Consider the following 125,896-nt stretch of genomic DNA (forward strand, 5'->3'; position numbering starts at 1 on the left):
TGCAAATTAACCCAACAAAGATGATGGGTTAATTTGTATACAGAGGTGTCAAGAAGCTGGGGGTGGTGCAGGACACTTGCATCTCCACCATGGCGACAATTCCGCCCCACCCCAGCAGCTCCGGGCCTCTGGGCAGCATGGGAAAGTGGAAAGGTGGCTCCAGGCCAGAGCACGGCAGTGCTGGCAGCCAGGGGAAAGGAAGGCCTGTTCTTGCCTGAATCGTCATGCATTGGGCCTGTAGTATTCTATAAGTGTGGATAAGATACAGAAAAATATAACTTCGAAGTCTGAATGTAACTTATTTTATTGTCTGCCTCATCCCACTACAATATAAATTCCGTGAAAGTTGGGTACTTCTCTGTCTAGTTCTAGGTTGTAGACAATTTCAATGATTTATTTTGTAAATAAGAAAATTAACATTGGTTTACAGTGATAACCACCATATTTTCACTAGCAATTGTATCTTCCTTGCATTCCAATGTTTATCAAAACATTTGATCCTGCCAATCCATAAAATAAGACTGGTTTTCTTTTAAATTTAAATCAAAGCAGATCTAAAATTCAATAAAGGTTTAGAAACTACTGAATTTACTTAATCTCTGTTTTCAAGTACTAATCTAGGAACTGTAATACTTATCCTTTATGAATCAAGACACATTTTTTAAAAGAAAAAAAAGTTTTTATCCCCTAGCACTACTGAGGTACAATTGACAAATAAAATTGTAAGATATTTAAAATGTACATTGTATACATACACATTGTGAAAAACTTCCTCCCATCTATATAGTTAACTGACATATCTGGGATGTAATTTATGCAAATGATATTTATCACTGGAGCCTGAAATGGGATTTCCATTTAAATCATTTGCAACTAAGTGAATTATTCTATATAACATATCTACATTATCCATATTCTTTTAAAAAATGAAAAAACAGCCTAAACTGGTTTGGCTCAGTGGATAGAGCATTGGCCTGCGGACTGAAAGGTCCCAGGTTCGATATCAGTCAAGAGCATGTACCTTGATTGCAGGCACATCCCCAGTAGGGGGTTTGCAGGAGGCAGCTGACAGATGTTTCTCTCTCATTGATGTTTCTAACTCTATTCCTCTCCCTTCCTCTCTGTAAAAAATAATCAATAAAATATATTTTTAAATGAAAAACAATGAAATAAAAACAAAAGACCTCATGGTTGCAATATTATTATCAGATTAAGCAAAATTCAAGGCCCAAACTAATTAAATAAGACATAAAAGGAATATTAGTTATAAAAGATAAAATCATAAATAATATATGTATTGTGTCTTTTTTTAATACATTTTTATTGGTTTCAGAGAGGGAGAGAGAGATAGAAACATCAATGATGACACAGAATCAATGATTGCCTGCCTTCCACACCCCCTCTACTGGGGATGGAGCCAGCAACCTGGGCAAGTACCCTTGACCAGAATCAAACGGCAGAATAATGCTCTATCCACTGAGTCAACCCAGTTAGGACTATTGTGTCTCCTTATGGACTAAATAACATAGAGCTAAAACTTGATAAAACCATATATCTTGATAATACCCTTAAAGCAACTATTTCAGAATTTGACAATGCTAAAGAAGATGTGAATGATAAAGGTTTTAATTAAGAAATGCATCTGTATAAACTTTGTCTTCTATAAATATATATTAGGTTACTTATCTCAATGAAGTAGTTTTAAAAATCAATAAAAACCTCAACTCCATTATTTATTATCTTTATGACCTTGGAAAAATTACTTAATCTTTCTAAGTTACTATTTTCTTTTCTGTAAAATAAAAACTGTCACACCTATTCATTGAATTGTTGTGACAGCTTAATAATTTTTTCCTAGCACTCTTGGAAATATATCTAATACATATCCCTTTAAGTAGTGTATTCCATGCAGTAGTGTGATAAATGCATTAGAAGGTTTAATGATTAATACAAATGAAAGATAAGTACAGAATCTGGCACCTATGAAACAGTAAATAATGAGTTATTTTTTCTTTTTGTAATTATTATTCTTCTTTGTTTCTATCTTCCATGAGTTGAGTGCTAAGTACTTTTGAGACTGTCACAGCTCACTTCTACTTAGAAAAATGTTAGATGCTCCAAACTGGTCAACCCCAACACATTGCAATATAACATACCAGATGAATTTCTCTTGCCTTGCTGCCCTCAGCTATCCAAATGTAAATCTAAAGTAAGTAACAATAAAAATATAAATCAACCAACCAGAAAAAAAAATCAAATTATGGCCACCAAGAAAACCTTAATGAATTCCAAAAAGTACAGAGATTTTATGTTCCATTCTCTAACCATAACTGAATTGTAAACTAGAAGTTTACAAGAAAAATTAACCTAAAAGGAAAAAAGAAAAAGGCCTTACAATAAAGACTTACTCGTCCAACTAGTTTTTATAAAAAAACAATTAAGATGCCTTATAAATAAAAAGAATAGTTGATATCAAAATCTCTGTGCCAAACTATGTGCAGTAAAAAAAATAATAGTATAAATGCTTCCATTACTTAAAAAAAAAAAAAAAAAAAAAAAAGTGAGAACAAACTAAGGATGCAACTAAAAATCATTTTTTTTAAATTACAATAAATCAAAGGAAACTCACGGAGAATTAAGAATCAAGATTGATGACTCAGCAGTTCTCCCTCTCTCCCCCACCCCCTTTTTTTAAAAATCCTGACCCAATATATTTTATTGATTTTTAGAGAAAAGGGGAGAAAGAAACTTCTATGTGAGAGAGAAACATGGATTGTCTCCCATTAGAGCCCAGACTGAAGATCAAACCAGCAACCTAGGTATGTGCCCTGACCAAGAATCAATCCTGCAACTTTGTGGTGCATGGGACGATGTCTAACCAACTGAGCTGCCTTGTCAGTCCCTTCCCCCATTCTTTTAATCTTTTATTATTATTTTCTTCCAAATAGATTTTTTAAAATCCTCACCCAAATATATGTTTTTATTGATTTTAAAGAGAGAAATATCTATGTGAGAGAGAAACAGAGATTGGTTGCCTCCCATATGAGCCCTGACTGCAGAGCAAACCAGCAACCCAGGTAGATCCTGACCAGGAATCAAGCCTGCAACCTTTTGTCGCATGGAACAATGCTCCAACCAACTGGATCACCTGGTCAGGGCCACCCCACTTCTTGCACTCCTGTATACACACAACCTGTACACAACTGGTCATAGCAGCTTTATTTGTAATAGCCCCAAACTGCAAACAATTAACATGTCCTATAACAGGTGAAAGATTGAATAAAGTATATACATTACTACTCAGCAATAAAATGAAAGAGCTATTAATACAACAATTTGGATGCATCTGAAGGGAATGTTAAGTGAAAAAAAGCTAATTTTAAAAGATCACATTTGCCAAAACCGGTTTGGCTCAGTAGATAAGAGCATCAGCCTGTGGACTGAAAGGTCCCAGGTTCGATTCCAGTCAAGGGCATGTAACTTGGTTGCGGGCACATCCCCAGTAGGGGGTGTGCAAGAGGCAGCTGATTAATCGCGTAGATGTTTTTAATTCTCTATCCCCTTTCTCTTCTTTTCTGTAAAAAAATCAATAATTTTTTTTTTAAAAAAGATCACTTTATACTATTCCTTTTATATAACACAGTGGCCTGGCACATGAATTCGTGCACATTGAAAGAAAATCAGGAATCCACGCCCACATGCCTGGGGAGTTTCCACATCCACATGAGCTTCCGGGAAGTTGCATGGGGAGTCTGTCCTCCTCCCTGCAGATTCCTGAAAGAAAAAAATAATCCAAATGTCCCTTCTGCAGACAGGGCCGTGCCTCGCCGGCTGGGAGGTCCCCAATAGATGCCTTGGGCCATGCTGGATGCTTTTCACCGCTCAGAGCCAGATAAGAGATGCTCTGAGGTGAACAATACAAAGCTGGGGACCTTGGGGGGCAGGAGTGCTCTGTTGCCCACACCCCCTCCCTTCAGATCCATCTCTCTTTTAACTTTTACCCCGATTATCAGTCACCACATTGTGGCCACTATTATATTGCTGCCTTCCTCTGTAGCTCTGGGGAAATTGTAAAGGATGAGATTTGATCTCGATGCCCAAGGCAGAGTTCCAGGAGCACAGCGGCCATATCAGGCTCTTCCTGGTTATTCTGAGTGTCTGTGCTTCAATCATTCTTCGGAGATTGTAACTGCAGGTTTATGGGATATGAGGGATGCAGCTCAGGGCTAAGTGGCAGGCAGCCAGGGAAGAGCCCAAGCTGGAGCTGGGTGCCATGCAGCTCTCACTCATCCCAGCCCCACTGGGCCTGCCCCTGCCACTTGGTATCGCTGCTGCTGAGGCGGGAGAGGCTCACACGGCTGCAACTGCGCTCACCAGCCATAAGCCTGCTTCTGGCTGAGAAGCACTCCCACTGAGGGAGCTCACTGACCACCATTGAGCATCTGCCTCCTGGTAGTCAGTGCACGTCACAGTGACTAGTCAACCAATTGTTCCGGTCTTAATGGTTACTTAGGCTTAGGCTTTTATATATGGACTAGAGTAGGGGTGTCGAACTCAATCAGAGAAGGGGCCAAAATCTAAAATCCAGCCTAAATCGCGGGCCGAATGGTTTACTGAACAGTCATAAACTGTCATTGTGATGGAAACGCAGCGGAGTGCAGTGATGACAGCACGGTGCGGGCCACATTGCAAGGCCTGGCGGGACGGATTTGGCCCGCGGGCCTTGTGTTTGACACATGTGGACTAGAGGCTGGGTGCACAAAATTCATGCATGGAGGGGGATACCTCAGCCTGGCCTGAACTTTCTCCAATCTGGGGTCCCTCAGGGGATGTTTGACTGCCAGTTTAGGCCCAATCCCAGTGGGTCTAAACTGGCAGTTGGACATCCCTCCTTGCAATATGGGACTGGTGGCTCTTAACAGCTCGCTTGCCTGCCTGCCAGATTTCCCCTAACTCCTCTACCTGCCTGCCTGATCACTCAACCCCTCTGCCTGCCAACCTGATCGCTCCTACCTTGCCTCCCTGCCAGCCTGATCAACCCTAACTTTCTCCCCTACTGGCCTTATCACCCCTAACTGCCTGTGCCTTGGCACCTAGTCTGGCTTCCCTCTGTGGGAAGTGACCTGGAAGATCCAGGGAAGGCACCACCCCCATTACCCCGCTGCTGCTGCCACTGCTGGCCTGAGCCTCAGCCCTTTGCAGCCGCCCATGGCTGCCTGAGCCTTGGCTCTTGCAGCAGCTGCAGCTTTGTCTGGAAGGATGCCCGGAAGACAACCACTCTAATTAGCATATTACCCTTTTATTAGTATAGATTTATAAGTACACCAAACTTAAAGAAAACACATGGCCCTGGCCAGTTTGGCTTAATGGAGAGAGCATCAGCCTGTAGACTGAAGGGTGCCAGGTTTGATTCTGGTCAAGGGCACATGCCTAGGTTACGGTCTCGATCGAGGGAGGCAGCTGATCAGTGATTCTTATCATTGATGTTTCTTTTCTTTTTTTTTAATATATTTTATTGATTTTTAACAGAGAGAAAGGGAGAGATAGAGAGCTAGAAACGTCGATGAAAGAGAAACATCGACCAGCTCCCTCTTGCACACCCCCTACTGGGGATGTGCCCGCAACCAAGGTACATGCCCTTGACCGGAATAGAACCTGGGACCTTTCAGTCCGCAAACAGACGCTCTGCCACTGAGCCAAACCGGCTTTGGCTTATCATTGATGTTTCTATCTCTCTTGCCCTCTCCCTTTCTATTTGAAGTATAAAAACAAAACAAAAAAACAAACAAAACAAAAAAACCCCACATGATCTTCACTTTGGGCTTTGTCATTTTATAATACCCTTGTTCAGTATTTTAACTTTTCTCAACTTTCCTTTACCCACCCTTAAAATGCAATCTAGTTTGGGAAAGATGACCAGGAAAGTGATTCTAGTGAGAAGTTTTTTTTTTGAGGTGATGGGGTCATGAAAATATTTAAAAATTGAGCATGGTGATGGTTGTGCCACTCTGAATTCTTTAAAAAAAAAAAGTTAGCCGGGACCGGTTTGGCTCAGTGGATAGAGCGTCGGCTTGGGGACTGAAGGGTCCCGGGTTCGATTCCGGTCGGGGGCATGTGCCTTGGTTGCGGGCATGTCCCCGGTGGGGGGTGTGCAGGAGGCAGCTGATCGATGACTCTCTCTCATCGATGTTTCTGGCTCTCTGTCTCTCTCCCTTCCTCTCTGTACAAAATCAATAAAATATATTAAAAAAAAAAAAAAAGTTTATTGTACACTTTAGGCGACATGTACAGTATCCTATAAAATAAAGAGGTAATGTGCAAATTGACCATCACTCCACACACAAGATGGTCACCCCCTTGTGGTCAAAGATGGCCACCACAAGATGGCCAGTAGGGAGGACAGCTGGGAGGGACCAGGCCTGCAAGGGAGGGCAGTTGGGGGTGATCATGCCAGCAGAGGAGAGCAGTTGAGGGGGACCAGGACAGCAGGGAAGGGCAGTTAGAAGCGACCAGGCTGGCAAGGAGGGCAGACAGGAAGGCAAGCAGGTGAGCAGTTGGGAGCCAGCAGTCCTGGATTGTGAGAGGGATGTCCAATTGCCCTTTTAGGCCCGATTCTAAAGATCTACGGGGATCAGGCCTAAACAGGCAGTCGGACATTCCTCGAGAGGTCCCAGATTGGAAAGGGTGCAGGCTGGGCTGAAGGACATCCCACCCTCCCCACCCCATCCACGAATTTATTATATGACTGGTCTTTATTTAAAAAGAAACAAAAGAACAGCTCTGTTGAGATATAATTCATATTAGAGGCCCAGTGCATGAAATTCGTGCACAGGGGATGTGTGTCCCTCAGCCCAGCCTGCACCCTCACCAATCTGGGACTCCTCAAGGGATGTCCAACTGCCCGGTTAGGCTCGATTCAGGGAGATCAGGCCTAAATGAGAGCAGTCAGACATTCTCACAATCCAGGACTGCTGGCTCCCAGCCGCTCACCTGCCAGCCTGCCTGATTTCGCCTAACCACTTATGCCTGCCAACCTGATCACCCCATAACCACTCCCTTGCCAGCCTGATCGAAGCCTACCTGTTTGGCCCTAACCACTTCCTCCTGCCAGCCTCATCACCCCCTAACCACTCCCCTGCCAGCCTGAATGATACCTAACTGCTCCCCTATCAGTCTGTTTGCTCCTACCTTCCCCTGCAGGCCTGGTCACCCCTAATTGGAAAAAGAAAAAAAAATAACAGGAAAAAACACACACTTTATACTAATAAGATATATTCGAATAATGTAAGGATGGTTTGGCAATGGTAAATATTCAACATAATTCATTATATTAAACCAAGCAACAAACCATTTGCTTATACCAATACATGGAAAAAACAAACAAACAAAAATACATAATGAAATGAAAAAAAATCAGCTGCCATTCCTAGTTATACTTACCGTATTTTTCGGACCATAAGACACACCGGACCATAAGATGCACCAGTTTTTAGAGAAGGGAAATGAAGAAAAAAAGATTCTGAAACAAATAGTGTCCTAAAATATTTTATGTGCGTTAAAACCCAACATCACAGTCATAAACACATGTAATCAACCCTGTAAAGTAAACAGCAGCATTTAGAACCATTTTAGAGCCGGGCAAGCACACAGAGACCACACAGAGCTGGGCAAGTAAAAAAACTTTTTTTAAAAAGTATAAGTGTAGGCTATATTTGGACCATAAGACGCAGGGACTTTTTCCCCCCACTTCGTGTGTCTTATGGTCCGAAAAATACGGTAAATCAAATATTAGAAGGATAAAGCTAAACCAACTTTCTAAAATATTAAAGACTATTTCTTAAAATTAAGAAAGCAAATAGTATCTTAGAAGGCAAAATACTAAAACATAAATTCAGATCAGACAAAATTATCTTTACTCCCACATATTATTTTGAGCCTAGAAAATAAGAAACACTAAAAAAAGATTGGCATTAATAATAAATTTGGTAAAGTGCAGTTTGTGAAAATATAAATAAACCATTTTTTCTCTATTACAGAAAAAAATAGAAAAATTTTTAAATCTTGATACTCTATAGTAACAAAATTGATAAAATGCCTAGAAATACATTAACAAATATAGAGGGTAGACCTAAAGAATATTCTAAAATGTTATTGAAGGATATAAAAAACTGAATTAATGCAAACACATGCCAAGTTTCTGGACAGATTTTTTAAGTGTCAGTTTATAATCTAATATATAGATTTTATACAGCTCCTGTCACAATTCCAAAGGACTTTATTTTGCAACTGGATAAAGTGATAGCCAAAAATAGGTTTTAAAAAACAGTACAGAAAAGAACTTGATTTACATACAAACTATAAATCAAAATGGTCATATGTTGGAAGAGAGAAGACTATATTTGTAGAACAGAATAGAATCTAGAAATAATTCAACTGTATTATCTGTTAATTGAAAAAACATCCATGTTCAACCTAGCAGCTTGGTGTCTTCACTTCCAACTATCTTTTCTTCCATTCAACCTCAGGCATCCACACATATTTATAATTCCTCTCTACTCCCAAAATCTGTCAAGAATCTCTCCAGCATTGCCTATTTTTCCAGCTCTCTTGCCTTGGTATGTACATTCCAAAATATGTGACCGTATTAGGAACCCCCATCCTTTGATTCTACCATATTATTTTCACTATCAAAAATTTCCTATTGAAATCACTAGTTAAAAAGACCAAGGACGGTTCCAGCTTAGGAGTGGACATCTAGCATGAGTTTGTTTCCAGGCCCTCACAAATACATGATGAAAATATATTAAGGAATTAAAGAACAATTCTTAACAGCGAAGAACATTCTATGAGGTATTTCTAAATTTAAGCAAAATGAAGACAACATGGATGTGTCTCGTGGATAAAAGAGGAGAAAAAGCAAGTCTAGAAAATGTATGTTGAGCCTGCAACAGAGGCCAGAGCCCCTCTGCCTGCGGGCCACGGAGAAAGCCCCAGAGAAAACTCATCATGGATAAAATAATTGTCAAAATAATTATAGTCAAAATATAGTTCTAAAGTCTATGCATTTTATGTAAAATATACTTCAATAAAGACATTTTTAATTGCTCTAGAAACTTATCCTCCACAAATATAAAACAACACAAAGTTATTCACTGCCAATACATGGGCAACTGGTTGAATAAACTGTAATCCACAGTGGAGAACTTGCAAAAGAATGAGGGATAACTCAATGAATTTAAAGATGTATAAAGAGTTTTTTCGGGTCACATTGTGAAGTAAAAAAAAAAGAAGAAGAAGAAGATTCCAAAGAATGTATATAGTACATTCATTTTGTGTAAGAAATGGGAAAAAAAGAATATTTCATAAATTTTGCAAAAAGAAAAAAAGAAGGGGAGGGCGCCCAGCGGGCATGGCTCAGTAGTTGAGCATCATGTATGAACCAAGAGGTCAGGGCATATCTCTCTCCCTTCCTCTCTGATATCAATAAAAACATACTTTAAAAAAAAGGGGGTGTGGGGAGAGGCATGAGATCAGGATGAAATCGCTGGGTATAGAAACATGACTTCTCTGATTTAGCTTTTAATATGGTATTAACTTTTATTTAAGAGATTAAATAAATTAAAAGGGATTTTAAAAATCCTAAAATTGAATACAAGCAGGAACAAATGAATTTATGTCAAACATAAATAAACCACATAGAAAAAAAGAATTTATTCACCAGGACATCTCCCTACCACTGCCATACTCATTGTTGTGTCTCATAAAAAGTGCTTTATAGGCTTAGCCAGCATGGCTCAGTGGTTGAGCATTGACCTATGAACCAGTTCGATTTCCGATGAGAGCACATGGCCAGATTGTGGGCTCAATCCCAGTAAGAGGCATGCAGGAGGCAGTTGATCAAGGATTCTCTGATCTTTGGCATTTCTATCACTCTCCCTCTCCCTTCCTATGAAATCTTTCCCTTGGAATTTCCATTTTCTTTCCTCAAAGAACTATAAAATCTCATAGATTAATTTGTGAACACAGGGACAGGAAGATGGAGAAAGAGCAAATGAACTGACATTTATTTTCTGTGAATTTAAACTGACATTTAAAATTGACATTTATCTTCTCCTGAGACATCAGGGCTCCTGGCATTGGATTCAGACCACGCCTTACAACCATCACTTCCATTAACTTTTTGGACTTGGGCTAAACTACACCACCCGTTTTCCTGGTTCTCCAGCTTGCAGATGGCAGATCATGGGACTTCTTGGCCTCCATAACTAAGGTCAGACTGGAAATATAACTAAATTAGGGAACATTCACCCAGAATTACCAGCTAAAGTCCAGCTGAGAAGGAAACTTTTATCAAAGAGGGACAAAAAATACCTGGAGATTGGTAGGAAGGGTGAGGTTGAGAGAAGCTGTCCCAGCTTCCATGGATGGCAGGCCAAGACTGAAGAGGGATCTCTTGGCTACCAGAAGGTCTTTTCCCTCAGATGATCAAGGCCCGGAACCCAGGCTGGGCTGCACAGCCTGGAGTACCAGAGGTAAGAGGAGTAGCCTGCATAACATCCAGCTAGGAAATGGGACAGGGCTTTCTGGTCACTGGGGAGACTGGAGTCAGTCAGAGATAAACAATAAATAAGTCTACAAACAATAAAAAAATATAGTTTATCTTATCTATTATTATATAAGAACAGCAACATGCAGAGATGAATATACAGATGATCCCATTAAAATAATAGGAGTAAAATAAGATTTATATATACACTAGAGGCCCGGTGCACAAAATTTGTGCACTAGGCGCAGGGGATCCCTCAGCCCCACCTGTGCACTCTCGCAGTCCGGGATCCCTTGGGGGATGTCTGCCTGCCTGCTTGCTGCTCCTTACCGCTCAGTTCACTGCTCCTTAGTGCTACCGCTGAAGCAGGAGATTCCCCCATCACCGCTGTGCTTGCCAGCCATGAGCCCGGCTTCTGGCTGGGCGACGCTCCCTCTGTGAGAGCACACTGACCACCAGGGTGCAACTCCTGCATTGAGTCTTCACTGGTGGTCAGTGCCCATAATAACCAATCATTCTGGTTGTTCCACCATAACAGTTGCTTAGGCTTTTATTATATTCATGAGTGGCTGGTACATGAAATTCATGCATGGAGAGGGAGTTATCTCAGCCAGCTTGCACCCTCTCCAATCAGGGACCCTGTGGAGAATGTCCAACTGCCAATTTAGCCCTGATCCCTAAACCAGCAGTCAGATATCCCTCTTGCAATCTTGTACCGCTGACTCCTAACCACTCACCTGCCTGCCTGCCTGATCATCCCTAATTGACTCTGCCTGCCTGATTGACCTTAACCCCTTTGCCTGTCTGCCTATCACTCCTAACCTCTCTGCCTGCCTGATTGCCCCTAACCACCCTCACCTGCCGGCCTGATCTCACCCCAACTACCCTCACCTGCCAGCCTGATTTCACCAACTGCCCTTCCCTGCTGGCCTGATCTGCCAACAATGGCCCTCCTATGCTGGTCTGATCTCACCCCCAATTACCCTCCCCTGCCGGCCTAATATCACCCTCAATGGCCCTCCCCTGCAGGCCTGATCTTGCCAAATGCCCTCCCCTACCAGTCAGATCTTGCCCCCAACTGCCTTCCCCTGTTGGCCTGATCTCACCCCTAACAACCCTCCCCTGCCAGCCTGATCTCACTTCTAACTGCTCTCCCCTGCCAGCCTGATCACTCCTAACTGCCTCTGCCTGCCTGATCACCCCTAACTGCTCCCCCCTGCAGGCCTGATATCACCCCCAACTGCCCTCTCCTGCCAGCCAATCTGGTTCTGATTGGTCAGTTTCTATGCCAGTTAGCATCAAAAGCTCCATCTCCTAGGCAGCCATTGGCTCCTCACACTTCACCCAAGATCTGGTTCTGACTGGTCGGTTTCTATGCCAGTCAACATTCCCAGGCCTATCTCTGGGCCTAATCAGAGAGGTGGGGCTGATTAGCAGCCCCCATGGAGGCCTGGAGAAAAACAGAGGTGTGGCTGCTGGCAAAGCCCAGAGAAAAAGAGAGAGGCAATGGCTGATCAACAGCTGCCATGGAGGCTGCAGATCAGACCCTACCTCTTTCTTCGGGCCTCTCTCTAGGCCTGATCTGCAGCCACCTCAGCAGTCAGTGCTGGGTCACTGCACCTGCACCAGCAGCAGTCAGTGCTAGGTCACCATGGCAACCCATCACTGACTGCAGAACTGACTTCCAGTGTTCTGCCAAGCCTTCAGTTGGTCATTACAGACCCTGGGTTTTTATATATTAGGATATTTGCATATGATTATAGAGGCATGGAGAAATGCAGAAAGGGTACACATGCCAGGCTGTAACACTAATGACCTTAGGGAGGGCAGGGAAGAGTGCATTTCCCATGATAGAGAAAACTAAATAAATCACCGTGAGACACTATAAAACAGGTCCTTAAGATCACATGTATGGGTCAAAGACCCTGCTGCGTAGGCAACCCTGCCCCACTTTGTTCCTGCTGTATATATACTGCTGTTCCAAAAATAAAGTTTGAGGCTTGATCAAAAAAAAAAAAGATCACATGTATGAAGTTGGCTCACTTATATGTATATATCCAAATATATGAAGATAACCTCACTAAAATATTAAGTTACTTAACAATATTGGCTTTCATCAACGCATTAGGCCTGATGGATAAAGAGCCCCTACACATTCACTTTCACAGTATACATTTGGTTGTAAGAAAAAGAGAAAATCCAACTCAAACTGGCTTCAACAAAAAAGGAATTTATTGGCTCTCATAAGTGAAAAGTGCAGAAATAATCTGACTTCTGTTTCAATTTGATGGAGGTTACAAATTGCTTCAGGGTTCCAAGTTAGAATCCCTCTTCTTTTCTTGGTACTGCCCTCAGGCTGGCTCCTTTATGTTAAAAAAAATTATCTGTAGCAAGGTCAGACATGAATCTTCATACCACACTATCTTCAAGAAGGTGTCTTCATCAGTAGTTCCTGAGAAAGCCTCAGCAAACATCAGTTAATAAATAGCCTGATCCAGGTAAGGTGCCTATCTATCCCTGAACCATTTACTTTGAGTGTGTGTAGGGGGTGGAGAGGAGGCAGGGAGAGGAGGTAGCATGGCATTGTTTAAAATTAACTGGGTGAACTCTAGAGCTGAAAGTATGGCAGCGCCATCCAAACCACATGCTCAGTAATGGGGGGAGTGGGAGAAGAGGCGGTAATTATACAAAGAAATAGTGGATGGTATTGTGAGAGAAGGAAGTGGATGCTGGATGGGGAACGACAACATACACGAACAAGGAACTTATGCAATAAAATATTAAAAGTACTCAGTCTAAGTAGTTATCAAAGAAACATAAGTAAAATTATGTAATTTAATACTTATCAAGTTGATAAAAGAAATATTGTTTGTGTGTGATAGAGATGGTGAAGGGGCAGGACTGAAAATAGGAGCTCACACTGCTATTGAAAAGGTGCTTATATACAAAGCTGTTTTAACTAAAAGGCATGTAAGCAAATTTCACCCCACAATTAGAAACATTACTGGTTTCTAAATATGAAACAAAAAGCTAGCAACAAATAGTAAAATTCAGAGTCCCATAACATAACAGAAGTTGAATACCTTTTACTCCGCTCCAATCTGATAGATGTTTCCATGTTGGAAAAAATAAAGATCAGATTTCCTGGGTAAATCTATATTCTTTAGCTCCAAGTCTTGATTTGGCCTATCTATTTCTTTCTTTTATCTTCTTTCAACATTCTTAGACAAAACCCAGAATGAAGCCTATAGATGACTAATCTTGGCATAGCTGGGATCAGAACTAGTAAAATGTCTTCTGAAAACTGATTAAGTCCTTTCACCCCATACCAACTTGGGAAAATACTTGGGAACAAGAAATTCCCACTTATAAGTGTGATTGTTGAAATAGACCTCAATACATAGAAGCATGCTTGTATACTGAGAAGACTTGCAGTCTAGACTTGCAATACCTACAGGATTGTACCAGTTCACTTGAAAGTCAGAAAAAATATACACTAAACTGTATTTAAAGATATTACAGCTATGAGGTAGGTCTGTGCCATCCCACAGGTAGAATAGTGGCATAAGAAGGATGCTCTTATAAGCTATGGGGCCAGTTCCACACTTTGTACAGAATCATGTATATTTAAGTATGCAAACTACAATGAATCAAAATGAAGTCCAATTCCAGTGCACTCAATTAGAAAATCAACACCAAGTGTGAATTTAGATGACAATGAAGTGAAAATATTTCCCTTTACCCTTGCAAAATTGGATTTTGAACAAGACTGTTCCTGAATTTTTCTCAAATCCAGTTACAAATTGGAAGTTAAGGTGCCATAAGTCCCCTGACATTGTACTATTCTAAGTCAGAGATTTTCATTCCAACCTGAGAAGATAAAATAATTAAAAGACAACTTACTTCACTACCTTAACTTTTTGGTTAAATGACTTATAGATGGCTGGTTTACATCAATGGGATTTATTACATAACCCCAAAATCTGAAATATTTCTATTATACATAAAAAAGAACAATAAGAAATAGGAAAACTCTCAACCCTGCTGAAACTAGTCACAGCAAAGGGAGCAGTGGTCAAGAACATGGATTCAACAGTGAAGTTGCCTTAACTGGAATTCAACTCCATCACTGATTAGCTCTATGATCTTTGGGAAGTTACCTAACATATTTGTGGTTTCATTATCCTCATTTTTTTCTTTACTGATTTCAGAGAGGAAGAGAAAAAGAGATAGAGAAACATCAATGATTAGAGAAAATCATTGATCCGTGCCTCCTGCACGCCCCCAACTGGGGATTGAGCCCGCAACCCAGGCATGTGCCCTTGGCCGGAATCAAACCTGGGATTCTTCAGTCCGCAGGCTGAAGCTCTATCCACTGAGCCAAGCCAGCTAGGGCTCATTATCCTCATCTTTAAAGAAGAGTACCAACCAATCACTTAAGGTTGCTGTGAGATTTAATGAGATAATCCACCACTTAGAACAGCAGTTCACACAAAGGAAACTTACAATAAATGCTATTACTCCATATTAGGAGTAATTGTGTATATGTTTGTTTAGGTCTATTTCTGTATTCCAAGAACTCAAACACTATATCCTAATTGTTCTAATTTGCAACATCTGCATAAAGCACTTTTAATATTTCAAATGCGTGGAAAATAAAAATTAACCAATTCCTTTCAGTGACTAATTTTAGATATTACAACTACTTCACTTAGAAAACCTTCACTATGGCCAAAACCGGTTTGGCTCAGTGGCAGAGCGTCGGTCTGCGGACTGAAAGGTCCTGGGTTCGATTCCGGTCAAGGGCATGTACCAGTAGGGGATGTGCAGGAGGCAGCTGGTCGATGTTTCTCTCTCATCGACGTTTCTGGCTCTCTGTCTCTCTCCCTTCCTCTCTGTAAAAAATCAATAAAATATATTAAAAAAAAAAAAGAAAGAAAAGAAAGAAAACCTCCACTATGAAACAATAAGTTTGCAACAAAATAGCAAAGGGAAAGCCACAGACTACCGTAGAATTGAATAACACTATATTCAGAGGTTCTTCAGCTGGTGAGATTAATAGGTAAATGGATAATACTTTCTGAACAAATACATCTAGGGAAAGCAGGCTATATTTATTCAAAAACTATAAAAGGTTACAATATAAATCAAACAAAATTAGTTTTTAAAAGTTAAGTGACTCATGTATCCAAATTCTGACCAATTCAAGGCAATAATGCAATGTACAGAAAGATTATTATATAGCCCAAAGGAGTAAAAAGCAATAAACAGAAATGCCTTATCAATACAGATACTACATGAATATACAAATCTACAGTTTTAACAGAACAAAAATCCTAAGTACATGTGTTGGCTACCTTTTTCCAAATTAAAGTAGTAAATGTTTTATACTTGATAAAAATGTATATACCGTACACAACTTTTAATCACATGTAATGAGGTCTAACAAGTGTGAATAAAGTAAAATATAGGGTTTTATGTGGAGGTGGACATTTCAGAAAGAACCCAACTTCAAATAAATCTACTATCATATATATTGCAAAGATGACCCACAAAAATGTTTATCCTTTACAACGGCATACAAAGAACAAAATGCCCAGAAATTAATATCAGAATTGTACTGTGAAGGGTATTAGAGTGATTGACTTATCTGAAAAGACAAACTACTTATTTGGGAGCTTAAATAGCAGAGGTCAATGTGAATTAAATAACATGAGTAAAAGCATATAATGTACAATAGCGAAGGTTAGAAAACTGAATATAGTGGGAAAGATTTATTAGTCTGTACAAGTTGGTTTTAATAAAATATTGAATTGTTACAATAAATTACCAAGATTTTCACTACAACACTATTTTCCCATACACATCAAAATCTGGAAGCAATATGACTTTCTCAAATTGTCATTAAGTGTTTTGTTTTTTTTATCCCAACCCTCAAAATACAGACATAGGTTTTTGAATATCAACAAACCATTTATGGAAGTCATTAGATACAGATATTCATAAACATTACACAGCTACAATTGGAGGTACCTGGACAAACACCACCAACATTTATAGAAAAAGGTGTTGGTTTCAAAGTGTAAGTACTAACATGAGTCACATAAACACACTATTCATGTCTTTCCAAAACCAAAATGGGGAAAACCTTATTGCCATTCTGCCAAACACCCACTGAAAATGTTGCACTAAGTGTCTTGAATCCAATGTACATATCACAGAATTAAAACTCTAGTTAAGCAACTGAGCTACTCACTGAAATTAAAAAGTAAGATCAAACTTCTTTAACATATCAATGCTATTTTAGAAGCATCATCAGAACAGAGATTTAATTATAAATTGGCCTGGATTGCATCCTATAAAGAGAATTTTGCTTAGTACCAAAAGAGAATCTGTCAGCAAACATCCTAGGGAAAGCTGTGGAATCATGCTCTTTGTTATTCTTGAAGAAACTCACCAGGCTGGATATCTGTAATCTCTCAGCAGTCCTAGGAGTTCTACATACCAATTAATTCAGTAATTGATAGGAGTATTTAAGCAAAAAGACCAAAAGTAGACCTTGTTCTCACATATATTAGACAGGTGGATTTTTAAAAATCACATGATAAATGTAAATCATAAAATCGAGTATACTTATAAAAGTACACCAATTTTATGTTACATAAAAAACTGTAGGCTGCAAACTGTGCATGCTTACCATAACATTTTACCTGGGAAAGCCAATGAGTGAGATTTCTTGTAAATACTTATGCCATGATACAAAACAAATATGTGCAAACTGCAAGGTCCCTAAAATAGCAGTTAAAGAGTTTATATACAGAAAGATGTCAATATCTGATCAAATATGGCATTTCCCAGAGTCTATAACACAGAACAATAACCTCCACAGGCTCCTCCATGGCCTTCTTCCCTGTGTGACAGTTTGACTCCTTTATTCTGGTTCTCACTTTCCCACAGTCCAGGCGTCTGAATGATCTTTTCAACAAGTTCCTCAAAGGCACACTGTACACCATCACACGTTTTTGCACTTGCCTCTGAAATTCAAGGGAAAATGTCATTTTTTATGTATATTAAGTACAATCCTTCTGATCATACGCCTATGTTTTTATGGGAAATTATTATGGTATATAGATCAGCCTACAATATGTAAAGACCCAAATCAATAATTCCCCCCCAACAGGTTTAATATTAGTGAATTTCCTCAAAGTCTCAGTGCCTGTCAGCTTTACTATTAAAGCGTCTCCCAGATTAGTTAACTTTCCACCACCTGCCAAAAGCCACAGTCAAAGCCACCAGCTTCATTCATCTGAACTACTGTATTGTAAGAGAATGACTAGCCTGCTGCTTCTGCTTTCATGGTCCATTTTCTACACAAATGGGTCCTTTAAAAAAAAGAGTATCAGACCACAGCACTATTCCCTTGCTTTCCACTACACTTAGAATTAAAAAACATTTATTTACCATATCCAGTGAGGTCCAACATGACCTTTTTAAATCCCAGCTCCCATTATCACCAACCTTCCCCCAACACACACTGCTCCAGCCAGAGCTTTCTTCCTGTTTCTTAAATACACTAAACTGGTTTCTACCTACCTCAGGAAATATCTGCTATTCTCTCAGCCTGAAATGCTCTCCCTCTAGGTCTTCATATGAGTGATTCTTGCTTAAATGTAATGTCATTGCTTTACAGAACTCTGCCTAACCAGTTCCCACACCGGTCATCCTCTCCTAACAACGTTTTCTTTCTTTCAAAGGATTATTTATTTATTTAACTATTTCCTATACTAAAACATAAGCTCCATGAAAATAGGGAGTTCATTCTATTCATTATTATACCATCAGTGGCCAATCAATATTTAATAAACAAACGAATAAATGTTGAAATGAAGGACTCCCAACAAGTAAGCAGTAGAGGAGTACTCAGTTCTTTTCTAAAACTCCCTATACCTTTCACTTACAGCACCCTGCTTCTAACTATATATGATGTGCTCCCATATTAATTTATTGATTCCTAGGTAATTCTAACACTATGGACTAAATTAGTAATTCCTAAAGCTGACTTCACATTAGAATCAACTAGGGTGTGTTTTTATATATTGCCTTCTAGGCCTTCTTTAAAACCCATGGCCCAGGGGCCTAGAATTTTAAAAAGCTCTGCAGGTGCTTCTGATACAGGCGGTCCACTTTTCTATCTAGATGAGGAGGTCGGCAAACTTTTTTTGTAAAGGGCCAGATAATAAGTATTTTAGGCTTTGTAGACCATGGTTTCTATTGTAACTGAACTCTGCCATGAATCCAAAAGCAGCCACAGACAATATGTAGAAACCTGAGGGTGGCTGTATTCCAATACAAATAATGGGGCCAAATTTGGCCCCTATTGTAGTTTGCCAAACCCTGCTCTACCTTGCTTCTGAAATATTAATGTGCACGCAAATCACATGAAGATTTTATTAAACTACAGATTCTAATTCAGAAAATCTGGTTATAGCTTGAGATGAAGCATTTCTAGCAAGCTCCCAGGTGGTGCCACTGTTGCTGGCACATGAACCAGCAAAGTACAACTTTAGCACAGGGAGCATGGCTTTATTGAATGGCATTACATCCTGAGAGGAATAATTTGACAGTGTTCTGTATGACTTCACATAATGAGATCCTATTTTTTATTATAAAAGAAAAAATAAAGAATCTGATTCTATAGTTAGATTTTACAGCATGAGACAACTATAACTAAATACATCTAACCTAATAATAGAGTGATTTGCAAATTAACCATCACTCTGCTACACAAGCCACACCCGCCAGCCAGAGTATGCATATTAGCCCAACAAAGATGGCAGTTTATTTGCATATGCAGAGGGAGGGAGGACTGAAGACTGAAGACAGCATAGAAGGAAAAAGGAGGAAAAGTGGAAAGCAAGGCGGCTGCGGCTGCTGGAGGGAAAGCACTGGCAGCGCATACAGGGCAGGGTGGGGCGTGGTGCGCAGCGCTCACAGCCCGAGGTGGCTGCAGCAGGTGAGGCCCCAGAAACAGCCCCTGAGGGAGTGGTGGGCGCACAGCCCCTGAGGTGGCCATGGGCGCCGTGAGGCGGGCGCAGTGGAAGAGCTGGGGGTGGCGAGAGGGAAGCCCACCGGAAGTCTTGCAGAAATATTCCTGCAACAGGTGTCTAGTCTATCTATAATAATAAAAGTATAATATGCTAATTAGACTGACCATCCTTCTGGACAACCTTCCAGATGAAGCCAGGGCTGCAAGGGAAGCCCAGGTCCCGGGTGACACGGGAAGCCAGTGCAGATAGCTGGGAGATGGCAGGCCTACACTTGCACATATTTCGTGCAGCAGGCCTCTAGTATCATTTATAATTCATTGAGAAAAATTTAACAGAAATTCCACTTTTAAATTGCTCAGTAACAAGTAAATGATAAATATTCACACACCTACCTATAAATAACATGGAATGCTTTCGTGCAAATTTCAGGCCTTCGTTTCTATCAACTTCACGATTTTCCTAAAAAACAAATTCAAAGATTTTAAAAAAACTACCAAGACACAGAGAAAAATGCCAAGTGTCTAACTTCTTACCTTATCAATTTTATTTCCAACTAGCATGTTTACTATGTCATTTCTTGTGCAGTATGTCTCCAATTCATTTAACCAATTATCCAGCTTAACAAAGGTGTCTCTTCGTGTGACATCATAAACTGAAGTAAAAAGAGTCATTTATTAAATAAGCATTTAAAAATAAGAGCAATGATATCATATTTTTTATATGAAAATAGGAACTAACATTACTATATAGGAAAATCTGGGTTTTTTTTTTTTTTTAAGTCTTTTATACTTATCAGTATCTACTCATCCAAAAGAAGCAACAAGTACATGAAAAAAAATACAAACACATTTTAATTTTATTAACACATACTGTAAGAGAAATTAGTTATATCCTGTGTGATAACTGAAAATTAATTTAAGTAAAACAACTGCTACCCCCATTCATAACAATAAGAAAATGAAATCTGTACAAAAACAGTGTTTTGGTTCAAATCTGTGGCAAAATATCAAAAACTTTACATGAATTTGTTAATTTATTTCTTACAAACACCAGAATTTGAAAACCCAAGTAAAATTAGTACATGGGATCCTGATTGTCTTCCTGTTATCCCTTTCACATTATTCTGAATTATTGTAAGTAAAGAGTTTTATTAATTTATAGTATTTTCTAAACTTAGGAAATGCTAAAATCAAAACAATAAGACTCACTGTCAAATTAATACAAGTAAAACCAAAGCCTCAAAAGTCACAATATGGAGGATCCAAGATGGCTGCGCCCAGGTGAACACCTAGCCGCAGCCGCACACAACAATTTCAATAAAATACAACTAAAATATAAAACGGACATTGCCCAGAACTACAGGAAGGTTGACTGACTGGAAATTCTACAGTGAGAAGCAAGGAGAAAACCAGAAGGAAGTGCGGAGGAGCTGGAAAAGCCAAGGTACGGAGACGCGGAGCGCGGAGAGGACGGAGTCGGAGAGGAGGGAGGCCGAGTGCCTGGCGGGCGTTCCCTAGCGGAAAGGAGATAAAACTCCGACTGTGCTGGGCCCCCGACTGCTCTGATCCCCAGTTTTAAGCCTGACCCCGGGGACTCAGGCTCAGCCATAGGGAGCCAGGTTGTAAGGCGGAACCCCGGGGAAGTGGCGAAAGGAGGTCCCGGCGACGCGCACACACTGCGTAAAGAGAAGGGACCGACGGCTGTGCCGAGGGAGTGCCCTGACGGGAAGGAGACTGGGGCTCCAGACTGCTCTGGAAGCCACCTCCAACTCCACTTCCAACTGAACTGAACCCCAATACCGGGCTCATTGTGGGAGAGCATAGACTGTTTGGCAGCAGGCGAAAATCGAGGGCACCTTTCTCTCAGAGGCGCCGGCAGCGAGCACTGAAGGACCCGCATAGGGCGGGCCTGACGGAAGCCAAAGCTGCAGGCTCCACCCTGAAACTCCGTCCCATCTGTAACTGTGAAATGCGACAACAAAATAGATCACAAACGAAAGAAATGGAGGACAAAAAGCGTCTGGATACAGAGTTCAAATCTACGCTTATAAGGTTTTTCAAGAATTTCCTAGAAAAGATGGATAAGGCCTATGAGGATATGAAAAGAGATCAACTAGAATTAATAAGGAGTCATCGAGAAATGATAAGGAATCAACAAGAAATAAAGAATACATTGTCTGAAATAAAAAATATTTTACAGAGTCCTAAAAACAAAAGGGAAGATCACAAGAATCAAGTCAAAGATTTGGAACATAAAGAGCCAGAAGACACTCCTCCACAGAAGCTAGAAGGCAAGAGAATCCAGAAAATTGAAGATAATGTAAGAAACCTCTGGGACAACTTCAAGCGAACCAACATCAGAATTATGGGGGTCCCAGAAGATGAGAGAGAGCAAGATATCGAAAACATACTGAAAGAAATAGTGACAGAAAACTTCCCCCACCTGGTGAAAGAATTAGACTTACAAGTCCAGGAAGCACACAGAACCCCAAACAAAAGGAAACCAAAGAGGACCACACCGAGACACATCATAATTAAAATTCCAAGAGCAAAAGACAAAGAGAGAATATTAAAAGAAGCAAGAGCAAAGAAGGTAGTAATCTATAAAGGAGCACCTATACGATTGTCAGCTGACTTCTCGACAGAAACCATGCAGGCCAGAAGGGAATGGCAAGAAATATTCAAGGTGATGAATAGCAAGAACCTACAGCCAAAAATAATCTACCCAGCAAAGCTATCACTCAGAATCGAAGGCCAGATAAAGAGCTTCACTAATAAAAAAAAGCTAAAGGAGTTCATCACCGCCAAACCAGAATTATATGAATTGCTGAAGGGGGTTCTTTCAGAAGAGAAAGTAAACAAAGATAAAAATTATGAACAACAAATACGTAACTATCAACAAGTGAATCTAAAAACCAAGGAAATTAAAAAAATCTGATGAACAATATTAACTATTGAATATAATAGAATCAGAGATATGGAAGGGAAGTGAACTGACGATTCTTGGGGAAAAGGGGAGGAGGGCGTGGGAAGAGACTGAACATAAACTGTGCACCTATGGATGAGGACAATGGGGAGAGGGGAAAGGGCAGAGGGTGGGGTGGGAACCTGGTGGAGGAGAGCAATGGTGGGGGGGGAAAAAAGGAACATTTGTAATAATATGAACAATAAAAACTTATAAAAAAATAAAAAAATAAAATATTTCCTCTAATTAAAAAAAAAAAATTAAAAAAAAGTCACAATATGAAAGAATTCTCCCTACAACTGTTCAATATTCATTTCAAACCATTTCCCAGGAGCATTAAAAACACTTTTAATGAAAGCCTGCATGATAGAGCAGCATCTGAGGTGTAGGTGTAAGTTCTGCTGCTCCAGAGCCTGGCCTCCAAACCTCCCAGCGCAGGATAGCATCTGTCAGCTCTGGCCTGGCTCTATCACAGGAATGTCGTTGATCATTATGAAAATCTCAGAAATGTGGAATCTTTTGACAAGACATCTAAAAATGTTGGAGGACCTGTGGGGCTCCAGCATATGGTGATATAATGAAATTACAGATTCAAGTGGATAAAAAGGGGAAGATAGTGGATGCCAATATAAAACATTTGGCTATGGTTCTGCAACTGCCTCCAGCTCATTGGCCACTGAACAGCTGACAAGGAAGACAGTGAAGGAAGCCTTAACTATCAAAAACTCAAATATCATCAAGAAACTCTGCTTTCTCCCTATGGAACTGCACTGTATCACACTGGCTGAAGATACAATCAAGGCCACCCTGGCTAATTACAAACTGAAATAAGAATCCAAGAAAGGCAAGGTGAAGAAGTAAGAGTCCTTGGCAAAGCTTCCAGCAGGACATATCAGCTGCTAGCCCACCAGTCATGCAGTAAACATAGATTTCAAAAGCCCTCACACACTACAATAAAAGAGCTGTGTGATTACCATAATACCCACATTTGTGGCTCTACTGCAAGCAAAATACAGTTTAATTGTTCTGAATCCTGTGGTTTCTTTCAGCCCACTTTTATCATTTTAACCCAATTTGTGTATGTTTTGTATTGTTTGTATGACCTTAAAACTGAAATCAGTAAGTCTCAAGTTTTGATAGTACATGAAATGCACAAAAATTTATTTTACCTGAATCTACTTTGGGGAACATTTCCATTAGAACTCCTTAGTATGGTTATTTGATAGAACTAAGTATTATACATGAAACAGATCTGCATATATATTGATATATACACTAATAAAAAAATTAATATGCTAATTAAGCCGAGTCGACCAGACATCTTCCGGATGTCCAACTTCTTTCCAGATAAAGCCACAGTGGCAGGGGCTGAGGCAGAGGCAGTTAGGGGCGATCAGGCTGGCATATGAGCAATTAGGGGGTGATCAGTCCGGTAGGAAGAGACAGTTAGGGGTGATCAGGCAGGCAGGTGACCAGTTAGGAACCAGTGGTCCCGGATTGGAGATAGAGCAGGTTGGGTTGAGGGACCATCCCCAACCCCTGCACGAACTTCATGCCCTGAACCTCTAATATAATAAATAAAAGAATGTAAGCACAAAAAATAAAAGACAAGCACTTTTCAATAAGTTACAAGAATCCACATTTGGTTTTTAAATTTTGTGTGATTATAAATCAATAGTGTTAAGGGCTTTGGGCTATTTTTTTACAACTAATAAAATGCCACTAATTGAAGATCAGTTACTGGTACTACTCTGAAACCAACTATATGTGGATCAATCTTCAATTATTTCCTTATTAACATGTATTTTTAAGTCTAATAAATTAGTCTGATCTTTATTTTTCAATTGCTTGACAAAGGGTTAAAAACAAGTTTTGAAAGTTCTGTTCCCATTGCAATTAGCTAATATTAATAATAGGAAAGAGGCAAAGGGAAGGCCAGACATTATGAGCATGGTCATCTGGGCAGCTTCACCAGAAGGCTGCAACTTTACACATCCCAGGGAACCACCATTCCACACAGATCGCCAAGGGAAGGGTACAAAAAGGGGAAGATGCAGGCAAGTACCCTCCCTCGTCAGGGTGTAGGGAAGATGCTTGTCTGTCAGCCTAACCTGGGAACAAAAATAATTGGCCAGGGGAGAGGAGGCAATGCAAGCCCACAAAAATTTGAGAATACATAATCCAAAGACAAATAATTATCTCTTTCTTATGCTTCTGGCTTTGCTCCTGCTTCCTTGCATTCACCATGTAATCTCTCTAGTCATGTGGCCCTAGAAGCCATGTGAACCCCACATCCAATGGACTGCAGCTGGGAACACAAGCTAAACTAGCCAGATGCTGGAGTGAACTTGCAAATATAGAATGGAGATTCTGAGTATTGGCTTTAATCCTAGCATTGCTGAAGATAAGATTGGACTTTACCATGGCAAGATAGATGGAGATGAGACCTTGGAAACACAGGATTTAATTCCACAGAAATAAAACTTTCCACAAAAATTCATCCTCCTATGGGGAGCTCAGGAAATTCTTATCCCAGAAGCACCCCCATCCTAGCCAGTTTGGCTCAGTGGATAATGGCCTGTGGTTTGAAGGGTCACAGGTTAGATTCCAGGCAAGGACACATGCCCAGGTTGCAGGCTCGATCCCCAATAGGGAGCATGATTCTCTCTCTTCACTGATGTTTCTGTCTCCCTCTCTCTCTCCCTTCTTCTCTGAAATCAATAAAAATATATTTTTAGAAAAGCACCCCAAGAAGCCCACTTCAATGGGCAACAGGTGGGGACACAGGGAGCACCTCACCAATAACCATCTCAATATTCATTAATATTAAATAAAGTTAGCACAAGATCAGGTTATACAAAAGTAGCCCTAGAGAAAAATAAAAACGTATTCATCTTCACAGATATGTATAATAAACAACATTTTAAAAATAGTATATTAAAGTAAAAACTTACCTAATATAACACCCTGTGCACCTCTATAATAGCTGGGAGTTAATGTTCTGAACCTCTCTTGACCAGCAGTATCCTAAAAGTGACAATCAATTACTATTAAATAAAAAAAGTATAAATTAGAGACATCCAAAACACTAAGTTAAGAGTAAAAAGTAAACAGCATTATTAAAAATATTAATGCACAGATTTAAAATTTGAAATTTAAATGTGTTCTCTTAATGACAAATGTTACCCTAATATATAAAAACTCTGGGTTCATAACATCCAAAACAACCAAAAGCTCTACCGACCAGATTTCAGTGCTGGGTTGCTGTGATGACCCAGCATTGACTGCCCACCACTGCTGGTGCTCTTACCCAGTACTGACTACAGATCAGGCCTGAAGATAGGACTGGAAAGAGAAGCAAGGTCTGACCCATAGCCTCCGTGCAGTTGTTGATCAGCCTTTGCCTCTCTCATTCTCGTGGGGTCAGACCAGCAGCCATGCCTCTCTTTCTCTTGGGCCTCCGCTAGGGCTGCTGATCAGCCCTGCCTACCTAATTAGGCCTACTGATAGGCCCAGAGACGCTGATGGCATTGAAAGTGACCAATCAGAACCAAATCAAGGTGAAGTGCAAGGAGCGAATGGCTGCCTAGGAGCCGGAGCTTTTGATGTTGACTGGCATAGCAACCGACAAATCAGAATCAAATCTAGGTAAAGTGCGAGGAGCCAATGGCTACCTAGGAGGCAGAGCTTTTGATGCTGACTGGAATAGAAACTGACCAATCAGAACCAAATCTGGCTGAAGCATGAGGAGCAAATGGCTGCCTAGGAGGTGGACCTTTTGATGTTGACTGGCATAGAAACTGACCAATCAGAACCAAATCTGGGTAAAGTGTGAGGAGCCAATGGCTGCCTAGGAGGCGGAGCTTTTGAAGCTGACTGGCATAGAAACCGACCAATCAGAACCTAATCTGGGTGAACTGTGAAGGCAGAACCTAAGGTGGGGGCTGAGGAGGGGTTTTAAGGGCAATAGCTGTTTGGTGTAAGGTGTAAGAAAGTGGTTCAATTTTTTAATGAGCAGTTTGGCAGTATAATGCATATGGCTAGGTATCAGTCCAGATATATATATATTATGTATTTTTGCCTGCCAAGAGCATCTCCTCCTGCTGAAAAGGCTTATCCCCCCATTTAAGCAATCCTATCCTATATAATCTATCTGTACTAATAATATATACTAATAAAAGGGTAATATGTTAATTAGACCAGGTCGACCAGCCATTTTCTGGACATCCAATTTCCTTCCAGACAAAGCCATGGTGGTGGGGGCCAAAGCAGAGGTCATTAAGGGCAATCAGGCAGGCGGAGGAGGACTGTTAGGGGTGAGAACAGGCCAGCAGGGGAGGGCAGTTGGGGGGCAAGATCAGGACAGCAGGGGAGAGCAGTTAGGAGTGATCGGGCAGACAGAGGCAGTTGGGGGCGAGATCAGGCTGGCAGGGGAGAGCAGTTGGGGGCGATCAGACAGGCAGGCAGAGGGGTTAGGGGTAATCAGGCAGGCAGGCAGAGGTAGTTAGGGGTGATCAGGCAGGCAGGCAGGTGAACAATTAGGAGTCAACAGTCCCAGATTGCAAGACAGATGTCCCACAGGGATCAAGCCTAAACCGAAGTTCATACATCCTCCAAGGAGTCACTAATTGGAGAGGGTGCAGGCTGGGCTGAGGAAACCCCTCCCCTCCTCCTGTGCACAAATTCCATGCACCGGGCCACTAGTTTCTATATATAAAAGCCTAAGCGACCATTATAGCCAGATTACCAGAAGACCGGCCATAGCTATGATGTGCACTGACCACCAGGGGGCAGATGCTCAATGCAGGAGCTGCCCCCTTGTGGTCAGTGTGCTCCCACAACCAACTCCTGAGGCTGGTCAATCTCCCATGGTCCCTCCTCCTGGCCAGCCGGCTGGTCCCAACCAGCCCAATCACCAGCCAGGCTGAGGGACCCCACCTATGCACAAATTAGTGCACCAGGCTCTAGTATTAAATAAAATTGCTGACTCATCTCAAAAATGCACCTAAGTAAAGGTGTTCTACCACTTCAGATTTAAGATTTTTATCAGTCACAAAACCTATTTCATTGAAAGCTATGGTTCTCAACTTTGGCTGTGAAATGAAATTTCCTGGATAACAGGTTCCAACCTACAAATATTCTAATTTGATTGGTCTAGTCTAGGGACTGAAGGAAGTTTTTAAGACCTTACCAAGTGATTCTAATATAAAATCAAGGTTGAGAAACACTGATTTAAAGAAAATTACAGTAGTGTCTTATTTTAGGTAAGAACTTTTAAGTTTGACTTTTAAAAGTGTCTTCTATATATTTTCTTTTAGGAAAATGCATAAAACCAAACCACTCATTTCTGACTCATGCTAGGAATGAGTACACTGTACACTAATAGGAAGTTAAGATTTCATGAGGAAGGAACCTCATCTGCTTAAACACCAGTTTGACCCCAGTGCCTAGAGAAAGTCCTGCTACTGGATAGCTGCTCAACTTCTGTTGGGGGAAAACAAAATGAAAAAACTAATTAACAAGTCTCTACTTCCAGGATGGTTCCTTCTGCCTTCTTTCCTACTATCCTTGGGCTGTGGCTTCAAGTTAACTAAGATTATGCAAAGTAGGAGTTGGTAATCTCTGCCTCAGCTCACCATGTGTTTTATTATATAAGGTTTTATAAAACCTGAACACAGCCAGTCCCATTTTACTCATGTACTTCCATATGGTCCACTTTTATGGGAAACTTTGCACCAGAGAAAACAGGGGTTGGGGGACTGTGTGATAGGGTTAAAGGATCAAGAAGTACAAATTGGTAGTCACAAAACTGTCTCAGGGATGTAAAATACAGCATTGGAAATATAATCAATAATATTTAATAACTATGTATGGTGCCAGGTGGGTATTAGAAAAAAGTGTGGAACACTATAAAGTTTATGATTGTCTAATGACTATAATGAAACTAGTATGACTGAAACTAATATAAAATAACTAGAGGCCTGGTGCACAGATTCATGCACCACTGGGGTCCCTCGGCAAAGCCTATGGGGATTGGGCTGAAACCACCAGTCCAACGCTGCCTGCCACTGCTGCTCATCCCGGCCCCACTATGCCTGCTGCAGCCGCTGCTCAGTAGGCTCACTGCCACTCCTCTGCAGTCTTCAGGCTGCAGCGGCCAGCCATGAGCCCTATGTCTAATGCCCATCAGTCAGCTGAGCAGCACTTACACTCTTAAGTTGAGCGTCTGCCCCTGGTGGTCAGTGTGTGTTATAGCGAATGGTTGACCAGTTGTTCGGTTGCTTAGGCTTTTACATATGTGTGTGTGTGTGTGTGTGTGTGTGTGTGTGTGTGTATACATATTGTCTAACGACTATTCACACATATACACACACCCCTACATATACATACAGACTAGAGGCTCGGTGCACGAATTCATGCACCAGTGGGGTCTCTTGGTCTGGCTTGTGGGATTGGGCCAAAACCGGCTCTCTGACATGCCCCAAGAAGTCCCAGATTGCAAAAGGGTGCAGGCCAGGCCCAACCTGTGCATGATCAGGGCCAGGGAGGGATGCAGGAGGTTGGCCAGCTAGGGAGGGCCTGCAGGAAGGCTCCAGGGTTTGTCTTGACCATCTCACTCAGTCCCGTTTGAATGGACCCTAGAGCAAGCTAACCTACCAGTTGGTGTGTCTACCCCCTGGTGGTCAATGCACGCCATAGTGACTGGTCAACCAGTCAACTGTCAGTCCCCTGGTGGTCAGTGCATGTCATAGTGACTAGTTGACTGGTCAACTGCCCCCTGGTGGTCAGTGCACGTCACAGCAAGCAGTTGAGCAGCCTTAGCATATCATTAGCATATTATGCTTTGATAGATTGAATGGAAGATCAGATGACTGGACACTTGGAATATTAGGCTTTTATTATATAGGATAATTAATGTAAACTAATTAGAAAATATAATTTAAAAGGTTTATAGTCTGATAATGTAAAGTATCCTGAAAAAAGGAAAAGCTATATATTAAATGTCAACTTAGCTACCAGCCCCATGGTTGTAAACTCAAATTTAGCTATGGAGCAAACAGAAACTAGCTCCTTTACATATAAACAGTGCTAACAACCTCTAAGAGGTTTAGAAGGTCGAGAAAAATTTTAAACCAGCAGTGACAGGCTCTGGCAATAACTAGTTTCTTTCCCTGGCCACAGCAGACAATGCTTTAAGAAAATAAAATAAGGTAAAGCGTGGTTTGTGGTAATTTATAGCCCAGAAGAGAAACAGGAAAATAACTTTGATGTAAACCACTCTGCACATTCATTGCTCTGCCACAGATTAACTTAAATAAATGTAGAATGTCCTTGGCTTCCAGATTCTCACCACTATAGAAACTGGCCCTCCCTTACCCCTGCGTGTTAAAGTAAAAAAGTAACAAAGTTAAAATTAAACTTTCTAGCTCTGACCATTGTGGCTCAGTTGGTTGGAGCATTATCCCATATACCAAAAGGTCAAAGGTTTGATTCCCAGTTAGGGCACACACCTAGGTTGTGGGTCAATACAGGAGACAACCAATGTTTCTCACATTGATGTTTCTGTTTCTCCCTCTCCCTTTCTCTCTTTCTAAAATCAATTAAAAAAAAAAAAATGTGTCCTCGGTTGAGGATTTTTAAAAAAAATTAAACTTCCTAAAGAAATAAATTTATGATGAAAAACTAATTTCTCTTTACAGAAGTTCTCCTTGCTTCAAAATTTCTTATAAAACCTGCCTCTAATATTTAAAATCATTCAATTTTCATGTTTACTCTCAAAACAATATTTAATTAAAAGCAACATTAAGTGAAGTGTATTTACTACCTAATACAGTTTATAATACTGACAATGTGATATAGATCAGGACAAGAACCAAGCATGAAATGTTTTTATCCAAAGACTTTTTGTTATTACAGGAAAATGTCAATTTGCATAATGAAAATACCCACAATTTAATAATTAATTTCTAGAACTAGCAGAAAACCATTTGAATATTAATTTTGTTCCCTTTGGTCTTCACTGAGATCAACTTCAGTAACTGCCTTAATAAAACACAATATAAAAATCAGAACTGCAATTCCAGTAAATTCTGCATCAAGTCCAATGTTTTAAAAATAAAGACTGTAGCAAAAAATAATTGTTAAAATATTACACGATTTTGACACTTTAAATGTAAACATTTAATTAGATCAGATGTTTGAGTCTTGACATTTGTTATTCACCATAAAAATATTTACATAGCCCTAGCTAGTTTGGCTCAGTGAGATAGAGCGTCAACCTGCATGTGAACTGAAGGGTCCCAGGCTCAAATTGGATCAAGAGTACATGCCTGGGTTGGGTAGAGGGCATGCAGGAGGCAGCCCTGGCCAGTGTGGCTCAGATGGTTGGACATCATCCTGTTCACTGAAAGCTTGCCATTTTGACTCCTGGTCAGGACACATACCTAGGTGGCAGGTTCGGTCCCCGGTAGGGGCCACTATGGGTGGCAACTTATCAATATTTCTCTCATACATCAATGCATCAATGTACTCTCCTCCCCCCCACCCTTTTGTATGTCTAGATCAACAAAACATGTCTTTAGGTAAAAAGAGAAAGAAAGATGGAGAGACATAAACAAACCCAAAGTTGGTAAATTCTAATTTTATAAATATTTATACTAATAAACATGAAAAATTATTTTTTCTAAGTATGACGGCATTCCCCTTCACCCCTGTAACTCTCTTTAATGTTATGTTAGCTCAGTCTAAGCTGCCTTTTTAGAACTTAAAAAAAATACATTCAATAACAATGATTCTGACAGGCAAGATGGTTTTTTAATATTTTGTTCTATTTTTTGGTATTCAGAAGGGACTATATATTTTAAATTTTTAAGTAAAATAAGTCTCTACCTAGTTACCCAATGATAACTATTTATTGTTTATCTTTAATCAACATATTTCCCAAAAGTTATATAATACAAGACCTCAATAACACTACACATATCAATATCTGCTTCTTTAAAAAGTACAGTTTAATATTCATAGAAATACAGTTTAACTCTTACCCATATTGCAAGTTTAGCCTTATTTCCATCCACTGAAATTGTTTTCACCTTAAAGTCAACACCTTGAAAAAAAATAAAAATTTTGGTAAGAATCCCAGTAAAATATATTTTTAAAATAATTACCTATAAAAAGTCACTTTATCAAATGCCCTAATTTACACCCCAAGTCCTTAGAGTTATGGATGTAAAGATAAAAGTATCAGTAAATTTCAGTACCTTAGGATAAACGAAAACCAGATGCTTGAAGAATTCAAACACTGACCTACCTTTACTTTTTGAAAAAATAAAAATGTTATTGAAAAAATAAAATTCAGTGTAAGGTGGGCATTAAATATGCACATTAATAGCCAACAGTTAGAATATTCATGGTGCTAATGGAGAAAAGACTATCTATGGCTGACTGTGGAGCCAGGCAATTTTCAGAAGCTCCCATAGAACCTACATACTTATTAAGAGCACTGTTCATAGCTGACGAACCCCGTAACTCGGATTCTGTAGGCAACTTGGGAGGACTGGTAAAAATATAAAAAAGCCATTCACTCCTTGTCTTGTAAATTCTTTCTTTGTTTTTATCCTATGAAACAGTATTAGTTTTATATAACCTTATCAATGATTACTTGCTACTGCACAATTTCCAAAAGACAATTTACACACTAAAACATTTGTGCCCAACCCATTAAGAATCTTCATATACAAAATTTATCTGGAATAAAAAAAGACCCTGAATAGCTGCAGCAATCCCAAGTAAGAAGAACAAAGTAGGAGGGATCTCAGTACCAGATATCAAATTATATTACAAAGCCACTGTTTTGAAAACTGCCTGGTACTGGCACAATAACAGACATATAGATCAATGGAATAGAATAGAGAACCCAGATATCAGCCCAAACCACTATGCTCAATTAATACTTGACAAAAGGAGGCAAGAAATACAATGGAGTCAAGACAGTCTCTTCAATAAATGGTTTTGGGAAAACTGGACAGATACATGCAAAAAAATGAACCTAGACCACTAACTTACACCATACACAAAAATAAACTCAAAATGGATAAAGAACTAAAACATAAGACAGGAAACCATAAAAATATTAGAGGAATCCACAGGCAGCAAAATCTCAGACATATGCCAAAGCAATTTCTTCAGCGATAAAGCACCTAGGGCAATGGAAATGAAGGAGAAAATAAACAAATGGGACTATATCAAAATAAAAAGCTTTTGCACAGCAAAAGAAACCATCAACAAAACAACAAGAAAGCCCAATGCATAAGAGAACATATTTCCCAATGTTATTATCTATAAGGGTTTTTAATCTCCAACATTTACAGGGAACTCATATAACTTAACAAAAGGAAGATACACGATTCAATAAAAAAATGGGCAATGGACCTAAATAAATACTTTTCGAAAGAAGACATAAGGAAGGCTAAGAGATATATGAAAACATGCTCAAAGTCACTAATCATCCAAGAGATGCAAATCAAAACAATGCGGTACCACCTCACACCTGTCAGAATGGCTATCATCAACAAATCAATAAATGACAAGTGCTGGCAAGGATGCAGAGAAAAAGGAACCCTCCTGCTCTGCTGGTGGGAATGCAGACTGGTGCAGCCACTGTGGAGAACAGTATGGAGTCTCCTCAAAAAACTAAAAATGGAAATACCATTTGACCTAGTGATCCCACTTCTAATAATATACCCAAGAAACTAGAAACAACAATCAGAAAGGATAAATGCACCCATATATTCATAGCGCCACAATTTCCCATAGCTAAGATTTAGAAACAGCCTAAGTGCCCATCAGCAGATGAGTGGATTAAAAAACTGTAGTACATCTACTCAATGTACATCTACTACACTGTGGTTAAAAAAAAAAAAAAAAAGGAATTTTTACCATTTGCAACAGCATGGATAGAACTGGAATGCATTCTGCTAAGCGAAATAAGCCAGTCAGAGAAAGATAAATATCACATGATCTCTCTCATTTATAGAATATAATGAATAACATAAACTGATGAACAAAAACAGATGCAGAGACAGAGAGGCATCTATCAGACCATCAAACCTCAGAGGGAAGATAGGGGAGGGTGAGGGTAAGAGGGAGAGATCAACCAAAGGACTTATGTGCATGCATATAAGCCTAAACAATGGACACAGACACCAGCGGGGGAGGCAATGGAGTGATAAGGACACATATGTACTATCTTAATCCATAAAGAAAAAGATTAAAAAATAATCTTTATACATGCAAGAGGGATGCTTAAAATTCTGTAAAAATATATTTGAATTTATGTAATGAGAAGAGCTTCATAAGAAGTCACATGAGATTTTACTACAGCAACCCAAAAAAAACTTCTTCCTTTTCAGGAAAAGGAATGTCACATGCCATCTGGTTTAAATGAACAGTAACTATCCACATACCTTTAAAGAGGATCAAAAATAATACGCTGTCTACCCAACTGGCCAGAGGAAAAACATTAGTTCAAGAGGCTTGGGAAAAAACTTTCAAAAACTTTCAAAAAACTTTTATTTGCTTGTCACAATTAATTCAGAAAGCCACAGCTAAGATGAACAGCACTATCATATGCTTAATAGAACACCTGTCACCAATAAAAAATATTAGTAATTATTGGATGATTTCTGGTAATTCACTACATATACAAATAAGGCACTAAAAATGCATTTCAAAATGTGTTTTATGCCAGGTTTTTCTGTGTGCCGAAGATTAAGGAAAAAAAGTTTGGTGTTTTGGGCTAGAGTGATAAAGGAGTTGATAAAGACATGGCTAGAAAGATGTGCAACCATTAGTTAAAGGATAGTGCCAATTACGTAATACAAGGAAAACCTTAGTTTCTTTGCAGTCAAAAACAACAACAAAAAACAAAAACCCATGTTAAATAATCTGGTGTGTACCAGGTTCTAGATTTTTTTTAAAAAAAAGAAAGAAATTACGCCACACTAATTACATAAAAAATATGGAATGACTTAAATTTTATTCATATTGCTTTAAAAAATAAAACAAAACCTAGAAAATCCATATGACAAGAAAGGGTTCTGACTTGGGGCAGGTACTAAATGAAGGTCACTGGGAGACACTACGGAGAGACAGCCTGTCACACATACTCTGCAGTTAAATTCTCAAGGTTTTTCAGAGTGAAGAACTTTTGTTTTCCCCCTTAATAATCACAGACAGAACCATCAGAGGAATGCTGGCCTTTCTGCTAACTACTGGTTAACAGAAACTCACTATTCCCAGAATGTTTGTTTTCCTCCTCCTCAATCTCCTTCCTCTTTTATAATTTCCTGTTTTTGCATGTTTGTGGAAAGCCTAATTCCTTTCTCTGTAATGTGTAATTTGCATATCGATGATTGTCTCCAAGTTATTCTTCTAACATATTAGATCTGAAAGTTACAGAGAACACACTTCAGGAAACTGTCACTTAAATCCTACCATCAAAGTCAACAGACACTGTTAGCCTGACAGAGCACCTCATCTGGATTCAGACCCCTCAAGTCCCCCATTCATCATCCATCTTCCCTTGTCTCCTCTGGTGATTATCATGCGCTGACACAGAGCTCTTTAGCTCTCACATGCTCAAATTGTTTCTTCTTCAAGGCTGGTTCTTCTGTTTCCAAGTAGCTGTTAGTTTGTTTTCATTGGTGGCAGCAGTGAAAATCTTTTTGATAAATTTGATTTTGCCAACTTCTAACTAGATTTGATTAAACTGTCTTCCCAACCTCTTCAGGTGGATAACAAGGAGCTCATAATAGAAGCAGAATTTCTAGGAAATAAAACCTCCCGTGTTTCTCCTCTAGTACAATAATGATTTACAGATATGTGCTCTGTAAAAAGCAATTCTCAAACTCTCCAGGGACACCAGCTGAGTGTCCTGCAAATCAATCCAGCTCTGATAGTACCTAACTGGAGTTAGAGTCAGATCCTACAAAGCAAAGGCTCAGTTCCACAAGACTGCTACACTCATCATTTCAGATGCCAATCACAAATCTGTTATTTGTGCTTCTGACCAACTGGCAATAAATCACAAGGTCCCATGATCCCCCTCCTTGATTCGATTAATTTGTGATAGAACTCAGGAAAACAGTTTACTTACTAGATTATCATCTATATAAGCTAATATGCTAAGTGTCTGACTGTCCAACCAGTCGCTATGACACGCAGTGACCACCAGGGGGCAGATGCTCAACACAGGAGCTGCAGTGAGTTGGCAGCAGCAGTTCCCGGTGACCCACCCCAAAACCAGAGAAGAGGAAGCCTGATTCCTCACAGACTGTGAGATTCCACCTTCGGCCATGGGTAATGCTGCTGGGGCACTGTTGGCCCCAAATCTGGTGTTTTGCACACTTGCATTTGTGTTCCAGACTCTGTTGTATGACAGCAACTTTGAAGTGCCCTCTCGTACTCCGGGACCCCTCAGGGGATGTCGGAGAGCCAGTTTCAACCCGATCCCTGCAGGCCAGGCTAAGGGACTCTCACCTGCCAGAGAGACCCCGCTCACTCCAGAGATCCCAGGGAGGTACCATGGGAGGTTGGCTCCAAGACGTGTCCAGCCCATCTCACCCAGTCCTACCCCGCCAGCCACCTTTTTGTTATTTCCTTTCAATGTGCATAAATCTGTGCACTGGATCACTAGTTTTATTATAAAAGGATACAAATCAGGAACAGCAAAACGGAAGAGATTCATAGGGAAATGTATAGTGGGAAGGGGCAAAGGGCTTCCATGCCATGCCCTCCTCCAAGCTCACCATCCTCCCAGCACCTCCAAATGTTCACTAACAAGGAAGCTTGCCCTGTCAGCTCACCACTTCTACTGAGTACTGGAAGTTCTAGCCAGACAATTAGGCAATTAGAAAAGAAAAAAGAAATAAAAAGCATCCAAATTGGAAAGAAAAAAATAAAATTATCTTTTTCACAGACAACATATTCTTAACATGTAGAAAATTCTAATGATTCTATTCCACATGTATACAAGAATAAGTGAATACAGCAAAGTTGTAGAATACAAAATCAACACACAAAAATCAGCTGCATTTCCATAGACTAGCAATGAGCAATCCAAAAAGAATATCTTTTTAAAAATTCCATTCACAATAACGTAAAAGAGAATAAAATATTTAGGAATAAATTTAACTGAAGAGGTTAAATTGCACACGTACACCTACAAACAGTGCTGAAAAAAATGAAAGAAGACATAAGATATAAAAAAGTGAAAAGACATGTTGTGTTCATGAATGAAAGACTTAACATTGTTAAGATGACACACTACCCAAAGCAATTTACAGATTCACTACAATCTCTATAAAAATTCCCAAAGCTGTGCGCTGGCCAGTGTGGCTCAGCTGGTGGGGCATCACCCTGTACATCAAAAGGACACTGGTTTGATTCCCAGTCTGGGCACATGCCCAGGTTGCAGACTTTATCCCCAATTGGGGTAAATGTGGGAGGCAGTGATCGATGTTTCTCTCTCTCCCTCTCCTTTCCTCTCTCTCTAAATAAATATTTAAAAAAAAAAAAAAATTCTAAAAGCTTCTTTGCAGAAATGTTTATGAATTGGCTTTTAGACCCTATCTGAGGGTGGGGGCTGGATTCCAGGGGTCCCAACCTTGTGATTAGAACATTGGGACATTCAGACCCAGCCCTGACCTCTGGGGAAGGGAGAAGGGCTGGAGGTTAAATCACTCACTAATGGTCAATGACTTAACCAATCTTACCTATGTAATAAAACCTCCATAAAAACCCAAAAGGAGGGAAGTCCAAGATCTTCCAGGTTGGTGAACACATAGATTCGGGAAGAGTGGTGAATGGAAGCTCTATAACCCCTTCCCATACATCATTCCTTATGCATCTCTTCCATATGCCTGTTCCTTTTATAATAAACCAGTGATCTAATAAGTAAAACGTTTCTCTGAGCTGCTCTAGCAAATTAATTGAACCTGAGGAGGGACTCCAGGGAAACTCTGATTTATCAGTCTTAAGTACAGGTGACAACTTGAACTTGTGACTGACATCTTAAGACTAAGGAGGGGGTTGTAGGAACACCCCATTTAAACCAATCACTCAGAAGCACAGGTGACAACCTGGGATTTCCACTGGCATCTGAAGTAGTGGGGAGGAGGGAGTGGGCATATTAAGTGGGTACAGGGGAAGTGAGCAGTCCCATAGGGCTGAACCCTTTATCTGTGAGATCTGATGCTATCTCAGTTACATAATAGCAATAATCTTCTTCTTGTTCTATATATATATGGCTAATATGCAAAGTGTTCCCTCTGAGTTCAATCAGGAGATGGGAAGTTCTATCACTCTCTATGACGTGCACTGACCATGGAGGGGTGGGGAGGGCCATAGAACGAAAAGGCCCTGGCCAGCAGCCAGTAGCCAGGGAAGGAAGGCTGGCAGTCGGGAAAGAAGGCCTAGCTAGGGATCCTACCCATGCACGAATTTCATGCATCAGGGCTCTAGCATTATAATAACTATGTATGATGTCAGATGGGTAAATTTAGCAGGATGATCATTTCATAAGTTATATAAATGTCTAATCACTGGGTTGTACACTTGAAACTAATATAATACTGTACATCAATTGTAATTGAAAAATAAACATTGTTTCAAAAAAAAATGTCAAAGCCATGAAAGATAAAGATTTAAGAATTGTTTGGATTAAAAGAGATTAAAGAGAAATCACAACTAAATCCAATATGTGATCCTGGACCAGAAACAATTCTTTTACTATGTAAAACATTAATGGGATAATTGATGAAATTTGTCTGTATATAGCAGAATTGTATCTATGTTCATTTAGGAAATACACAAAGTTTTTAGAGGTTAAAGACATAAGATCTGCAATTTACTCACAAATAATTTGGAAAAAGGCAAGAACACTGTATGGAGAGAGAGAGAATGATAAAGCAAATGTGATAAATATTAACATTTGGAGAATTTGAGAAAGATATACAGGAATTCTTTATACCATTTTTACAACTTTTCTTTAAAAAATAAACATAGTCCTGACTGTTTTTGGCTCAGTTGTTAGAGCATCAGCCAGCAGACCAAAAGGTATTGGGTTCAAGTCCAGGTCAAGGGCATGTACCTGGGTTGCAGGCTCAATCCAGGGTAGGTGTGGGTCAGGACTTGTGTGGGAGACAACCAATCAATGAGTCTCTCTCACATCGATCTCTCTCTCTCACCCCTGTCCCTTCTTCCCTTCCTTCCACTCCCTTAAAAAAAAAAAAAAAAAAAAAAAAAATCAATGGAAAACTATCCTCATGATTAAAAAATAATAAATAAAAACAAATATAAAGACACACAATAAGTTAAAAAAAAAAAAAAAAAAAAAAATGAAGCCAGTTCAGAGAAATCATTTTCCCTAACAACAATGCTAGAATCATCCTTACTTAGGGGTGTCGAACTCAATCAGAGAAGGGGCCAAAATCTAAAATCCAGCCTAAATCACGGGCCGAATGGTTTACTGAACAGTCATAAACTGTCATTGTGATGGAAACGCAGCGGAGTGCAGTGATGACAGCGCGGTGCGGGCCACATTGCAAGGCCTGGCGGGACGGATTTGGCCCGCGGGCCTTGTGTTTGACACATGTGCATTAGATCATAAAATTTTAGAGCTGGAAGAAAAATGTACTCTCTTTCTCACCAAAACAACTCCATTTTCAGATGAAAGCAATAAAGTTAAATGCCTTGCTCAAGATCACAACTATTGATATTTCAAGTCAGAGCCCATACTATTATCTTGCTCTGACTCAGCTCTTTCAATTATGACAAGCTATTTCTTGATATCAGTATATTGTCATCTACCCCTAAACATGATACCAAAACATTTAGCTCTATCTTTTCATATATTCTAAGAAGCTCATGCAACAAACCACTCTCAGGCAATCAAAATTTAATTTTAAAAAGGCACTCAAGTATCACTGCTCCTAACAATCTTTAATAATTAATATTGATAAGTATGTTGAGTTCAGAATTCATGCCAAATACTGTAGCAATGCTAAAAATACCAAATTAACCCATTCTACTGTAAGGTGACACTGTTAGGTCTATGATGATAGAGACCCAAATCTGTATTATTCATCATTATAACCCCATCTCTTAGGATAGTGCCTGGCATACAATAAATAATCTAATAATAGACTATTGCTGAGTTAAAGACCATCTACAGTACAGAAATATAACTGTGTTTGCGGATAATCATAATACACAGTGTTAACACAGTGTCATGAGACAATAGATTAGAAAGTTATTTTTACTTGGTGAGAGCTACAAAGTCTTCAGAAATTTAATGACATCAAAGTTAAGCTCTATAAGACAAATAAGATTTTGACAGACATAGAAGTAATGGGATGGAGAAAGAAGGGTAGGGGGAGCTAAACAGCCTGAAGACAAGATAATATTTGACAATTCTATTGAATTTTTAAACACAGGCTTACCTATTGTTGCTGCAAGTTCTGGATCAAAAGTATCATCTGTGAACCTCAAGAGCAGGCTAAAAGAGATGTTAAAAAGACAGATTAAAAATTTGACTTTTCTTTCTAATCATTTGATAAATGTGCTCATGGTTGTTATATTTAATCACAAATAAATGCAATAGGAATAGCTGATGTAGGTCTGCTCCCAAAATATTACCTCAGTGTAGGTATACACAGATGAATTAAATTATTGGAAAGGCAATTAAAGAATCCCCAGAACAAAGTAGTTCGTATTAGAAAACATATTCCTCATGCTTCCTTATACAATTCCCCAAGTGTGAAAAGGTTTGTTTGTTTTAACTTTCCTGGTATAACTTTCTAAGAAAATGATATAGCAACATGTGATGCTTTAACTGATATAGGTAAAAGGGAGAAAAATAAGTCTCTCAACAAAACAAATTAATTTTTTAAAAAATATGATGTGTAATCCACTCTGAATTTAAATAAAAACAGGAAGGTGTGAATGTCTAGCATTTTGTAATACACAGTATGACCACTACCTAAGTGGGATAAAAGGATATACTAAAAAGTGAGGACAGACATCCAGAGTACATATAGTCTGGCAAATGATATACAGGGTATGTGAAATCAAGTAGGCAATAGGGAGCTACTGAAGAGTTTCAAAGAAAGGAAAGGCAAGAACTGCTCTACATTTTGAAAAGTTATGCCAGCAAAGAAAAAAAAAAATCAACAGAAGACAACTGCCATGGTTATGATGAAAATAATGAAGAATTAAACTAGGAAATGGTAAAGAAATTAAAAAAGAAAGGGTGTAATGAAAGCAGAAGATATCAGTTTAGAAGAATAGTCTAAAATTTTTACACCTCTTAAGATTATTTTATTTGATAATAGAGGCCTGGGGCATGAATTCGTGCACTGGTTATGGGGTTCCCTCAGCCCTGCCTGAGCCCTCTCGCAGTCCGGGACCCCTCAGGGGATGTCCGCCTACCAGTGGGGATCAGGCCTAAACTGGCAGTCAGACATCCTTCTCAGAGTGGGGCTCTCACAGCCCAGGACCCCTCACTTCTTACCGCCACCTGCAGTGGAGGCGCCTGGCTTCCGGCTGAGCGACACTCCCCCAGAGGGAGTCATAGGGCATCAAAGTGACTGGTCATTCTGACATTCGGTCTATTTGCATGTTAGGGTTTTTTTATATAGGACAAAATAGAAGGGTCTGTTATTAGAAGCTCTTCAAAAGTAAAGCCTAAGCTTTCGTTAAAGCCTAGATTTATACAATTAATCAATCTTCCTTCACATTACCTACTAAAGTAGGACAAGACTGTTCTATTGACCTGTTTGCATTAATAAAATCAAGGCAACAGATATCAGATGTCTGAGTTGTACAAAAATATTTCTATAGGCTGCAATTATTGCTGTTAGAGAAATTTTTTTTTTTTTGTCCACAGTGCATATCGCAAAACAGAATTCCTAAACCCAGTATCATTGATTGTATTTGAAGGATTAACTGACCTTTTCTTGATTTTGCTTTCTTGTGTTTACCATAAAAATCAGCACCACAAAAGCAAAGAAGAGTCAAATTGTAGATTTTTCTACTTAACATTGAACTCACTTGACTATAACTATTTTTACTTACTTTCAACATGAGTTAGGTCAGAGCAGTAATTAAGAATCTTAAAAGACTATTTACAAAAATTTTATTCTCTCTGCAACATTAAACTTTAAATAATAAAAGTGAAAATGTCATTAAAATTTTCAATTATCCATAATTTAGGATTAGAAAAGGTATGTGTCTATACTTGGTCACCACAAAAAATATCATTTCAAGAACACAGGTTAACATAGCCTTATACAGCAACAGTAGTAGTAACAATTACAATACCTGAATAATATAAATAACAATGGTACTGGCTATTATTTACTGAAGGTAGTCAATGTGCCAGAACAAGCAGCCAGGGTTTTTTCTTATGTTAATTGCTAATCCTTACAATATCCCTTGTCTTCAATGATACTTTGTCAGGAAAGGCAAGGAATCAGTATGGTACAAAGCAACAAATTTTTAAAACAGGCTCATAATATAAATCAGCAGATTTTAGCCAGGGATACACTGGTAGCTCAAAATGCATCTAAAATTCTATGCATGCATTCTTGTAGGCAGAGTCCATGTCTCTATTGGATTTTGAAAGAAATCCACAACTTGAAAATGATTAAGAACCAGTGCTCTAAAGAATGTATGTCTACTAGTAAGCTTTCATATTTTCATAAAAGAAGCAAAACACTCTCATTCATGCAGAGCTAAAGATGGAAGGAGTAACTACACCACTCCACTAAGAGGAGATCAAATTTATAATAGTGTGATTATAACTAATCTGAATTTTTCAACTTGCAAATTAAATTAGCCAAAAAGGATAGGATACAAGGGACACAGGAGCGATAGCAATTTGGATAATAGATTTCTAGAATCCATTCTAGTCTCTGAAACACTTTTCAACTTTATTTCACCCTGGCTAGCCCTAGAATCAAAGAATCTTGTACATTTAACATTAAATAGGGTTTGAGAGATTTCTATTCCAACTTCATTTTTCATTTTTTTAAATATATTTTATTGATACTTTACAGAGAGGAGGAAGGGAGAGATATAGAGAGCCAGAAACGTCGATGAGAAACATCGACCAGCTGCCTCTTGCACACCCCCTACTGGGGATGTACCCGCAACCAATGTACATGCCCTTGACCAGAATCGAACCTGGGACCTTTCAGTCCGCAGACCGACGCTCTACCACTGAGCCAAACCAGTTTCGGCCCAACTTTATTTTTCAAATGAAGAAATGAAAGTCTAGAATGTTGAAGTATCACACACAAGGTCACAGTAAGTGACAGCACTAGTCTCTTAATCCTAATCTCCTGGCCTCTAACACACATGTTCATTATACTGCAAGAGTCTAAAATAAACTAAAAATTTAACCTACTAATTTGAATTAGTTAAGATATCCTTTGTTGTGCAATGATTTCTCAACAACACAAGTGATATCTCATTTACACTAACTCTAAATCTCTAAGGAAATATACATGAACTACTGGTTAGAACAAGCCTTTAAGATTATACCCATGACATATTTTTGTACTAACTCACCTTAAAAAGCATAGGCTCCCATTTTAGTAGTTATTTATTCTCATTTTATCCAGAAAGATGTGTTGTTTTCCATTACACATTACAGATACAATATTGTATATCTAGCTAGAAAAAATAAACCAGTTTTCTTCCTGAATGCAATCCTTCCTTGAAAGAGACAGTTAAAAGTGTTAAAACTTTGTAGTGAGCAACTGATAACTCACCACGAAGTACTGAGAAAAATTTTGGGAGCAGATTAGATCCAAGTAAGTTTGTATGAGAGAAGGGAACCAAATAAACCAATAATTACACTTAACAAATTTTACTCTAGAGGGAGAACCACAATTATGTAAACACTGTACTTCGAGTTAACCTTCCAGAAAATTATAACACAGCTTAACTAGTCATCTATCCAATACATTTAGAAGTGTCAACCAACCATGTATTAGGTTGGACCACATTCAACTACTAATGACTTCAAAATCAGCAATTTCAGAGGCCTTAACTTAAATAAGGGTCAGATCTCAAGGAAAAAAGAAAGGTTACAGGGCTATTAAGACAATATTCAATATGTTAACTAACTTTTTAGTGCTCAAACATAATAGATGGTAATCACAAAATTAATTTATTCAACCCTAAAACACACACACACACACACACACACACACACCATACTTTTTGGTTAGCCCACAGTGTTTCAGGAATGTATTCCTTATGTGCAAAGTCCCTTATTCCAATATACACAGAGTACATTAAATGAGGAAAACTATGAAAATGTGTTGTCATATTTTAAAAATATAAAAAATTTCAGAATGTATTACAGAATAAGATGTCAAATTTAGGTATCTAAAAAAGTAAGACTTTATGAAGTAACTTCAAAGGTAAGTTTATCAGGAGGTACTGCTAAACTGTGAAACTGCTTACCACTCCTGGAATTTGAATATTGTTTAAAGATCAAGGCGCCCTAGATAGAATATAACCTATTCACAATCAAATGGCAAGAATAACTTCACTGGGAGAACTCTGTTCTAAGACCTGGATGAAAGCACTTTCCTCTTGTAACACCCACCCAGCTCCACATCTTACTTTATACTCAGCTCGAACAGCTGTCAGTGTGATTTCCCCAAGAAAGTGTCAAGAAAGAAAAGGCACACACTAACTTGTTCTTCTGCCTCTGTACGGTGCCGCGGAATGAGAACCAACAATTACCCTTTATTTTCAAAGGTGGCCTACACCTTAGGCTCTATCATCTTAGGGATTTACTCAAGTAGTCAGAAGACCAATGAGTTCTTTCCCAGCGCACTCAAGATTTTATTTATATTACATATATATATATATATATATATATATATATAGAGAGAGAGAGAGAGAGAGAGAGAGAGAGAGAGAGAATATATATGCAAATGGGTGAACCAAAATAGGCCAAGCATACGACCTAAGGTGCCACGAAACTTCCTGCGAAGAACGTATTTAGACAAAGCCCAGAGAAATCCCAAAGTGATCAAATTACAGCGCTTAGCTCGCGGGTGACAGGGGCCTAGACAACACCTCGCGCGGCAGGACTCGGGCCTAAACTCGGCCGGACTTGGGCCCGAACCCGCCCGCCACGCCCTGTGCTCCGGGCAGCAAACAGCCGGCCCGGGATTGTTTTCCGGGTGAGACGGGAGGGAAGGCGATCCACACAGCCCGGGCCTGGCAGACCCGGAGCCGGGCGGCGCGGGGCGCAGGGGCCTCGGGACCGGGAGCTTCGGGCCCCCGCGGTGCGCGAGCCGCGCCGCCGCCGGTGACCGTCCGTTCGCGGAGGGCCCGCGGCCGCGGAAAGGCCCCGCCGCCCGGCACGGCCCGCGGCCGGCTCACCTGGACTTGCCCACGCCGCTCTCGCCGATGATGAGGATCTTCAGGGTGGTCAGCACGTCCTCATCCATCCTGAACCCCGTCGGCTCCGAGCCCGGCCGCCCCTGTCTGGCCCTTCACCCTCCGCCAGGAACGCTGGCCGCGCTCGCGCACTGCTCCGCGGCCGCCACCTTCCTTTCACTGGGATATTGGAATTGCTGAAGCCCTACTTCCGCCTGGAGGCCGCTCTGCGTCTGCGCAAACCGGAGTCACCCGCATCTCCTGCGCAAGCGCAGATGGGGGAAGCCGAGTGAGGGTTCACTGACTGCTCAGGCTCTTTCTGCTCCCCCACCCTACTCTAACCCTGCTTCCTGGTGGACTGAGTTAGGGGAGTATAATAATCTATTCAAACTTCAGCCCTAGCTGGTTTGGCTCAGTGGATAAGGCGTTGTCCTGCAGACTGAAGGATCCCTAGTCTGATTCCTGTCAAGGGCACATGCCCAGGGTGGCGGCTTGATCCCCTGAAGGGGGCATGCAGGAGGCAGCCTATCAATGATTCTCTCTCATTATTGATGTCTCCCCCCCCCCCCTTTCTTTCTCTTTCCCCTTTCTCTCTGAAGTTAATTTAAAAATGTTTTTAATAAAAATAAAGAACAAACTAAAGAAAATAATTATTTTTATAAATACATAAGTCAATTAGTAATAAGTTTATTTTTTAAATGAATAAATACATATATTTAATTTTTGGAATAAATAACAACATAGCCACATACCAGCTCTTTAGAGTTCTCAATATTTGTAAAAGTATACAATAATTTGTACAACAAAAGAAGTTTGAGACTGTTGCATGGTACTATTCACAAGATTAAAAAATTAAAAATTAAAATTTAAGAACCAGGTCTGGATTTATTCTCCCATAAGTGGGTTCTCTTCATTTTGCTGATAGTCTCTTTTGCTGTGCAGAAGCATTTTATTTTTATGTAGTCCCATTTTTTATTTTCTCCTTAGTTTCCTTTGCCCTAGGAGATGTATCAGTAAACATATTGCTATGTGAGATGTTTGAGATTTTACTGCCTTTGTTCTCTTAAGATTTTTTATTGTTTCATGCCTTACGTTTAAGTATTTTATCATCCTGAGGTTATTCTTGTGTATGGTGTAAGTTGGTGGTCTAGTTTCATCTTTTTGCATGTGTCTATCCAGTTTTCCCAGCACCATTTGTTGAAGAGACTATCTTGACTCCATTGTATGTTCTTGCCTCCTTTATCAAATATTAATTGAATGTAATGGTGTGCGTCACTTTCTAGGGTCTCTATTCTGATCCATTGATCTATATGTCAGTTCGTGTGCCAGTACTAGGCTGTTTTGGTTATAATGGCTTTGTAATATATTTTGATATTCAGTTTTGGGATCCCTCCTATTTCATTCTTCTTTCTCAAGATTGCTGCAGCTATTCAGGGTCTTTTATGGTTCCATATAAATTTTGGGGTATTTTTTCTATCTCTGTGAAGTATGCCATTGGTATTTTAATAAGGATTTCATTGAGTCTATAGTAGGGGTGTCGAACTCAATCAGAGAAGGGGCCAAAATCTAAAATCCAGCCTAAATCGCAGGCCGAATGGTTTTCTGAACAGTCATAAACTGTCATTGTGATGGAAACGCAGCGGAGTGCAGTGATGACAGCGCGGTGCGGGCCACATTGCAAGGCCTGGCGGGACGGATTTGGCCCGCGGGCCTTGTGTTTGACACATGTGGTCTATAGATTGCTTTGGGTAGTATAGACATTTTAATGATGTTAATTCTTCCAATCCATGAACGTGGTATATGCTTCCATTTGTTTGTATCTTCCTCTGTTTCTTTTTTCAATGTCCTGTAGTTTTCCAAGTACATGTGTTTTATCTCCTTGGTTACCTGTATCCTAGGTATCTTACATTTTTTATTGCAATAGTAAATGTGATTGCTTTTTTAGTTTCTCTTTATGAAAGTTCATTATTGGTCTATAAAAATGCTATTGATTTGTGGATGTTGAGTTTGTATTCTATTACCTTGCCAAATTCATTTATTAAGTATAATAGTTTCTTGGTGGAGTCTTTAGGGTTTTTTATATACAATATCATGTCATCTGCAAATAATGACAGTTTTACTACTCCTGTCAAACTTGGATATACTTTTTATCTCTTCTTCTTGTCTGATTGCTATGGCTGGGACTTCCAGTACTATCCTATATAATAAAAGTGTAATAAGCTAAGTGTCCAATGGTTCATTTGACGCTTCATTTGTCATAGCTTCCACCAGCTGCTATGACACGCACTGACCACCAGGGGGCAGATTCTCTGGTAGGTTAGGGGCCTGTGGTGGTTTGCAGGCCAGCCGCACCCCCCAGAGACCCAAGCGGAGACCCTGGTATCTGGGATACCTTTACTTTCTACAATTGAAACTTTGTAGCCTGGAGCTGAGCCAAGCCTCCTGCTTGCCCCATGGTGGCAGCCATTTCTGTTTGGATTTGTTTACCTTCTATCATTGAAACTTTGTAGCCTTGAGTGGAGGCTTAGGCTGGCAAGGGCAGCCAGAAAGCTTGGCTTCCTCCATTGCCAGGGAAAACACATCCCTTCTGCTCTCTGTGGCTGTAGCCATCTTCGTTGGGTTTATTTGCATACTCACTCTGATTGGCTGATGGGTGTGGCTTGTGGAGTCCAGTGATGGTTAATTTGCATATTACTCTTTTATTAGGTAGGATGATGATATGCCATTCATAATTCTTGGTATACATGGAGGGAATTGTCAGGGTTCATCCCAAACCATTTCTTAACCCAGTTATATTGTCAAAGGAATATCCATTTAGGAATAGTCTACCAACCCTCTCTCAACCCTAAACCTATGATTGGCTAGCCCAGCGCCACATCAAAATTACTTATCCTGTTGCCCTCACTTAGGTGTGCTTATGTTAAGTATGTCACAGTTCCAGTACCAAAAAAGAATCGAAAAATACACAACTTGGCAAGTCTGGGCCCATACCTATCTATCTTTTATCTAGAGTACTTGAGAACTCCATGTCCTATGGGTACACCAAGCCAGCTGGCTGGAACCTGCTTCCAGCTTCATTCCTGCCAACCTCTTTTCCAGTGGGCTGGATCTTGTTCTTCCTTTTCTCTAGTTCTGAGATAATTCTTAGAACTACCTGGCTCTGTAACTAACCTTTCCACTATCCTGTTCCAAAGCCAGTCTGTGTCCTTCTCCTTTAGATTAGGTTCTCCTTGTTGATAAACTGTACTGAATCTGTCCACTTTTGCTATTTTGGTCTTTCATTGGTAGAACAATTCAGGTGCTTTCAATTTATGATAACTTTAGTATCAGCTTTCTCCCTCAATGCATTAACTGGCTAAGAAAAAATATCTATGCTAATAAAAGAGAAAGATGCAAATTGACCATACCTTTATGACATCATTCAGGAGTGAGTATGCAAATTATCAGGGCAAAGATGGCGGTGGCCACAGAGCCAGCCAGAGTGAGTGGGAGGCTTGGCTTGACCCTGGCAACCAAGGAAGCCAAGCTTCCCACCCATCTGGGCTGGCTAACAAAGGAGGGGCCTGTGAACGGAGCACATGGAGCCAGCCTGGGCCTTGTCACCCCTAACTGTCTTCTCCTGCAGCTTGATCGCCCCCAACTGCCCTCCCTTGCAAGCCTGATCCCTCACAACTATCCTCCCCAGCTGGCCATCTTGTGGTGGCCATCTTGTGTCCATATGAGGGCAGCCATCTTGTGTGTTGGAGTGATGGTCAATTTGCATATTGCTCTTTTATTAGATAGGCTGCTAAGATATATCTTGATTGATTTTGGTAAATTATCCCTTTATATACTGTACAATTCTATTTTCTGACATTTCATTTATGAGTTTGCAAATATAAATATATTCCTAAGTGAAACTTATTTATACTTTCCTATAAGTCACTTTTACTTCGAGATAGAGCACAGCAGGGATTGTTCTAAGATAATCATCGATAAAGCATACAGGCACTTTTTTTGTGGAAGGGCTGATCGTGATAATTATCTGTTGTTTCTAATGACCCCAAATCTATTTCTTCTTCTTCTTAGCATGCATCTAATTTCCTTAATGTCATTTGGGGAAAACTGATACCTTTTCACACCAATTCCAAGAGGTGGCACATAACCATTGCCTAGCTAATCAGCTCACTCCTTCAGTTAAAATGATTTAATTCATGAATGGGCACATGATTCAATGGGATGAAATTATAGAACTCTTACTAAAGCTGTCAGAAGTGCATGTTATAAGAGATGCTGAAAGGTTAGGACATGGGCCTAGAACTATTGGGAGCTCTCTAGCTATCATCAGTAAGGAATCTGGACAAGAACAGAATCCAGAGGAAAAAAGGAGAGCCAACAAATGGACAAAGAGAGCTCCTGACAAATTGCTCCTCTGGATAGAGCTAGTTGCTCTCATACTTTTATGATTTATGAGCCAATAAATTCCCTTTTAAAAGTATCCATGTAAGAAATATTCAAATCTGTAGAGAATTTTTGTGAGTTTATTTGAGTCAAACTGTAGATAGCTGACAGGAAGCAAAATTTCAACGTATTGAGATTATGCTCCAGGAAATGGCAGGTTTGCATCTTATTTTATATATCACAATCAAAAGAAAAGATGTAAGTGGGTTACATGAACTCTATTGGGGATAGGTTGGAAAGATGAGAGAAAGCAAAGTGGGGAAAGCTCTGAGATTGGATAAAAAGTAAAATTATATATATATGGACATAAGTGGGTACAGTATAGTTAACAGTCAACAATTAATTCAATAACAAATAACAACCAGGGGGTTTGTGGTCTTTGTTCTGTTGCAGTACCTGTGCTTTGGATGTTCCAGAAAAAGGAAATTAATTTGACATTCCAAAAGTATATCATTGTAGAAGCATAAAAAAACAACAGACAGGCTTAATTAAGGTAAAGACTGACTTTATTCAGGGAAGATTTTAGCCTAGGACATGACTACCTGCCATAATCTGCTTTTAGTTTGTAAATGTTAAATTCAGACCATTCTTTATGTTACTTTAGGTTTATGAGCTTGTAAGGCCACCGTGCAGGCCACTCCCAAGATTGTCAGGTTTAGCATATGGCTCCTTTTGGTCCACAAAGAAAACCATGAAATATTTGAAACATACAGGTCCAAATAGAGAATAATAATATGATGAACACTTTGTTTTGTCAAATATGTTAAGAATCAGACTTTAGATGTTTTTAATATAAATCACTAAACATTAAAGACATCTGAGACATCCTGTGTGCTTCTGCCTGATATCTCCTCACCCAGAGATGTCAGAATTCAAGGTTTGCCATGCCCATACATGACATTATATTTTTTTACTGCCTATTGTGTATCCTTAAGCTCCTTTTATAGATTTTTAAGCTTTATAATTTTATCAAATTACACAGATACTTCTGAAACTTGACACTTTTATTCAGTTTTATATTTTGGAGATTTAACTATGATATGAGATATAGTTGTAGTTCATTTAAAGTACTTATTCTAACTTCCATAAAGCTTTGTATTCATCATTCTCTCTCAGATATTTTCCATGTTTTGCTAGTATATCTTCTTTTCCCTTAAGCCAGGTTGAGATTAAGTTTCCCTTACTTACCAACCAGAGACTCCTGATTGACCCATTCAGCAAACCTCTAAAAACAACCTATGTATCTCTCTCTCTCTTCAAGGTGCCTATAATCCTAACCGTCAGCATCAATCTTGGGTAAGGCACTGCTTTTGTATGTCTCTCATAAAATAAAGGTATTATCCAAGAAGATCCCAAGACCAACATATCACATGCTTTGGGTAGCTATCTTCTAAAAGAAGACAGGGTCCTGGGTGGTGAGCAATAAGTAACTCTCTTCTTGTGAAACCTTGAAGGAGTACTGGCCTGAGCTGGGTTGTAATTGGGGAGGCTCTGCGAATCCAGTATTGGCCTAAAAGCACTAGGCATCTGAAAAGCCTTAAGGGCTTTGCTTAAAGGGAAATACATGTAAGGTCAACTTTGTTTATGAAAGAAAGCAAAGTCTAATCAGATAGACCTGGTTTCAAAGCTTTATTCAGCCATTTACTGTCTTTGTGACCTGAAGCAAGCCATTTGAGTTTCTGAGCCTTCATAGCTTCATTTGTAAAATGAGATAAATTTTACCTGCCTTGAAATGTTTATTGTATTATATGATGCAATGAATATACAGTGTCGGGTGATCAGCAGATCCTCTCTGATGATATCTATTAATATTATTTATTCAGCCAGTCCCATCAATCAGGTTGGTGATTCCCTAGGGACTTTACTATGGAATGATGCCTTGAGAATGGTTTGCCTTGGGCCAGGTTGCAAAGCTGGGCTTAAAGAGAAGTTTATCAGACAGTTACTTTTTTCTTCCAACAAGAACATCTCTTAGAAGTCTGGAGATTTAAAGTAAATTACCTAATGTGACACCCATTCTCCTAGCCTTTAACTCAGGAAAATATTCAGTTAAAAGGAACTTGAAGAGCAACTAAAAGGAGGAGGGAACAAGTAGCATAGAGAGAAGGAGCAGAATGAAAAGGTGGAATTTCTAATTCTTTTATTTGAAATTCGTGGAAAGGATGTAACAGGAGTCAAATATATTTGGGGCAATTTCATATTTGTGTATGAGCCTCAGACCAGGTGATGCATGGCCTCTGGGGCACCTTCTCAAGCTATTGCCCATCCTTCAGTTACTCATCATTCAGGTGCTGAAGGCAGATAGATCTATTGGAAAACAATATTTCCTACAGATAGAGAAAATGGTCACATGATGACATGAAAGGAAACAGGAACTGATATTTTCATAAGAAAAGCCCTCCACAACTCTGCCAATACCTCCATCTCTCTTTAGACTCCTGTGAACTGCAACTCACAAGCTACCAAAACATAGCTGGTGAGTCACTGGTGATTGTTGACAGTAAAGCTGTCTTCAGAGACAAGAGAGCGCTTGTCTATGCAGCTCTGTTTAGGTAGCCCGCATATTCTGGAATGAATGCAACCAGATGATGACACACTTCAGTGCTGAAGAAGATTCAACTTCCTCTGGAAGTGGGCTCTAGTGATCACATCTTCACTGTGGGGATCTCAGCATTCCTGCCCAGTGCTCATTAGAAGGAAATTGGGAGATAGTAGAGGCATTTTTGCCAATTTGGACAACTTAAGGATAGTCCCTTCATTGGGGTGAGGGGAAGATGTCCTTCCCTATGTTTGAGAGACAGTTGATAATAAAATTTGGACAACATTTTAAGTTATCATGAGAATGTAATTAGAGTTGCTGATAAGCTTAAAGTTGAAATGGAAGTGAGCTCCAAGAAAAGGTTGAAAGTCTCAATGCTCTTCAACCCTCTAGAAATACATAAAACTTTAAAATTATCATTGCTGGTACCCTTCAAGAAATTCTGATGTCATTGGTTTAGGATGGGCATAAGCTTCTTTAAAAAGTATTGTAACTTTTTCAGATCATTGCAATGCACTACCAAGGATAAGATCCACTGAGATAGGGAATTTTACCACGTCAGTGTCTCATATATGTTGAGACGGTTACATTGTAAAATGGCAGTATTAGTGATTATGGGAGCAAGTTTCAATGAGTTAGTGTGAGCTTTGCTGAGAGAGTTATAATCACTTAGAATACATAATGCCCATGGAACCCAATGAAAATTGGGCTCTGCTGTACTAGGAGAGAACCCCACTTGGGAAAGACTGATGGGTTCTGAGAAGTCCCAGGAACAGGACCTAGGAGGTTTCTCTTCCTTCTCAAACCCCTAAATCACAACACTAATACAATCACTACATTTTTAATGGTATGTATACAAATAAATAAGTGTACCTTAGTAAGTGTACCTTATGTGTGCCTTGTGATTGAATGCAAAACAGTAATAAAAAACAACTCACTGCATTGCTCCTGGTTAGAGAGCATATGCTGGCCTGTACAACTCTTTGTCATTAGAAACTATTACACTATTTGGTGGAGGGAGCAAAGAGGCCTCTGGAATGCTTGTAATGTTTTTTCTTGTTCTGGATACTGGTTTTACAGGTGTGTCCAGTTTATAAAAATTCATAGAGATATATTTGCATTTTCAGTATCTGTTTTATATTTCAATACCAAGTATTAAACACACACACACACAAAAAAAACAACAACAAACCTGACTTCTTCCTTTTTAGATGTGTATGGAAGTTGGCTAGATGACACTTATTCATGAAAAAATGAGTGTCGATGTTGAACTCTTCCACTTACAGAGTTTGGGGGCAGGACAACAGGTACAGAGTGGGGACTGAAGAAAAACTGAAGTTGCCAAATCTGCCAGTTCTTTAGTGTTGCACAGGGTGGAGCTCCTGAGGAGATGCCTCTTGTTTAGCAAAGTGACAAGTATTTTCAAATATGCGGAGGTGAAGCCCAACCTGAGGAGGGAGTGGAGAACTAATTGTTCTGCCCTGTAGGAGAAGAGAATTACATTTCCAGAAGAGGTAAGGGTAAAGGGACTGGACGACCAGGGAGTGAAAGGGGCTAACTGAGGAAGAGAGAGGACTGAGGAAGAGGTGTATTCTGGAGATGCAATGACAGAAGGACTTTTAAGAAAAGGGTATCTAATATTTGATTTGAATATTTTATGTGGCAGCAGTGAAAACCAGCTCCATCCCTCCAAATCTCCAATAATATCTGCTGCTCTCGCTACCCTGTTAATCACCTGTCATATATCACAAATCAACCGATAAAAGGGTAATATAACTTCATAACCCAGAGAGAATTTGGGTTAGTTTGAATATTTTAACTGGCTGTTGTATAAGACTGAATTAATTTTCTTTTAATGATGATACATGCCTACAACTTGGTTATTTGAGGCCAGTCTCTTAAATTGTAAAATGGAAAAGTGTAAAAACTAACCTGGGCCTTTTGTGAGATAACTTAATCCTGACACATACATTTTAATTGCTGTTCTAATTGTCAAGTATAATGATCAGTGTCTCACTGACAGCTGTGATGTGGGACAAAGAGTAGTACAACTCGAGCCCTGGTCAGTGTGGCTCACTTGTTTGGAGCATTGCCCTGTACCCCAAAAGACCGGGGTTCAATTCTCTGTCAGGGCACATAACTAGGTTGTGGGTTCTATCCTTGATCGGGTAATGTGGGAAGCACCAGATGGATGTTTCACTCTCACATCAATGCTTTTCTCTCACTTTCCCTCTCTCTAAAATCAATAAAAGCATGTCCTCAAAAACAAAAACAAGCGATTTGTTAATGCAAAAAACTTGAAATTAGAGAATTATCTACATTTCTTGGGAAAGTAGCTTAATATCTCTAAATTTTTTCCACATCTATAAAATGGAGGGAAATAATTCCCAAGTAGAGATATTCTGAGACATAACTAGAAGAATGTGTTTGAAGTAAGTCCTTTAGAAGATGACATATAGTAAATAATTAGTATTAACAACTTTCCTTCTTTCACTTATATAATATTGCATGTTGAAGTACTTGGTTTTATTTTTTTCAATAAAGCCACAAATAATTGTTAGTAAAATTAGTCAACTAACATTTGTTGGTTATTTGAAAAGCATGTCCTTCATAAGAGCAAACTTCTAGAAGCAGAAAAAAAATATTTTTAAATATATATTTTATTGATTTTTTTTACGGAGAGAAAGATAGAGAGATAGTTAGAAACATCGATGAGAGAGAATCATCAATCAGCTGCTTCTTGCACACCCCCTACTGGGAATGTGCCCACAACCAATGTACATGCCCTTGACCTGAATCGAACCTGGGACCTTTCAGTCCGCAGGCCGATGCTCTATCCACTGAGCCAAACTGGTTTTGGCTGGAGACATTTTTGGTTGTCACTACTAGCATCTAATGAGTAGAAACCACAGATGCTGCTAAATATCACACAGTGCACAGAACAGTCCCCTACAATAATGTATCTAGCTCAAAATACCAATAGCACTATTGTTGAGAAACTGGTGGAAAGGCAAGATAGTCTGGTTAGTCTTGGATTCCAGTGTGGTTGATGCCTATGCACATATTAACATTCCCTTAACTTTAAAGTATTCCTGTGAACGCTCATAAAGAATGGAAATTTTCATTATAAGGTGATTATATGTTCAAGCCTATATAAATCACACTCCTTTGATATTGAAACAAAGCTTTTATTCAGCCCCAGACAAGTCGAGAAAGCACTGTCACTACAAATTCTTCTTCTCACCCCATTAAAAGATGTATATTTTGTAAAGTATTACCATTTTGAAACCTGTACAGTTCAGCTTATCTCAAGAAATACTGGGTAAACATAATTCCACTGTGCTTAAGTCATTTCATAATTCAACAATGTGGAGGGAGCTCTTTCCAGTGGAGGTGATCGCTTCAGAGTAAGAGCTCTCCTTCATACCAATTCTAAATTTTAATTTTAGAGATCATAATAAGATAACTCAGAGCCAGAAAACAAAAACAAAACCAAAAAAAAAACCTGTTCATAAACATTTGTGTTATTGCACAATAATTGTCAGAAATGTTCTTTCCAGATGCGAATTTAATGGACAAAGTACTTGGTAACCTCAGACCTGAGCTATTAGTACTGTTCAGTTCTTCATCTCCCATTGTCCACACCACTGCTGCTGCCATCCTATTACTGGCTCCATCATAAAGCCTGGCCAGACATAGCTGAGTCAGGCACAAAGGATGCTGGAAAAGTAGGGTGGAACAAGCAGCACAAGTTGTAGAGTGCAGTAATAATGATCCTATAATTTATTTTTGTATTTTTACAGCACATTACTTGATCATTTTAACAACCCAGTGCTGCGAGCAAGATAAGTAATTTTATCCCTATCTTGTGTGTTTGTTACATGCTTTTGAATCTGCTCCAACTCGTGGTGATCCTTTGAATGAGTGATGTCCACAATAATCTATCCTCAACAACCCTGCTCAGCTCCTGTAGATGCATACCTGTGGCTTCTTCTATGAAGTCAATCAGTCCCATAGATAATTTTCCTCTTTTCCTGCAGCCTCCTGTTTTCCCTCACCATTATTATCTCTTCCAAAGAACCCTGTCTTCTCATGATGTGCCTGAAAAGAGAAGGAGAGAGAGAGAGAGAGAGAGAGAGAGAGAGAGAGAGAGAGAGAGAGAGAGAGAGAGAGAGATGAAAAAAACCTTCATAGACAGATCTATGAAGTTTGACTGTCTTACTCTAAATCATGCAGTGTCTAGGATCCAGATCTCTGATCTTTTAACCTAGAGATCTGCACAATATAGGACACAAAAATATAAAGCCTACATTATGGTCTTTTCCTTTGAGCTCTCTCTCCTTTTTTTTTTTTTTTTTTTTTTTTTTCTTAAAGGATTTTTAGAGAGAGAGAGGAAAGGAGAGAGAAAAAGAAAAACATTGATAGATGTGAGAGCGGAACATACATCAGCTGCCTCCTGCATGGCCCTTGTGGGGTCAAGCTGGGCTTGTGCCCAAACCAGGAATCAAACCAGCAACCTTTTAATGTAAGGGACAATACCCAACCAACCGAGCCACACTGGACAGGTCTCCTTTGAGTTCTCTTAGTTTGCTTTGCTTGTCTTAGTTGCAGGAGTGCAAAGGAGAACTAGAGATTCCGAGCTGGTGTAGTGGGTCTGCAGACTGCAGAAAAGGAACAGAAATTCTTAATTAGAACAAAGAGATTTGAACTCATAGGCATTCTTTAAACCAACAAGGACCAATCATAAAAAAGATCTTTGGGAAAATGATTTATTTCCAAAAATGTCATTTTCAGGTCATTATCAATCGTCCTGGAAGTATTTTTTTTTTATTGTAAATTAGCCTTAATAGAAAATAATAAATAGTTTAGTTCATGCCTAATTTTACCCCATTATTCTAATTCAACCATATTACTGTGATTTAATGTGCTTTTCTTCGGGGTGATTATTTTAAACATTTGAAGACAGCTTGTTCCAAATTGGCAATGCCATGATCTGAGTATATATTTGTTTCCTTCATTAACTTTCTTAGCTATTCATTGTCCCTTGAAAGGATTTTTTCAGTTCCTTAACTTCCTCTTACTTGAATACTCAGTGTAATTGTTTTCATACAAAGCATACAGGTCTTTTTTTATTTCTGAGAACGTGAAGCCACACTTGTCCCTTTATAGGAAATCATTTTGATGAGGGTTTTTGTGCATGTATGTACAGGATGTAATTTTAGTTTTGTTTTTGTTTGTTTTCAGAGGAGTTAAACATTTCACAACAAACTTTTAGTACTATTTAAATTCAGGAATTTAAAAAAATATAGCCACAAAATTATATGTTGTCTATAAATTACAAAACCAGGAATGAAGTATTTCTGTAGCAGTATAGGAGTCATGAGTTAAAAATGAAACTGTTATTTCTTTTTGCTACTGAATTGGAAAATTCATACCTTCAAAGACAGCAAAACTCTGAGTGAGTAGATGTGAGTCATTCACTTCTTTCATAGTGAGAGAGGCTTGAGTTGGAAAATATAGAACTGTTCTATTCTAGTCTCATCTACTTCTAGAAGAAAACAGGGAGATAGTTTTTTAAGAGTCACTGTGAACTTACAAACTTCAGCACAGATCAAGAGAGGCAAGAATGTCATTGGATTTGCTTCAGCTCACCAGTTCTTTAGCATTTCAATCCTTGAATGATACAATAATGATTTCTTGTAACTAAATCGTTATTTTCTCATCTTCACTCCACATTTGTAAGACACAAATTTTTTTAATAATAAATCTTTATTGTTCAGATTATTACAGGTGTTCCTCTTTCCCCCTCTTCCCTATAGCTCCTCTCCATCTGATCCCCAACTCCACCTCATGCCCTTACCCCTAGGGCCCCTGTCTTCATCCATAGGTGTAAGATTCTTATACAATCTCTTCCCTCACCCCCTGAGAATTGTTAGTCCAATTCCTTTATATGTCCCTGATTCTATTATATTCACTAGTCCATTTTGTTATTCAGATTTTTATTCACTTGATTTTTAGGTTCGCTTGTTAGTAGGTATGTATTTTATGTCTTTTTGTCGTTCATAATTTTTACCTTTACTTTTTTCTTCTTCTTCCTCTTCTTAAAGAATACCCTTCAGCATTTCATGTAATTCTACACAAATTTTTAAAGCAAAAATTTTATCATTGATGACAAATGCCTGTTTCAGGGAACAATAGTTTATTGGGACCATATAAATCTAACTAAGAATCAATCTCTCTCTCCAAGTGTTCGCAGCTCCCTCAGCTGGGAGAGAGAGAGGCTTAGAGAGAGGCCCGAAGAGAGAAGCAGGGACTGATCCATTGCCTCTATGGCAGCTTTTGATCAGCACTTGCCTCTCTCTCTCCCAGTCTGGACAGCAGCTGCACCTCCATTTCTCTCCAGCCCTCCATCTGGGCTGCTGATAATCCCTGCCTTTCCAATGAGGCCCTGTTGTTAGGCTGAGAAATGCTGACTGGCATTGAAACCAACCAATCAGAACCAAATCTGGGTGCTATGAAGAACCAATGGTTGCCTAGGAGACAAAGCTTTTGATGCTGACTGGCATAGATACTGACCAATCAGAACCAAATTTGGGTGCTGTGGGGAGCCAATGGCTGTCTAGGAAATGGAGCTTTTGATGCCAACTGGTATAGAAACCAGCCAATTAAAACCAAATCTGGCTGCTGTGGGGAGCCAATGGCTGCCTAACAGATAAAGCATTTGATGCTGACTGGCATAGAAACTGACCAATCAGAACCAAATTGGCCAACAGAGGAGGACAATTGGGGGCAAGATCAGGCCTGCAGGGGAGACCCATTTCAGGTGAGATCAGGCCAGCAGAAGGGGGCAATTGGGGGCAACCAGCTGGGAGGGGAGGGCAGATAGGGGCAATCAGGCAGGCAGGCAGGCAGATGAGCAATTAGGAACCAGTGGCCCCAAATTGCAAGAAGGATGTCTGACTGCTGGTTTAGACCCAATCCCTATAGGATAGGGGTGTCGAACTCAATCAGAGAAGGGGCCAAAATCTAAAATCCAGCCTAAATCGCGAGCCGAATGGTTTACTGAACAGTCATAAACTGTCATTGTGATGGAAACGCAGCGGAGTGCAGTGATGACAGCGCGGTGCGGGCCACATTGCAAGGCCTGGCGGGACGGATTTGGCCCGCGGGCCTTGTGTTTGACACATGTGCTATAGGACATCCCTCAAGGGATCCCCAGTTGGAGAGGGTGCAGGTTGGGCTGAAAGTACCCCTCCTCTGTGCATTAATTTCATGCACTGGGCCTCTAGTAATAAAATAAAAATCAATGGAGAAAATGTCCTTGGGTGAGGATTAACAACAAAACACACACAAAAAAGGAGAATTGAAGCAGTCATTTTAACAATTCATGTGTTAAGATTTTTGTGTGTGTGATCATTAGTTGAATAATATTTTACTACTATACACTTCACTCCATAGATAAAAATTGGTCAATTTAAGGGAAAGGAGAAATAAGTGATCTAAATGTCAATTTGTGTTAATCTTTTACCAAGTAAAACTTTACTTGAGATATAAATAAATCTTAAACTTCAAGAGATCTCCTTTTGTAAATAATTTTTAAAGTATATTATATAATCATATAGTTTCATGCCAGATGATGAGCACTAGAATGAGAAAATTCTTCTTGGCTTTGTGATTCATCACTTCCCAATATCTTCATTACTTGGGAAAAGACAAGAGCAGTATCAGCAAGTGGGTTGGACTTCTTGAGAAGCCAAAGGATGGCTTCAAAGTCCTTTAAAAGGAGTACTTAAACACCAGTTTCCTTTAAAAGGGTGTTTTATTCCAAAATCTTTTTTTGTGATATCCCCCACTTTATGTTTTTCCCTTGTAATATAGCATTTTTAAAATCCCAGCCAAGGGACTGTAAAGCAATCTGACTGTTAAATAACAATTTCTTTGCATGTTATTTTTTTTAATTGCATTTCTCTGGAACACATAACAAATAAATTTTTGCTACAGATCAAAACCAAAAGCTTGGACTGCACCAATGTTAGTTTCAACTTAAATCACCACCAACCTGGGCCTGACTCAGGCTGGCAGTCCACAGGGAAAATCCTGCCTAAATGCATTACTGCCTCTGGGTCTGTCCCCTGGTGCACAGACCAGATTAGCCAGGAGACGCAACAAGGCAAATTTGACTGGCGTAGAATTCTGGGAAGCAGGAGGGTTTAAGATACCACAAACATTTGCAAGGCCTAAGTAGAAACAACTGTTGAGGGAAACAGTTTGAGCAAGAACAAGGTTATTCATGATTCCAAACTGATGCCAGGGCTTGCTGAAGCTTTTTAGCTAGAAATGCTTTCAGGATAAGACTTTTCCTCTGGAGAAGCTTAAGGCCTGAAAACCAGCCATCCTTTGTTGTTATAAAACTTCAGAGTATATAAAATTTTAAAACAAAGACTCATTCATGTTCAAAAATTTACTTAAAATAAAATTAAAGTAGAATAATCTGTTCTTTGCTTCTAAGGTTCCTTTCAATACTCAGTTTTTACATACAAAAAGTAGAATCCTTTTTCAGATTCACTTGCAGGAAAAGGAAGCATAGTTTTATTAGACAACTAGAGGCCCAGTGCACAAATTCGTGCATAGGTAAGGTCCAGCCGGCCCAGCTCCAATTGGGTCAGTTAATCCAGGCCTGTTGGGAGGAGGAGATGGAAGGAGGTTGGCTGGCCACTCCAATGAGGCCCTATTAAGGCCAGGCTGTTGGCAATTGGGTTAGTCAGAAGCCTGGGAGAAAATGGTGGCTGCTCTTGGAGGTTTTAATGATGTGATTGTTTAGAATACATGTGTCAAACACAAGGCCCCCCGGGCCAAATCCGTCCCGCCAGGCCTTGCAATGTGGCCCGCACCGCGCTGTCATCACTGCACTCCGCTGCGTTTCCATCACAATGACAGTTTATGACTGTTCAGTAAACCATTCGGCCCGCGATTTAGGCTGGATTTTAGATTTTGGCCCCTTCTCTGATTGAGTTCGACACCCCTAGTTTAGAACCATGATAGTGTTTCTAGCTTGTCAATTTCATGGTTGGATAGATTGGGTCAAGTTACTTAATCACTAAGGCCCATTTCAATATCTGTAGAATGGAAATGGACATACTTGTAATGCCTACATCATATTGCTGTTTTGATAATTACATGATATAGAGGGAGCACAAAGTAAATGTTGACATATGTTAGCCGTTACTACACTAAGACCATTTTTTCTTTGTGTTAGTAGGATTTCATTGTAAATTTTGTCAGAAATATCACGTTTTTAAATTTTTTTAATGGCTGTGAAAGATCACAAAAAACAGAAGCAGTGAGCTGAGAGGGGAGGCAGGGAGAGAACAGGGGAGCCCTGAAATTGTTGCTCTCAATGTCGTTTACAGTTTTTATCAACATTGAAAGCCACTCTTTTGAACCAAGATAAAGCTCTCTTGGGAATCTCTATGAAGTAGGCTGTGTGTGTGTATGCGCGTGCGCACACGTGCATGCACGCACAAGTGCACACATGGGTATAATTTCCTCAACAAATACACTGAATTCTGGTTTGGGGATATAAGTTATAGATCCACAAAGAGAAATCTATAGAAAGAAATATTATAGAACTAAAAAACATCATAGGGACTTCACTAATGCTTGGTTATTTAAACTGTTTATATTTATAAAGAAACCCTTAAAATTATCCATTTAGGTGATCCAAATAGGCTAAAAGTGAACATATTTTTTATATTGCTATTATATATTCAAATAAATTTATGATAAATAAAATTACAAAATGTGGTTGCTATCTCCAAGGGTGATTTTATTGTTTTTGCATCATTTTTGCTAAGTACATTTTCAAAGTAGAGGCTTGCATAGCTAGTAAATAAAACCATTGGATATTAGGAAATGAACTTCATTGAAAGTTATTGGAAATTTTAGATTTTTTTTCATATTTTATTTTTCCTAAAAGAAAAATATAATTAGTTTTCCCTTTCATTGCCAGAGAAATGTGGGAAGACTCATAATTTCATTCATATTTAAAAAGTGTTATAATATTACATTCTGGATTCTGACACCTATTTATAATGAGCCACAGGGGAAATCTGCTCACAAATATTCAAATTTATAGTGTGATTGCTGACATCACAGGGAATTATTTTATTATTTCATTGGCCAGATAAAAAAGAAAATTCAAAGATTCTATATAACTCTGCTAAATACTAACAACATCTTTCAGTATTTAAAACACATTGTATTTTGGTATCACCCATGCTACTGAAAAATAAAAATATATTTATCAAGATTACATAAATTTTTGAATTCATCTTTGGAGATGTTGCAATGGATATAGATGTCTCATCAAATCATGTGTCTTAATTTTACCAACAGAAAGTGGCATTTAAATGAAAGGATTTGGTCCAGCCACTGTTGTGAATTTATGCCTATGTAAAGCTTCAATCTTACCTAATAAAAGACAAACATGTAAATTGATTGTACCTCCACTATGCCCGCCAGCCAATCAGGAGTGATATGCAAATTAACCCAACAAAGATGGAAGTTAATTTTCATACACAGGTGCTGAGTGACCAGGGTGGGGTGGAATGCCTGCATCATCACCCCACCCCCAGTCTCTTGTGGCCTCTAGCAGCATGGGAAGGCAGGGCGGGAGCTGAAAGAGGCTGCTCCAGGGCTGGGCCAGAGTAGAAAGGTAGTGCCAGCAGTCAGAGAAAGGAAGGCCCATTCTAGCACAAATCAGGCTTTCTAGTCTTATTATTACTTTTTTATATTTTATTGATTTTTTTTATTAGAGGAAGGGAGAGGGATAGATGTGAGTTAGAAACATCCATGAGAGAGAAACATCGATCAGCTGCCTCCTACTGGGGATGTGCCCTCAACCAAGGTACATGCCCTTGACCAGAATCGAACCTGAAGTCTGATGCTCTATTCACTGAGCCAAACCAGTTAGGGCACTTCTAGTCTTATATAAGACTGATGTTTTAAATATGTCATAATGTAGCTACTTCAGGGAAATTATAAAATCTGGAACATTTGACTTCAACAGTCTAATTGGTAAAATATATATAGTTAATTTCCTAAAAAAGAAAATCCTCCAATTTTATTTAGACATATTTATGAGAAGATGTTTATAAATATTAATACATCTCCTAATTATGAGCTATAAGAGGAAGTCACTGTTTTAAAATATTTATGGTAAAACTTTTGGACCACTGTTACCAACTCTTTGTCAATTGAGGATATTAATAACATCCCCTCATCTCAAACATAATACGTTGAAAAACAAAATTCTTTATCTTTTTCTGCAACATAAATCTGTTTATTTGGGGTAACCTGTTAAGTAAATGGCACCACCAGTCACCAAAAAAATGTTTGCTTAAGCCAAAGGTTTCAGAGTCACTCTTTAATTCTTTTTTTTCTCTTACATTGAACATCCAATTAGTAGCAAATATTTTTGGCTCTATCTTTCCCAATTATCTCAATCCAGCCACTTCTTACCACCTTGATCTCCTAACACCCTAATGTAACCCACCATTATTTCTACCCTGATCTATACATTAGGTTCCTTGAGCATATCCCAAGTAGAGGAGTACGGCTTTCTTTAAAAAATCCTCACCCAAGAACATGTTTAAAGTGAGAGAAAGTAGGGGAGGAGAGAGGAGCAGCAATTGGTTTCTCAAACATACATGCCCCAACCAGGGATTGAACCTGCAACCCATGAATGTACCCTTACCAGGGAATTCAACATTTTGGTGCACAGGACGATGCCCAACCACCTGAGCCACTCCACTGGATAAGTCTTTTTGTATGTGTGTGTGAGACTAGATAATCTCTCTATCGAGGTTCTATTTGGGGGAGATGGATTATTTAACAATTTATTTCTTCTCAGTACCTAAGATACTTATAGGAGAGTTAAGTTAATTTATCTCACAAAAGCAAAAACTAGTCCAGAAAGTTCTTTCCATCAGATGATGTAGATTGTATTTTTTAAATAGCAACACAAATTACAACCTTACTTAAATTTTTCAAGCTACATAGAATTAAAATGTGAAAATCTCCAAATTCTATAGTGTCCATTTACTCTTCATTGGCAACTACTAGCGGTGGTTTGAGTGAATCCTTCTAGATATTTTCTATATATATATCACACACATGCTCATACACAATAATTTTCTCCATTCTAGGATGCTATTAAATGTAATTAAATTGCTTCTAATTCTCCAGGTTACAGTTCTCTTCCATTGACTCTTTGCCCTAAGTGTAGGCACAGGTAATCCATTAATTCTCTTCTGGTTAAACCAGAAGGCAATTGTTTACTGAGCAATGCCAAGGTTCTGAGGGATAACTGGCAAAAATTACATCATGAAACAGGCAAAAAAATAAACTAAAACTAGATAGTGCACATTATCTCCTTAGAATTAGACACCCCAGGTTCATATCTTAGCTCTTCTACTCATTAACCTGTTAACCAAGCAGGACGTATAAATACGTCAAACGTAAACAATATGAATACGTCCATATGAATACGCCCTTGAACTATATGTTGCGCCCTGAAACCGGCGGGACTATATTTCTGAACAACAAAGGTATTAGTCATCCATACATGTCTCAACATGAATTTAAGACACGGAGGGAATCAGTATAATTTCGCTAGTGAGAGTGGTGGACGTGTTCTGGGTGAGCAGTGACGAGTACATACTTACACTTACCTACCTATTTTCGTATTATATATCATTTACTTATATTTTTTTATATCTCCAACCTTTATATAATAGAAAAACATATAAAATTGATCCAATCATCAATAATTTGTCAGAAAAGTTTAAAAGTTTTTATGTATGTGAACAAGAAATATGCCTAGATGAATCTCTTTTATTATGGAAAGGGAATTTATCTTGGAAACAGTATATATCTACAAAAAGAGCTAAATTTGGAATGAAGTTGTTTATTTTGAGTGAAAGCCAATCTGGATACGTACAAAATATAATTTTATACACAGGCAAGGACACAAATTATGGTTCAAACTACCCACAAGAAAAACAATCAACAAGAATTGTTTTGGAGTTAACACATGACTTACTGAATAAAGTGTATAGGATTTACTTAGATAATTTCTATACGTCAATTCATTTGGCTGAACTCTTGTGTCAAAACAATACAGACATTGTTGGAACAATGAGGATAGACAGAGTCGGAATCCCCAGTGAAATAAAAACAAAAAAATTACAGAAAAATGAATATATAGTAAGAATCAAAGACAAACTTATGGTTTTAAAATGGAAGGATAAAAAAAAGACATATTGATGCTCAGTTCTATTCATAATGACGAAAAGACAATGATTGAAAAGAGAGGAAGAGGCAAGAAAAACCGAATGTTGTCCTGGATTATAACAAGAATATGGGCGACGTAGATTTCGGAGATGGAATTATGGTGGCCTACACGGCTGACTGTAATAGGGTAAAAAAAATTTTATAAAAAAATTTTTCTACGATTAATTGCTATGTGCTGCTTCAATGCACATATTGATATTATATACAAAAAAGATAAAGGTCATTTGGATCGATCACACTTTTAATAGAGTGTGTAGAGAAATTGGTAGATAACAACATAGTGAAAACCCACCCAAAGACATCAACAAGCAGTTCTACATCTAAACCATCACGCTTAGTTGAAAGGCATTTTCCAGAACAAATGAAAAGCGATACAGGAAAAACTAAATCCAGGAAATGCCGAGTTTGCTACAAAAAAGGTGTTAGGAAAGAATCTACATACTGGTGTCCGGATTGTAAGGTAGCACTATGTATCAACAATTGTTTTAAAATATATCACATGGAAGTTGAGTTTTGAATTTTTACATCTATATTTTAATTTTTTAGCCGAAACCGGTTTGGCTCGGTGGATAGAGCATCAGCCTGCTGACTGAAGGGTCCCAGGTTCGATTCCGGTCAAGGGCATGTACTTTGGTTGCGGGCATGTCCCCAGTGCAGGTGTGCAAGAGGCAGCTGATCCATGTTTCTAACTCTCTATCCCTCTCTCTTCCTCTCTGTGAAAAATCAATTAAAAAAAAATTTTAATTTTTTAAACTCAATATTTCTATTTTATTTGTGTGCTTTTGTTTATTATTCTGTTATTGTTAACTTTTTAATATTTTTATTGTGTATAGAAAGAAAAAATATATATTTTTTGTAATCTTTATAATTGTTTGTAAAATTTATAATTTTTAATTCGATGTTTCCATTTTTTTGTTGGTATTCTTTTCTATTTGTTTGTAATTTTGTATTTTCCTTTGTGCTTTATATATAAACAAAAAAATATATTTCATTTATTTTAATTAAGTATAAATAAAAATAATAATAATATAAAATTACGTCCACTGGGCGTGACGTACTGACACGTCCTAGTGAAAGAGTATGGGCCCATTGTACATTGGGTAAATAAAAAGGGAACTACCTGGTTAACAGGTTAATAATATGATCTTGGGAAAATCACCTAGGTCTATCAATATCTCATTTGTGAAAAGGGGGTAATAATAGTACCTACCTTACTGGTATAAGCTGTTCCCACAAATATATATATATATATATATGGCTGATATGCAAAGTGTTCCCTTGGGAGTTCAACCAGACAGAGTTTGATCACTCACTATGACATGCGTTAGCCACCAGGGGGCAGAACAAAATATGTCAGGCAACCAGCAGTGGTGGCAGGATGCTGAGGGAGCAAAGGAAGGAGGAGGCAGGGAGGCAGGGAGGTGGAGAACCTTATGTGCCCTGATCATCATCCACGCCTAGGGACCCTACCCATGCATGAATTTCGTGCACTGGTCCTCTAGTCCTATATAATAAAAGCATAATATGCAAATCGACCAAATGTCTGAACAGTGGAACAACCATCTGGATAATCATCTGGGACAACGCTATGACATCCACTGGCGCCAGGCCAGCCAATGCGATTGGTCGGGGGTCTGGCCAATGCCCCGGGATTGTCCTGCAGAAGGAGGCCCAGGTCACCAACCAATGGGCTGCAGTGGGTGGGTGGGGCCTCTCTCGGTCCCTGATGCCAGTGGGAAGCCAGTGCTAGCAACTGAAGAAAGGAAGGCCTACTCTTGCATGGATTTTGTGCAATCAGGCCTCTAGTATACATATAAAAGCCTAAGCAAACAAATAATTGAATGACTGAACAACTCATCAACAGTTGCTATGATGTACACTGATCACCAGAGGGTAGATGCTTAATGCAGGAGCTGGCCCCTGGTGATCAGTACACTCCCACAGCCAACCTCCCATGGCCAGCCAGCCTTCCATGGTCTCTCCCCTCCCCCCCACATGGCCAGCCCTGATAAACCCCAATATTGCCAGTTGACCAACCTCCCACAGCTCCTCCCCCTGGCCAGTGGCCCCAATTGGACCTGCTGGACAATCTCCCACAGTCTCTCCCCCTCACAACCTCAGGCAGCCCAGATCAGCCCCGATCCCCGGCCAGGCCAAGGGACCCCATCCATGCATGAATTCGTGCACCAGGCCTCTAGTATTAAATACATGGAAAGAACTGAGCATTATGCTGGGCAAAAGTGAGTGTTCAGCACATAGAAACTTTTAGTGTTACCTTTCTGAATATCCATGATTTATAAGGCAGGAATCAGCAAACAAACAAAAGCCCTGGGCCAGTATTTTTTACTTTGGAAGCAATATGATCTCTGTCAGAACTACTCAACTCTGCCATGGGGGAAGCAGCCACAGACAATATGCAAATAAATACTGAAACTTCAATTTCATATATCAACAATTTTACTGTGTCATGAAATATTCTTATTTCATTCTCAACCGTTTTAATGTAATTCTTACTTATCTCTTGGGCCACACAGAACTAGGTGTTGGTTTGAATTTGGTCTATGAGCTGTAGTTTACCAACAGCCTCCCTTGCCTACCACCCCCATTGGTTGCCCCTTTCTGGCTGTTTCACATCTTGACTCTGCCATGCTTCTGACAATCCTGCTTCTCACTGACCACCAACGCTTCTGTGCATCCTCTCTTGTTCAGGTCCCCAGCTCCCTGTCTTTGCCTATCTTTTCTCCACAGAAGAAAGCCAAAAGTCAGTAATGACCATTCTACTTCATTATGATACAAGTATGTTTCCTCTTTCTCTCAGCCTCTATGGTCCTGATTGAGCTCTTGCCTCACTTTTTTTTAAATTGATTAAGGTATTACATGCGTGTCCATATCGCCCACCTACCCCCACCCCACTCCCGTGCATGCCCTTACCCCCCTGCTGTTTCTGTCCATTGGTTCTGGCCTCATTTTTGCAAACTAAAGTGAGCAGAGAAAATGGACCCATACATTGTAGGAGGAAGCCTCCCCTCTGTTTGGGAAATCTACAAACATAAATGTAATACTAATTGCTTGACAGTAGTCAGCTGTTTGAATCTACCGATTTGTTTAACTTGTTTATTGTTAATGAACTAGAGGCCCAGTGCATGGGGGGTGGGGGGGTCCCTCAGACTGGCCTGTGCCTTTTCCCAGTCCAGGAGCCCTTGGTGGATGTCCAATTGAGGGCTTAGTCCTGCTCCTCATGGGATATACTCCTGCCACCACCAGCAGTGAGCCCAGCTGCACTTGCCAGCAGTGAGCCCAGCTCAAAGCTTCTGGCTGAGTGGCATTCCCCCTGAGGGAGCGCACTGATCACTAGGGGGCCACTCCTGCCTGAGCATCTGTCCCCTGGTGGTCAGTGTGTGTCATAGTGACTGGTTGTTCCACTGTTCAGTCAATTTGCATATTAGCCTTTTATTATACAGGATTACACATTACTTTAATGTCTCATTTTCTAATATATGACAGTCACTTTTTAAAGTATGTTTAGGCTGCCTGGCTGGTGTTTCTCAGTGGCTGAGCATCAACCTATGAACCAGAAAGTCACGGTTTGATTCCTGGTCAGGGCACATGCCCGAGCTGCAAGCTAGATCCCGTGTGTGGTATGCAGGAGGAAGCCGACCAATGATTCTCTCTCCCTTCCTCTCTAAAATTGACAATAAAAAATATATTAAAGTATGTTTAGGCTAAAAATTTACAGGCTTTTGGGAAAATTTGACAGTCACTTGCAAAAAAATGAAACTAGATCACCAACTTACACCATACACAAAAATAAACTCAAAATGGATACAGGACTTAAACATAAGACGGGAAACCATAAAAATACTAGAGGCATCCACAAGTAGCAAAATCTCAGACATATGCCAAAAGAACTTCTTCACTGATACTGCCCCTAGGGCAATGGAAGCTAAAGAGAAAATTAACAAATGGGACTACATCAAAATAAAAAGCTTTTTTACAACAAAAGAAACCATCAACAAAACAATAAGAAAGCCCACTGTATGGAAGAACATATTTGCAAATGTTATCACTGATAAAGGTTTAATCTCCAACATCTACAGACAGCTTATACAACTTAATAAAAGAAAGATAAATGAGCCAATTAGAATTAGGTCTTGATGGCACTATTTATCTTCAGAGGGTAATATGACATAATGGAAACTAGCATGGACTCTGAAAGTTGAGAAATCCAAGCTCAAATAGTAAGTGACTTTCAGTGCTAGAAAACACTTATATTTAACTCCACCTGTACATGAAACATAAATGTAGAAATCAAACGTATTTACATATGTAACACCCAATATAAGATGTAGAATCCTTTTAAAGATTTTAGACGTTTCTTTCATCCCCTTTATGACAAGTACTCTTTAATTTCTTTCTGGACTCTAAATGTTACAGTTTTTATTTTCTTGTTGTTGTTATGACTCCACTGGTTCCTGTGGTTCTAATGTTTTTTCTGTTGTTGTTTTTAAGCCCATTTTCTCCCTATTGGATATTTTTATTGTTATATTTTCTAGTTCCCTGAGCGTTTTCTCTGTTCCATCCATTCTGCTCTGAGCTTATTCACTGAGTTATTTATTTCAGTTATTATATTCTTCTGTACTATAATTTTCACTTGGTTCTTTTTTATAGTTTCATTTTCTTTGCTGAGACTTTCTGTTTACTTGCCATAACTTTCTTTTTTCCCATTTAAGGATGTTCAGAATCACTCATGTAAAGATTGTTTTGATGGCTCTTTTAAACTTATTATCAAATAGCTGTCATCTCTACTATCTCAGTGTTAGTATCTTTTTTATTCAGTTTTAGATCTTTCTGCTTCTTTGTTTGAATAATTTGATAATTGAAACCTAGAAATTTTGAGCATTATGAAACTCTGGATCTTTTCAACCTGTTTTATCTGGCTTGCTTTGTACTGCTTTGGTGAGGGAAGGGTGAGATGCCACCTAATTATTTCGAGAAGAGAGTAGAAGTCCAGGTTCCCCACTTGGCCCAAGGTTTGTAGGTGTGTTGGGGGGATGGGTATTCATTATTTTATAAGATAGTGGGAGTTCTGGCTCCCTGCTATTCTTCTGTCAATATCTCCCCATGTGGTGGTATAGGTCTGCCTTGCTTCTATATCTTATGGTTTCCACTTACATGACCCAGGACTGACTCCCGCTCAGTGCAGTCAAGACCCAGGACTGACTTCCACCATGCCTGCTGGGACCCTCGCCTGCTGTTCAGTCATCCATCTGGTTGTTTAGGTTGTGACGGACCCTGGCTCTTATATATTATGATATTTATATTATATTGTTTCCAGGCTTCAGATTAACATTATTACAAAGAGTGTTACATTTTCTTATATAATCTACAAACAACTCTGTGAGATAAGAAAATTTAATTCATTTTACAGATGAAGAAATAGAGAGGCACAGGAGAATGAAATAACTTATGTATTCTCATGCATGTAGTAAGTGAAAAAGGTAGAATGCTAATCTAAGACCTCCATTATTCCTTTCAGTTGTCTTTCTGCCTAAAAGAGGGAATATATTAATATTTATTTAATGTATTAAAAATATGTTAGAGGAGTGTTGCAGAGTGTAAGCAACAAGAGTTTCAGTAGTGTTTATAATTTGCTATTTCCTCAGCTTAGATATGGATTCACAGGTGTTTATTTCTGTACTTCTTAATTGACGTTAGGGTTACATATGACTTTTCATATATCATCTATTACACAATTAAAGCTATAAAAAATCCTGATACTAGTATAAAGATGTGGGAGTAAAACCTAAAAATTGCTTTAATTTTTTTTCTCCTATTTCTGCATGGCTAGGGAAAGGAGGGACTGGAATGATGATTTAGAAACCCAGGGAGAGCACATATCAAGTATGTAAACACAATGGCCTCAAAGCAATTGCTTGTTTGCTTCTGATTCTATTTTATTCATCAGTTTATTTTGTGCATATATTTATTATTTGGTTATTTTGATTTTTAGATTCATTGTTAATAAATATGTATTTCTTGTCATTTTATTATTCCTATTTTTATCTTCCCTTTCTTCTTCCTCCTCCTCTTAAAGAACACCCTTTAACATTTCATGTAGTACTGGTTTGGTGGTAATGAACTTCTTTAGCTTTCTCTTGTCTGTGAAGCTCTTTATCTGACCTAAATGATAGCTTTGCTGGGTAGAGTAATCTTGGTTGTAGTTCCTTGCTTTAAATATTGTTTGACACTCCCATCTGAAAGTTTCTGTTGAGAAATCAGCTAACAGTTGTATGGGCTCTCCCTTACAGTAATAACTGCTTTTTTCTTACTGCTTTTAAGACTCTCTCTTTGTCTTTAAACCTTTGGCATTTTAATTATGATGTGTCTTCGTGTGGGTTTCCTTGGGTTCCTCTTGTTTGGGACTCTCTGTGTTTCCTAAACTTCACCAGTTAGGGTAAGTTTTCAGTCACTATTTCTTCAAATAGGTTTTCAATCTCTTGCTCTCTCACTTCTGCTTCTGGCACCCCCATAATGTGAATATTGGTAAATTTAAAGTTGTCACAGAGGCTCCTTACATTGTCTTCATACTTTTATATTCTTTTATTTCCTCTGCTGATTGGATGATTTTGCTTTCTCATATTCCAAATGGAATTCCTGGGAGATGCAAAGTCAACCACTGCCTATGCCCTGCCTAGGCCACCCATTACAAGTTACAGAGTGATTTTCAGATGGCTGCTACTTGTGTTGGGAGTAGAGGTGTGCAGAAGAGGCCAAGCTGTGAACCTTGGAAAGCTACTGCTAGTGCTAGGTCTTAGGCCTTTTATTGATAAGTTTGGGTCATGCTGATTCCAGCTGTTACTTCTTTAAGAGATTTTAGGAAAATCTGAAGCCTGCGCCAGGACAGGCCATTCATATGAAAAAGCTGCTGCAAACAGCTTGGGTGGGGCTGCAAATTGGATGGGGAGGGGTCTCATGAATCACCAGGCAGAGCAAATAGTGTGAGGCTGATGGAAACTCAGGTATGGCTGTCAGACAGCTCTGTGATGGAGGAGGTCTCTACACAAGAAGAGTTACCCCTTCAAGCACTCCTGTCTGAGAGAAAGACACCCTCAAGTTCCACACAGTCCATTTCTTCCCCATATGTCCCTGGATCCCCCCTAAAGCCACTGCCTGGCACTGGAGCTCAGAGGAAGCAGGACATTTCGTGCCTCTTCCCCTCCTACCAATCTCAATGTGCTTTCTTCTTTACATCTCTAATTGTAAGATTTCCATTCAGTCAGATTTCAAGGGGTTCTGAATGATGGTTGTTCCATATTTTAGTTATAATTTTATGTGGTTGTGGGAGGCATCAAGTACAGCCATTTACCTACACTGCCATCTTGTTTCCTCTCTATGTCTTCGGTCTTATTGCCACAAATCACTTTTGAAAAGTGCTTTTTTAAACAAGTGTTTCTTTCACTTTAACTTTAGGTCAATTAATCAGCAAGTGGGGCTGAAAATCTATAGAGAGCTATCAGGATAATGAGGACTATTTCTGTGATGGCCATTGAGTGTTCAATAGCTTTAAGTTGAGTCCTAAGTCAACTATTTCTATGAAACAGTCAAACAACAGTACAGTTAGCAAACCAAGAAACAGATTTTATTAGTTATCACATAAAAACAGACAAAAGTAAAGTTGTCAGAGCTGCAGAACTTCCCTTATTAAAAATAAAGAATAGAAAAATATTTAGAGGCAGAAGAAATAATGAATACCTTTCAACAGGAATAAACCATTTAAAATCTTCTCTTTGTTACTGCCTCAGTTTTGTGTAAAATAAAGTAAGTGAACCAGGTAACTAGCTCCTTAATAGCTTAAAAATTCTGTAGCTGTGATTTTAAAAACATCAATAGTAATACATAAATTTGTTAAAGTCCTGAACATATGACAAAGATTATTTCATATTGAACATATTGAACATAGCTGTCAAAAGTGCAGGTTTTGGTTCCTGGCCAGTTTGGCTCAGTGGGTTGGAGTGTCTGCCCCCACACAGAAGGATCTTATATCTGATTCCTGGCCAAGGGCATGTACCTCAGTTGTAGGTTCATCCCAGCCCCTGATGGGAGTCATGTGGGAGGCAACTAACATTGTGTTTCTCTAACATCGATGTTTCTCTCTCACATCAATGTTCCTCTCTCTCTCTCTCACCCCTCCTTTCCATCTTTTCCTCTCTCTCTCTCTCTCTTTCTCTCTCTCTCTCTCTCTCTCAAAAAAAAAAATCAATGGGAAAAAAATCTCCTCAGGTGAGGATTAAAAAAAAAAAGTGCAGGTCTCCAGATGGGTGGAGGAACCAAGATAATGACATAGGTAAACGTGGTACTCACATTCTTCCACAACCATATCAGAATTACAAATAAAATACAGAAGAACCATCATTCAGAACCACCTGAAATCTGGCTGAATGGAAGCCCTATGACTAGAGAATTAAAGAAGAAACTATATTGAGACTGATAGGAGGGTAGTAGATATGGAATGGCTTGTCTGACATCCACATGTGGTGTGTTTTTAATTGGGAGGAATATCTTGGCTGAGGAGCAAGGAATCACAGCCCCACACTAGAACTGTCAGTCCAGGGTTCCAATGCCAGGACTGTAAAAACCAGTGGGGATTGTGGCTGAGTGATATGGGGGCAGCCAGAGACATAGGCAGTTCCTCTTAAAGAGTCCATGTGTTGACTTACTTGGACTCATTCACACTGATCTTCAGTTCTGGCAACTGCTTAAAAGGATCCAGACACATATGGGAAGGAACTAAATTGTGAGTGGGACAGTCTTGAGGAGCCAAAGGCCATCATAAAAAATAATGATCTTCTTTGGAAAGACTATGAAGAGAAACTAGCTAACCAGGCCTTAAGGATGGTGGAAAACTATGTAGCCCAGTTTGGTGAGATTAAGGAAATAATCACCAAGCAGGGTCACAAACTCATGGACTATGACAATGCCAGACACCACCTGGAGGCAGGGCAGAATGCCAAGAAAAAAAATGAGGTCAAGATTGCCAAGGCAGATGAAGTGTTCAACAAAGCCCAGCTTGTGTTTGAAGATTTGATCCAGGAACTACTAGAGCTACCTGTTCTTTATAATAGTTGTATAGGCTATTCTATGAGCATCTTTCAAAACATTTTCAACTTGAAGGACATCTTCTACAGGGAAATGAGAACAATCACAATCTTTATGAATTGATGAGCAAACTGGAGAAGCAACATTCCAACAAAGTCTCTGTGGTGAAGACTATCAAGCAGCAGCAGACGCTCCTTAGTCATCTCTTTGCCAGTTCAAACATCTACAGTCGCTAGCCCTTCTACCTCACTTACATTTTCTTGATAAGTGAGAGGGACTCCATCTCAGCAAGTAAAGAAGCGCTAATGTCAGATCTAGCTCAGGGAGGAGACAACTCTGAGATTAAAAAAGAGCCCTTAAAAGAAAAGAAAATAGACCAAAAAAAAAAAAGGCTGAAGCAAAGACCTCTGAGGAGGAAGAGCCTCTACCAGCCTTCAATGGCCCTACCCAAGCCCAGCCCAGGAGGAAGTTTTCCCTGGCTCCCCAGCTCCATCCCCAGGCAGAGCCCCAATCCCTTCAGAACAGCCTGCATCTCTCCCCGGAGATATCCTCTGAACCCAAACCTCCAGTGAACGTTCTGAACAACCAAAGAAGACAGCCCCTGTCCAGAGGACCTCAGCACCCTTTAATAGGCCTCTTCTGCCCAGAGCCACTCCCAGCTCTAGGATTTCCTCAAGGAATATATTCTCCAGCCCTAAGCCTCCAACCAGAGTTCACCCATCACCCCTAGGGCCTCCTTGGGAGCTGGAACTCCAAGACCTAGTTCCAGGGCCACTTTGAAGGTTTCTCTTGATCCACAGCCACCACAGAAGCCAGTAAAAACTTCTGAGGACAGAGAGAGAAAAAAACACATCAACAATCTGAACCCAGATCTTTACCCTTCCCCCACCTCGATAATCCCTCAGGTTTTTCAGAATCTGACAAGACAAGTAAGATGGAAGACAAAAAAGAGGATAATAAGTTTATTTTGACTGACTCCCCTGAGAGCCAAGGCCTCCAGCTTCATGCCTCTGTGGTTCCAGAAGACAGCAACATCACACCTGAGCTTCAAGAAGAGGTATCTACAATTCAAAGTGCACAACTCTGAAGAACAACTGCTAAGACTTCCCACATATATACATCTCCCAGAGAGACTCTTCAGCTAGAGGGTATAGAAGTCACAGGGACTTAAGAAAGATCTAACATTCATTTCTAAGTTCTCAATATGGATGCTGGTTGTCTCTAAAGACCTAGCTTTAATGGAGGCTGAGGAGCAGACTCAGAGGAGGGAGAGAGGCAGGCAGGCTTGGGAAAAGAGATTGTTAGACTCAAAGAATATTTAATTCAGATTTTTAGCACTGTTAGAATAATAAGACTTTATATATTAAATAAAGTGAGGCTAAAATGACTATAACAGCCAAAACTGGTTTAGCTCAATGGGTAGAGCGTTGGCCTGCAGACTCAAAGGTCCCAGGTTTGATTCTGGTCAAGGGCATGTACATTAGTTGCGGGCACATCCCCAGTATGGGGTGTGCAAGAGGCAGCTGATTGATGATTCTCTCTCATTGATGTTTCTAACTATCTCTCTCCCTTATTCTCTGTAAAAAATCAATAAAATATATTTTAAATAAAGAAATAAATAAATAAAATGACTATAACAAGCAAAAGCATCTATAGATGTATATACACAACCACACATACTTAGAAAACATGAAACAAATTTTTGATTTACTACTCATTTTTCAAGATTTAAAGCCAAAAGAACATATTTTCAGATTATTAAATAAAGCCTTATTCTATGAAAAAAAGAGCAATAAAATGGCAAAAAATACATATCTATCAACAATTGGATCTAAAAAACAGAATAAATGAGCAAGGAATCTAATGAACAACATAAACTAATTAATAAAATAAAACCAGAGGCATGAAAACATGGAACAGATGGACAAATCTCAGAGAGAAGAGATTAACCAAAGAATTTATATGCGGTGGACCTGCAGGAGGTGGCGGCAGCCGAGGCCAGGGGAAGATGGCAGACGGTGTGGATCACATAGACATTTACACGGATGTAGGCGAAGAGTTCAACCAGGAAGCTGAATATGGTGGGCATGATCAGATAGATTTGTATGATGATGTCATCTCTCCATCCGCAAATAATGGAGATGCCCCAGAACACCAGGATTACATGGATACCCTCCCACCAACTGTTGGTGATGATGTGGGTAAAGGAGCAGCACCAAATGTTGTCTGTACATATACGGGAAAGAGGATTGCATTATACATTGGAAATCTAACATGGTGGACAACTGATGAAGACTTAACTGAAGCAGTGCATTCTTTGGGAGTAAATGATATTTTGGAGATAATGTTTTTTGAAAACCGGGCAAATGGCCAATCAAAAGGGTTTGCCCTTGTTGGTGTTGGATCTGAAGCATCCTCAAAAAAGTTAGTGGATTTGGCCGAGACTGGTTTGGCTCAGTGGATAGAGTGTCGGCTTGGGGACTGAAGGGTCCTGGATTCGATTCCAGTCAAGGGCATGTACCTTGGTTGCGGGCACATCCTCAGTAGGGGGTGTGCAAGAGGCAGCTGACCAATGATTCTCTCTCATAGATGTTTCTAACTCTCTATCCCTCTCTCTTCCTCTCTGTATAAAATCAATAAAATATATATTTTTTAAAAAGTTAATGGATTTGTTGCCTAAAAGAGAACTTCATGATCAGAATCCTGTTGTAACTCCATGCGATAAACAGTTCCTGAGTCCATTTGAAATGCAGTCCAGGAAAACTACACAATCAGGACAAATGTCTGGGGAAGGTAAAGCTGGTCCTCCAGGAGGCAGTTCACTGTAGCATTTCCATGAGGTGGTAAAGGACGGGGCCGTTTTCCAGGGACTGTTCCCAGTGGGGACAGATTTCCTGAGCCAGCAGGACCAGGAGGTCCACTCCCACCTTTTCCAGCTGGACAGACTCCACCACATCCACCCTTAGGTCCTCCAGGCCCGCCTGGTCCACCAGATCCACCTCCACCTGGTCAGGTTCTGCCTCTCCTTTAGCTGGGCCTCCTAACCGAGGAGATGGCCCTCCACTGCCAGTTCTTTTTCCTGGACAACCTTTTGGGCAGCCTCCTTTGAGTCTGCTTCCTCTTGGTCCTCCACCTCCAGTTCCAGGCTATGGCCCCTCTCCTGGTCCACCACCTCCACAACAGGGACCACCTCCACCTCCAGGTCCCTTTCCACCTCATCCACCTGGTCCTTTCGGGCCACCCCTTACATTTGCTCCTCCTTCGCATCTTCCTGGGCCACCTCCAGGTGCCCCACCGCCAGATCCACATTTGAACCCAGCTTTCTTTCCTCCACCAACTCACAGCGGCATGCCTATATCAGATAGTCGGGGTCCACCACCAACAGATCCATATGGCTGACCTCCGCCATATGATAGGGGTGACAATGGGCCTCCTGGAAGGGAAATGGATACAGCAAGAACTCCACTGAGTGAAGCTGAGTTTGAAGAAATCATGAATAGAAATAGGGCAATCTCAAGCAGTGCTATTTCAAGACCTGTGTCTGATGCTAGTGCTGGTGATTGTGCGAGTGCAACTGAGACATTGGTAACTGCAATTTCTTTAATTAAGCAATCTAAAGTATTTGCTGATGATCGTTGCAAAGTTCTTATTAGCTCTTTGCAAGATTGCTTTCAAGGAATTGAATCCAAGTCTTATGGTTCTGGATCAAGACCTGAACGATCAAGAGAGAGGGACCATAGTAGATCACGAGAAAAGAGTCAGCATCATAAATCCCACAGTAGAGATCATCACAATGATTATTATAGAGAGAGAAGCAGAGAAAAAGAGAGACACCATGACCGAGATAGGGACCGAGACCGAGAGTGTGACTGAGAGCACGGGTATTGTCATCGTTAGAAGCTGAAGGAAGAGGAACACCTTCCCAGACAAAACAGTCTTCATGAGGGAAACATGACGCTTGTCCAGCAGTTTGCTTCTTGTGATTGAACTGGACCTGTAAGGATTCATGGATAAAATGAACAGGAATACATCTGAATAAAGCAAATCTGCATAAATGGTAACCGGTAGCTCTCCTTTTATTTTTTATGTTGCTTAACTGTTTTTATTTGAGGAAAATCTGTGTGATTTAAAAGTTATAGCTTTTGCAATTTTATTACTGGTTATATACTTTTTGGCTATTATAATGTGCAAGTAATTGAAACAAATGTCAAGTAAATGCTTGTTTTTTATAGCAGTTTGTTCTTGTTAAAAATGTTCATATGATAATGTCTGTAAACAGCACCACTTTGATTACAATAGATGTAGTGTTGTAATAAACCGTTTAATGGGGGGGGGGGGGAAGAATTTATATGCATGTTTGCATTACCCATGGTCACAGGCATTACGGTGGTGAAGGCCTGAGACAGGGTAGGATCTGGGTGGAGGAGGGCAATGGGGAGAAAAAGAGAGTGGGGGAACATCTGTAATACTCTCAACAATAAAGTTTTGTTTTTTTTAAGTGGAGGTTTTGGCTGACTTAGTTCCAATGTAAAATCAAACCATTAGCTTCAAAATATTCTTTTTTTTTAAATAAATCTTTATTGTTCAGATTATTACAAATGTGATCCTCTTCCCCCCATCAATTGCTCCCCTTCACCAGGTTCCCACCCCACCCTCTGTCCTTTCCCCATCCCCCATTGTCCTCATCCATAGGTGCACAGTTTTTGTTCAGTCTCTTCCCGCACCCCCACTCCCCTTTTCCCTGAGAATCGTCAGTCCACTCCCCTTCCATACCTCTGATTCTATTATATTCACCAGTTAATATTGTTCATCAGATTTTTAAATTCCCTTGGTTTTTAGATTCACTTGTTGATAGCTACGTATTTGTTGATCATAATTTTTATCTTTATCTTCTTCCTCTTCCTAAATAACCTCCTTCAGCAATTCATATAATTCTGGTTTGGTGGTGATGAACTCTTTTAGCTTTTTTTATTTGTGAAGCTCTTTATCTGTCCTTTGATTCTGAGTGATAGCTTTGCTGAGTAGATTATTTTTGGCTGTAGGTTCTTGTTATTCATCACCTTGAATATTTCTTGCCATTCCCGTCTGGCCTGCATGGTTTCTGTTGAGAAATCAGCTGACAATCTTATGGGTGCTCCTTTATAGGTCACTACCTGCTTTTCTCTTGCTGCTTTTAATATTCTCTCTTTGTCTTTTGCTCTTGGAATTTTAATTATGATATGTCTTGGTGTGGTCCTCCTTGGATTCCTTTTGTTTGGGGTTGTGCAGGCTTCCTGAACTTGTAAGTCTATTTCTTTCCCCAGGTGGGGGAAGTTTTCTGTCACTATTTCTTCTAGTACTCTTTCGGTATCTTGCTCTCTCTCTTCTGGAATCCCCATAATTCTGATGTTGGTTCGCTTGAAATTGTCCCAGAGGTTTCTTACACTATCTTCAACTTTCTGGATTCTCTTATCTTCTCCCTTCTGCAGAGGAGTGTCCTCTGGCTCTTTGTGTTCTAAATCTTTGTCTTGATTCTTGCAATCTTCCAGTCTGTTTTTAGGACTTTGTATAATATTTTTTATTTCAGACAATGTTTTCTTCATTTTTTATTGATCCCTTATTATTTCTAGTTGCTCCCTTTTCATATCCTCATAGGTCTCATATATTTTATCGGCCTTTTTTAGGATATTGTTGAATAACCTTATAACTGTAGTTTTGAACTCAATGTCCAATCTTTTCTTTTCCTCCATCTCCTTCCTTTGTGTCCTTCTTCTTGTCTGCATTTTAGTTGTTTCCCTGATTTGATGGAATAGCTTTGTGTGCTAGGTGTTCTGGTAGAGCCCAGTAGCACAGCCTTCCCAGTTACCTGTGGTGGACAGTCTTGGTGTAGCCCTTTGTGGGCTGTGTGTGCAGTCTTGTTGTTAAGCCTTGCTTATTGTTGGTATCACTGGGAAGCATTGATCTCCAAGCCAATTGGCTGTGAGGATCAGCAGTGTCTCAGCTAGGAGGGTTTCCGTACTCTGCTTGAATAGGGCGGGGTCTCGGGGTGGCGCAGACAATCTTTGGTTCCCTGTCAGTCTCGCCTTAGAAAAGTCCTTCACAGTTCCTGAGGTTCAGCGTGCCTTCTCTCTCCTTCCCAGATGGCAGAGCCTCCTCTCAGCCAGCCGTCTGGCGCTTCAGGGCAATGCCTCCCCTGTTTTTCAGTTCTAAATTCAAATTTGTTGTGGTAGGCTGCATTCGGGTGTCTACCCTATGCCGCCATCTTGGTTTCTCCCAAAATATTCTTTATTGATTAGTTAACAAATTTGTGTTGACAAATCATTACTAGCTCTCAGAGATGACTTGTGAAGTATAAGATATAACTTGTGCTTTTTAGATGCTAAAAATATATAGAATTATTGCATAAAGATTTAAGAAAGCAAAATCAAAACCCTACCATTTTATTTCTCTACTAGAGGCCCAATGCACAAAATTCATGCAAGCTGCCTGCACCAGTTTCCTCTGGCTGCCAGCAGGCACCTGGGACCCAGGCTTCCCTCAGAGCCCCAGCTTCGTCCAGAAGGACATCTGGTCTAATTAGCATATTACTCTTTTGTTATTATAGATGGCTTTTAATTAAAAATTGTTACTTGCCGAAACCGGTTTGGCTCAGAGGATAGAGCTTTGGTCTGCAGACTGAAAGGTCCTGGGTTCGATTCCAATCAAGGGCACGTACTTTGGTTGCGAGCACATCCCCAATAGGAGTGTGCAAGAGGCAGCTGGTCAATGTATCTCTCTCATCGACATTTCTAACTCTCTATCCCTCTCAATTCCTCTCTGCGTAAAATCAATAAAATATATTAAAAAATAAATAAGTAAAAAATAAAAAATAAAAATTGTTACTCACCTCAAGATCCAATTCATATTTATTTTCATTTTAAAGCTTATTTTTTATTTAACACCAATGGTTCCCTTTATTATTAACTAGAGGCCCAATGCACAAAATTTGTGCTTGGGGAGGGAGTCCCCTCAGCCCAGCCTGCACCCTCTCCAATCGAGATGCCTTGGAGGATGTTCGACTGCCGGTTTAGGCCCGATCCTTGGATCGGGCCTAAACCGGCAGTTGGATATTCCTCTCAAAATCTGGGACCACTGGCTTTTAATCACTCACCTGCCTGCCTGCCTGGTCACCCCTAAATGCCCCTTCACCAGCCTGATTGTTCCTCACTGCCTCTGGATGCTTGCCTGACAGCCAGGTCACCCCCAACTGCTCCCTTCCTGCCTGGTTGCTCCTAACTGTCCCCTTCCCCTGTCAGCCTGGTCACCCCTTACTGCCCCACCCCGCTGGCTTGGTCACCACCAACTGGCCCCCTCTGCCAGCCTGGTTGCCCCTAACTTACCCCCCTGCTGGCCTGGTTTCCCCACACAGCCTGCTTGTTCAGTCATTTGGTCGTCCCTCACTAACCCCCCTGCTGGCCTGGTTGTAGGCAGCCATCTTGTGAGAGCATGAGGGTTAATTTGCATATTACCACTTTATTATATAGGATATTTTCTTTTCTGTGACTTAATACAATATGTGTAAGTAATTAAAGTAATGATTACAAAACTTTTTTGAGAAGTACAGAAAATAGTAGTTAATGTTTTCCATCTGCTACCTGGTATGTCACCAAAAGAGCCATTGATCCTGCAGAATAAGGAAACACCTATGCAAGAACATGACAGAAGTATAAATGGCTAATGAATTCATTTTGACCATTATATACTATTATTTTTATAAATGCTACCGAATGTTGTTTGTACTATCCTTTATCAAAATTAGTACCTGAATGTTGTCACTTCCAGAGCTTCACTCTGGAAAGTGTTAAAAATTGTATTTAATTTGTCTAAAATATATTGTTATATATTTGTAAATATATAACTTCTAAAATTAAAGTTAGAGTTCTGAAGTATCTTCCTTATAACAGCTTTGTGGTGCTGTTGCAAAGTCTTTTGTTTGTTTGGTAGACTTAAGTTCTCCAAAGAGTCAAAACCGAGGACTATATCTATTGGCCTCAAATTCAGACTACAAATCATGGAAAGGGAATGCAGAATGCTTCACAATTTGAATCTGCATGCTTGGGAAGCATTGCCCATGTTCTAGGAAGTTGCCACAGGCTTTATGTTGGAACCCTCTGTCTCTATCCCACCTCAACCCAGCTCATCTTTACCAGGGATTGTGCTGTAGGAAGAGAGCTTAATCTGGATGACACAGAAAGGCCTAAGAAACTCTTTTTAGATTAATTTAGTTCACTGCATTGGTACAAAAATAGAGATAAGAAAGGCTTCCCAAAACCAAAATAATTGTTCTAAATATTGTATTATTGGCAGGTATTTTGCTGTTTATTAAGCTCCTATAAAGTGGAGTTGGGGATGACAAAGCCAGCAGGGGGGACAATTAGGGGCAATCAGGCAGGTAGGCAAGTGAGCAGTTAGGAGCCAGTGATCCCAGATTGTGAGAGGAATGTCCCCCAAGAGGTCCCGGATTGGAGAGGGTGCAGGCTGGGCTGAGGGTGCAGGCCGTGCATCGGGTCTCTAGTTGGTATATAAAAATAGAACTGATTTCTGGATATTTATTTTATGTCCTGTTACTTTACTAAATTCATTGGTGAGTTCTAGTATTTTTGGTGGAATCTTTAAGGTTCTCTGTATAGAGTATCATGTTATCTACTAATAAGGACAGTTTTACTTCTTTCTTTTCAGTCGAATGCCTTTTATTTCTTCTTTTTGTCTGATTGCTTTGGATAGGACTTCCATAACTATGTTGAATGAGAGGGGTGAAAGCAGTTATCCCTGTCTTGTTCCCAATCTTAAGGAAAGTGCTTTTAGTTTTTGACCATTGGGCATGATATTGGCTATGGGTTTGTTATATATGCCTTTATATATTCCTGAGATATATTCCCTCTATTCCTACTTTGGTGAGAATTTTTATCATAACTGGGTGCTGGATTTTATCAAATGCTTATTTGGCATCTATTGATATAATTATGTGGTTTTTAGCTTTCATTTTGTTTATATGGTATATTATGCTTATTGATTTGCAGATATTATACCAAGCTTGCATGTCCTGAATGAATACCACTTTATCATGGGTATGAACTTTTTAATGTATTGCTGAATCTAGTCTGCTAATATTTTGTTGAGAATTTTAACATCTGTTGGTCAGGGATATGGGCCTATAATTTTTTATCTTTGTAGTGTCATTAACCAGTTTTGGAAATAGGATAATGCTGGCTTCATAAAATGAGCTTGGGAGTCTTCCCTCCTTTTGAATTTTTTAGAATAGAAGGATAGGTGGTAGTTCTTTGAATATTGTGTGAAATTTACCTGTGAAGCTGTCCAGACAAGGAATTTTAGTTGTTCTTTAATTTCACTAGTTGTAATCTGTCTATTCAAATTCTCTGATTATCCTGATTCCATTTTGGAAGACTGATTCTAGCAATTTACCCAGTTCTTCCAGATTGTTCAATTTGTTGGCATATAATTATTCATAATATTTTCTTACAATGTTTTGTATTTCTGTGGTGACAATTGTTACTTCTCTTTAATTTCTGGTTTTATTTATTTTCCTGATGAGTCTGGTTAAAGGTTTTTGAATCTCATCTTTTCAAAGAACTAGATCTTAGTTTCACTGATTGTATTGTGTATTTTTTTACACACTATTTTATTTATTTCTGCTCTGATCTTTATTATTTCCTCCTTTCTAATCACTTTGGGCTTCGTTTTTGTTCTTTCCACCACTTTTTAAAGTGTAAAATTAGTTTATTTGAGATTTTCTTATCTATTAATATTGAGGTAAGCTGTCATACTATGAATTTCCCTCTTAGGACTGTTTTTGCTGTGACCATAGATTTTAGATTGTTATGTTCTCATTTTTATTAGTTTCAAGGTATCTTTTGATTTCTTCCCTGATCTCATTGTTAAACCATTCATTCTTCAGTAACATATTATTTAGCCTCTGTTTCTTTGTGTATGTTTTCTTTTGTGTGTGTGTGTGTGTGTGTGTGTGTGTGTGTGTGTGTGTGTGATTGATTTCTACTCTCATACCACTGCGGTCATAGGAAATGCTTGTTATGACTTCAATCTTTGTAAATTTATTGACACTTGTTTTTTGCCCTAACATGTGGTATATCCTAGAAAATAGTCATGGGCACTTGAAAATAATGAATATTCTGCTGCTTTGGGGTAAAATGCTCTGAAGATATCAATTAATTCCATTTGAACTGGTGTGTCATTAAAGGTCATACATGGGTGTTAGAGCAGCCCATTCTATGGTTCTGCCCCTGCTACCAGCCTCAATATACTTTCTTCTTTAATTTTCTAGTGGCAGGGCTTCTGTTCAGTTAAATTTCAGATGGTTATGAATGATGGTTGTTCTATATTTTATTTGTAATTTTGATGTGGTTGTGGGAGGAGGCAGGTAAAATATTAACCTAGGCAGCCATCTTGGTTCTTCCCCCATAAGGCTGTTGGGTCATTCTTTGTCCCTTATTATAGCCTTTGTTTTAAAGTCTATTTTGTCTGGTATAAGTTTGGTTACCCAAGTTTGTTTGTTTTTTCTGTTTCTATTTTTATGAAATATATCCTTCCATCCCTTTATTTTCAGTCAATGCGTGTCTTTCAATCTGGAATGAGTCTCTTGTAAGCAGCATATGTAAGGGTGTTGTTTTCTTATCAATTCAGCCATCAGATTCATTTAACCTTTAATAGATATTCAGTTATTGCCTTTTTATTATTCATAACTTTTAAACTTTTTTCACCCTCCTTCTTCTAAAAGACCCTTTAACCATTTCTTGTAATACTGGCTTGGTGGTAATGAGCTCCCTTAGATTATTCTTATTTGGGAAACTCTTTCTATGCCCTTCAAGTCTAATAATACCTTTGCTGTCTTGGGTAATATAGGTTACAAATCATTGCTTTTAATCACTTTGACTATTTTGTGCCAATCCCTTTGGGCCTGAAATGTTTCTTTTAAGAAATTACCTGATAATATTATGGGAGTTCCCTTGTAGGTAACTACTTTTCTCTTGCTACTTTTAAAAGTCTCTGTTTGTCTCTAACCTTAGCAATTTTAATTATCTGTCTTGGTGTGAGCCTCTTTGAGTTCATCTTGTTTGGGACTCTGTACTTCCTGGACTGGTGTGTCTTCATCTGATTTAGTCATTATTTTTTCACATGAGTTCTCACTTTCTTTTCTTTTAGTATCATTATTATGCATGTTGTTATGCTGTATGTTGTCCCAAAGGTTCAGTTTCTTTGTTCATGAGCTGGATGCTCTAGGAATGTCCCTTGTGTGCATTATTTGGGCTTTCCTGTTGTAACTGGGACTTGATTATTGATGTCCTATTCGAGGGAGGGATATCTCCTCCAATTTATTGCCAGTGAAGTTCAATCTCAACATTGTACAAGCTGTTATACAGCTACTGACAGAACAGACTAAGATACAACAGAACTAGACTAAAAATACCATGAATATCAAGCTACTCAATGAAACTACAATAAGAAAACCATGAAGGAAAAAAAAAATTAAAAAACAGAAAGCAAAGCAAAGCAAAATAATACTAAATGACATGTGATCAAAAACTTAAAGATGACATAAAGGAAAATAGAGACAGAAGAACAAAAAAATGGCTATATGGAAGCAAGGAAGATGCTAAAAGAACTATTGTAGTATAGGAAGAAAAATAAAAGGAAACAGAAAATAAATGAAATAATAATGATGAATTTAAAATGTACTGATAATGGATATATAGATAGGAAAAGTAAAATGAGGGAAAATGAAAAAAAGAGAAAAATAAAATAAGAAAAATTAATAATAATAATAATAATAATAAGACTAGACTTAAAGAGAAGAGATTAGAGATATGCAAGAAAACAGAGATGAACAAAAAATAGATCCAGTGACACAGAAGCATCAAAGACTATCAAACTTCAGATGGAAGGCAGGGGAGGGTGTGAATAAATCAACCAATGAACTGTATGCATATATGCATAATCTATGGATACAGGCAATAGGATGGTGAAGGCTTTGGGTGGAGTGCAATGGCAGGCTGGGAGAGGTCAATGGGGAAAAAGGAAATATATATAATACTTTCAACAATAAAGATTATTTTTAAAGATAAAAACAAACAATAAAATAATAAAAATCCATTAACACACACACAGACCAAAACACAAAACTACACATACTCACACACTGAAAAAAATTTTGGGTCTGCTATTTGTAAAGTTCACCGGATTTTTATGTGATTTTGTTCAATCTGGCCCCTTGGTGTGTCTATCCTGGGCCCCAGGGAGATTCTCTTGTGCAGATCAATGTGAGTCACTGTAATTTCTGGTCCTGGGCAACCTGAGTGAGGTCCCAAAGGTGAATCCCCAAGTAGTCTAGAGCGTGGGGGCTCTAGCCCAGAGGCTGGGTCTGCCTGAGTCTCACGCCTTGATTATCCCTGTTCTGATCTCTACTCCCTTCCCTCACAGAGCTGGGCTCTGCAGGGGTATCCTGGTCTTGGCCAGAATGGTTTGATCACACTCGTGTTGGGGGTGGTGCCAAGAGCTTGTAGGAGGGGGGCAGTTGTGGGCCCTTTATCTCCTTCTAATGCCTCAGCTCTGTCTAGTTTGCTAGCATCTCCTCTCTGTCACCCTCAGGAGCACGGATTTCCTTCCCTCGGCGGTTCTCCCTTGTCTCAAGTCACTGCAGGTCCAGTAAGAAGCAGCTGTTTTGTCGAGGAGAAAAAGGGGACTTCCCCGTGTCATAGGAGGGCAGGGCTGATCTCCTCTCTGGACCTACTGTCCAGCCCCCTTTCTGCTCACCAGCACAAGTTCCTCCAAGAAATAGAGCCCGCCTCTTTCTCCCCGCCTCCCCGCCCCCCCCTCCCCCCCACCCGCCAGATTCAATGTTAAGTGTGTCCTTCAGAAACCTTCCATGTAGGCTGGCCCTGAGCTCCACTGCATGACCCTTCCCACTAGTTGCATGATGGGACTTCAACCCCAAGCTTCCACTGCTCTACCCACTCCGCAGTCTGTGTAGCCAGTCCCCCCTTGGCCTCCTCTATCAGTCCCAGACCCTCCTGTCTCACTTACGGATCTGTAGCCTCTTCAGTCTCCTCAGGTCCTCAGTTCAGTAGGTCCAGGTCAGGGGAGGTTACTTCCACTTCCCAGGCTTCAGTGCAGTTCCTGTGCCTGAACCCTGAACCTGAGCAGCTGGGCTCGGGCTGCAGCAGCACAGCGGCAGTGGCTGAGTACACAGCAGGGGCAAGAGCCCTGCCGGGTCAGTGGTGATTGCACGGCGGTGGTACAGGGTCCAGGCTGGGTCCCGTCAGGTGCATGGGTCCAGGCTGGGCACATGCCAGGCACGCAGAGGACACTCAGTGTCTGTTGCAGGCGTGTGGGCCGTGGTGAGTCTGGGTGGTGGCGAGGCTTGGCGCCTAGCCGTTCCCTGCAGCTTCCTCCCAAAGAGGATCTTATAAACCTTTTATGATTTCTATGTCTTTTTCATTGTGTTGAAGTTTTTACTAAGTTCCTTGAGCTTCCTTATAACCATTGTTTTGAACTGTACTGCTATATCTAGTCGATTGCTTGCCTCAATTTCATTTTGTTCTTTTTCTAGAGATTTTACCTGTCCTTTCATTTGGGGCATGTTTCTTTGTCTCCCCATCTTGGCTTCCTCTCTGTGTTTGTTTCTGTGTATTAGGTCAATCTGCTATGTCTCCCAGTATTGGTAGAGGGACCTTAGGCAGTAGGTATTATGTGGGACCCAGGGGTGCAGTCTCCCTTGTCACCTGAGCTCCAGATGTGTCCCTTGTTGACACGTCAATAAAAGGGATTTACTCTGGGGCTGGTAGGTTGTGAGGACTGGCCATGACTACAGTGGAGGAGTTGTTATGGAGGATTTGCTTTAGAGAGGCTTTTGTGCCCACCGAATTTGCCCTTTGGATACATTCTTTGTAGAAGTGGTTAGGTTGTGTCTGGTGTGGTCTGAAGCTGGCCATCAGATGTATTGGTTCTGAAGCTCTTGGGAGGGGCTCTGGTGCAAACCAAACTGTGCCTTTTCCTGTGCCTTGTTAGGGGCCAGTTAGGTATGAGCTACAAAGTGATCTGCAGATGCTGGCTTGTAGACACCTGGGAGAGGCCAAGTTGCACACTGAGGTGGATGCAACTAATGTTGGCCCTGGGGTCATTTAGTTAGAGGTACAGGGCATGCTGAGGCCAGATGCTGCTGTGCACAAGTTCAAAAACAACTATACAACAAACGTCTATCTCCCAAAAAACAAACAAAAGCTGGCTGAAAGGAAGCCCTACAACTAGACTGAAACGAAAGAGGAGAATCCAGGGCACAAGCACTGAAAAACTGAGGTGGGGGGGGCGAGGATATGATAAGGGCTGGCGGTGGATCCCAGCTGGCAGAGGGCGGAGCTTTCTCCAACCCGAAGAGAGACAAGCGCCCGGATCTCTCTGAAATCCAGTTTCTGGGGAGAGGCTAGACTGTCTGCCATCGGGTCAGAAAGTGAGACTGGCTTGCTTGCAGAGCTGAGATTGTTTGCTGTGTTGTGGTGCAAGATGCCATCGGGGAGGCAGAGGACAGGCAGCCATCGCTGTTGGCCATGGCCCAGCCTAGTGAGGCCCTGAGACTCCACCCTGAGACTCTGCCCCTCACAACACATTCAAACTCCAAGCAAAGGACTTGGCATATGAATGGCTCTCTCTGTTGCAGTTTAGCAAAATTGCAACCAGGGCCAGATCCAAGGAGGACAGGACTGTGGTTCATGCTGTAGCTTCTGCAACAGTACTGGCCACAGACAGTAGCTGAACTGCACCTCACTGAGACCCAGAAACCAGAGTTCTGGTGCTCAGTTTCAATCCCTCAAACCCATAAGAGACACATTTGGCAGACAGTCTCAGTAAGTACCAAAGCCCCACTGAAACAAGGCGTGTCTCCAGCACAGCAGTCTTCCTTTATAGACACAACAGATTCTCACAGACAATTGGCCTGGAGGTTAATTCCTCCCAGTGTACCAACAGCAATCAAGGCTTAATTACATCAAGACTTTGCACTGAGCCCACAAAGGGATACACCAAAAGCAACCACCTCAGGTGATTGGGGAAGCCGAGCTACTGACCCCTATATGTCACCGACCACATAAAGCCACTCCATCAACACAGAGAGACAACCAAAATAAGGAGACACAGAAGCATGACACAAATGGGAGAGATGGGGGAGAGTAAAATACTGGATGACACTCAGTTCAGAATCACATTTATAAGATTACTCAAGAATCTTCTAAAAACCTTTGAGAAACTTGATGAGACCTCCAAGAAGCTTGGTGAGACTTTCAAGGACCTTAATGAGAATACCAAAAAAATGGAAAAGGACCAGCCAGAAATTAAGCATACAAAATCTGAAATAAAGAATATACAGACACTCAACTATAGATCAACATGCCCCAAAAATCAAACCAAAGATCTGGAATATAATAAAGCAAAAATCACCCAACCAAAGAGGCAAAAAGAAAGAAGAATCCAAAAGTGTGAGGATAGTGTAAGGAGCCTCTGGGGTGGCTTAAAGCATACCAATATCTGGATTTTTGGGGTGCCAGAAGAAGAGAGCGAGCAGGATATTGAAGAATTAATGACAGAAAATTTCCCTGCCTGGTAAAAGAAATAGACCTATAAGTTCAGGAAGTGCACAGGACCCCAAACAAGAGGAATCCAAAGAGGAACACACCAAGACACATCATAATTAAGATGCCAAGAGCAAAAGACAAAGAGAAAATCTTACAAGCAGCAAGAGAAAAACAACTAGTTACCTACAAGGGAGTATCCATATGACTGTCAGCTGATTTCTCAACCGAAACTATGCAGGCCAGAAGGGAATGGCAAGAAATATTCAAAATGATGAACAACAAGAACCTACAACCAAGATTACTCTACCCAGCAAAGTTATCATTCAGAATTGAAGGTCAGATAAAGAGCTTCATAGACAAGAAAAGTTAAAGGAGTTCATCAATACCTAACCAGGATTACAAGAAATTTTGAAGGGTATTCTTTAAGAAGAGGAAGAAGAAGAAAAAGGTAAAGGTAAAAAATTATGAACAATAAAAAGGCATCAAATACATACCTACCAACAAGCGAATCTAAAAATCAAGAGAATAAAAAAAAAATCTGAAGAACAAAATGACTGGTGAATACAATAGAATCAGGGACATAGAAATGGATTGGACTAACAATTTATAGGGGGAAAGGGGTCAGAGGGGTGCGGGAAGAGATTGGACAAAAATCTTATACCTATGGATGAAGACAGTGGCAGGGTAAGGGTGTGGTGTGGGGTTGGGAATCAGATGGAGGAGAGCTAAGGGGGTGGGGGGGAGAGGAACACCTGTAATAATCTGAACAATAAAGATTTATAAAAAATAAAAATAAAAAAACCAGAATGACTGAAAGGAAGAACCTTAAGCCTTAGCTGGTTTGTCTCAGTGGATAGAGCATCAGTCTTCGGACTGAAGGATCCCAGGTTCAATTCCAGTCAAGGGCACATGCCTAGGTTGCAGACTGGATCCCCAGTAGGGAGCATGCAGAAGGCAGCCAATAAATGATTCTCATTATCGATGTTTCTTCCTCTCCCTCGTCCCACCTCTTCTTCTTTGAAATCAATTTTTTAAAAAGATATTAAAAAAAGAAACTTGCTTAATCAGAAACCATGTCACTTCTAGACCATGTTACAGCTCCACTTGAACTCTGAAACCAATATGAAATAGTTTCACAACTCAAAAATAGCAGATGAGCTCATAGAATATTTTGCCTGATTTTATTTTTAGGCATATTAAGAACAGCAAATTCATTTTATAGAGTGGTGCAGAAAACAGGCGGAGAATAATTAGGCAATTTTTAAAAATATTTTTTATTGATTTCAGAGAGAGAAAGGGAGAGGAAGAAAGAGATAGAAAGTATGAAAGAGATCATTGATTAGCTGTCTCCTGTATGCTCCATACCAGGATCAACCTGGGTATGTGCCCTGACTGGACTCGAACTGTGGCCTCCTTGTTCATGGATCAATGTTCAATCACTGAGCCACACTGGCTGGGCTGGTCATATTTTTTGGTTGACCCACACAAACATGAGTAATCTAGGTAACTAGATTAATTAATAAGATAATCTAGAATCAGTGATTTAAAATAAGGAGAGTAGATAAAGGCTAATCCTGAGGTACACATGTTTTTCTATAGAATTTAACACTTTGTAGTGATGGAATTGTGAGCAATTGTAGACATTCTGTGGTTGTGTGTTTTTTTTTTTACAGGGATATGCTAATGTTATGCTTTAAAAAATACCATAAAAATGGGCAATAGGAAGCCCTGTGTTTTGATTTGCTCCTTTAGAGAGTACTTGTGAACCCCCTCACACTGACATTTCATCTTAAATGTCCAGGAGACTGCTGAGTCATTCTCCCATATACAAATATGTTCAACACGTATAATTCCCAAACCAGTTACCCTATCTACAGATTTTAAATGTGATACAAATGTCACTAGGAAATTTATAGGAAATATATATATATATAAAAAAAAAAAACCTCAGGATTTTGCAAACTACAAATGAAAGAGCAAAGGAATCCTTAGCCCTATTTACTGTAACTTTTTAAATAGAAAACGGATGCCACCTTGTGGTTATTTTAATAAGATCATTCTTCACATTTTTGCCAGCACTTGGCATTTGTTGATTTGTTGATGATAGCCATTCTGACAGGTGTGAGATGGCCTCATTGTTGTTTTGATTTGCATCTCTCAGATGATTAGAGACTTTGAGTATGTTTTCACATGTCTCTGGGCCTTCTGTATGTCCTCTTTCGAAAAGTGTCTATTTAGATCCTTTGCCCATTTTTTTATTGGATTGTTTATCTTCCTTTGGTTAAGTTGTAGGAGTTTCTCTATACTTTGGAGATTAAACACTTAACAGAAATATCATTGGCAAATATGTTCTCTCATGCTTTGGGCTTTCTTGTTGTTCTGTTGATGATTTCTTTTGCTGTGCAGAAGCATTTTATTTTGATATTGTCCCATTTGTTTATTTTCTCCTTAGCTTGCATTGCCCTAGGAGCTGTCTGTAAAGATATTGCCAAGACAAATGTCTGCTATTTTGCTGCCTATGGAATCTTGTAAGATTTTCATGGTTTCCTGTCTTACACTCAAATTATTTAGCTATTTTGAGTTTGTTTTTGTGTAAGGTGTAAATTGGTGATCTAGTTTCTTTTCTTTTTCTTTTTTTCATGTATCTTTTCAAATTTCCCAGGACCATTTATTAAAGAGATTGTTTTGACTCTATCGTATGCTCTTGCCTCCTTGGTCAAGTATTTATTGAGCATAATGGCTTGGGTAGATTTCTGGGTTCTCTGTTCTGTTGCATTGGTTTATTTTGTTTGTCAATTTATTTTGTTCAATAGATTCCACATATAAGTAAAATCACTTGGTATTTGTATTTCTTTGATTGCCTTATTTCAGTTAGCATAATATTCTCCAAATCTATCCATCCTGTTACAAAATTTAGGGTTCCTTCTTTTTTACAGCTGTGTAGTATTTCATTGTGTAAATATACCACAGCTTTTTTATTCACTCATTTACTGATGGCACTTGGGCTTTTTCCAAATCTTGGTTATTGTAAATAATGCTTCTATAAATATAGGGGTATATATATTCTCTCTGGTTGTTATTTTGGGATTTTTAGAATATATTCCCAGGAGTAGAATCACTTGATCAAACAGCAGGCTTTTTCCACAGTGGCAGAAAAGTTCCTAGAAGTTAGAGAGGGCAAGCTCCATTGCCTAGGCGCTTTTATTTATTTATTTATTTATTTATTTATTTATTTATTTATTTTAATATATTTTATTGATTTTTTACAGAGAGGAAGAGAGAGGGATAGAGAGTTAGAAACATCGATGAGAGAGAAACATTGATCAGCTGCCTCTTGCACACTTCCCACTGGGGATGTGCCCGCAAATAAGATACATGCCCTTGACTGGAATTGAACCTGGGATCTTTCAGTCCGCAGACTGATGCTCTATCCACTGAGCCAAACTGGTTTTGGCTGCCCAGGCACTTTTAAAGCCTGTTCTTGGATCGTTTAGTTGTTGTCCTATGGGTCAAAGTCACATAGCCTAATTCAGATGTAAGAAATTGGGAGACAGACCCAGCACTTGATGGGAGAAGCTGCAAGGACACATACAAAAATCACCATGCCCATCTGGAATGTTCTTTGACAAGCCTCTACTCCAGACCAGCCTGCCTCCAATCTTTCAGTGCTTTTCTTTCAGGCTCTTTACAAGCCAATCAGGTTATTCATTACAGCCATCCTATCTAATAAAAGAGTAATATGCAAATTAACCATCACTCTGAGACAAAAATGGCAGTGCCCATAGACACAAGATGGTGGCACTCAGTCCACTCAGGCCCAGGGAGAACTGCTGCTGAGAGCAGAAAGCATGTCCTATAGTTTTCCAAGTACTGATCTTTTACCTCATTGGTTAAGGTTATCCTAGGTATCTTTTTGCTGTTGTTGCAATGGTAAATGGAGTTGTTTTCTTAGTTTCTCTGAGAGTTCATTATTGGTGTATAGAAATACCATTGATTTGTGGATGTTGATTTTGTATCCTGCTACCTTGCTAATTTCATTTATTAAGTCTAGCAGTTTCCTGGTGGAGTCTTTAGGGTTTTCTATATACAATAACATGTCATCTGTGAATAATGACAATCTTACTTCCTCCTTTCAAATTTGGATATGCCTTTTATCTCTTCTTGTCTGATTACTGTGATTAGGATTTCCAGTATTATGTTGAGTAAGAGTGATAAAAGTAAACATCCTTGTCTTCTTCCTGATCTTAAGGGAAATGCTTTTATTTGTTGCCCATTGTATTATGTTAGCTATAGGATTGTCATATATCACCTTTATTTGGTTGAGATATGATCCCTTTATCCACACATTACTGAGAGTTTTTATCAAAAAAAAAAGTATGCCAGATTTTTTCAAATGCTTTTTTGGCATCTATTGATATGATCAATGGTTTTATCTTTCAATTTGTTTATGTGATGTAGCATCTTCATTGATTTGTGAATATGGTACCAACCTTGTATCCCTGGAATAAATCCCACTTGATCATGGTGTATGATCTTTTTAATATGTATCTGGATCCAATTTGCTAATATTTTATTAAGGATTTTAGCATCTGTGTTCATCAGGGATATTGGCCTGTAATTTTCTTTCTTTGTAGTGTTTTTATCTGGTTTAGGAATTAGGATGATGTGGCTTCATAAAAAAAGCTTAGATGTTTCCTTTCTCTTAAATTTTTGGAATAGTCTGAGGAGATAGGTGTTAGTTCTTCTTTGAATGTTTGGTAAAACTCTCCTGTAAATCTATCCAGTTCAAGACTTTAGTTTGCTAGAAGTTTTTAATTACTGCTTCAATTTGATCAGTTGTTATTGGCCTACTCAGGTTTTTTTTATTCCTCCTGCTTGAGTTTTGGAAGATTGCATATTTCTAATAATTTTTCCATTTCACCCAAGTTGTCCAGTTTGTTGACATAGTTGTTCATAGTATTTGCTTTCAATCCTTTGTATTTCGTTGGTGTTTGTTGTTATATCTCCTCTTTCATTTTTTTATTTTATTTATTTGGGTCTCCTCTCTTTGGTTCTTTATGCCTATGCTTTCTAAGTTAAGGAATCAACAATAAGACACATCCACAAAAAGGAGGAAACTATTCACTGTATATCATGCCACTCCAGAAAATGCTAATGAAGCATCCACAGTGTGTGATAAACCCATGGAAAATGGGCTATATTTGTGAGGTCAGAGATGACAACTGATTTTTTTAAATACAAAAAAAAAAACAAAAACAAAAACAACAAAAAAAACCACAACATAACAGACACCATTGTTGTGAGGCTGAGAGCCAAATAAATTTACAGTCATGTTATACAGGGTGAGATATATATATCCCAAACTTTTCTGGGCTGGTACTGGCTTGCACATTTCAAAAGGCAATGTAGCATGAAGAATGTGAAAGTTGTAGGTACTCAGGAGACTATGGGAGGATTTTAAATATGTCTGCTAGGTGTTTTGCTGGGCACAGATTATGTGGAAGATCTGGTTTTCTATGCTGATGAGACTGGCTTTGTTTTCCAAGTGTGTAGTATTTTTGTTGATAAAAATACTGTGACCAGAAGCTCATGGGAACCTAACCCTTTATTTCCCCTTGGCTTTTGGTATTAGCTAATTTAGCATTAGTGGTGACTTTATAGAACATTACTATCCTGAATAATCAACCTTATATGGACTGTAGAATTAAAGGTGGAAGCAAGAGTAATAGCCTCCACTTTTATAGCTAATATATATATATATTGATATATATCCTCAATAATATGATTCTGGGCTTCTGGGCTCCTGTGGTTTAGGAGTCAAATACCTAAGGAGTAAATTTTTCTAGGAAATACAATATGTTTTTAATTATTTTATCAGACTTAGCTATGCATTTATACTGTGATGTGTTTTTTGTGTGTATGAAGATAGGGGATGGGGTAAGGAGTTTCACATGAACTGACAATATTATCTACACTGCTGGTCACCACCATTCCTTTTTAACCTGCTCTGAACTAATAGTTTTCATGCCCATTTTTCTACTAAAAATGCCCAGCTTCACCAGTGCCCTCTGTATTGTCAAACCCGATGAATATGTCTCTGATCTCAAATTTCTCTAATTCTCAGTGCTTTTGACTTAGTTGACCACTATTCTCTTTTGAGACTCTTCTCTCCAATTCTATGATATTTATTCTCATTCTACTTTTTCTCCTATGTTATAACCTCTATTTGTAAGTTTCCTTTGCTAAGTTTTTTTTTTTTTTCTTTTCTACTCAGTCATTAAAATTTGATCCTCCTTGGTCCTGGGCTTTCTTATTTCCAGTGTGTTCTATCTGTAAATAATTTTACCTACTTCAGTATCTTCACATATAATTCATATGTCACAACTCCTAAATTAATGTTGTCAGCTCAGCCCTGGCCAGTGTGCTCAGTAGTTAAAGTGTTGGCCTGCGCACTGAAGGGTCACTGATTCAATTTTTAAAAAAAATATATTTTATTGATTTTGTACAGAGAGGAAGGGAGAGAGATAGAGAGTTAGAAACATCGATGAGAGAGTCATTGATCAGCTGCCTCTTGCACACCCCCTACTGGGGATATGCCCGCAACCAAGGTACATGCCCTTGACTGGAATCAAACCCAGGACCTTTCAGTCCCCAAGCTGACACTCTATCCATTGAGCCAAACCAAGGCATGGGAGGGAGGCAACCTATGTATCTCTCTCTCTCTCTCTCTCTCTCTCTCTCTCTCTCTCTCTCTCTCTCTTTCTATCTTCTTCTCCTCCTCCCCTCCCTCCCTTCCTTCCACTCTCTCTCAGAATCAATGGAAAAACTATCCTCCAGTGAAGATTATATATATAGTCAGCTCAGATCTCCCCCACTAGTTCCAAAGTCACATATCCAACTGTTCACTTAACATCTCCACTTGGTTTCCCACAGATATCTCTAAATCCATATGTCCAAAACAGAACACCTGAGTGTCACCTCAAAGTCCTGCTTCCAGCTCCAAGTTCATTCCTGGTTGTGTCCCTATATTAACAATGGCAACACATTCAAAATTAGAAATCTAGAAATTAGAGATACTAGAAGATGGCTGCCCAGGTAAACACCTAGCCGCAGCTGCACACAACAATTTCAATAAAATACAACTAAAATATAAAATGGACATTACCCAGAACTACAGGAAAGTCGACTGACTGGAAATTCTACAATGAGAAGCAAGGAGAAAACCAGAAGGAAGCATGGAGGAACTGTAAAAGCCTAAGGTACAGAGACACGCTGCGTGCAGAAAGGACGGAGCCAGAGAGGAGGGAGGCTGAGTGCCTGGCTAGCGTTCCCTAGCAGGAAGGAGATAAAAGCTCCGACTGTGTTGGGCCCCAGTTCCAACTGCTCTGAACCCCAGTTCTAGGCCAGACCCCGGGAACCCAGGCTCAAACAGAGGGAGCTGGGTTGTAAGGCAGAACCCAGGTGGAGCAGCGAAAGGAGGTCCCAGCGGCACGCACATTGCGCGCAGAGAAGGGACAATTGGCTGTGCCGCGGAATTGCCCTGGCGGGAAGGAGACAGGGGCTCCAGACTGCTCTGAACGCCACCTCCAACTCCACTTCCAACTGAACTGAACCCCAATACCGAGCTCATTGGGGGAAAGCCTAGACTGTTTGGTAACAGGCGAAAATCGAGGGCACCTTTCTCTCAGAGGCGCTTGCAGCGAGTACTGAAGGACCCTGAGACCCAGGAGCCACATAGGGCGGGGCTGACGGAAGCCAAGGCTGTAGGCTCCACCCTGAAACTCTGCCCCATCTGTAGCTGCGAAATGCGACAACAAAATAGATCACAAATGAAAGAAATGGAGGACAAAAAGCGACTGGATATAGAGTTCAAATCTATGCTTATAAGGTTTTTTAAGAATTTCCTAGAAAAGATCGATAAGACCTATGAGAATATGAAAAGAGATCAACTAGAATTAATAAGGAATCAACAAGAAATGATGAGGGATCAACAAGAAATGATAAGGATCAACAAGAAATGATAAGGGATCAACAAGAAATAAAGAATACATTGTCTGAAATAAAAAATATTATACAGAGTCCTAAAAACAGAATGGAAGATTGCAAGAATCAAGTCAAAAATTTGGAACATAAAGAGCCAGAAGACACTCCTCCGCAGAAGCTAGAAGGCAAGAGAATCCAGAAAATTGAAGATAATGTAAGAAACCTCTTGGACAACTTCAAGCGAACCAGCATCAGAATTATGGGGGTCCCAGAAGAGAGAGAGAGCAAGATATTGAAAACATACTGAAAGAAATAGTGACAGAAAAATTCCCCCACCTGGTGAAAGAATTAGACTTACAAGTCCAGGAAGCGCACAGAACTCCAAACAAAAGGAATCCAAAGAGGACCACACCGAGACACATCATAATTAAAATTCCAAGAGCAAAAGACAAAGAGAGAATATTAAAAGCAGCAAGAGCAAAGAAGGTAGTTACCTATAAAGGAGCACCTATACGATTGTCAGCTCATTTCTCAACAGAAACCATGCAGGCCAGACGGGAATGGCAAGAAATATTCAAGGTGATGAATAGTAAGAACCTACAGACAAAGATAATCTACCCAGCAAAGCTATCACTCAGAATCGAAGGTCAGATAAAGAGCTTCACTAATAAAAAAAAAAACTAAAGGAGTTCATCAACACCAAACCAGAATTATATGAATTGCTGAAGGGGGTTCTTTCAGAAGAGAAAGTAAATAAAGATAAAAATTATGAACAACAAGTACATAACTATCAACAAGTGAATCTAAAAACCAAGGAAATTAAAAAAAAAATCTGATGAACAATATTAACTGTTGAATATAATAGAATCAGAAGTATAGAAGGGGAGTGAACTGACGATTCTTGGGGAAAAGGGGAGAGGGGGATGTGGGAAGAGACTGAACATAAACTTTGCGCCTATGGATGAGGACAATGGGGAGTGGGGAAAGGGCAGAGGGAGAGGTGGGAACCTGGTGGAGGAGAGCAATGGTTGGGGGGGGGGGGGAAACATTTGTAATAATATGAACAATAAAAATTTATTTAAAAAAAAAAGAAATCTAGAAATTATTCTTGACTCTTCCCTTTTGACAATCTCTTGCCTCAAATTAAACTCTTCAGCAACAAACTAGAAAGGGAAGTTTTACTGTGGTAATACTAGTCCTTATCTTAGAGACCAAGAGTCACTTTGAAAATTTGTAGTATCCTTTCCCTAAACAACTCAGGACTGAGTTGTACTTTAGTTCCTCAGTGCTGCATTTTCCTCTCTCTACAGTAGCAGAAACACAGCTTTTAGAACTTTTATTTTCTTTTCAATTATAAGCACTGCCAACAGAGTTGAGATAACTTTTTCTTCTATCATGTATAACTGGAATAGCATTAACAAGTGAAGGATGGAATAGATTAGACATCTCTTCCTTTTAGAGAGAAGAAGGAAACATCATTTATTTTATTTTCTCCATTGAATATGTGCAAATCAAAGAATACATGGTTCAGCAAAAGAAGAAACAAGCAAAGAAGCCAAAATCAGAGCTAAGGAGAAAGGAAACCAGCTAAATCTTCTCCTATAGAAACCCAAGTTTCATAAAGAGGTACACATCAGTAAATCTGCACATTTAACCAAAGTAACTAGACAAAAGAGAAACCTTGTGAAGTGTGATGATTAGCACAGATTTGTAAACATACTTGCTGTACACTCCATTATAAGACATGTTATGTCTTGAACAGAGTCTTCCCTGTAGAAGCAATATGATGGGGTGAATCATTTGACAAACTTCTTTCCCATAAAGATGGACTTACTAGATTTCTTAAAACCAAGTTCAGTGAGGAAAATATTGAATTTTGGATGGCCTATGAAGACTTCAAGAAAAGCAAAGACCCTCAACAAATGTTTTTTAAAGCAAAAGCAATATATGAGAAATTTACCCAGAATGATGCCCCACCAGAGGTTAACCTTTATTTTCACACCAAAGAACTCATTATAAAAAGCATCACACAGCCCACCCTCCACACTTTTGATGCACACAGAGCAGAGTGTATCAGCTTATGGAGGACAATTACATACATTTTCTGAAATCTGACATCTATTCAAGCTTGATAGAAGGAAGACCTCAGAGGACAAGTATTCAGACTTGACAGAAGGAAGACCTTGGGAGACCATCATGTTCATTCACCTGCAATGAATTCTAAGATGTGAAGTCAGATGTTGCCATTTGGCTATAAAGAAAATTAATCTTGCTAATTTTGGTGACAATATTGTACATCTGCCTCTAAGACAGCATGTGTTAACAAACAGATGAATCATTTAAAATAAAACACATAGTGTAGAAGGGTCGAGGGGGGGACCCTTCAGCAGATTCCACTTCAAAATATATTTCAATTCCATCTACTTCTCATGTCTGCTGTCCTGGGTGGGGATGGGGGAAGTATAAGAACATCATGGACTGTTCAGGCTTCTATAAACTTAAGTTTGTGACCCTAGAAGAAGGAGATAGCTGTTCTCTCCCAGCCGCTATAATAATAAAAGCATAATATGCTAATTAGACCAGACAACCTTCAGGACATCCTTCCAGATGACCTTCCAGATAAAGCCAGGGTTACAAGGGAAGTCTGGATCCTGGGTGCCAGAGGGAAGCCAGTGCTGGCAGCCGGGGGAAGGAAGGCCTACTCTTGCATGAATTTCATGCATCAGGCCTCTAGTTAACATATGAAATCCCAGAGAAGAAATGGCCGCATTTGGGTCACATGGAGAGAAATGGCAGTTTCCTAAAGATATGGTGATGCTATTACCAGAAAAAGAGCAAAAGAATGGCGACAAAGAAAAGCAGCATCTGTGACAAGTGGCGGATAGTGACAGGGACTATCACCGCCCTTATTTGTGTTTTATTGTCCTAAGAAAATTCATACTTGAAGAACTAAACAGTAAGACATACATGAAAAATGATCAAGAAGGTTTTCCTCAATCCCCATGCCTTATCTTCAATCACAGTAATTAAAATTAATCTAATTAAAAGTCACATGACTGCTTCTTTTAGCATTTTTATAATTAGGGAGTTCAATTGGAATTTCGATTTTTCAAAACAAAAACAAACAAGAAAAAAACCTCACAGGATCAGAGAAAATAGTTCTAATCACTCATGTTCTTCTTCTAAACAGCCAGCAGAGGGCAAACAAGAGGGCAAATGAAACAAGTGGAACCTGCAAGGCTGACAGAAGGTGCTTTCCCTACTCTTGTCCAAGTTCACACAGAACCTAAAAAAAAATGATCCCTAACTCAATAACTTTGCATGCTTATAGCAACTAGAATATAACTTTCCCTGAACACTTAATTTAAAAGAAAAGAAACTAAGAGAAGTAAATTATATTCTTATATACCCTAGATTTAAAATGAAGGCACAGAGAATCATTATGGTAAGAAAAGATGAGAATATCATAAATCTGATGTTAAAGGTGAAAACATTCTATTAAAATTTAAAAATATGTAATTTATGGTCTCTGCCTTTGTGATCATGTAGGGTAAACACTTTTTATATCATAATTCAATGTGTCAAATATTAATTATATTCACCTATTAGATGGAAATAAATGTTTTTAAATTTAAAATACACTTGGGGCAAAAGTTTGGGGAAATAAACTGTCATATACACTTTGGCTGGAGTATAAACTGATACAACTTTTGGAGACCAATCATAATTTAGTACTATCCTACATGATCCCTCATTCTCACTTCTTCTGTCTTGTAAAAACATTAGCAAAAGTAATTTAAAAATATGTATATAAGAATACTTATCACAATTAACTTAAAAATTTGTTGAGTATATGTGTATAAAAAGTATAATCATATAAAAAACTCTGTCAATATACAGTATATGTTACATGACTGGAGGTGTTTTGTTCTGGGGAGACTTCGAAAGGGAAAGATATGCACGTTCACTTTTTACTGTATGGAGGTATGTATTTTTTACACACACAGGCACAAATTTCTTATATAAAGATTCTTAAGTATCAAATTGAGCACTTAGGTTTATAGCAGTTCCACACAGGGACACCTAAGCTACAGTTCCCCCTAAGGAGTCACTTAGAATGCTAGGTCTAGAAGATCAAAGGATGCAAAAACTAGTTGTCCGTAGAACTGCAGTTGATTGCCTAAAATTTTTGACTTATTGATTCTTCAGATATGAATTTGAATGAAAAATATAGTTAATTATTGACCTAACAATCCCTGGAATCAACCATTTTATATTCAAACGCTGATTCTCAACTAAATCATCTGGGGCGTATCAACATGTAACTGCTGAAAAATGCAATGTTATAATCCCAATCTCATTGAGTAAGTTATGCAACCCATGTAGTTTGATTTCTAAATGACAATGGAATTCCTTAATTAATATATATTTTCAAGAAACATTCTACACTCATAATAATCTTTTTCTTTTTCCCCCTTTTCCACATTAATGTGGCCATTGTGATGATGACAATTTCCATTTAAAAAAATTATATTTGCTACAGCATGAAAGATGGTGGCTCATGATAAAGATCATTTATAGAAAGGGGTAGCTCTGGCAAGGCGAAGGTCTGGTCTGCCCTTTGTTGGGCAGCTTTCTCAATAGCAGTTCTTTCTGCTTATATGTCATGCTTGAAGTAAAACTGTTTCTTTCATATTTTATATAGTTACCTCTTACTTTTCAGCCTTAATCTGGTTTTCCACCTAGCATTGTTCCTCCAATCTGTTTTTATTTTGTCTTAGCCTCTCTCCATATTTAATCTAACAATAACCCATGGAAGTGGGGGAAAGAGAGCCAACAATAATGGGTATGTATCAGGTATTATGTGAGGTGCTTTTCTTTTTTTCTTTTTTTTAAATATGTTTTTATTGATTTTGTACAGAGAGGAATAAAGAGGGATAGAGAGTTAGAAACATCGATGAGAGAGAATCATCGATCAGCTGCCTCTTGCACACCCCCTATTGGGGATGTGCCCATAACCAAGGTACATGCCCTTGACCTGAATCGATCCCAGGACCTTTCAGTCCACAGGCTGTCTCTCTATCCACTGAGACAAGCCAGTTTCGGAGGTGAGGTGTTTTTCATGCATTTGTCACTTAATTCTCCTAACAACACTGCAAGATGGTTCTATAACTGTCACTTTCCCAGTAAAAGAACAGGTTCAGAAAAGCTAAAAGCTAGCCTCAGACCGTGCCACTTCTAAGTAACAGTCTGTTGGGCTCTAAAGGCTAAATTCTTTCTAATTAGCCACACTTAATCCAAAAATGTATGTATAGTTCTCATTTATATCACTTGCTGTCTAGATCTTCCCATAGTAAATACTGTGAAGGAAAAGAAAAAAGAGGATTCTGAGGATTTTGAACTGAACAACTGAGTGACTGGCAGTGCCATTTAGCGCAGTGAAGAATTCTGGGGAGAAGCCAGCTAACAGGTGGCATGTTGATTACACTGGACCTATTTCATCAGGGAAGGTGCCAACATTTTTCTCTTTGGAACAGGCACTCATTCCGTATTTGGATTTGTTTCCCTGGCTGTCGTCATGCTGCCACCAGAACTCTCTATGGACCTGCTGGGTGGCTTACACTCTTATCATGGTCTCCCACATAATACTACTGTGACCAAGGAATTGCTTTTAAAGGAGATAAGTAAGCCAGTAGACTAATGCCCACGAAATTCCCTAATCCTGTTATGATCCCAGCACCAGAAGCAGGTAGCTCAGTAGAAAAGAACGGTCTGTTGGCAGCCAGCTCCGCGCCAGCTGGAGAAGGACTCACAGTGAGGAAGCATGTGCTCTCGCCAGCATTGTGCTTCTCCCTTGGCCAGGGCATACGTGGCCAGGAATCCAAGGCATAGAAGCAGTGGAGGAGGGGACTTCTCAAAATTATATCAACCAACCCCAATCCTTTTTACTCAAGATTCTATTTGGGAGATTCGGGTATCTGAAGGAAATGCTTTTACCTGGAGACACAACCTTCCAAAAATGACCCACTGGGATAGCATTGTAGCCAACCAATGAATATTACGCCAGATTTTATTTCAGATGGAAAATTAGAGAAATTGAGTGTTCTTTTTTTATTTTATTTTATTGATTTCAGAGAGGAAGGAAGAGGGAGAGAAAGATAGAAACATCAATGATGAGAATCATTGATGGGCTGCCTCCTGCACACCCCCTACGGGGGTTTGAACCTACAACCCAGGCATATGCCCTTGACCAGAATCCAACCCAGGACCCTTCAGTCCACAGGCTGATGTTCTATTCACTGAGCCAAACTGCTAAGGGCCAAATTGAATTTTCTTACACCCAAATATCATGCAGCTCTTCACATCCATTACATGTCATGCAGATTTTCCAGGTCTCAGTGTCTTCCATTCTTACCTTTTGTAGCCTCCAGGGCCAAGTCTTCCTGCTGTCATGTTCTCCTTTCCATGCCCCTCACTCCATTTGGGTATCTGCTGCCTGAAGGAGGCTGCCTGCTGTCCTTGCACAAGATTGTCAACATCTCTGCCAACAGTCCTTTACCCAAAGTCTTGCTCAAAAGCAGACACTTTTGTCTTTTCTTTTTGTTTCTTGCCTGCAAATAACAAACAAAAATGCTATTAATAATTATTGACCAACCAAAACCGGTTTGGCTCAGTGGATAGAGCGTAGGTCTGCGGACTGAAAGGTCCCGGGTTCGATTCTGGTCAAGGGCATGTACCTTGGTTGCGGGCACATCCCCAGTAGGGGGTGTGCAAGAGGCAACTGTTTCTAACTCTCTATCCCTCTCTCTTCCTCTCTGTAAAAAAAATAAATAAATAAATAAATAAAAATAAAAATAAAAAAAAAATTAAAATAAAATAAAATAAAAATAAAAATAAATTAAATTAAAAAATTGACCAAAGAACCAGCATTGTCTTCATTCACAGAGAGCCAAGACTCTCCCATCCCTCACCCCACAAAACAAGAAGAATGCCACTCGCTTGAATGCACAAGTCACACTAGCAAACCAGAACACTTCTTATATGCCTTCCAACTCAGGGTGACTTGCCAGTTCCTTCTAGAATAACAGGTTCTCCTTTCATGGCACAAACAGGCCAAGTCTAGAAAACTTCCTCAAATCAACAGAGTGGGTACCAATTAGTCAGGCCTTAACTCAGGTGTACAAGAAATGTAACTTTACTTCATTTTTTGTAACAGTGATATATATATTATAGATTATAGATAGATAGATATAGATATAGATATAGATATAGATATAGATATAGATATAGATATATAGATATAGATAGTCTCAGACCATTCTGTAAGGTGAGAAAATAAAATCTTAGCCAATTAGGTTATGATTTCATAACAGTTGAGGCTTTCCCCTCTTTCCTGGTGCTGCATCTAAACTCTGGGAATTGAGGTGTGGAACTTTGCCTGGCTTTGCTGGCCTCTGGGGAGACCTCCCTTGGCTCTGGTGCAGCACCCTCTTGCCGTCCTCTGGCTCTCTATTCTGGATGCACACTAACTGCTCTCAGCCACACAGGAAAATGCTCAGCTGCTCCTGTGCCTCACTGGATGCAGGGGACACTTAGGATGCCCCACGCCCATGGGCCCAGACACCCTTTGGGGTCATCTCTCCTGCATTGCCTTTTCTCCTCTGAGGAGGCCCATTTGAGAGTCGTGCTGCATCACTTACCTGGGTTATTATTAGTGAATTGGGAGTGTGGAACTACAAGTGGCTGCCTCTCCACAAAGGAGCACATGCCTTTTCCCTCTCCACATTTCCCACTGTGCCTTGGTCAAGAATTGGGTGCAAGCTGAGCCTCTTTGGATCAACTACTTAACACTTTTGCAATTTTCAAATTCCTTCCAGTTTGCAAAGTCCCCATACTCACCTTTAATCCTGTTTGACAGTTCACTGCCAAATATTCCATTTTCCACTGACCCAATCAGGAGCAAAGTAGGTACTTATTCTTTCAGAAACATTTAGAGGTTGTTTCAAAAGCAAAACAAAACAAAAATATCATCCAGCTTTGTAAACTGGAATCTTCTGCCCATGCACAGTTTGTCTGCAGTGGCTTCAGGAATTCACAGCAGGTTGAGGGGATGCCAGTCTGCCTGCAGCCTGGGATCCTCTACCTGGTGGTCAGAGCTGGGGTCCAGGATGTGGAGCTCTGAGCTACAAGCTACAAAGCCTGTCTTGTCTCCAGGACAATGTTCAGGTCACTTATGAATTCACAGATGAGCTTTTAAATTCTCCTTTTCTTAATCTGAAATTCCTTCCTTTTGCTGACTGTCCTGCGTAGATTCAGAAACTATTGCAGTTTTTCTAATGAAGTCTCATTTTGGCCCACTACTCCTTCTAAATCAATGATTTCTGAGACGTTTGCCTCATCTCTGCACACCAGTTTTCTCATGTCCTTGAAATGACCTGTTCCAAATCCATCCTAGGGTTTAACAGCCTATTGAGCAGATGTATACTTTGATCTAAGTCAGTTATTTAATACCTGTGATTCAATTTTCTTCTGTAAAATTGGGCAACTTATAGTATCTATAGCATAACAACATGTAAGGCTTTTACAAAAGAGCCTGGTGCATAGAAAACAGTCAATAAATATTACAGTTGTCCCTCGGTATTCATGAGAAATTGGTTCCAGGACCCACCTCAGATATCAAAATCCATGGATGCTCAAGTACCTTATACAAAACTAGAGGCCCAGTGCATAAAATTCGTGCATGGGGGGAGGGGGGTCCCTCAGCCCAGCCTGCAACCTCTTCAAACTGGGACCCCTCAAGGAATATCAGACTGACCGTTTAGGCCCGATCCAAGTAGGATCGGGCCTAAACGGGCAGTTGGACATCCCTCTCACAATCCAGGACTGCTGGCTCCCATCTGCTCACCTACCTGCCATCCTGATTTCCCCTAACCACTTCTGCCTGCCAGCCTGATCACCCCCTGACATCTTGATTGATGCCTAACTGATCCCCTGCCAGACTGTTTGCCCCTAACTGCTCTCCCATGAAAGCCTGGTCACTCCTAACTTCCCTCCCCTGCAGGCTTGATTGCCCCCAACTGCCCTCCCTTGCAGACCTGGTCCTCCCAACTGCCCTCCCTTGCCAGCCATCTGTGGTGGCCATCTTGTGTCCACATGGGATCAGTCATCTTGTGTGTTGGATTGATGGTCAATTTGTATATTATCCTTTTATTAGATAGGAGGATAGAGGTCTGGTGAACAGGTGTGGGCCAGCCGGTTTGCCCTGAAAGGTGTCCCGGATCAGGGTGGGGTTCCTTTGGGGCATAGGGCAGCCTGGGCGAAAGGCCTGTGGTGGTTTGCAGGCCAGCCACGTCCCCCAGCAACCCAAGCAGAGGCCCTGGTATCTGGGATTTATTTATCTTCTATAATTGAAACTTTTTAGCCTGGAGCAGGGCCAAGCCTTCTGCTGGCTCCATGGCCACAGCCATTTTGGTTGTGTTAATTTGCATACTCACTCCTGATTGGCTGATGGGCGTGGCTCATTGATGTATCATATGTATGCTCAATTTGCATATTACTCTTTTATTATATAAGATGGTGTGCTAATTTGCATATGATGTACATACATTCTTCCATATACTTTAAATTATCTCTAGATTAGTTATGTAAATAGTTGTTATACTTATTGTTTACAGAATAAAGACAAGAAAAAAGTCTGTACATGTTCAGTATAGATATAATCATCCTAGGCCTGTCTACATAGTAAATGTAACTTCTTTTGCTGCATATTTGCAATCTATGATTGGTTGAATCTGCGGATATGGAACCCATGGATATGGTGAGCAGACTGGATGATTATTATTATTATTATTATTATTATTATAAATTCCACATGAACCCCTACATGCAACAGGGTCAGTGAGGCTTGGGTCACAGCTCAAATATGCAAAAAATGTAACCTTATTTTTTGTAAGTCTACTTAGGGCCCATTCCACTGGATTGGAAAAACATTCCAGTTATTTCAGGGTAATCCCACTCCATTCAGCGTCTCCCTCTCCCCAGGGTTGAGTCTAACTCCTGGGCCTTTGTGGGTGCTAATGATCAGAACAGGCCTCTGTCCCCTGTGTGGTTAAAGTCACCCTAGATGGCCCTCGCCCAGCAGCCCCGCCAGTTCCCTGCAGTGGGACTGACTCCCCAGAGAACCCTGTTTAAGTTCAGTTCGTATGCCCTGGGGAGTGTGGTAGCAGAGAACACCTCTAACAAGAAGTCAGCTTTCTTTGTAGGGTTGGGAGGATCACTTTTACCCTAAGGCCCTTTCCCAAAGTAAACTGTGAGGCCTCCATTATACATTCCAGGGAAGGATTATTACGTCCTAGAAGAGAAAATGCTTTTAGGAGGTTCAAACATCTGGACTTTTCAGTATCAAAAGCCAGCCTTGAAAGAGTCAGGGCATTAATTTTATGTCATAACCACTAGATTGGAAAGAATACGATGTGATGATGAAAGTCAGGTTTCCCAAGCCAAAATGAAATGCAGATTCTCTAGGCTGGAGCGGAGGAGAGATGGAAAGGGAGCAGGTATCTTGGACTCTGTGTGGGAGGAGGACCTATAGTTTAATGTGCTGGACGCTGCTGAGAGTGAAAGGGCGTTCTACCGCTAACTATGCTGGAAACACAGGCCACACCAGCACTGTCCCAGGCAAACCAGGGATGTATGTTCCCCCTACATGTGGGTCTCACCCCCCACTTGCCACCCTCGGCCAGGACCAGGTGAGGATGAGGATTTAGAACCCGCAGAAATGCCTGGGAAGAGAGAGGAGAGCTCTGCACCCCTTGCTCAGGAGGAAGCTCCCAGGGTGCCCAGAAGGGGTGAGAGCGGCCACAAAGCAGGCCGTGCAGAGCGGTGGGCAGGCGGATGCAGATGCCCACACCCCAGCTGGTAGGAGTGCGGCCACATGTGGCTGTGCCCCCGAGAGGTCAGCCAGAGCTGGGAAACAGCCAGGCCTGGCGAGGCCTTGGGGCAGAGGTGGGCACAGCTCAACAGGGGCCAGATGGGAGGGCGGGCACCCCTGCTGGGGCCCAAGGGAGTCAAGGACAGCACGGGAGACCCCGCCTCTGCCCGCCCACTCCCACAGCGCCCCTCTGCATCCCCCACAACCAGCAGCCCGCCCTGGGGAAAGGGGACCCTGAACTAAGCAAGCAACACAGGGACTAGATGGAGAGCCCTCATCTGACTGACCGCGTTTCAGGTGCCGGGCAGATGGGATTGATACAGAAATGAAACGGTTATGAGTCTGATGACATGTTTGCACATTTGCATTGGTGGCCTGAGATTCACGCTCACATTACAATGAAACAGAGCGCCCCAAGTTAGAGCTTCAATTTCCAGAGACAGAATATTTCTAGGAACTTTTCAATAAAAGGCTCCTCTTATAAAAACATTGCCTTAGTGTCTAGTCTTCCAGGGCATCCCATCACTTATACATGTGAGTCTACACGCAAAAAGGTCTGGCCTCGGGGGGGGAGGAACTTTGAGTCCAGAAGTGATTGCCCCTGTACAATCATTTTCAGAGTTACGTTGTTTATGATGGTGAAAACTTGGAAATACTCTAAATGTCAGTCAATAGGGGAGTGCTTAAATAAACAGTTGTATCTCCACACTACAACATACTAAGCAGCAATTTCATAAAAAGTGTTTTATATTGTTCTGAAGTGGAAAAATTCCTTAAGACATAAATTTTAAAGAGCAAGTTTTGGAACAATATGTACAGTGTGACACCATGGATGTAAACACACACCAACAAACACATGCAAGCCTGTATTTAGCTATACACTCTGTGTAAGTGTAAGAAATAAAGATCTGGAAAGACATTCACCAAGCTGAAAACAATAGTTATCTCTGAGGCAAGAACTACAATTGAGAAATTGAAGGTTAAAGTAGATGTTTTTTTGTTTTTGTTTTGTTTTGTTTTTAATATATTTTATTGATTTTTTTTTTGCCACCCTCTCTCCCTCCCACACATCCCCTCCCTCCCCAGAGTTTTATGTCCATTGGTTGTACTTATATGCATGTATAAAAGTCCTTCGGTTGATCTATTATCTCCCCCAGATCTTCCTCCCCTCCCTGCTGTAATTTGACAGTCTGCTTGTTGATATACTGTCTCTATATCTATCTTTTGGTTCATCAGTTTATAATGTTCTTTATTATCCACAAATGAGTGAGGTCATGTGGTGTTTCTCTTTCATTGATTGGCTTATTTCACTCAGCATGATGTTCTCCAATTCCATCCAGGTTGCTACAAATGATGAGAATTCCTTCTTTTTTGTGGCAGCATAGTACTCCATTGTGTAGATGTACCATAGTTTTTGGATCCAATCATCTGCTGACGGGCACCTAGGCTGTTTCCATATTCTGGGTATTGTAGATTGTGCTGCTATGAACATAGGGGTGCAAATATCCTTTCTGATTGGTGTTTCTAGTTCCTTGGGATATATTCCTAGAAGTGGGATTACTGGGTCAAATGGGAGTTCCATTTTCAGTTTTTTGAGGAAACTCCACACTGTGTGGGAGAACATATTTGCAAATGATACCACTGATAAAGGTAGATGTTTTTATTGTTTTGAGAATTGTTCAAATATTTTACATCAAGAATAATTTTTAATTGTCCTCTTGTAACAACCAGGAAACAGTCAGGAGGAATTAGGATGATCTGAGGGGTGTGTAACTGAGGAAAGCTTATAAAGCTAAGTTTGGGGTTCAGGTGAACCACTTAGGACAGTGAGGGACCACAGTGATGCACCAGTGGAGCTGTTACCACTCCTGGACCCGAGGAGGTCGGGGGAGGGCGGTTACAGGAACCCAGAGGAGGGCTGTGAAGTGACATGGTCCTCACAGGGCAGCTCCTGGGCACAGAGCAGGGGGCAAGGTGGTGGAGGGTGGACTTGGAGGAGCCAAAGGAAGACAACAGGGACATAGCCATTTCCTTTAAAGAGGATGGAAGAAAAGGGAAAATATCTAATATATACCACATGGTTATTCCTGAGAGTTGGGATAACAGAGGTTTCAAATTTCTTCCCTTTGCTTATTTTCCAATTAAAAAAATATATATACTTATTGCTGCCCTAACTGGTTTGGCTCAATGGATAGAGCGTCGGCCTGCAGACTGAAGAGTCCCAGGTTTTATTCCAGTCAATGGCATGTACCCTGGTTACAAGTACATACCCAGTAGGAGGTGTTCAGGAGGCAGCTGATCAATGTTTCTTCCTCATCAATATTTCTAACTCTCTCTCTTCCGCTCTGTAAAAACAAATCAATAAAATATATTTTTAAAAAATATTTATTGTTTTAAGTTTTAAAAGTTATGGCCACTTGAGAAATGGAAAGAAGTCAGGTGATACCTGCAAATATGAGAGATAAGGACTAAGGTGGAGGTTACTGATTGAAGAATGTGGAAAAGGGAACAGTTATTGAGTTGAAAGGGATATCTCAAATTTGAGGATCTTGTTGGGCCTTGAACACAGATATTTGATAGGGAAAGATTGTGTTGGTTTTTTTTTTAAAGAAATTGTGCTGGCATAATTGGCTATCCATTTGGACCCCCCCCCAATTGAAATTATATGCACAAATAAGTCTTAGATGTATTAAATGACAAAATATAAGCATTAAAACACTAAGAGAAAATTCAGAAGAATGTCTCTAACATCTGAGAGGGAGATGCCAAAGAGAAAAGACCAACATAACTGAATACATAAAATTAGACACATATAAAGGGAGAAAAGGCATTAACAAAGTCATAAGACAATAGGTAGAGTGATAGTACTTACACCTAATATACAAAGAGCTCACCTAACCGATAAATGAGAGAAACAGCTCATTAAATGCTGAGATGTTTATACAAATGTCACCTCACCCTTTTCTGACCTGAATTCTGAACAAATTGAGATATTTGCCAAAGAGTAAGGCAGATAGGAGCCAAAACCATGTTTAGTATTAAATAGAGGCTGGGATGGAAAACACATTCTAATATGAGAGAAAATGTCTTCCTGACACTGAGTGTGAGAAGTAGACGATGTGTCCCCTGTGAGAGCAGCACAGCCATGGAGATGACCCTCCCCACAGGGGAAGCGAGAAGATGAGCTGAGGAGGACCCACTGAAGTGTGTCCATTTCACCTTCAGACAGGTTACACCGCCTCTGCGAGGGGAGAGCAGGTGAAGGGGAGAGTCCCCACCTGGACTGATCATCAGGAGAGGGAGGGTGTGTTTTGGGGTAACAACTGACAGGAAAACCGAGCTTAGGATGTGAACAAGAAATTGACATCAAGCTGAAACCGGTTTGGCTCAGTGGATAGAGCATTGGTCTGTGGACTGAAAGGTCCCAGGTTCAATTCTGGTCAAGGGCATGTACATTGGTTGTGGGTACATCCCCAGTGGGGGGTGTGCAGGAGGCAGCTGGTCAATGTTTCGCTCTCATCAATGTTTCTAGCTCTCTATCCCTCTTCTTCCTCTCTGTAAAAAATCAATAAAATATATTTTTTTTAAAAAAAAAAGAACTTGACAACAGAGGAAGATGACAAGGGAAGGGGAGGAGTTAGAAGGGGAGAAAAGAGGAGAAACCCCTCTCCTGTGTGTGTTGGTGGGTGGAGACATTGTATAAGATCCCTTACGTGGGAAGATGGAAAGCCAGGAGAGGGAGGGTGCTCACTTTTTCTCAGTAGATTTATGTGCTGTTTCATTTGTCATGTGGAGCATCTGTAATTTCTTAAAAATCCCAATAAGTGAAAAAGCCATAGAGTTTCTTTTCTAGAAAGAAAAGAGGGAGTGTTAACACTATCCAATGCAAATGCCATGCATAGATTAAGTCAGAAGAATTGAACTTTGACTTTCCTATTGGGCCATGAAGGTTCATAGATACATCAGCAGGGCATTGGGGGCATGGCTGTGGCCCCTAATCTGCTTTTGGTGAAATAAGGGGATGTAGGTAATGAATGAACATGACACTTGGAGAATGCGCTATGGAAAAAAAATAATAATAATAATGACATGAGAGGTGGAGAGAAACAAAGGGTTGTGAACAGATTCTGCTTTATAATCGCAGAGATGAGAGCATGGTTATATGCAACAGAGAAGGTAACAACACAGAGGGCAAGAGAAGGTATTCCATGAGCTAAGACAGGTGAGACAGGCAAGGGAAATCTTGACCTCTAAAATTGGTGGGAAGGAAACACAGTGAGTGCAGTTGCAGGTAAGAAGAGAAGCATGCAGATAAGAAGGGAAAACAGTTACTGGTCAGACAGATGGCAAGGACACTGCCGGGTGGGGAGGTGTGGGAAATTTGAGAAGAGAGTTCCATTTTCAGAATAGTAGCTGACAATACGGTTGAAATGGGACAGAGCAATTTGGGAGTACCAGCCATAAGATTAGCACATATTAATCTAAGTTTAGTGGTTTGCATGGCAAGTGTATAAAAAAGTTAAGAGAGCCGGGACTGGTTTGGCTCAATGGATAGAGTGTCGGCTTGGGGACTGAAGGGTCCCAGGTTCGATTCTGGTCAAGGGCATGTACCTTGGTTGCGGGCATATCCCCGGTGGGGGGTGTGCAGGAGGCAGCTGATCGATGACACTCTCTCATCGATGTTTCTGACTCTCTCTCTCTCTCCCTTCCTCTCTGTATAAAATCAATAAAAAAAATATATTAAAAAAAAAGTTAAGAGAGTTGTGGGAGTGAGGAACCCTTGGGAAAAAAAAAAAAACATGGTTCAACTGGAATACATTCTGGAATGGAAAAAAACAACAACACCCAACACTTAATATTTAGAGCACCCTATACTATGTAATAACTGCCAATTTATTTTCTTCCACTGGCTCCCATCTATAACAATAAAAGTGTAATATGCTAATTAGACCACACGTACTTCCAGATGACCTTCCGGACGAAGCACGGGTTGTGAGGGCCCAGGCAAGCCATGTGGCTGCAGTCGATCGGTGGGCTGCAGCAGGTGGGCAGGGCCTCCCTCTGTGAGGCCAGGTCCCAGGTGCCAGAGGGAAGCCAGTGCCGGCAGCCAGGGGAAGAAAGGCCTGCTCTTGCACAAATTTCATGCATCAGGCCTTTAGTTAAGGTATAAAGAATCATCTCCATCCTCTGTCTCTGAGAGTAAGGACTATGTAGTATAGGGCAAATATTTGGCAAATAACTGTCCACTGAATAATTAAGGAAAAAGAAGGATTAAGAGACTAGATCACTTAATGAGATACAGAAGAAAGAACCCTGGTATAATAGGATTCTGTATAATTAAATTCAGAAAATACAGGCATCTCTTCTCTACCCTAGGTGCCAAGCATACCATAGCACACAAGCAGATGCAGCTCTGACCCTACAGAGCCTGGAGGAGGAAGGCAGTGTGAAGGACATGGAGGCTCTGATCAGAATTGAGCCATGGGACTATAAAATTTAAGATTTGGAGGTGGGGCTGCTTTCCAACTCTCTTTTGATTAATGGTCAGAAATCGCCCGATGGGGAAAAGAAGAAATTTCCAAGCTAAGTTTATCGATGGGGGAAGAGAACAGTGTACCCTTGTGGGGAGATTGTAAATTGGTGCAGCCACTGTGGAAACAATATGGAGGATCCTCAAAAAATTAAAAATGGAATTACCATATGAGCCACAGATTCCACTTCTAGGTATTTTCCCAAAGAAATTCAAAATACTAATTCAAAAAGGTATATGTGCCCCTATGTTCACTGCAACATTATTTACAGCACCAAACAACCTAAGGTTTAAGAAGTACAAACTGGCAGTTGTGTAAACAGTTATGGGGATGTAAATACAGCAAAAAAAATATAGTCAATAATATTAGTTATCTTTGGTGCCATATGAATATACTGGACTTACTGAGATGATCCCTTTTTAAGGTATATAAATGCTTAATCACTATGTTGTACACCTGAATCTAATGTAATATTGTATGTCAATCATAATGGAAAATAAAGAGTACAGTGTGCTTGAGGCCAGGGAGAAGTATAGGATGTGAAGGTGAGGGAAAACAGTTGCAGCAATTAATGGCTAAAAGCATAGCTTTGATTCAGACCTGGATTCAAAATATGATCCCTCTACCATGAGACTTAGATAAGTTCTTTTTTTGTGTGTTTTTTTTTAAATATATTTTTTTTTATTTCAGAGAAGGAAGAAGGAGAGAGAGAAACATCAATGATGAGAGAGAATCATTGATTGACTACTTCCGGTATGCCCCCTACTGGAGATTGAACCCACAACCCTGGCATGTGCCCTTGACCAGAATTGAACCCAGGACCCTACAATATACAGCTGACACTCTATCCACTGAGCCAAACTGACTAGGGTTGTATAAGTTCTTAACCTCCAAGACAGTTGTTCTCAACTGGAAGTGATTTTGCCTCTCCCTCATCTGGCAATATTGGGCAATGTCTGGAGATATTTTTAGTAGTCTCAACTAAAGAGTGGATGGGGGAAGGGTGGAGTGCTACTGACATCTAGTGGGTTGAGGTCAAGGATATTGCTAAACCTGTTACAATGCACAGGATTGCCCCCTAACAAGGAAGTATCAAGTCCCAAATGTTAGTGGTACCAAGGTTGAGAAACTGCTCCAAGAATTATCTGTAAAATAGCCCTAACCAGTTTGGCTCAGTGGATCGAGCATCAGCCTGTGGACCGAAGGGTCTCAGGTTCGATTCTGGTCAGGGGCATGTACCTTGGTTGAGGGCACATCCTCAATGGGAAATGTGCAGGAGGCAGCTGATCGATGTTTCCCTCTCATTGATGTTTCTAGCTCTCTATCCTTCTCCCTTCCTCTCTGTAAAAAATCAATAAAACATATTTTTTAAAAGAATTATCTGTAAAATAGTTCTAATAATTCCAACCTTTCAGAGGTTTAATGAGGATAAAATGATTTAATGTATGCCAAACTCCTGTCATATGATAAGAATGAGAATAAGAACAAAAGTAAGGAGGAATACTAAAATGGAGAGAGAAAGAAGCTATTGGCAAATTTCCCATTGCAATTTTGAATCAAGCATTTCTTTGCAGGGCATGGAAAACCATTGTTTGTTTTGATTGCTGACCAGGCACTCAATTTGCTGCAGATCTGAAGTGGAATCCTTTGGTGGTAAACTGATATTAACTAAGATCCTAAAACTCTGTGTTGGGAAGTTTTGCCCCATGTGAAGAAAAAGGAAACTTGGAAGAGTGTAAGGAGCCAGGTGCACCTAACTCTAACAAATTGTAGTCTGTATTGAATGCTTTGTTTGGGAGAAGAGTTGGTGCCTCCAGCTATTTTTTCCTCTGATTTTAATAGTGTCAAAATATTATAAACTCAAATATAAGAGGAAAAATATTGAAATCATTTGCTGGTCAAATAAAAATATTTCAATTTTCATTTCAATTTTTACTTATTTTTAAAATCTTTATGTAAGCCAAATCATGTTTATTATAGGAGTCAACAAATGTGACAAATAAAAGAGAAAAAGTTAAATATGATCTGACTATTCAAAAGTAATTGCAAGCTGGATGGTTACTCAGTGGTTAGAATACTAGTACAATGAAGGGTCTTGGGTTCAATTCCTGGTCAAGGACATGTACTTGGGTTATAGCTTTGATCCAGGCCTGATTGGTATGCATTCGGGAGGCAACAAATCCATATGTCTCTGTCACCTTGATGTTTCTCTCTCTCCTCACTCTCTCTCCTCCTCCCCCTCTTCCACTCTCTAAAAATCAATAAAAACAATTTCCTCAGGTGAGGATTAACAGAAACAAACAAAAAAGTAATTGCAATGATTTCAACACACATTCTTTCTGATTTTTTCCTATGCATACATAGCATTATGTATATATATTTTTTAAAATAAAATTTTATTCATCTCACTCAAAAAACTTTGTAACCTTTTTTAATCCTCAACAGAAGACATGCTTAGAGAGAGAGAAAAGGAGAGAGAGAGAAACATTGATCAGTTGCCTTCCATAAGTACCCCAACGGGTCATCAACCCACAACCCAAGTATGTGACTTCACCAAGAATCCAACAGGCAACCTTTTGGTGCACAGGACGATTCTCAACCAACTGAGCCACTCTGGATGGGTAGTTTGTAATCTACTTTTAAATTTAACAATACCTCTTAAATAGTTTTCAATATCTTTAAGTATCCTCTGTATTAACTTATCAAAATAAAAATAACTTCTTTCTTATTACAAAAAGAATAAGCACTAAATGTAAAAGAAATGCAAGCAATATGGAAGTGTATAAAAAAAATAAAGAAAAAAGCCACTGTGTTTAATTTAGGAAACCATGACCTCAATTAGCATAAACAACTAAACAACAGGAAGCTCAGGGGTAGAGTGGGCTTTGCAGTGTCATCAAGATGTCAGGTTCTTTCTGTTTCCTCTGCGATTTTTGGTGGCCACATCTACAAGCTCGTTCTCCTCGTGGTCACAAGATGACTTCCAGTGGCGACCAAGGCTGGACTATACGTCTCATGCATGTTCTTCCTGCCTAATTGCATCAACTTGTGTCACATGCCTTTCATGACCAATAACAGTCACCAGGGCAACCCCACTCGCTGATAAACTGGGACTGGTCAGCACACAGAGCCAGAGGTGGGGTCACCTTGTTCTGAAGAGCACGACTCTGTGGAGAGATGGGCACCTAAACCCAGTAGGAACTGTGTCAGGAAGAGAGAGGGAGAATGTGTGGTTAGATAAGCAATCGCACTGTTCACTGCAGCACACCTCTCTGGTTATCCAACATGCCATACTATGGATTTTAAATGATATTTGCAGCTTTATAAAATGTTATACATTGCTAAGTTCTGGGTCTCCAGGAGGTCTGTGGTGCTCTTCAATCTATTATTATGATCATGTTTCTTTTTAATTTACTTAAGAGGAAAAGCAATTTTCCTGAAATGTTCCTCCAAAGTGAGCTCTTTCTTTTTCTTATGCACTTTGAGCTGTTTTCCTTCTCTTCGTTTTGTTTGTTTGTTTGTGATTTTTAGGGTGTGGTAGTGGGACAGAATTATTACAGGCCCCAAGCTAGGTTCCTTCTTGCTTAGTCATTTTGAAATAGCGGCAATTCTACACAGACCTGCTATTCACCCTATATTTTCATATGGTCTTTTTGAAAATCTTCTTGTTTACCTGAATATAATTTGCATCCCTATGAAATGTGAGTGGGCTGGGGCTTTGGATCAGCATTACTTATATGTGTTGGTCCCAAAGCTGCCTGAGTAGAGTGGGAATGGAAGAAAAGGAGCCATCAAAGCTGGGGACTATTTTCATACTCATTTTTATTTTGTTAAAACTCTTGCCTGGAGGCCCAGTCCAATGTATAAAGAGCCTTTGCTATCCCATGGATGGCAAAACTGGAGTTAAAACCCAGCCAGGCAATGTGAAGGCCTTCCCTGGTGTGACCAAGAGCACTGTCCTCCACTCAGCTTGCTCTGTGCACAGCTACCAGCTCCTCAGAGGCCATTGCTACTAGAAATTTATTTCTGGACACTCTCCCATCAGTACAGACTTCAAGTGATCTTTGGTTTCACAGTGAGAAAAAGGTGTCCCAGTGGAATATTTCAGATCTTTTCTCATTCCAGATCCTTTGCCATATTGTGGAACATTTTCACACCTTCTCTTTCCACTTGTGTTGACCCAAATAAACGAATCCCCACTCCTAAGCATGTTCATTATCTTCATTTCCACTCTTCTTCTGCAGCCTCTCGTGGTGTCCCAACTTCCAATTTTCTCACAATAGACAGCTCTCATTTTCTGCTGTTTTTATTCACACACATCTGAGGTTTGGGGATCAATTGCTACCAAGGCTTTCGTTTGTGAAGATCTAATGAAAGAGAAGTAACAGCCATCTGCTTCTTAGCACCCTACTCCTTCCTCCAAATAAGATGCCACACGCACACTCTCTCAAACATGATGAAGTCTATATGTAACATGGTCAGAAGGCAGGAACTAATAATCTTGTGTTTATCAAACCCTGAAAACCACCCGTATGTAAACCCTTAAAAATGCTTGTTCAGATCCAAATTCCTGCACCTCAAGTTTTCTAGATTAAAATCTCCGGGGCACAGGCACCAGGAATTGGTGTTGTATTGAGCTTTCTAGTGATTTTATACTCATTAGGATGTGAAAATTTCTTTGATTTATGAGAATTCTCACAATACAGTTCAATTCTGCATAAGATGACACTGCAACTCCCTTCCTACCAGGACATTTTAGTAAAAATTCTTTAATTGTGTTTCTGAATTGATGGTTGCACTGACACAATCTACACAAATCCAAAGACCATAGTGTGGTAGAGATTACAAGAATCACCATGTCTTGTACTCTTCTTCACCACAGGCTTTAACTGTTAGCTTAGACGCACATGTGTCAAACACAAGGCCCGAGGGCCAAATCCGTCCCGCCAGGCCTTGCAATGTGGCCCGCACCGCGCTGTCATCACTGCACTCCGCTGCGTTTCCATCACAATGACAGTTTATGACTGTTCAGTAAACCATTCGGCCCGCGATTTAGGCTGGATTTTAGATTTTGGCCCCTTCTCTGATTGAGTTCGACACCCCTAGTAGAGCGTTAGAAACATCGAGGAGAGAGAGTCATCGATCAGCTGCCTCTTGCACACCCCCTACTGGGGATATGCCCGCAACCAAGATACATGCCCTTGTCCGGAATCGAACCCCGGGACCCTTCAGTCCCCAAGCCGACGCTCTATCCATTGAGACAAACCGGTTTTGGCCTGTGTGACTGATTTTGACCACTGGGTTGTGATTAGGATTCTGTGGGTCCTTCACCCTGTGCCTTTGAAAATATGTGCTGAGCCGAAACTGGTTTGGCTCAATGAATAGAGCGTCGGCTTGGGGACTGAAGGGTCCCAGGTTTGATTCCGGTCAAGGGCATGTACCTTGGTTGCGGGCATATCCCCAGTAGGGGGTGTGCAAGAGGCAGCTGATCGATGACTCTCTCTCATCGATGTTTCTAACTCTCTATCTCTCTCCCTTCCTCTCTGTACAAAATCAATAAAATATATTTAAAAATATATATGTGCTGAGATTACAGTAGGACAAGATAGGGGAGCAAATGTCAGCTTGAGTTTCTGATGGTCCGTGGTACAAAAACCCCTGCCAACCTCCAGTGGATGTATGACATGAGATAGAAATAAGTCACTGCAGCATAACCTAGTCATATTTGAGCTAATACAAAACCTTTATTCCTTGTTCATGAATCAGTGAATCTGATTGTCTTATATTCATTTAAAATTAAGTTATAATAAGATGTCTCTGTTCCATAGATATGAGCTTTTTAGAATACTCACCTCCTAAGATCAAATACTATCTTTATAACTAATTTTACCATATTTGTATTTGTATAAATTAAAGAAAAAAACTTTCTGTGGTAAAAGAAGGGATTTAGGAAACTTTGTAACTTAGAAAAAGTAAAAGATGTAAAATGTGAAAAATCAGAGATTGGCCTGGAGAAAGATAACAGAACTTGCTCGGTGACCTGATTTGATAATCCACCTTTGCTTATTCATATCCCTTAACCAATTAACCATGTCGGAAACCTCAAATTTCTCTTAAACCCAAAATGCAAATGTATAATCCTATATAATAAAAGGGTGATATGCAAATTGACCCTAACAGCGAATGACTGGTAACAACTGGTCATTATAATGCGCACTGACCACTAGGGGGCAGACACTCAATGCAGGAGCTGACCTCTGCTGCCCCGCTGATCAGTGTGCTTCCACAGGGGAAGCGCCTCTCAGCCAGAAGCCAGCTCATAGCTGGCCAACTCAGCAGTTGTAGGAGGGCTGCCAGCAGAGAGCTCTCATATATTGACCTCCTTTGGGATTGCTTCAGCTGAGAAGAAGTGCCTTGCCCAAGGTTACACACCCTTTTCAGGGTGACCTACATCCAATGACTCGCTCAGGTGGGACAGTTTCTGAGGACAATCCAGGAACAGAGTTCTCTGTGGGGAAACTGGAGCTTTGGTGAAGACTTTATCACAGCCACCATTGCATTTGCCCAATTATGATTCTTTCTGTTCCTATACTTCCTCAGGGCAGATACAGGAGCACTCATTCATAGTGTCCTGCAAACTTGTCTCCAATTCAGAGTCAGCTTCCTGTGGGAAACCCAAATCTAAACATTAATATTTCTCTCACTGTACTGAAAACTTTCTACAAAACTCTGTCCTAGATATAGTAAAATTTCTTGAGAAACTTCTGATTGTTGGTTGTTGCTATTGAGCTAATGTAATAAAGTAAGAGATTAAACTGGTAATTATTATTACTTTTATTTTGAAAATGACAACCTTTAAGAAATAAAGGTTTAACTATACAGGAAAGTGAACCGGGAGCATAAGGGGTTAGGTCAGTTGTATAGTACAAGTCTCTCATGTGCTATCAGAGAACAACGCTGGTTATTTGAGCCCTAATTCATTGCCAGTAATTTTTAAAATTTTCAGTTGATGCTTAGTCTAACTCCTGTTTTTCTCCTCCACTGGCAGGAGAGTGGAAAATACCCATTAGCAAACTTCTCCAAGATAAAACATCTCCCAGCTGTCCCAGTCCCCCAAAAAACATAAAAGAAAAAAACATCTCCCAACCTACAGGCACTTGTGCTTGTTCAGTAATGGAAGAAGAGAAATTATGCAATTACTGGGCAGTAGAGGTAACCTTTGGGGGTAGAACTGTTGGTGCTCATCAAAAATGAAAATAAAATTATCTGCTGAAGCCGGTTTGGCTCAGTGGTAGAGCATCAGTCTGCGGACTGAAAGGTCCCAGGTTCGATTCCGGTCAAGGGCATGTACCTTGGTTGCGGGCACATCCCTGGTAGGCGATCAGGCTGGGAGGAGGGGAAGTCAGGGGTGAGCAGGGCAGCTGGTCAATGTTTCTCTCTCATGAACGTTTCTAGCTCTCTATCTCTCTCCCTTTCTCTCTGTTAAAAAAATCAATAAAATATATTTAAAAAAAAGAAAAGAAAAGAAAATTATCTCCTTTACCCCATTAGAGAAAACAAGTAGTAAGGGAGGAGAAGGGGATGTGAGAGTGAGGAGGTGGTGGTGAATTTTTTTAAAAAGCAATGAAAAATAAGTAAAATAAATTAAAAAAAGAAAGGATTGGGGAAAAGTATGAAATTGCAGAAAGCCCCTGATACGTAGAAACTTTAGTGGGTAAAAACTGGCTGTAATTTATGTGTAACTCCTTTGGTAAATTTTGGTGTCTCCTGAAGGAGGTGTGATCACAGGCATGTCAACTAACAAATAAAACAAAAAGTCAAAGAGAAGGTGCTGATCCCTTCTACCCCTACCCCCCCCCCACACACACACACATACACAAACACACACACTTATTTATGCATTCATTGGTTGATTCTTACATGTGCCCTGACCAGAAATCAAAACCCCAGCCTTGGCTTACTGGGACAGCATTCTAATCAACTGAGCTACCTGGCCAGGGCTGATCCTTTTTTTTTTTTTTTTTTTTTTTTTTTTTTTTTTTAAGTTTATTCTCTTGCTGATTCGTTTCCCCAGAAAGCAACTGTTTAAAATTGAGAAATAGTTACAACTCTTCTGTAATGTACTCTGGGGAAAGAAAAAGAGGAAGGAAAACATATATAATATTGAAAAAAAAAAAGGCTTGTGTAGTGGTAGATTAAATTAGAAAATGTTTGGTCTCTCATCAGAAGGGTAAATATGTGTAGGAAGACATAGATAAATAAACAGAGAGAAAAAATATTCTCATTATACACAGGGCAAATTAAGCTAGTTGTTCAAAGTGTGCATGTTAAATAAGAAAAAAATAAAAAGAAGAAAAAAGAAGAAAAGCACATATTGGAGAGAAGTAGAAAACACTGTCTTTTGAATATTCTCCATTTGATTGTAATCTGGCACAGAATTTTAAAGGCTTTAGTAAAACACCTGGCAGTTGAGCCTGCTGGCTGTGCTTCTCATCAGCCGTAGCCCTCCTAGGCCTCTAGGCCTATGATCACCCCCATTTTATTCTGTGACTGAGAGGCCAGGGTGTTAATGTGTGGAGATCGTAGGGGTAACCATTAAGAAGCCTCTTGGGCTCAGTGGATAGAGCGTCGGCCTGCAGACTGAAAGGTCCCGGGTTCGATTTCGGTCAAGGGCATGTAGCTTGCTTGCGGGCACATCCCCAGTAGGGGGTGTGCAAGAGGCAGCTATTCGATGATTCTCTCTCATTGAAGTTTCTAGCTTTCTATCCTCCCTTCCTCTCTGTAAAAAATCAATAAAATATATTTTAAAAAAAGGAGCCTTTAAATATGTTCTCTATATATCACTAGCAATTCAACAAAAATGTAGATCACAAATTTTGTATTTTGTGTGGCTACAACTTTAAACAAATGCAGTCTTTGGCATGATGCAAGCATTCGGTAGGCCTGGGGACTCAAAGTTCTACAACCCACTTTGGGTTCTTGGCTATGTTTTTCCTAATATAGACTTTTTCTTATCATGGTAGCATGGGATGTGTCACTTAGTATGCTAATGAGTGTATGCAAGGAGTGCACAATGAGGCTAGGAATTTCCACAAGGTGAAATTAGTCACAAAGTTGGATTGAGCTGGTCTTTTGTCAGTTCTAAGCCATATATTTGTTGGGAGTTGTCTCACTTCTCCCTGATAAGCTTGTAGCCTTTATCAGTTAGAGCCCTATCTCACAGGTACTTATGTACAGGGTGTCCCCCCAAAATGCATACACACAGTTTGAATAATTATAAAGGCACTGTTTATTAAAATACATTCCATTTTCAAAGTTGAGATATGAGCTGTTTAGTGTGTGTGTGTGTGTGTGTGTGTGTGTGTAAAATCTATTTCATTTTTCCCCCCCAATCCTCACCCGAGGATATGTTTAGAGAGACAAAAGTAGGGAGAGAGAACAAAACATTGATTGTTTGCCTCCCATATGTGCACTGACCAGGGATTGAACCCACAAACTTAGATATGTGTTCTGACTAGGAATCGAACCTGCAACTTTTTGGTGTATGGGACAAAAATGCTCCAACCAACTGAGCAACTGGCCAGGGCATAGATCCTTACATATGACTTGAAGTAATTAAAGATCAAATTTTCTTTCTAAAAAAATCATAACTCACTGAGTTTGGCTAAAATATTTTATGTGTGCTAATCCCTTTATCCATGTTTTATTCTCTAGTAAAACAATTAATATTCAAGTCCCACATGTGTAAATAAATAAAAGATTAGCACTGAGTGACAATATAAGGATAAATACTTGTCCTTGCCTTCTAGGTCAGTCTTAGCATGATGTCCACCCAATGAAGCAATTTGTGACAAATACTTTGTCAAAGTAGTTTGCGTGTTTTTCCATCTTTGTACTTGTTAAGTCTATTTTGGAATTGAAGCCTTTAAAGGGTGTGATTTTAAAAGTATATCCACAAATTCTTTGTTTCTCTTTTCAAAAGATGGATCTTAATTAATTTCTCTTTGAATGTGGTTTGGATCTAGTCACTCACTTCCAGCAATAGAATATGGCAGAAATCATGCCATTTTTTAAAATTGTGGTGAAATACATATCACATTGACTATTTCAACCATTTTTCAGTGTTCAGTTTAGCCTTATGTGAGATCCAACTCAAAATCCCCCAACTATGCTGTTTCTAGATTTCAGACTCCTAGTAACATGTCATATTTAGCTACACTAATAAAAGAGGAAGATGCACATTACCTATCACTCCACTATGCTCACCAGCAAATCAGGAGTGAGTATGCAAATTAACCCAACAAAGATGGTGGTGGCCATGGAGCTGGAGCGAGGAGGAGGCTCGGGTTGCCCCCAGTGACAGAGGAAGTCAAGCTTCCCGCCCACCTAGGCCTCCGCTCAAGGAGGGGTTGGGAGCCTGGATCACCAGGGGGTGTGGCGAGCCTGAAAACAGCCCTCAACCCCTTACCCAGGCTGGCCACACCTCCATGCAGTGAGGGTCCCAAGAGGCAGGGCCAGCCTGCAAATGGCCATCAGCCCCTTACCCAAGCTGGCCAGGCACCCCAGCGGGAACCCCCATCCTGAAAGAGGGTGTGGCCAGCTCAAAAAGAGCCCTCAGCTCCTCGCCCACGCTGGCCATGCCCTCCCAGCAGGGACCCTCACCCCATGGGGACATGGCCAGCCTGCAAACCACCATAGGCCCCTCACCCAGGCTGCCTCATGCTCCAACGGAACCCCCACCCTGATCCAGGATACCGTTCAGGGCAAACCAGCCGGCTCCCACCCATGCACCAGACCTCTATCTATACTAATAAAAGGGTAATATTCTAATTAGATTGGGAGACCTTCCAGGACACCTTCTGGACATTCTTCTGGACAAAGTCTTGGTGGCAGGGCTGAGGTAGAGGCAGTTAGAGGCCAAGAGGGGAGGGCAGTTGTGTGTGATCAGGCTGGTGTGGGGGGCAATTGGGGGTGAGCAGACCATCCGGGGGGTCAGTTGAGGGTGATCAGGTGGTCAGTTGGGGGGGCAGTATGGGGTGAGCAGGCCAGCAGGGGGTCAGTTGGGGGCAAGCATGCTGGCATGGGGGGCATTTGGAGATGACCAGGCTGGCAGGGGGCATTTGGGGGTGATCAGGATGGCAGGGGGAACATTTAGGGGTGAGCAGGCCGGCAGGCAGAGTGGTTAGGGGCAATCAGGCAAGCAGGCAGGTGAGCAGTTAGGAGCCAACAGTCCCAGATTACATGAGGGATGTTCAACTGCCGGTTTAGGCCCAATTCCTATAAACCAGCAGATTAGAGAGGGTGTAGGTGGGGCTGAGGGATACCCCTCCCCCTGTGCACAAATTTTGTGCACCAAGCCACTAGTCTATAATAATAATAAAAGCATAAT

General features: G+C 40.0%; 1 protein-coding gene and 3 pseudogenes across 2 annotated transcripts; 3 read left to right on the plus strand and 1 right to left on the minus strand.

Annotated features, from left to right (window-relative positions):
* Positions 1-15,639: 15,639 nt before the first annotated feature.
* Positions 15,640-45,233, minus strand: RAB18 (RAB18, member RAS oncogene family). 2 transcript variants are annotated; one of them, XM_036453293.2, is made up of 7 exons: positions 45,025-45,226; positions 40,059-40,114; positions 31,602-31,663; positions 25,512-25,584; positions 20,127-20,245; positions 19,986-20,052; positions 15,640-17,580 (listed from the first exon to the last, which is right to left on the minus strand). In XM_036453293.2, the coding sequence occupies exons 1-7, from the start codon at positions 45,090-45,092 to the stop codon at positions 17,408-17,410; spliced, it is 618 nt and encodes a 205-aa protein (XP_036309186.1). In that variant the 5' UTR covers positions 45,093-45,226; the 3' UTR covers positions 15,640-17,407. The 2 variants fall into 2 exon arrangements, with proteins under 2 accessions (XP_036309186.1, XP_036309194.1); XM_036453301.2 differs by lacking the exon at positions 19,986-20,052 and having other exon boundaries at positions 45,025-45,233.
* A 3,242-nt stretch (positions 45,234-48,475) lies between these two features.
* On the plus strand, positions 48,476-75,771 carry LOC118716146 (annotated as a pseudogene).
* A 655-nt stretch (positions 75,772-76,426) lies between these two features.
* LOC118727530 lies at positions 76,427-78,760 on the plus strand (annotated as a pseudogene).
* A 17,235-nt stretch (positions 78,761-95,995) lies between these two features.
* On the plus strand, positions 95,996-100,373 carry LOC118716195 (annotated as a pseudogene).
* Positions 100,374-125,896: the final 25,523 nt, after the last annotated feature.

This window comes from Pipistrellus kuhlii, unplaced genomic scaffold, assembly GCF_014108245.1.
Source record: "Pipistrellus kuhlii isolate mPipKuh1 unplaced genomic scaffold, mPipKuh1.p scaffold_m20_p_1, whole genome shotgun sequence".
Taxonomy (NCBI): Eukaryota; Metazoa; Chordata; class Mammalia; order Chiroptera; family Vespertilionidae; genus Pipistrellus; species Pipistrellus kuhlii.

Bases quoted from the DNA above. Each gene is read 5' to 3' on its own strand.
- RAB18 (XM_036453293.2), bottom strand. From the start codon at position 45,092: ATGGATGAGGACGTGCTGACCACCCTGAAGATCCTCATCATCGGCGAG. The intron at 20,246-25,511 runs GTAAGTTTTTAC...TTTTTACTTCAG, and splicing joins TGCACAGGGTGTTATATTAG to TTTATGATGTCACACGAAGA. The intron at 20,053-20,126 runs GTAAGAAGTTAG...TTTGTTTTTTAG, and splicing joins TTGGAAATAAAATTGATAAG to GAAAATCGTGAAGTTGATAG.